The sequence below is a fragment of the Ruditapes philippinarum genome, unplaced genomic scaffold (assembly GCF_026571515.1).
Source record: "Ruditapes philippinarum isolate M1 unplaced genomic scaffold, ASM2657151v2 ctg8932_1_1_1_1, whole genome shotgun sequence".
Classification (NCBI taxonomy): domain Eukaryota; kingdom Metazoa; phylum Mollusca; class Bivalvia; order Venerida; family Veneridae; genus Ruditapes; species Ruditapes philippinarum.
Genome location: NW_026860645.1, coordinates 1 through 122345, shown reverse-complemented (window position 1 = coordinate 122345; position 122345 = coordinate 1). Strand labels below are relative to the sequence as shown.

Sequence of the window (122345 nt, the reverse complement as noted above, 5' to 3'; positions counted from 1 at the left end):
TTCACTTTATTATGCTAACTATAACAATTGTTTGCGTGCGTTTGATATTACTTCCCTTTATTATGCTATCAATCACAATTGTTTGCGTTATATTACTTCCCTTTATTATGCTAACTATCACAATTGTTTGCGTTATATTACTTCCCTTTATTATGCTATCAATCACAATCCTTTGAGTTATATTACTTCCCTTTATTATGCTAACTATAACAATTGTTTGCGTTATATTACTTCCCTTTATTATGCTATCAATCACAATCCTTTGAGTTATATTACTTCCCTTTATTATGCTAACTATAACAATTGTTTGCGTTATATTACTTCCCTTTATTATGCTAACTATCACAATTGTTTGCGTTATATTACTTCCCTTTATTATGCTATCAATCACAATCCTTTGAGTTATATTACTTCCCTTTATTATGCTAACTATAACAATTGTTTGCTTTATATTACTTCCCTTTATTATGCTAACTATAACAATTGTTTGCGTTATATTACTTCCCTTTATAATGCTAACTATAACAATTGTATGCGTTATATTACTTCCCTTTTGCCTTATATTACTTCCCTTTATTATGCTAACTATCACAATCCTTTGAGTTATATTACTTCCCTTTATTATGCTATCAATCACAATCCTTTGAGTAATATTACTTCCCTTTATTATGCTAACTATAACAATTGTTTGCTTTATATTACTTCCCTTTATTATGCTAACTATAACAATTGTTTGCGTTATATTACTTCCCTTTATAATGCTAACTATAACAATTGTATGCGTTATATTACTTCCCTTTTGCCTTATATTACTTCCCTTTATTATGCTAACTATCACAATTGTTTGCGTTATATTACTTCCCTTTATTATGCTATCAATCACAATCCTTTGAGTTATATTACTTCCCTTTATTATGCTAACTATAACAATTGTTTGCGTTATATTACTTCCCTTTATAATGCTAACTATAACAATTGCATGCGTTATATTACTTCCCTTTTGCCTTATATTACTTCCCTTTATTATGCTAACTATCACAATTGTTTGAGTTATATTACTTCCCTTTATTATGCTAACTATCACAATTTCTTATCTCAAATACTTAATTTTCTAGTTTCAAAATAATAGTAAATAATAACTTGATAAATATTGACATGAGAAATAAAATGGTATCACTTAAATGAAAGTTTTGAACAATTTTAAACCAATCATGAAAGTAATATTTAATTAGTATAATCACATATTACCCTCTACAAAATGCTTATAATATATTCACAATCTGCAGTGCTGCAGTTGGTTTAACTCAAGAAATATATTTTTTTAAAGCTGTAATGGCTTACATTTATAGTAGTATTCATGTCTATCCCATGTCATATTAATAGGATAATAACATAGGAATTGTGCAATGATAATTATAATGCAAAATCCATGCCATCAATAAAATGGCTGGAAAATCAAATTGACAGGTTTTCAATTACCACAAATATTTCCATAAATTTGTTTTATTTTTCAAAATCATTTGTGAGAAAAAAAACTTGCCACATAACCACATTAAAGGCCTTTTAATTAAGCCCAAATAATGCAATCATTTTCATTTTATAATTTAATATTAATATGTCACACTTTCCAAATTCTGAGACAACTTTTGTTTCTTTTGAGGAAATAGAACATATCTCTGGCCATTAATCTTGTTATATTATCAAAGATTGCTATTTTCTTCTTACTAAACATATGGTTAAAATCCAGGGGAAACCTGATAAGCATTCATCAGATAAACTCATTTCATAACTCATAGCAATTTATTACAACCCTTTTTTTTATACACAAGGTTATTTACCTGAACCTGTTATTCTGAACGTGTTGTGTAAACTAGAAGGGTTTTTGTCACAAAAACAAATGTCTCCAAAAACTATGGATGGTCACTCATGTGAAGTTTCAATGAAATCCCACCAGTAGCTTGACCTGTGAAAGCCGGACAAGACTTTTCTATTTATAGCTCTGACGGCCATTTTGTACAGCCAAGTCAACCTGTATTGAGCAAAACTAAATATAGTACTGATCACTCCTGAAAAGTTTGCATGACCTGTGAAGGCCGGAAAAGATTTTTCTATCTTTTAGCTCTGAGGGCCATTTTGTGCAGCAAAGCGTAATATGCCAATTAGGTGCACAACTAGGGATGCCATGGTACTGATCACTCCTGTTAAGTTTGGTTGAAATCCCACCAGATGTTTGACCTGTGAAGGGTGGACAAGCTTAATGTGGACGGACAACCAGACAGACAGATGGACAGACAGATGGCGAAAGCAAAAAAAATATTTCTCCCAAAAGTTTAAGAGACATAATCATGTATATGACTTTTAGTTTTAAAGGGAAATAACTGTAAATGACCCACTTAAAATCATTGGCAAATTTTCAGGATGTTCTGGCTGAAAATATAATACCTCTAGAGTTTTTAATAACAATTTTTTTTCATATTTGGGCTGTGTATTTGGGTGTAGTTTTTGACCCCTGATGACCCATATTTGAACTTGAGCTAGAAATAATCTTCACAACCTTTCTGAACAATTTCCAGGATATCTGGACCATTAAACACAAGCAACAAGGGTGTGAACAAGATTTTCCTATTTTTTGGCTACTGTGGCCTAGTTTTTCATTTTTAGAGCGTAATAAGTCTCTCACTTCGAGGCTGTAATTAAATTTAGGTACTTAATTCATACATATCTTCAAATAACATCAAAGAAGCTATGTAAATATACATGTGCATATGACAACTAGTTCTCCACGAGTCGGATGTGTCACCTTGTGAACAGTATAGCTGTCACTTAGGCATTTTCTTCTTAAATATAGGTTATTTATAAACACTGCTCTTACAATGTACATGTACCTTTAACTTTAGTGGCATTTGAACTGATTGTAACAATGTTACATCAGGATTAATAAAACTGTTATATTATCAAAAATAAAAATACCATGGAAAAGTTTTACACTGACAGATCAAATGGAGGACTCTGTGATGGATTCTTAAGCACTGCACTTCAGGTCAATGAAAAAAGCTTACATACCAAATTTGGAGTCAATCAAACTTATAGTGACCAAGTTATGCTCTGGACAAGCCTATTAAGTAAGAAAATTAACAAAGGGCAATAACTCAAAAATCATGAAGTGCAGAGTACAAGTTCTTGTGCACTGCACTTCTTTTCAATGAGATCTATCATCCTATGAGGTTTCAAGTCAATAGCTTTTAAATTGTAGGAGCATTGGCCCGGACAAAAATAAAGTATTATTATTTACAAAGGGCAATATCTCTAAAATCATGAAGTACAGAGTACCGGTTCTTGTGCACTGCACCTCTTCTCAATGAGATCTATCAACCTATGAAGATTTAAGTCCATAGCTTTTATTGTATAGGTGAAATGGCTGGGATAAAAATAATGTAACAAAATAAACAAAGGGAAAAAACTAAAAAATCATGTAGTACCTAATTTCCGTGCACTGCACTTCATCTCTATGAGATCTATCATCCTATGAAGTTTTCAAAGCTTTTATATTTAAGGAGAAATGGCCCAGACAAAAATGGAATATGAAAATTAACTAAAAGTGGAGAGTATCAGTTTTTGCGCATTGCACTTCTTTACAATCCTATGAAGTTTCAAGTCCATAGCTTTTATAGTTTATAAGAAATGGCCCGGACAAAAATAAAGAATGAAAATGAACAAAGGGCAATAACTCAAAAATCAAGAAGTGCAGAGTAAAGTTTCTTGAGCACTGCACTTTGGGTTATTGAAAGTAGCATGCATACCAAGTTTGGAGTCAATCTGACTTATAGTGAGTTATGCTCGAGTCAAGTCTTAGGTGACGCCGCCGACAACGCTGCCAACCCCACCGCCAAAAGTAACCCCTTTTTTAAGGCGACACAAAATCTATCATAGGGTAAACGCACGTTTTTTCGTGTTATAACATCTGCAGAGTCTCGAGGAACGGTTGGTGCCCGAGCCTGGTAGGGCAAGGGCTCCAACAGTTCCGAGGGACTCTGCAGACTTTATAACACGTAATAAACGTGTGTTGACTCTATTATAGCATAAAATTTTAAAACAGATCCATGATGTAGATTCAATACAAAAACAAATACATTAAATCCTTGTGCTTGGACGGTATTTATCCAATTCTACATGTTTTACATATGCCTTTTATTTTTCCGGGGCCAACAACTTGGGAAATACAATGCTCAGAACCGAACAAAATTTCAAATTTTAATTGATTTTACAAAGCTTAACATTGGAGATTTATTAACTCAAGAAAAGAAAAGAACATTAAATTACTGTACCCAAGACAAAACATGACCCTCAGAAATTCCTAGAATGATTTCAAATTCACAGTAAAAAAAAGATCAGTGAGTGACATCAAAATCATTTTTTGTTTCATAAAAAAAAAATCAGACACTAAACATTATTCTATCAAAGAAATATAAAGAGCATTTTTCAATAAAAACATCATTAATATTAAAACAACATTTTCTCATATTCATTTTGTGCTATCAAATGTTTTGTAAGTTAATCTGAGGGTTAAACTGAATGACAGATTTGTTTACATTGACAACTGTCTGTTTCTTAGAAAGGGGGACAACCAAGATTAGCGGCGATATCTATACACCGTATTTCCGGCATAGTTACTTGAAAGCTGCTCGCCGTTATGTGATTGAGGCCCCTGAATCAATAATTTCAATATAACAAGAGCGCATGACTCTTTGGCAAACAGGACAAATCGTCAATTTTTTTTGTCTGTTTACTGGGCCCTGTATGTATTGCGCATAGGTAAAACCGGGCTATAACAAGAGCGCGTGACTATGTTAACACATGGTTTTGGTCCCGTTATAACATGGGCAAAAGAGGGAAAAATAGCCGATTTAATGCTATAATCAGCTTTAACATAAAGCCAACTTGGCTTGGGACATTTAAATATAGTTTGTTATGTTATGTTATGTCTGAAGTTCACTAAAAGCAAAGTAGCATCCAGCAGCATCTTTCACTGACTTGTTTGGGTGGGCAAATTTGCTGTGAAAAAGCCATTCCTGTCACCCGTCACCAGTGTAATCAGTATTTTACAGCAGCGTTAATTGTATGCAGGGCATTTTATTGAACCATATACAGTGTATTAAGAACATGTATTTGATTTATTGCAGAAGAAAGTTTCAGTTTATATGCATAATTTGTACATATATTTAATTCGAACAATATTGTGTGACAACATTTTACCAAAATATTTATTCCCTGAAGACTAACCTGTGCAATCACTGGATTGAATAATTACTGAATAGCGGATTTAGGTAATGATCCAGCGCATCCCATTATTTCAATTATAACAATTTGTTTTAACCAAGGAAATTTACGTGTTGTTGGCCATTTGGATAAAAAAAATGATTTGCTAGAGATGAAATTCGTTTTAAACAAGTGCGTAATTAAGCAATGTTATTTAATATAGTTTTATATAGAAGGAATAGGCCAGGGATTTCTGATTTAATTCGCAATTAATGTTAATTCGTTATAAGCGAATTCCTTATCAGCGATTTCGTTATAATTGGAGTTGACTGTACCAATTCCTTTCACTTTCAGCACAATATCCAAATAAAACCCAAAACATCCTTGTTTTTTGTGTTGCCTTGAAAAAGGCGACATAATTATAGGGGTTACTTTTGTTGGCGGTGTTGGCGTCGTTGTCGGCGTCCCCTTAAGCTTGTACGGAGCATTAGTCAGTCATAATAAGTTGGATTGACTTCAAACTTGGTATGCATGCTTCTTATAATGACCCGAAGTGCAGTGCACGAGAACAGGTACTCTGCACATCTTATTTTTTGAGTTATTGCCCTTTGTTAATTTTCATACTTTAGTTTTTGTCCGGGCCATTTCTCCTAAAGTATAAAATCTATGGACTTGAAACTTCATAGGATGATAGATCTCATTAAGAAGAAGTGCAGTGCACAAGAACTGGTACTCTGCATCTCTTATTTTTTGAGTTATTGCCCTTTGTTAATTTTCATACTTTATTTTGTCCGGGGCCAGTTCTCCTAAAGTATAAAAGCTACGGACTTGAAACTTCATAGGATGATAGATCTCATTAAGAAGTGCAATGCACAAGAACTGGTACTCTGCATTTCTTATTTTTTTGAGTTATTGCCCTTTGTTAATTTTCATACTTTAGTTTTGTCCGGGCCATTTCTCCTAAAGTATAAAAGCTGTGGACATGAAACTTCATAGGATGATAGATCTCATTAAGAAGAAGTGCAGTGCCCAAGAACTGGTACTTTGCATTTCTTATTTTTTGAGTTATTGCCCTTTGTTAATTTTCATACTTTATTTTTGTCCAGGCCATTTCTCATAAATTATAAAAGCTTTAGACTTGAAACTTCATAGGATGATAGATCTTATTTGATAAGAAGTGCAGTGCACAGAAACTGCTGCTCTGCATTTCTTATTTTTTGAGTTATTGCCCCTTGTTGATTTTCAAATTTCATTTTTGTCCTGGCCATTTCTCCTAAACTATATTGTTCACAAGGCGACACATCTGACTCGCGGAGTTCTAGTTTTGTTTTATGTGTCAGTTACAAAATTTGGTCTAATCTCTCCATAGCTTTTAATGTCAAAGTCGGGCAAAGTCAAAGAATCATGAAAAAAATATGATTAATAATTAAAGAAACAATGATTAAGTTGAAGTGAAAAAATAAGAAAACCGTATTACAATGACCGTAAAATTTTATGCACAACTTTATTTATTTAAAAGGATGAACTGCCTTATCATGAATATGTATAAAAATTTATAAAGACAACAATATCTTTTTAAAGAAAAGTGCATGCAAATGTATAATAGTTTTGTTTGTTTGTTTTGGGTTTTATGTCACATCAACACAGTATAGGTCATATCACGATGTTCCAGCTTTACTGGTGGAGGAAGACATCAGGTGCCCTTCCCTGCATTATTTCAGGCACAAACAGGCACCTGAGTAGAACCACTGACATTCCATAAGCTAGCTGGATAGCTTCCTCACATGAAAGAATCCTTGTGAACAGTATAGCTGTTACTTATGCATTTTCTTCATAAATATAGGTTATTTATAAGCACTGCTCTTACATTATGTACATGTACCTTAAATTAACCTAAGTGGCATTTGAACTAATTGTTATATCAGGATTAACTAGAGATGTGTACATAGGACAATGGTGGCCCCACACTCCACTGTTTTGTCAATCTGACTCTAGGTCATTTTCTTTATTTGGGCTACATTGTGGCACAAGTTGATTTAACTAAAAATATTTTACTAAGTAAAGGGCAAGAACTTTACAAATAAATCCACAAGCGTAAGCCCAGGTGCACAACTTCACATGCTGAGCAATATTTCTGTAAAGTTTCATAACCCTTGGTCAAACACTTCTTGAGCTATGTGACAAAAGTTGAAAATTGCAAATCTTTACTAAGTCAAGGGTAATAACTTTGACAAAACAGAATAAATTCACCAGCAAAAACCCAAGGTGCACAACTTCACATGCTGAGCAACATTCCTGTAAAGTTTCATAACTCTAGGTCAAATACTTTTTGAGCTACGTGTGACACAAAAGGAGAACAGACTGAGGGATGGATGGACAAGGGTAAATCTAAATGCCCCCCCCTCTATAGTGGGGGGCTCAATAATCATAAATGCACCCCCTCCCATAGTTGGGGCACAATAATCATAAACCCAGGTGCTAGACTTATAAATCTAATCACACATGATGTAAGTGTTAATAATGAACATATATTTGAAATTTGAAGTAAATCCATGAAGAAATAATCTGAGTAATTGAATAAAAAAAAAAATGAAAATAAAAGTTAACAGGGAAGATTATTCTGGAAATGTAACCTTGTTATATATATAATGATCTGGGAATTTGAAGTTTGAAGTAAATCCTGTTAGAAATGAGGAAAAAATAATAATTAATAGAAAAAAATCTAAGTTCAAGGGGGGGGGGGGGGGGGGGGGGCATAATGCTGGAAATAGTCAAGCTAGATATTGAATCTTCCAACATATGATTTGAGTCATTATAAGGAACATATGTACATGTTACACTTGAAGTTTGAAGTAGACATCTTAAGAAAATTTAAATACAAAAGTTATAGAAAACTACATTTTTTTCATGAAATTTCCTGAGTTCAAGGATGATAATTCTGGTAAGTGATAGAAATATGAACCTTGCCACATATGATGTGGGTGATGATAAAAAAACATATATTTAAAAGTATGAAGTAGATACATTAAGAAATAAAGAAGTTATACAAAAACAACATTTCTTTTTAAAGAAATGGGAAGGAAAATCTTATTATTTTGGTGCTAGAGTTGTGAACCTTGTTGTGCATAATCTCCATATCTATCCATATTTCAAGTTTTTTAAAGATATTTTCAATCTTTTTTGATTTATCACAAATACATGTCTTGTTTTATTTTAAGTCACTTTGTTGCCATAGCAACCAAATTTTTCAACATAGATGTGCACAATCTTCAGACTACCATCTATGGAAGGGTATTAATGCGAGAATTACATCTTGCCTTCCTATTACATTACATTGTGCTTTCTGACTTGTACATCTTGGATTCTTACTATTACATTTTGCATTATGACATGCACCCAATGCATTCTGGCTTGCACATCTTGCATTATGACTGGCACATTTTGCTTTAAATTGCATGAATCGTTCGTTATCTTCAAATTTGTCTACATTAAAGTTATATGTTTGATGCTAAAATCAGTTCAGTTTAATTATAATGATAGTAAACTGTCTACATTTAAAGTGTACAAAAATAGGAAACCTATGTTAATCGATTATATATGTATAAATAATACATGGAAGCACGCACTGAGTGCAATACAACAAGGCAGGTTGCAAACTACACTCTTTTTCACAACAGAGGGCGCAAGTTCGGAAACATGTACGGAACCATACGGAAATTACCGAAAATATAGGAGTATCCGGAATATCAATCACCTTCCATACCCAAGCACTTTGAACAACTGTTCTATTTTATAATTATTTTGTTGAAAAAAAAAAAAATTCTAAAGTCATTGAATTGGAAATGTGCAACTTGTCATTGTCAGCTGGAAATATAATTGGACCCACACAGTTTCAGTAATAAATACAAAAATTGGTCAATTCATTAATATATGTTTACTTTATTTCCTCCATAGTGGAAATGGAAATTTTAAAACAAAGGGACGTAACTTGGTAAACTGAATCCGAACCGCAATACAGACTTTACCGAGAATATAACTGTAGCGCCACCTGTTAGCATAATTTGGGAGTCACATATTATTATACCAGATGTAGCGTCGCGTTATGCTTGCTGCATTAGGCTTTCGGCTATGCACATTCTACCTTACGACATTCTTCATTCAAGCTGAGTTAATAGACCCAAATACAAACAGTTGCTGGTTAATATACCAGATCAACAAATAAATAAATGATCGTTAAATAATGATATCAACATACAATTAAGCAAGACGCACACAGCAGAAAGCATAATGTGCATGTAAGAAAGCAAGATGTACAAGTCAGAATGCAAGATGTGCAAGTCAGAATGCAAGATGTGCAAGTCAGAATGCAAGATGTGCAAGTCAGAATGCAAGATGTACTAGATAGAAAGCACGATGTAACATAAGAAAGCAAGATGTAATTTTTGCGTTAATACCCTTCCATAACCATCAATCCATATTTCAAGTTTCATAAAAATGTTTTCAGTACTTTTTTCATTATCCCGGGATCCAGTTTTTGTGTTACATTTGCCAATTATTAAATCTTTATGTTACCATAACAACCAAATGTTTTCAACATAGGAAGAAAAGAAAAATTCATGCATAATCTTCAGACTTCCATCTACACATATTTCAAGTTTAACAAAAATATTTTTAGTACTTTTTGCATTATAAAGGGATCAAGTTTTGTGGATAGACGGACGGGCAGTTCGAAGAATGGACTTGCTCAAAGTCTGGTATATAAGTGGCTACTCTTTTGTTCTCTCTATTCTTATTTTAGCCAAGTAAGAGAAAAAGTAGCCAAATAAGAGCTTACTGAATGAAAAGCATCAAAGGAAATTTACTCTTCCAATAGCCCTCTCAGTATCTACATGTTTGTACAGACAGGCAGGCAGACAGACAGACAGAGGGTAAACCTAAAGTCCCTTCCAGTTAAACCAGTAGGGGTCTAATAACATATAGGACAAAATTTTATCAGAATATCTATTGCCATATAATTATTTTGTATACCTATATAGTTTTTTTTATTTTTTGTTTTGTTTTTGTTTGGTTTGGTTTCACAGGGCACCAACTTAAAGTAAGGTCATATGGTGCTGAAATAGGAAAGATGAATTTGGATAACCCTGTATGAGCAACACCAGGGGTCAAAGCCACTTCACCTGCTGGAGCTAAGAAAGACTCCAATAATTAAAACCCATTTAGTCGCCTTTTATGATCACCCAGGGATAAACGGTGGCTGCAATTCTGATGTCTAAACCCCTCAACCGCAAGGGTGGTATAAATGTTTTCTCATGAAAATACCGAGTTTTACCACAAAAAATAGTATCTTTTTTTAACTTCCATTTTTTTTAACTTCCATTTTTTTTAAAATTAATCAACCATAATACATTGTACGATATTCACATCAAAGTTAGCATGATGAAAACTCTGTCAGTATTAAAATAATATGCATTTCTTTCTAAATATTAAATTTTCAATATTAAAATCTTGATTGGGCATTTCTATTAAATATTTTTTATATAATTATAAGTTTTCTTTTGAAAATACAGTTATTTATCTCTGAAAGAATGGTTGTACATGCAATATTCTTTAACCTTTTACCCCATGAGCATATTGTGAAAAATGACCATTTTCATTGAAAAGCCTCCTGTTACAAGTTCAAACTGCTATGAAACTATGAAAAATGCTTCAATACTGATAAAACTTGGCACAAATGTTGACTGGACCATAGCCTCTGTAACAGCATACTCAATCGTAAATTTCCTGTGGGAACGTCTCAAAATTGCGAAAATTACACTATTTTGCTTTTTTTTCCCCATCAAAACTGATTTCAAAGTGCTGTAACTTCTCAATGAATTGAAAGAGAATAAAAGGCTTTTTTGCGCCGGTTACTAGTTACTCTAAGATCGACCTAAGGCCATTTTTAGCCTGTCATATGTCCAAAATTTTCTTAATAATGAGGGGGAATACCCCCCCTTCAAACCCCCCAAACAGAATGGGGCACATCCCCCTTCTGGCAACCCCCTTATGTACCATTTTGATGGGACGCGGCGCCGAAAAAGTGGTCACTTTTTTTAACAACATTTATGAAACGAAAGTGTTTTGGGGCTAAATAGGGCGTTTTTTTTTCACTGTTTGAGGCCTCAAAAAGGGGGGGGGGGGGGGCCGTCAAAAAGCCGTCAATAATTTTATTCATATAATAATAATAATTCTTATAATAATTTCTTTATTGCTTTAATAGAAAGCACTTTATATTAAAGTCCTTATAGTCCTTATATAGTTTCATGTATGTTGGGGATTTTTTTCCAACAGAGGAAACAATCAAATTTTCTTATAAAACAATCGGATGAAGAAATGAGTTATTTTCCTTTTCACACTATCAGAGGAAGTAAAAGTAGCAAAATTTCTTTCAATCTTGCGAAACAGAGTCAATACAATTCCTTTGATTTGTTTCAGCGACATAGTACCAAATCATCTTTTCAAAGTAAGTTTACGATTTATTTTTGTACACATAATATTTTAACAAAGTATTTCATTGAAAATTTAATTATGTGAGAGTTTAATGCCAGTTAATAATGTTTATAGTTAATTCAAGTATCCTTTTCTTAGCTTCCTGCTTAAAGTTACAATTTTTATCACTATGAAATTTATAACTATGTATTGATTAAAAAAAATTTATAAAAGTATAATTCTGGAAATCAAAAATGTTTCACTATTTTAAAGGACTAGTTCAATTAATTGACTATTGATAAAATATTAAAATGTTATTTATTTTTTTATAAATTTTTTGTTGTTGTTGTTGTTTTTTTTACAAACAAAAAAATGGAAGTAAGAAATTTTTTAATGAATTGATATTGGAAAAGTTGTAACACAGAATAGACTGATAGAAAATCCACCATGATAAAAAACATTCAGTTATAATCTGCCTTAACTATAACATTCAGTATTAAGAAAATAGTTAATCACACATCCCCTCATCTATTAATACACTAACATCAAAATGTTCATGAAATGAAAATAGAAAAATATCGAAACAAAAAGATAAAAGGAAAAAAAATCCATGAAATATTATTTATTAATTGATATCTACTTTAAATTATGTAAACTTTCCAAATTGGCTATCCTGTACTGGATATCCCGTACTGTTCTGTTCTATGACATCAAGGTCAGTGAAGTAACATGAAGAGGTATGTGACAAAATAAACTTGGTTGCTGACTGAAACAATTTTTCCTTTTGACTAATATATTACAGAATGTTTCAAGAACCTGAGTACAGAGAAAACCTATCATTGGCGTTATCAGAGGTTTTAGATGACATTGGTGTCAATGAAAGAATGGTGATGAGCTGGAGAAGAGGAAAAATGCTAGAAGAGACTACAAGGAATATCATCAACATGTTACCTGATATAAATATAACTCAATATTATCTAGGGAGTCAGAGTGAAGCTACAACTACTATAGGACTTCATTCAGACTCTGATCTACTAATCTGTTTCCATGATTGGAATATAATACAAGACTGGTCAGAGTGGGAACATGGCAAGAGAAACTACCTCATGATACATGATGAGAACACTACCCCTGGTTATTGTTTCTTACAACTGCTCCAACATGAAGTACCTCTTCCTGCCACTTACATTCCTGATGAAAAACATATAACTGATAGAAGTGGAAGAATATTGTTAAAAAACACAAATTTTAATAGGATCATTCCGGGTTCTGTAGGTCATGGACCATCAAATGCTGTACAAGGACAACCAGGAGTCTGTGATCAAGACTACGTGTTAGCTTATCCTTGTAAATCATGGCCTCAATCAGCATCTGGTTGGTTAGGAAGACAAGGAATTGGCAGATGGCCAACACAAGACATGAGACGATATGCAGCCAGTACTGAGTGTTTTGTTGTTGGAACAGGAAGTAAGGTCAGTGAATATCCTGAATTAGAATGGAGAATATCTACATCATTGGCAGAGAGGTTTCTTATGTTTAACCTAAATATAACACAAATAAGGTGCTATGTATTATTGAAAATGATTCTTAAATCCTTCCTTAATCCTCAGGGGACAATTAATATATCAAGTTTCATGTGTAAAACAGTTCTTTTACACTGTATAGAAAACACAGAGTCAAGTATATGGAAAGAGAACAATTTATTTATATGCTTAACATACTGCTTATTAGAATTACATAGCTGTGTACAGAATGACCGTTGTTCACATTTCATTATCCGAGAAAATAATTTGATGGCAGGGCAATTTACAGCTGAAAAAAAACATGAACTTTCAAAAAATATAAGTGATTTTTTACAGAATGACAGACAAATGTTACTTAGAAATGATATTGATGATCTTGGCCATAGATTGCAAGTTAAACTGAACATTGTACCACACGGAGCATATTATTATCAATCTTCTCTTGCGAGACATGAATCTTATATGACCTATTATTATGTAAACAGAGCATACTGTATAAGGGATATTCATCACTTTGTTTTAAAACATTTACACACAAAAAACATTAGAACAATGAAGCATTATATAGGTAAACTTATTACTTTCAATGTTAATGGTAACAGATTAGAACAGGCTGCATGTAAGTTTCTAGCACCTTTTATTTTTACCACATATGGATCTATCCTGGCATCATTCAGCATTGGTGAAAATAATCAAGTGTCACCTGAAGCATTGGTTTGGTTATCAGCTGGTTTAAACTCAGATATCTCATCTAGCAGACTTAAATTGGCTTCAGTGTTCTACAGTACAGGAGATATGGAGAAAGCTGAACAAATACTAAGACACACTGAACAACAATATGACTCTTATCCTGTTTTAACTATTGGCTTGTGTGATAGTCCTCCGCCAAGAGTAGCAGCAGAATTCAAGAGGGTCTGTGGTGAACAAAGTGAGGACTGTATTAAACATATTATGTCATTTTGTGTCACATTCATACAGAAAGAGATCAACTGTGTTCCTCATGAACTACAATATGAAATGTTCAGATCTACACAAGATGACATGATACACAGAAATCAGGATACAAACTATTGGATGGACTGGGCTGTTGTTGATTCTCTACCTTTCCTGTACTTCCTACAATACAAGATCTATCGTCATCTACAAAGACATCAAGATAAACGACAAGCACTTGGTAAACTTATAAGAACCATAGCAACAGATGTAAACCTTAAACATAGAGAAACAGCCCTCAACATCTTAGGACAATGTATGGAACAAGAAAACAAACCTCAACATGCATTAAATAGCTACCTGATTTCTCATCAGCTAAGGCCAAGAAACAATGTAGCAATCATCCATATATGTAAGCTCCTTTCTAGGATATTGGCTGGCCAATAAAAGATGTGGTCAGAAGCAGGCAGTATTAAGACTTGAACTTCTACTGATCTCTTGTGTGTAACAAATGGATGCATCAAATGTCAATATATGTGGCTTTCATAATTTTTTGGTTACATTTTAATATCACATCATATTACCAAATCAAAACAATAGCAATCCGAGTGATCACATGTGTTGCCTCATGATAGCCATAACTCGACCAAAAATTATTCAACCTAAAAACCTGTGTAATATGCACAAGAACTTGAGCTACTGATTAATCCCTTACATTTTCAGTGGTATAACAGGAGTAATCAGGAGAAAATTTAAAATCATTAAAGGGCCATCACAATGTTCATATTTGTATCTGAAATAGTCCATGTGCATTGCTATTGCTAAGGGAAAACAACAGTTCCAAATGATATGTACATATGAGATAAATCAATGACCCCTTTGGGTGGGGCCAATTTTGACTCCAGGGCTTTTATTTGAACAAACTTGGTAGACACCCCTAAGATTTTTTCATGCTTAATATATAACCTCTAGCTCTAAAATATCTTTTAGAAGAAAATTTTTTAAGTTTTTACTATATACATATAAGGAAAATCATTAACCCCCTTGGGCGGAGACGGTTACAGTTTTAGATCCCCAGGCTTCCATCTTAGAACAAACTTGGCATCATCAATCATACCACTAACGGGCACAGAGACTTGTCTCCCGAATCGCTCTTCTGCTTATACAAAGCTCTAACATTCCATCGATCAGCCTCTATCGGGCGGTTTTATAGTTAAAGGTTAGTTTTTTAACGTTTAACCTCGTCGTACTCTCATAGTCACAATATAATTGGTACACACAACCAATGAACCATACTCTCTGGCGGCGGACCGGCAGCCCAGATTATGACCTAGGGACATTTTCATTTGAACACTCCAAACATCTTCAGGTCCAGGCACTTCCTTACTATAAGAAATACACCCGTACTGTTCTTCATTCTCAAAATATCTAAGCTCTAGCTCTCTAGGGAGTTCTATCAAAAGCAAGAATTTTAAGTTTTTTCTTTCAGTTGCCATGAAGTTTGGATCAAATTGGCTTAGCAGTTTATGAGGAAATGTCATTTAAAGTAAAAGTTTACGGCCAGATGCTGGAGGAAAAGCAATCACAAAAGCTCACCGTATCACTTTGTGATGACTGGTGAGCTAAAAAAACAAGTAATATTCAATGATTTTATCTTCAGAGTTACCCGGTAGGTCATTCAAAATTAATTTGCTCTTTATAAAGGTCTTGTCTGTCCCAGACAATCCATTCATAATTATAACAACAAGAACTGTCGGAGAACAGTATTGGCATGACTACAGTGACCTACAATTATGACCCTAAATGCATATATGAAGTTTTAAATAAATATCTTTAATAGTTATTGAGATATGTAAAACTTGCATGTAAACATTTACCAAGAGACTAAGTAGAAAAGGGGATATGAATCAGCCTAAATGCAAGATAGAGTTATGGAACTTGGTCAGTGACATACAGTTATGACCCTCCAATTGTTACTATAAAAAAGTATTGTAAATTTCAATTGAATATCTCAAGCAATAATTGAGATATTTGACTTTACAAAAAACTTTAACCAAAATTTCTAAGTTAAAAAGGGGCATAATTCTGTCAATATTGTAGGCAGAGTTATCCAACTTGTCAATCTGATGTACCTTGTTACTATAAATAAGTATTGTAAGTTTCAATTGAATATCTCAAGCAATAATTGAGATATTTGACTTTACAAAAAACTTTAACCAAAATTCCTAAGTTAAAAAGGGGCATAATTCTGTCAATATTGTAGGCAGAGTTATCCAACTTATCAATCTGATGTACCTTGTTACTATAAATAAGTATTGTAAGAAAATTCAATTGAATATCTCAAGCAATAATTGAGATATTTGACTTTACAAAAAACTTTAACCAAAATTTCTAAGTTAAAAGGGGCATAATTCTGTCAATATTGTAGGCAGAGTTATCCAACTTGTCAATCTGATGTACCTTGTTACTATAAATAAGTATTGCAAGTTTCAATTGAATATCTTAAGCAATAATTGAGATATTTGACTTTACAAAAAACTTTAACCAACGCAGACGCCGACGCCGGGGCGACTAGATAGCTCTCATATTCTTCGAATAGTCGAGCTAAAAATCAAACGAAATTCTGAAGGTCATTTTCATTTATCAGTGAAGGTCAAAATCAGTCTAGTAAACCTAAAAGTCTTGTGAAATTGGTTGTTGTTTCCAAGTTTGAAGGCAATCCATTAAGAAGTAAGAAATGTATTACCTATTATAAACCTCTTCTTGATAATTTTAACCACCTATGTGTGAGAGGTTGGTAAGCATGAGAAGTCCATACCACTGAGAAGTTAGTATTATCTACTGGTCATTAATACACTTGTTACTATATATAGTAACAAAATTGCCTATGATTTCAACTGATAATGAGTGTCATGTGACCAATTATTAGTTTGCAGCCCAGGGCCAATATCTGATAATCATAATTGGCCCGCTGAACCACGAGTATGTGCAAAAACTGAAAACAATGACGTCACATTTAACGTCATCAAAACAGCTAGCTGTAAAGTAGGATAGATTAGCGTAATTTCTACAAACACAGCTCCATTGAAATTTAAAGCAAAAAATACTAGCTACAATTTCATTCTGTGAAAAAAATCCTGCTTCTAGATTCTCTTACATACATATAAGGGAAGCAACTCTGTAGAAGTTACTGTAAAATACAGTTGAAATCTACAGATATAGGAATTCCTACAAAAGAAATATCAAAGTAAGTGTTAGATCTATCACACTTATACATATCTTAGATGGGCCAGGAGGTGATAATCATCCCTGAAATGAATAATGCCCTCAGGCTCAAGCCATCGGGACCATTATTCATTTTGCAGGCAAATTATCATCTTCCGGTCCTACTCTACCATGTATTTATCTCTTAATAACATTTTAATTTGTTTATTGACGTATAAGTCATAAATGAGAAATGAAAAGTTTTTAATATCTCAGAAGTTTTAATTCTTTTTCAGATATGTTGTTTTGCAATAATGTTATAAAATCAAGAAAATGAGAATATTCACCACAAAAAATCCGTCCAACTAAAATTTCCTAGTGTTCATGTAAAATAAAACGTATTCACTAATTATTAATAGATCAACTGCTAATAGAAACATAATACATGTAAGACCTACAACAAAATATTTCAAAAGAAATTTTATTTTTAAAGCTATTAAAGTATGGCATAATTTACATTATATATTAAAGAATCTTCTCTTAATTGCTTTTAAAAGAAGAACGAAAAAGATGATAATTTGAATTATTCTGATGAATACATGTGGTTGTCTATTCAAATGTTTGTTGTTTATATTTTTTATATGTTTACATTTTTGTATGTTTACCTCGTTAGAAGGCCATATTGTAGACACTGTGGTTCTTATTACAAAATGTATGTGTAACTTTCATGAAATAAAGTGTTTATTATTAATATTATTAATATCATATGAAGTAATATCTATTGCTAAATATATATATTATGCAATGACTGTAAGAAAGGAAGAGATAAATACTGTATAATTATTTACAAATTCAATTCATTACATCTAGTAACAAATGTATTTGCAATTTATCACTCTACTGTTTGATGTATTGTTGTACTTTGTATTTTGGGCCTGAGGCCTATATTACTAGAAATAAACTGAAACTGAATTATTATTATTACTATTATTATTATTATTATTATAACTTGAAAAATTGTTAAACCTCATTCTTTCTTTAGTTTGCATTCTTATTAATGTTACAATCACTGTCTGTCAAAAATCTAATCATCGAAAAAGAAAATAAAAAGAACTGAATTTAAAAGAAAAAGTTAAACTGATAAATTATTTGGCTATCTAAAGAGAGATATAAAACCTAAATAAAAGTCTGGGTACATATACATTTAGTAACATTGCACTTCATAAGATATTAAATTGAATTCTTTACTATTTAGACTTGATCACTATTAAGACTACTCTGAGTCAGTTCCATCTGTGGTCTTATTAAAGAGAATTGTTCCTAGGCCAAACGTTCTTTAATTATTGATCGGAAACCGTTTTTACCTACACGGTCAATGTGACTTTGACCTTTGACCCCTTGACCTCAAAATCAATAGGGGTCATCTGCTCTGCTCAGGTCATGACCAATCACCATACCAAGTTTGAAGTTCCAAGGCCTAAGCGTTCTTAAGTTATTGATCGGAAGCTGTTTTTACCTACAAGGTCAATGTGACCTTGACCATTGACACCTTGACCCCAAAATCAATAGGGGTCATCTGCTGGTCATGACCAATCACCATACGAAGTTTGAAGTTCCTAGGCCTAAGCGTTCTTTAGTTATTGATCTAAAACCGTTTTTACTTACAAGGTCAATGTGACCTTTACCTTTGACCCCAAAAACAATAGGGGTCATCTGCTGGTCATGACCAATCACCATACCAAGCTTGAAGTTTTTAGGCCTAAGCATTCTTTAGTTATTGATCAGAAACCGTTTTTACCTACAAGGTCAATGTGACCTTGACCTTTGACACATTGACCTTAAAATCAATAGGGGTCATCTGCTGGTCATGACCAATCACCATACCAAGTTTGAAGTTCCTAGGCCTAAGCGTTCTTTAGTTATTGATCGGAAACCATTTTTACCTACAAGGTCAATGTGACCTTGACCTTTGATCCCTTGACCCCAAAATCAATAGGGGTCATCTGCTGGTCATGACCAATCACCATACCAAGTTTGAAGTTCCTAGGCCTAAGCGTTCTTTAGTTATTGATCAGAAACCGTTTTTACCTACAAGGTCAAGGTGACCTTGACCTTTGACACCTTGACCCCAAAATCAATAGGGGTCATCTGCTGGTCATAACCAATCACCAATACCAAGTTTGAAGTTCCTAGGCCTAAGCATTCTTAAGTTATTGATCGGAAACCGTTTTTACTTACAAGGTCAATGTGACCTTGACCTTTGACCCCAACATCAATAGGGGTCATCTACTGGTCATGACCAATCACCATACCAAGTTTAAAGTTCCTAGGCCTAAGTGTTCTTTAGTTATCACTCGGAAACCATTTGGTCTACGGACCGGCAAATGCAAAGCAATATACCCCTTCTTCTTTGAATTGGGGGCATAATTAGACGCCGCCCGTCCTCTCGCCCGCCCACCCCCCAGGGGGAACTATAATATAACCCGACCAGTTTGTTTTTCAAACGGGCGTATAAACAGAAACAGATGCAAGCAATTTCCGTTGATATCCGAAGACGTGTCTATTTAGCTGATCATTTTCGGTAAAAAAAACCAACACAAAAGAAATGCGACAAAAGCAGATTATAAACCAAAATAATGTGGATATAATCATAAAATCCAGAGAATAAACATTAAATTTATCATCCCCCCCACCAGCGGGTCTCTGACACAAGACGCTTCAAATGACGGTCTCACACTACACTATGTACAATACAGCTTAAAATATTTGTTCCACAAATAGAAAGTATAAGAAAGATATCAGAACTCCAAATGAAACAATTTGTTTATCCAAAACAATTTTATTCTTGACAAATGCAATGGAAAACTGTATTATTCCTTGCTTAACTAAAAAATAAACATAATCTTAACATAGGGATTATGTAAATAACAACACTAAAATTGAGTTCAAACTATTTATGAAACAAACAAAATCACTTGGACTACCAAAGAGGTGTCAATATGAGCTATAGCCTACCAAGCTGTTACCAAAACAAAATAAAATTACAGATTTAAGCCAGTTAACACTTAATTAGGAGTGGCATTAATGATTTGAACTGGTGCGTAGAGTAAAATCATCACATAGCGACCAGCCTTAACAATCAATCAAATTCCACGATAATATGAGAAAGCACCTGGTTCACTTATACAAGCAGAAATATCTTTTATTTAACTTACAGTTACTATCTTTCTTCCTTTAGATCTATATTGTGTTAAATAAGGTATTTCTCTGTGTGTCAGGCTAAAAATACTGTAACAAAATGTTTTATAAATATTATCCAATCAAGTTTTAGTCTTTAAACCCCAAGAAAACGAGTAAAACAGGATACTTGTTTCTGAGGCCAAATCAATATTTAATTAAGGTGAATTAGATTGTTTTCATAATTTTATGGAATTTCATGCTTCAGTAAAATTCAACTGCTCAAATTTTATAGAAATTTATCTTAAATTTTTATTTTCCTCATGTAGATCTACAGTAAATATTTTACTTTTTATTACTTCCCTTTATTATGCTTTACTATCACAGTTTCTTATTTAAAAGACTTAAATACATTGTTTCACAATCAGAGTTGATAATAACTTGATAAATATTGTCATACGAAATAAGATGGTAACATTTTAATGAAAGATTTCAACAATTTAAAACCAATGATGAAAAGTAAGTTTTAATTAGTATATATAACATGCTGTACTAATGAAATGAAGCCAAATTATATGTACTGTCAAATCTGCAGAGCTGCAGTGTGACGATGGTACCTAGTTTTAACATAAATTATAGTTTTGAGGCTGTATTGGCCAGAATTAATATGGTTGTCAGATTAGGAACACTTAAGTGCAAGGTGTTGCTAGCAACAGTGACAAGGTGTAGCTAACGAAGCACAACAAACTGTGTGCTGTCATGCTGTCATGCGGGCGTGTTCTCGCGATGTCACATTGTTGCTCGGCTGAAAGGATTGGCTATTTGTATATATATCAGCCAAGCTACATCGCGTCACATGACAACGCACCCTTTTGCGTGCTTCGCTAGCAACAAGAGGAAATTAGGCGATAACAATATAGGTGGTAGGTGGTGTTGTCGCTATCAAAAACTCAACACGCAAAGTGTACCAAATTAGCCACTTTACAGTATAACATTTTCCATTATCATGTATACCCCATTACAAAGGAATGAGACTGTCACATAAAACCAACATAATAGGTTGGCGACCAGCAGGGATCAAGACCAGCCTGCGTATCCGCGCAGTCTGATCAGGATCCATGCTGTTTTCTATCAGTTTCTCTACTTGTTATAGGGTCTGTTAGCGAACAGCATGGATCCTGATTGCACAGACTGGTCTGGATCCATGCTGGTCGCAAACCCATTATGTTGGTTTTGTTGTGACGCGGCTCATTTATACTCTTTTCTGAGGCACAATGTGACTTTAAAGGCCAAATAAACACTTATTGTATATAATTTATGGAATTTCATTTTTTTTTTAAACTTTAACTAAACTTTAACTTAATCTTAATATAAAAAATATTTTTCTTTTTATTACTTCCCTTTAATAGACTTTACTATCACAGTTTCTTATTTAAAAGACTAAACTACAATAGTTTCACAATCAGAGTAAATAACAACTTGATAAATATTGTCATGTGAAATAAGATGGTAACATTTTAATATAAGATTTCAACAATTTAAAACCAAGGATGAAAAGTAAGTTTTAATTAGTATATATAACAAGGTTTTAACATAAAATTAAGTTAGTCATGACATCTGCAGAGCTGCAGTTTGGGATAGGTTCCTTAAGATAGACCATTTTTTGAGGCTTTTTGGCCAGTATAAAGTTGTTTGATATTGAACACTATTGTGCATCATGCTTGCAATACACGAGGGAGGGTTTGTTACACTGTTGTGGTTTGTTACACTGTTGTCCTGTTGCTAACAAGTTCTTCGATGTCCCATGTCTGTCACATTGTCGCTTGGCTCCAATCGAAGGATTGACTAATTGTATATAATAAAAGCCAAGCGACAGGGCGGCATCACACCACTTCACAAGACGCGTTTATCCTGCTTCGCTAGCAACAAGAGGAAAAGACTAAACTGATATAGGTTGTGTTTTTGCTATCGACAACGCTTTGCTCAAAGTGTACCAAATTAGCCATCATACAGTATAACATTTCCCATCAACATGTATACCCCATTATAAAGGAATGGGACTGTTACATAGGTCATGTGCATTATAGCTGCATGTCGCGAGATGAGTCAAACTATTTTAAGAATATCAAACTTGAGGAAAATATTCTAAGAGTTTAAGAGAAGTAAACATATTCAATATTCAAGTAATACTTTTCATACGATGTGCAATTAATGCCTAATTTTGCAGTATTTATCACTAGGGGTGTAACAATACAGCAACAAGAGCTGTCGGTAGGACAGCAACGCTCGACTATTCTTAGTGCTTGATAGTAAAAAAAAATGCTTGATACAGTTACCTCCTCCTGTTTACAGGTTGGGGTCATGATGGTGAACAACTGTGCAAAGTTTCAAAGCCATATGTCAATGGACTTTGAAAATATTTGAACTATTACAAAAACTTTTACATAAGTGGTTACGCCGACGCAGACGCCTAGACCAACGCCGACGCTCGGGTGACTACAATAGCTCTACATATTCTTATCGAATAGTCGAGCTAAAAATGTATTGTCGTGCATATGTTTTGATGTAAAGATGGAGTAACATTATACACTTGAAACTTAAAAAAAATGTAAGGACTGAATAGAAAGTAAAGTGTTACACAATTTGATTAACAAAACTAGTCGCGCATGACCTTTCACATCTGGGCCGCTAATGTAAATTACAAGGCCGCTTATTGACTTTTAAGTGTCTACTAGTTGTCGGATATTTTCATCTTACTTTGGCGCCAATAAAATTCGGCAATAAAAGATTTTATGCAAAATTTGTATGAAATTAGATGGCAATTATCTGAAAATTATGATTTTTATAAAATACTGGTTTTCCAAAAAATTGTACCGCAGTACTAAATTTATTTTTTTGTAATATATCAGTATACCGTAACACCTTTATTTACCACCATATTTCTATTGCTTAACTAACGCAGAAAGGATTTATTTTCTGGTTATTTTTGTGGATTGGTTTAATTACAGTTTGAAAAGTGTAAATTATTTTCTTTGTTTAATATTTTACTTTTAAATACATTTTTCAAAATTATCATCAAAATAAGCATGAATCTGGAGTCGTACTATTTTAATTCAATAATGCCAAATCTGTGCAATATATGGCCTAAATGAGAAAGGCAGTAAGTAAGCTGACCAATATATTTAGAGTTAATCGAATTAAAAGCATACGGCTACTATGACATTTTATGTCAACAAGCATTACAAATTTTTCCATGGAAGATCCCTTAAAGCAGCCTTCTGCTTTTATATTTTGTTGAGAAAAACAATTCTGTTTCGTTTCAAACTAAGGATTTCAGTAATTCATCTTGCAAAAATCCATAAATGTTATAGTGACTTTCGTTTCTAAAAATAGAAGCTCGGGAAACGATTTTGGTTTGATACTTTAATCTTGTGTACCAAACATGAATCTAGCTGACCAAAAAATTTCTGTCATTGATTTGAGGACAGGACGGAAGTCAATGCCATGCGATTACACAAAGTCTTCAAGATGTTCGTTGTTTAATAAAGACAAGATAGCAGAAACTTACTTTACGAATTGATTCGACTCTTGCGTCAGTGATCGAACTGTCTCCATTCTCCCCATCAGATATAAATCCAGTAACCAGTCACATCAATATAAATCGATATTTACATAAATCTAGTTACCAGTCAAGTCAATATAAATCCTTGTTTCATAAATCTAGTGACCAGTCAAGTCAATATAAATCCTTGAAACTTACTTTACGAATTCATTCGACTCTTGCGTCAGTGATCGTACCGTCTCCGTTCTCCCCATCAGATATAAACGTGTCATTGACGACTCGTACGTGAGACAAGGTTTCCCAGCATTCTTGAAGTATGTGACCTGGAGCGCCATCTGTATGTATGCATCGGGGCTCACCTGTAACCATGAAACATCAAAGTCAGATTTAGTTAAAAAAAAAAAAAAGGCTTTTTTTTCACTGAAACATGTATCCAGTCAACTTTCTGTAAGTCAAGCAGTAAATAAATTCTAAATCTTTGATTTTTATATTGAAGTAACCAGTATATATATTATTATGAATCATTTTAATAAATAATTTAAGTCCTTGTAAGCATATAAAAGGTCTGAAGTTCACAGATGTCATATATCCCTAAAACTTATAACCAGTCAATTTATACAAAATTCTTGTAACATAAATCTAGTGACCAGTCAAGTCAATATAAATCCTTGTAACATAAATCTAGTAACCAGTCAAGTCAATATTAATCCTTATTACATAAATATAGTAACCAGTCAAGTCAATATCAATCCTTGTTACATCAATCTAGTAACAAGTCAAGTCAATGTAAATCCTTGTTACATAAATCTAGTTACCAGTCAAGTCAATATAAATCCTTGTTACATAAACCTAGTGACCAGTCAAGTCAATATAAATCCTTGTTACATAAATCTAGTAACCAGTCAAGTCGATATAAATCCTTGTTACATAAATCTAGTAACCAGTCAAGTCAATATAAATCCTTGTGACATAGACCTAGTAACCAGTCAAGTCAATATAAATCCTTGTTACATAAGTCAAGTAACCAGTCAAGTCAATATAAAATCCTTGTTACATAAATTCTAGTAACCAGTCAAGTCGATGTAAATCCTGGTTATAATAAATCTAGTAAACCAGTCAAGTCAATATAAATCCTTGTTACAAACAGACCTAGTAACACAAGTCAAGTCAATATAAATCCTTGTTACATAAGTCAAGTAACCAGTCAAGTCAATATAAATCCTTGTTACATAAATTCTAGTAACCAGTCAAGTCGATATAAATCCTGGTTATATAAATCTAGTAACCAGTCAAGTCAATATTTATCCTTATTACATAAACATAGTAACCAGTCAAGTCAATATAAATCCTTGTTACATAAATCTAGTAACTAGTCAAGTCAATATAAATCCTTGTTACATAAATCTAGTAACCAGTCAAGTCGATATAAATCCTTGTTACATAAATCTAGTAACCAGTCAAGTCAATATAAATCCTTGTTACATAGACCTAGTAACCAGTCAAGTCAATATAAATCCTTGTTACATAAGTCAAGTAACCAGTCAAGTCAATATAAATCCTTGTTACATAAATCTAGTAACCAGTCAAGTCGATGTAAATCCTGGTTATATAAATCTAGTAACCAGTCAAGTCAATATAAATCCTTGTTACACAGACCTAGTAACCAGTCAAGTCAATATAAATCCTTGTTACATAAGTCAAGTAACCAGTCAAGTCAATATAAATCCTTGTTACATAAATCTAGTAACCAGTCAAGTCGATATAAATCCTGGTTATATAAATCTAGTAACCAGTCAAGTCAATATTTATCCTTATTACATAAACATAGTAACCAGTCAAGTCAATATAAATCCTTGTTACATAAATCTAGTAACTAGTCAAGTCAATATAAATCCTTGTTACATAAATCTAGTAACCAGTCAAGTCGATATAAATCCTTGTTACATAAATCTAGTAACCAGTCAAGTCAATATAAATCCTTGTTACATAGACCTAGTAACCAGTCAAGTCAATATAAATCCTTGTTACATAAGTCAAGTAACCAGTCAAGTCAATATAAATATTTGTTACATAAATCAAGTAACCAGTCAAGGCAATATAAATCCTTAAAGAATCGTTATCAAACAAGTCATTTTATAAATCAACCGGATATAATCATAACCAGTCTAAACATCATATTACTTTTATACAAAAACTCCATCAGTTTACCTACCTTACATGTTTTAATAAAACCTTTCCCATAGTTAAAATAACCTTCAACTCTATGATCAACGTCATCTATTGCCTGAAATATATTTACCTCAATGTTAACATAGTAACTATGTGTTCTTTATATATTACATACATCAAATAATTCATTAAAGACGCACCTAAACCTCAGATTTAAACAATGCTGTTTTTACATATAATGCTGTCACAGTTTTTTTCTCTCTCTAAAGTTGTATTTAAATATGTGTGTAATATCATAAAAAAAAAATCCGTATTCTATGTAAAATTTATTGTAAATTGCTGTAATTTGTATGAATTTCAAAGATTCTGTATTTATTTGACAAAGTTTTTATTTTCGCATAAACTTCACATTCTGTTTAGCGTACAGTTAAACGGACGTTGCGTCATAATGCAATGTGTTATTTTATAAATATCAATCGTTTCTGAAGAAGAAAACATAAAACTACACCGAGGTCCAAAAATGTAAAACATAAAACTTTAATTTTTCACAATAGCTCAATGGCCACACCATAAACAGAAAGCTATGGTAAAGATTATTAAGAAATACACTCAGAAATAAAATGGAAATTGTAATTTTGTGCTTTTCTTAGTTCGATTTGGGTGAGGTGTTGCACATTGCTTTTAAATTGTGAGTCATTTTTCACAATAGGAAATAAATTATTCTGTAAAGAAAGAATTAAGAATATTTGAATTTCCCAGCTAATTACATCGGTACAAACAATTTTTTACAGTTACAGCTTAGAAAATAAGCAAAACAGGTTAACTAATCTTTTGTGATTGTTAGTGCACAGTGCACAGTGAAACTGTAATGGTAAAAGTTAGTATATGCCCACAGATTAGCTGGGAACACCCACTTTGCAGAGTTCCAGATATGATATGATAGATCCCTACTCTAACCTTTCATTTTAGTAACAATAGATTTAACCACAAACATTAATATGTGCTTTTTAAATGTTAACAAATATGTTGTGGCGTAAGTCTTATTGTATCCACTTATCTGAAAATTAGAATTAGACAGGTCAGGGATCTATGCAATCAATGAATTATTTATTTATTTCATAAATAAACATACAATTTAACCATTTTATATAAATTAAAAGCACAAAGGTGGAAATTGCATGCAGAAATATATCTAATAAACACATGCACAGACAGACAAACATGTATATATGTATATATATACTTAACAAAACTTATTAGTACTCTGCTTTCAAACTTACAGGGAAAAAAACTTCCTTTTTTGAAAATTATTGTTGATGGTTTTTACATCACACCAACACAGTATAGGTCATAATTATGTTGACTTTTCCTAGACAGTTCCCATAAACAGTCCCAAGAAATAGACCCCGGAAACAGTCCCTAGAAAAAGTTCCCAGAAACAGCCCCTAGAGACAGTCCCCAGAAACAGCTATGAAAAACAGTTCCCAGATACAGTTCCCAGATACAGACCCCAGAAACAGTCCTCAAAACAATCTCAAGAAACAGTCCCCAGACCATGGTCCCCAGAAACAGTCCCCAAGAAACAGTCCCTAGAACAGTCCCCAGGAACAGTCCCAAGAAAGAGTGCAACATCTGTAGAGTAACATCTTCTGGCAGACAAATATTTTGGTAAATTGCTGAGAGGTTTTGACCTTGAGAGGTTATATTCATTATGAAGTCCTTATTTGGGAAACACTGATACTGTGGTTGTAAAAAGGTAACTGCTCTACAGAGATCCACTTTGTCGAGGTTACACTGTACCAACAACCCCTTCAGTCAGAGTACTTGAAAGCTTGGTCTTGCATATATGTAATGAATACATTGTGCAAAAATTGTCTACAGAAGGAAATATGTAAGAAAGTGCAAATATAACAGCAGAGCAGGAACAAAAATAAGAAAATTCACTGTGTCTAACTTGTAACACTCAGATTCATATAACATTCACTGTGTCTAACTTGTAACACTCAGATTCACATAACATTCACTGTGTCTAACTTGTAACACTCAGATTCACATAACATTCACTGTGTCTAACTTGTAACACTCAGATTCACATTAATTATACACCAATGAGTCATCAAATTGATCCTGTTATAACTAACAACCATGAGTTATTTCCTTATCAAAATTAACACTAAGTTAAGACATTAGTAAGCATTTGAATTAAACCATTAACCTTTAATTATCAGAAACTCCTTTTTCCTGAAATTGAAAAAGCCCTAGCATAGTTTGTAACCACAGTGATTAAGTCAATGAAAAAGACATTTTATGATGTTGACAACAATGATAATTTAATAAAAGAAGAAAAAGATAAACAGTAACAAATCACATCTTTAGTAATTGTGCTTCAGGTCACATTAATGGCAACTTTCTGTTATAGGTTAATGACAACTTTTCCTTATAAGTTATTAAAAGTCACTGGCAACTTTCCCTTGTCAATGGCAACTTTCCCTTAAAGGTTAATGACAACTTTACCTTAAATGACATTGACATCTTTCCCTTAAAAGTCGATGACGAATTCCCTTAAAGGTCACTGGCAAGTTTCCCATGAAAGTCAATGACAATTTTCCCTTAAAGGTCAATGACAACGATCTCTTAAAGGTCATTGGCAACTTTCCCTATAAAGAGTAAAAGCAACTTTCCCTTATAAGGTCAATGACAACTTAACCTTAATGGTCAGTGACAACTTTCCCTTACAGGTCAATGACAACTTTACCTTAAAGGTCAATGACAAATTTCCCTTAAAGGTCAATGACAACTTTCCCTTATAAGGTCAATGGCAACTTTCCCTTAAAGGTCATTGGCAACTTTTCCTTAAAGGTCATTGGCAACTTTCCCTATAAAGGCCATTGGCAACTTTCCTTTATAAGGTCAATGGCAACATTACCTTAAAGGTCAATGGCAACTTTCCCTTAAAAGTCAATGACAAATTTCCCTTTTAAGGTCAATGGCAACTTTCCATTAAAGGTCAATGGCAACTTTCCCTTATAAGTCAATGACAACTTTCCCTTAAAGGTCATTGGCAACTTTCCCTTAAAGGTCATTGGCAACTTTCCCTTAAAAGGTCAATGACAACTTTCCCTTAAAGGTCAATGACAACTTTCCCTTAAAGGACAATGACAACTTTCCCTTAAAGGTCAATGGCAACTTTCCCTTAAAGGTCAATGGCAACTTTCCCTTAAAGGTCAATGGCGACTTTCCCTTAAAGGTCAATGGCAACATTACCTTAAAGGTCAATGGCGACTTTCCCTTAAAAGTCAATGACAAATTTCCCTTTTAAGGTCAATGGCAACTTTCCCTTAAAGGTCAATGGCAACTTTCCCTTATAAGTCAATGACAACTTTCCCTTAAAGGTCATTGGCAACTTTCCCTTAAAGGTCATTGGCAACTTTCCCTTAAAAGGTCAATGACAACTTTCCCTCAAAGGTCAATAACAACATTCACTTTCAAGGTCAATGACAACATTCACTTTAAAGGTCATTGACAACTTTCCCTTAAAGGTCATTGACAACTTTCCCTTAAAGGTCAATGACAACTTTCCCTTAAAGGTCAATGATAACTTTACCTTAAAAGTCAATGACAATTTTCCCTTAAAGGTCAATGACAATGATCCCTTAAAGTTCATTTGCAACTTTCCCTTAAAAAGCAATGGCAACTTTCCCTTATATGGTCAATGACAACTTTACCTTAAAGGTCAATGACAACTGTACCTTAAAGGACAATGACAGTTTTACCTTAATGGTCAATGACAACTTTTGCTTAAAGGTCAATGGCAACTTTACAAGTTCAATGTTGGAAGACCTAAGATGGCAGTAGGTATAAGCTTATCTTCTCCTAATCTAGCTGCAAAATTTTCTCCCATAAATAAATCCAAAACTTCCTTGACATAATATGACCCAAGCTAAGAGAACCCCTTCCAAATAAAATGGCATAACAAAACAAAAATATTGCTTCTTGGGAAAGATAGGAATGTGCATGTAGGGAAAGGGGTTAAGAATGAAACAGGAAATTTCTGCTGGAAGATACCAAATAGGATATATGGAGATATGGCTTTTTTGAATCTCAGTATATATTCATTTTGATCTAACTCCAATAGAAAAAAAAACATAAAAAAAACATTCAAACATGATTATAAGCTACTTTGTCAGCCATTAAAAAAACAAAAACAAAAATAAACAAACAAAAAAGCATAATGTAACTTAAAACATTAACAAAATTTTGTTTTAAGATTATCAAACTCAAAAGGGGATGGTGAACAACCTGTGACATAATTGAAACAGCCCGTTTCACACTTGAACCAAGCAGAGATGGAATGTTCCATTGTAACCTTGATGGAGGATAAAGGTTACATTCTAAATTGTCGTCTGCTGTGACCCGGCAGTTTCCATTTTCATCGTAAGCAACATTTTGTTGTAAAATCCTTGAAAAAAAGACATAATTTACTTCCATTTAGGCTGTTAGTTAAAACCATTTAGACAGTTATAAAATCTACCAACAAATATCAAAGGAAAATGTGAGAAAAAAATATATTAAAGTATAATATAAAACAGCTAAATATAAAGAAAGGAATGAACAATTTTCAGGAAAAATATTACAAACACAAAATGTGTCTGAAAAAAAGATGGAAAACATGAAAACATACACATAACAAGGGTATCTCACTATTTCAAAAAAATTGTGTTATGACTTGTACAATATGATATATATGAAACTGCTACATGTACAATGGAAATTTTGTGAGTACCAAAAAATAACCTGCCATAAAACTAAATACAAGAGGGCTATGATAGCCTGTCCTTAAAGGGACTCCACTGAGTTTTTTTTTGACATGACAGGATTGCAAATATTTTTCCCACCATTTGTGTACCATTTGATGTAAGATCTGGACCAAAAACTTGTGTGCAAATTTTCCTATCATTCTCACACAGTTTTTTCAAAACAATCATAATTGTTTTGCAAATTTATGAAGCAAAAAATCGATATTCAATTTAATACTGGGTAAATTTCTTTATTTTCCTTTTTCAGATTATATCATTAAAACTCTTCACTTTATCTATAAAAGAATTTCATTTTTTGTTTTGTTTTTAAGTCTTTTGACCTCAGGGAAGCTCCTTTAATATGGCTCACTTGCCAAACAAAATTTTTATTATGGCCCAATGAAATGATTTCAAATCTTACAAATGGTGTAATACCTAAAAGGAAATAATTTTTAAAATATCAAGATTTATGTAACTTACATTGTAAAACTTTTGTCATGGCCCAGTGAAATGATTTCATAATATCTAACAGATGGTGTAATAACTAAAGGGAAATAATTTTTTAAATATCAAGATTTATGTAACTTACATTGTAAAACTTTTGTCATGGTCCAGTAAAATGATTTCATATCTAACAGATGGTGTAATAACTAAAAGGGAATATTTTTTTAATATCAGGAGTTATGTCACTTGCTTAATTGAATTTTTATCATGGCCCAATTAAATGATTTCAAATCTTGCAAATGTTATAACTAAAGGGGAATAATTTTAAAATGTCAAGAGTTATGTTACTTGCCTTGTGTATCTTCTATCACAGACAAGCAACATGATATCATATTTTACAAATGTGGTTAAAAAATCAAGGGGAATAATTCTTAAAATATCAAGAGTTATGTAACTTGCCCTTCAAAAATATTTGCCTTAGGACAATAGTTATATTTACAGGATATTTACTACTCCCAAATAAAGCTGTAATGCAGGTCACACAAAACATTGAGCACCCTTTAAGAATCACCACTTATCAATTTAAAACAGAGAAAGTAAACAGACGTCAACACTATTAACTTTTTAAGCCAGTATATAAAAGAATCTAGTTAGTTGTTAGTTTCACTAACAAGATATATCAATTAACATCTCATCATGACAAACATAACTGATTAAATAAAACAAACTTTTCACATTGCTTTTAAAGGGGTTCCTATAAGTCTTAAAATTTGAAAGTCAGAGACTGAAAATCTCTGACATTGAAAGCCACATTATATAGGTAAAGAACAAAAAATATATTATATTTTGGAAGTTACAAGCCAAAATCAGGAGTAAATGATTCCCAATCTTCCTTTTAAGTAAGCCCTGTAACTATAGCAACAAAAATTGGCCATATCAGAAACTAAAGTTAATATAAAACAAGAAAATTTGAAATTTCCTGCCAAGCAAAAAATTTGCTTAAAGGAATAGGAATGGATGGATTGATGTCTGTCTAATATAAATATTCATCATTTAAAAAGAGGAACCATGACAGTTTTCCTATTGACATCAACCCTATAAGAGAGAAATTCGTGTTTTAAGACACTATTTTTTACTTGAGAAATAAGTTCATGGGCGCCGCCATTTTGGCGTTCTGTCATTCTCGCGAGACAGACGAGACCGAGATTGTGACGTGTAATACCCACTTCCGGTATAGGTGTACACGCTGGTACAACTGAAATATATCTTGATGAAGAACTTATTAATTTTATTGCGTACATTATATATTATTTATGAAAACATCATATGGAACTGAATTGCTTTAATTAATTAATTGAAGACGCCGCGACATTTATTATTATTTCTCCGATATTAAAGCTTACTGATGATCCCACCACATGATTTAAGCAATGACTGCTTAATTTTCAAAGATAAACCATAAATTTAATTTGGGCACTATGAGAAACTTCTTCAAATTGACGATATATCCTTTTATTTTGTACTTAATTTTCGCTAGACAAGCTGTCCAAATAGGGTACATCGCCGGTCATGTATCTTTTTTCCAGGTAAAATATCAACTAAATCCAATATATATCTACATACCAAATTCCTTTCCCCGACAGATACGCATTTCTACTACGGTAAATTTAATCCAAAAAATCATAAATCTACTTAATATTTAAAATGATTATTGGTAACTGAAAAAAATGTGTTGCTATTTTATGACGTGCTGTAATTTACTACAGTATAATTTGACAGGTGTGGAACCTAATTCCCCCTAAGGTCATTCAGTTCACTGATGAAGCGTAAAAAAAATAGATGTCTATTTCGTCATTAGAATATTTGACAAGGGTGATTAACCAATCAGGGCAACATTGTGCATGATCAAAAGGTCTGTCGACACAGAGGCATACAAGGAGCAATAAAAATCGTCAGTACACAGTGTGACAGGAGCATTTGGTGCAAATTAGGAACAATTAAAATGGACAATGCGCAGTAATAGACATAAGTAGTAAGAACCAGCAATTGTGTGAATAAATTAAGCAAATTAAACTTTTGAGCAGCCAATAAAAATGATTTGCCTGCAGTTAATATTAGGCTACGATTACGATGCGCAGCATCATACATTGACAGACATGTTAACAATTTACTTTTCAAAAGAGTTGCTTATATTTTTAAAATGTGTACATCAATTATAACATGTGTTCACACCTTTAAATTTGAAAGTCAGAATCAAACTGCAAAAATTTAATTATATGTACTATTAAGAACACGTTTTAGTAGGGTTTTTATAATGGAAGTGGCTAGGGTACGGGCCCGTACGGCTAGCCAAAAGTTTTAGCCGTACGTGAGTCACGTACGACTAGCAAGGACACGCTGTATTGGCTAGTCGTACGGCACTTTTCAAAATTTTATGGAAGTCGAAAATGCATATGTTATTTTATGATTTTAAGCGAGGATTTTAACCAAGAAACAGCATTAATTGTCTTTGGATGTTAACTTTTTAGAGATTAATCGCCTTGATCGCTATATATATCGATCTTTGTCATCGCAAGATGTCGAGAAAAAAAAAGCCTTTGCTTGCATTTACACCAACTGAAATACTTTACAAAATTATGATAATAATCCTTTTTTGTTTCATTAAGTTTAATTTTCGACACCTTTTATATGAAATAAAAAACAACAAACACTGAAAATGATTGTTGTTAGGCTCTTGATAATTGCGACAATTACCGACGGTACTGTATAGAAGTTTGTCCATCAAGGAAAGTTTGTATGTTCCGTGAAAGGCATTCTAAAATTCTATTGTCAGTCCCTGGATAGGTTTTAATCAAGGCTAATTAATTGATTGACTGTGCTTTTATGTTCGATATTTATCTACTGTTTTGAAAATTATATAATTATTTTTGCATTTCACCGTTTTTTTTTTTTTCATTCAATGTTCTTTTTATTTATTTATTCCACTCCGATCATTTTTTATTCGATCCATGTGCTTAAAATTAACAAAAATGATTTAATAATTCATACAAATAAAACAACAAATGATAAGCATGAAAATCAACAATTTTATAACGTTTGACTTCCATATAATTTTGAAAAGTGCCGTACGGCTAGACAATACGTACAGTGTGTCCTGGCTAGTCGTTCGTGACTCACGTACGGCTAGAACTTTTGTCTAGCCGTACGTTTCTTTATTTATTTATTTTTTTTTGATATTGTTACGTATTTTGAATCTTAAAAAATCTCCTCTACACCTCCTGTGAAAATTAAATTGTCTGGTCATTAATTAATATTTCCTTACGATTCAACTAGATTTATCATGAATCTAAAGATGTGGGGAAATGACATCACGCGCACCTGTTTTTATACGGTCAATACACAAACATGGCCGCGCTTACTGATTTGTAGAAATCGGTGATTTAGCGATTTAAATTTTGTTATCATTCGTTTAATATTATTATTTGGCGGCAGAAAATTTGCAGACTTATTATTTATAGTATTCTTTTTCTGAAATCAAGTTTTTATTCTAACCTTGTCTTTCCCTTTAAGTATTCTGCAAACATGGCAAAAGCATTAAAGAACTGGTACTTAAGCAACTATACAGTATATCAACCCCCCCCACCCCCCCCCCCCCCCCCCCCCCCCCCCCCAAAAAAAAATGTTATGTAATGTAAGAAGTTCAAAAATCATGTAAAAATATTGTCAATCCATGTGTTGTTTTCCCTGTTTTCTTTCATGATTTTAAAATTATTGCATGACTATAATTATGGTCAGTTGATCACAAAAGCTTAAAACATAAAACATATAATTGATCACTAAAGTTTTTAACATAAACAAATTTGATCACTAAAGCTTAAGCATATTAAAATGATGACTCTGGCTTAAAACATATCATAATTGATCACTGAAGGTTAAAAAAAAAATAATATGATCACTAAAGCTTGAAAAATAAAATAAATGGTCACAAAATCTCAAAACATAGGAAATTGATCACTAGCCCTTAAACATAAAAAAAAATTTACTCAAGCTTAAAAGATACAAAACTTGATCACTAAAGCTAAAATATATAAAAAAATGTCACTCAACCTTAAAACATACATCCATCAATGACAAAATACAGACAAAACACAACTACATGTACCTCCATGAATGACAAAATGTAGATAAGACACAACTATCTATTCCAAATCATAATTAAATTTTGGTGTACAAATGTGATCATTACATTAAAGCTGGAGACCAGAAACTTGCGCCCACACATCATCATCATGACTAATACATTTATTCCAAGTTATTTAAAAATCCATCCAGGAGAGATAGAATTATTAAAAGAAAAGATAGAATTATTGACAGAAAAGACAGAATTATTGATAGAAAAGAGAGAATTAATGATAGAAAAGACAAAATAATTGATAGAAAAGACAGAATAATTGATAGAAAAGACAGAATAATTGATAGAAAAGACAGAATTATTGATAGAAAAGACAGAATTATTGATAGAAAAGACATAGAAAAGACAGAATTATTGATAGAAAAGACAGAATTATTGATAGAAAAGACAATTATTGATAGAAAAGACAGAATTATTGATAGAAAAGACAGAATTATTGATAGAAAAGACAGAATTATTGATAGAAAAGACAATTATTGATAGAAAAGACAGAATTATTGATAGAAAAGACAGAATTATTGATAGAAAAGACAGAATTATTGATAGAAAAGACAATTATTGATAGAAAAGACAGAATTATTGATGGGACATGACTATGTGAGCAATTTTATGAGAAAAAAATCATATCATAACTTTTGACATACAAGTGTGACCTTGACCTCTGAGCTGAAGACCAAACTCTTGTGTGGACCCATTTCTGCAAAATTATTTCAAAAACCCATCACTGAATGACAAAGTTTTGGACTGAAAACAAAGTACTGATGGACAGACAGAAAGAAGGAGAGACTGATGCTAAAAAACATATATGCCCCTTAATTTAGGGGGACATAAAAAGTGCACTAAGTATACAAAAACAGTGTCAGAAAAAAAAAAGTGACATACTGTGTACAAATGTAGCAAATAACATTTGACTAGTTGAATATAAACAACAATACAATGTTAAAATATCATGCAAGTATCTCCAAAGGTATTAAATACAGGAGCTAGAAAAGACAATCACTAAAGCATGAAAAACTAGATTTGTTACCCATCAAAGCATGAAAAACTAGACTGGTTAACTATAAAAGCATGAAAAACTGGACTTGATAACCATTAAAGCATGAAAAACTAAAATGGTTAACCATCAGCATGCAAAACTAGACTGCTTAACATGATGAAAGCATGAAAAACTAGACTGTTTATCCATATAAGCATGAAAACTACACTGGTTAACTATTAAAGCACAGCAAACTAAAGTGGTTATCTAATAAAACACACTAAAGTGGAATGGTTAACCATTTAAGTCTGAGAAACTATACTGGTTAACCATAAAAGCAAGAAAAATTAGACTTGTTACCAATTTTGAAGCATGAAAAACTAGACTGGTAACCATAAAAGTAAGAAAAACTAAAACGGTTAACCATCAGCAAGCAAACCTATACTGGTTAACCATAAAAGCAAGAAAAACTACACTGGTTAACAATTTATGCATTTCAAACTATGTGATTAATTACTAAGGCATGCAAAACTAGAGTGGTTACTAAGGTTACACAGCAAGTTGCCCTTTGACCTCTTTATATATACCTGTATCACTTTTTTATGAGCCATGCTGATACTCCTGGTTAGATTTTCTGGTATTTCCCAAATTAGTCTTGCAGGTCTACTTAATGCACTATCTGAGCTATTTTTAGAATCATGCAGATTGTCAAGGTCACAGTCCTTCAGGTCAATAGGTTGAGATATTAACCCAGTGACTGCTCTAGTAAGGTAAATAAATATAGATATATAATTTTTCTACAATATTATTTTAGAAAACACAATTATTGTAACATGCTTCACACTATTTCCATTTTTTCACCAGACTGGGCACTAGACCAAATAAGGAAAGGAATGATTATACTTCAAATGATGTCCTGAAAACTATTCTGCTCTATAAAGATCGACATATATCAAAGAAATTCACTGAGTTCCATCTTTCTAGAACAGATGGCTGCCTTCTTTCTCTCTATAAACAAATGGCTCACACCACTCTATTAACATATGGCTAACATCTATCTAAAAACAAATGGCTGCCATCTTTCCAAACACAAATGGCTGACATCCCTCTATAAACAAATGGCTGACTTCTATCTATTAATAAATGACTGCCAACTTTCCATACATAAATGGCTGCCATCCCTCTATAAACATATGGCAAACATCTATCTATATAAACAAATGGCTGATTTCCCTCTATAAACATATGGCTAACATCTATCTATAAACAAATGGCTGCCATCTTTCCAAACACAAATGGCTGACATCCCTCTATAAACAAATGGCTGACTTCTATCTATTAATAAATGACTGCCAACTTTCCATACATAAATGGCTGACATCCCTCTATAAACATATGGCAAACATCTATCTATATAAACAAATGGCTGATTTCCCTCTATAAACATTTGGCTAACATCTATCTATAAACAAATGGTTGCCATCATTCCAAACACAAATGGCAGACATCCATCTTAAAACAGATGGCTTACATCTATCTATAAACAAATGGCTGACACCCCTCTATTAACATATGGCTAACATCTATCTATAAACAAATGGCTGCCATCATTCCAAACACAAATGGCTGACTTCCCTCCATTAACATTTGGCTAACATCTATCTATAAACAAATGGCTGCCATCATTCCAAACACAAATGGCTGACTTCCCTCCCTCTATATTAACATTTGGCTAACATCTATCTATAAACAAATGGTTGCCATCATTCCAAACACAAATGGCGGACATCCATCATAAAACAGATGGCTTACATCTATCTATAAACAAATGACTGCCATCTTTCCAAACACAAATGGCTGACTTCCCTCTAGTAATCTATAAACAAATTTAAGTAGCCCATATATTTTGACCTTTAAGGGTTACATTGACCTTGAACTTGCACAGTATTTGCAAGGGTACAGCACATCACCTTGTTTAGTTGAGCATTTAAATCAAGCTTAAAGAAAATCCTTCGAGGGGTATAGAATTCATAGTGCAGACATGAAATTTCTGATTTTTGACCTTTGACCCCTAAGAGTGACCTTGGGCTGGCACAGCAGTGAACTGGATTCAACACATTGCCTTGATCAGGTGAAAAACTGGGCAAACTTTGAAAAACATTCTTCAATGGATAAAGGATTAATAGTGCAGACATGAATTTTTTTACCTTTGACCTCCAAGGGTGACCTTGAACAAGGACAGCAGTACCATGGATTCTGCACATCACCTTGCTAAGGTGAACATCTGAGCCAAGTTTGAAAAAAAAATCCTTCAAGGGTTATAGGATTTATAGAGCACACACAATGGAAACAGACGGACAGACCCAATGTTTGCCTGCCTGACCAACTAAGGTGACAAAAGTAATACTAATATAGCCCCCTTCACCCAATGAGGTGGGAGTATCATTATGTAGCCCATGTTTGGAATAAAATCAAATTATGCAGTAGCAGCAGTACATGAACAGAATGAACTAAAAATATGTATGTAGCCCATGTACAAAATAAAACTACAATAAGTAGCAAATATACAGAATGAAAATAAAGTATGCATCCTAAGTACAGAACACAGAAAAGAATTTAAATATGAAGCCCATGTATGGAATTGGATTAAAATACATTGCATGTGGCCCATGTAAAGAATGGAATCAGATTATGAAGGCCTTGTACAGAATCATCCAACGGAATCACAATATGTAGCCTTTGTTCAGAATAAAATATACAGTGACACTATGACATATTTAGCATTATTTCAAAATATTCTTTTTATATAATAACAATTGTACCTGCCTTCTGTCTTCAGATGACAAAAAATTTATAACAGAACCTATTCTTTAATAAAAGTAATTTCAAATTTTCATTGTATCTTCACCACAATGAGTGGTGGAGTGGCCGAGTGGTTAACGGCTCTGACTAGTATTGCCGGCTGCATGGGTTTAAACCGGGTCAGGGTCAAGCCATTGTTTCTGTGAGCAAGAAACTTTACACTTATACTTAGTACTGGTTACTTCCAGGAACCGATTCTAGAGTGTTTCAATAAGCTCAAAGCTTCTAATACAAGCAAACTAAAATAAATTTGTATGAACTAATCTTAACCATTCATCTGCTGTACTTTTGTAATGGATTTGCTTGACTTAATATTTTGCCTATCCATTTGAAGCTTACAGGATATCTTTTTTAAAATACAACAAGAGCCGACGCCAGACAGGGACCATGCTCAACTTTTTCTTACTTTTATAGGCAAACACATTGAAGAAAGAATATTGCAGCAAAGAATACTCCTAGAATACATTTAACTGTCTTGAACAAAATATAACTCAAATTTCATATTTGACCTTGATGGTCAAGGTCATTCAAAGGTTAAGGTCACATTTGAATAAATCATCAAGCCATATGTGCTCTTTTTGTCAAAGTATAAAACGTATCTGTAAATAAATAATAAAATATGACAAATTAAGTAAATTTCAATAATTTGATCTTGACAGTCAAGGTTAATTAAAGGTCAAGGTCATATCAGAATAATTTGGCAGGTCCATTTAGTCATTTGTATTTCTTTTGTCCAAATATAAAGTCAGCAAATAAATAACAAAGTAATGATAATTTATGCAACTTTAGATAACTTGATTTTGCCAGACAAGGTCAATTTAAGGTTAAAGTAAAGTTAAATGAAATCTAAGTACAATTTCTTCTGTATGCTTATAACTAACAAAATTTTAGTCAATTTTAGCAAAAAAAGCTGTGAAATTGCAATAATAAGACCTTCAAGGTCAAAGTTATTTATAGGTCAATGTCAAGTTAAGTATGATCTTCTTTAATACATTGTCCTTAAGGTAGATGTGCTCAAGTATGAAGACATTCCATTTATAAATAAAATTCAATAGTTTGACCTTTAAGGTCAATTGTCATTATTTAGTCAAGGTCATCATCAATTTGGTCTACATTAAGAATTGTTGTGTCCAAATATAAAGACAATCCATTTGAAAATAAAGTTAGAGGCAAATATAGCAAAAATCCACCCAAAATTTAAACATTTGACCTTAAAGGTCAAAGTAATTTATGAATTAAGGTCAAGTTAAATTGACCTTTAAGGTCAAAGTTATTTATGAATTAAAGTCAAGTTAAACATTTGACCTTCAAAGTCAAAGACATTCATGAGTGAAGGTCAAGATAAGTCTTGTCAACTTAAATATTTGACTTGTCTAAAAGGTTGTTTTGATCAAATATGAAGTGCAATCTACTGAGAAATAAAAACATTATGACCAATGTTAAAGTTTTTGGACAGCAAATGCGAACCACAGTATGACTGTAGCAATTGCTCTTTTTTCTTTCAAAAAGTCAATGTTAAAAATGAAGCAGCCTGGTCCAGACTGTAAGGGGGTCTCGACTGGGCAGGCTGTATACTGTTGGCACAAACTTAAGGAACTTTAAGTTCCAGCAGATAAATGGTTATGAATGATGTGAAATGTGAAAATATAAATATAAGATGACTTACTCATATGTTAAATTGTGTTCCAGAATATGACCAATAACAGGAGCGTCGGCCCAGGAATGTTCACCATTTATGCCAAATCTACCATCACGGGACACAATTATTGTGAATGATTTATCAAACCATATAGATTTACCATCAGCAAAAAATAAATGCTTGGCTCGAGAGGAGAAATCTTCATTTACTTCGTCGCTTAGAAGTAACTGCAAATGAAATAAATCAACTGCTTAAATCATAAAGTACATGACAAAATTAATATGGAATTTACAAATTTAAAGTCTTCTAAGTTAATTTTATTAGTGAAGCTGTAAGTCTGCTGCATTTAGAATACAAAGTAAATATTTGAATTCAATAAGAAAATGTTCCATAATACCGATACAAAAGAAATATGTTTACATTATTCCTTCGAGAAAATGACACACAAAATTAAAAGACTACTAATTTTTTTATAAATGCTATGGTTAATTGATGAAGCATAACCATTTGACTCTAACTTTATTACTACATGTACAAACACTTTATGTGTTCCATTTGAAGATATATAAAATCTTACATATTTTTTTATATACAAATAAGCAAACAACTGAATGATTGTGTCCAGGCTAGAAGATGGACAAGTCCATTTAAGATACAGTAGAACTTTGGTAAGTCGAAATTGCAGGGACTTACGTAAAAACTTGAGTACGACTTATTCATCGTAAATTGTACTTGATTTATTCTATACGGACCATGAAAAAACTTCAACACATCAAAAATTTCAACAAATAAAATTTCTTTTCATGTTTATGCTTTTATAAAGAATATATAAAGGAAAAAAAAGAAAACTTTCATGTTATTTTGGTATATCGAGAATGTCAACTTATCGAAGTTCGACTCATGGAATTTCTACTGTATTTAGCATTGTAAGGTTTAACGAAATTACATGAAATAAAGATTTCTCCATCATTGCCAGAGATTCTGCGTTAATGCCGTCACTGAAATACTGTTTTCTCACAGCCGCCCATTCGTTCCTCTCCACGCCTGTCAATGCTGGTAGACTTCTCTCTGATTCGCTGTATGACTCTGTAAATAACAGATACAGAATAGTATTTTTCACAATAAAATGATAACCATTCTACTTCAAAAAAAAAATGAGAACCACTCTTTTTTCTTAATTAATATGGAAACTTTCAGTTATTTTTCACAATAAAATGATAACCATTCTAGTTTCTTTTTAAAGACAAGATGAGAACCATTCTACTTTCTGAAAAATAATATGTAAACTGTTCCAGTTATTTTTCACAATAAAATGAGAACCATTCTACTTGAAAAAACAAAATCAAAATGAGAACCATTCTATTTTCTGAAAATAATATGAAAACCTCTTTGAATAAATTTCACAATAAAATGAGAACCATTCTACTTTTTTTTATTCAAGAGAGGCATACCTATATGTTTTTCAGCATCTTGCATGATCCAGTGTAGTTGTTTTTGAAGGTTTGCTGGTGTGACTAGTTTTCTGTTACTATCATACATGTCTAACTTATAAAATATTCCTTTCCTGTTTACTATAACAAACTGAAAAATTCATCAATAAACAAGCATTCAGTATTCTTGGACAACATTTTTTAAATATAATAATAATATGACATTAGGCAAAGCCTATAAAAATGGGGAATTTGGTTCAAAATATCGATAATTTTTCCATTGTAAAGGAGTCTTTTGGTATTTCATGCACGCTTCTGTTTTCACATGGAATCCCTTGACGATTATTATTAAGTTGAAACCTTGCGATTGTTCCGTTATCGAAATACCCTGTCTGTTATCATTGAATTACATTGAAAATGGCAGCATCAAACTAGATATGCAGGGTTTTCATTTTTATCTGAAGCAATAGATGCTCCAAAGGAAACAACCGATTTTGCCAAGGGTCAAGGGTGATAATTAAATAAACAGGCTGAAAATACAACCTATTTTAACAGCATTTTAACCGATGGTTTGGATCGCCAATCGGTTAATAATGAAAATCCTGGATATCACTCTGAATATTTCATTGATACGTATAGAAATCTATTTATATTTTAATGCTGGCAGGTTAAGTTCTAAATCATCACAATTTGGGAAATTTCTTGTGAAATTTAAAATTTTCACCATTCTTGTCAATCGATAAAAACGCCTTTATTAACCCTTTCACTGCCATAGGGACGGCTTAAGCCGTCCCTGTTATTTTCGGCGTATTTGCCATATGGACGGCTTTAGCCGTTTCTATAATAATAATAGTAATAATAATAAATTAATAATAATAATAAAATAATAATAATTATAAAGGAAATTATACCATCGACAATAATTATTATTATACTCACAGATTTGGAAACATATATAATTATTATAATACTAAATCAAATAATAATGATTATATTAATTAATAATATAGTAATTTCTTAGAAAACCCTCTGGCAAATAGGTGATCAATAAAAAATAACCCTCTGGCAGCGAAAGGGTTAAGCCTTTATTCCTCATAACAAAAAAAACAACAACAACAATTTTTATGTTTACCTTTGATTCTGATGATTCGTAATGCACAAGAGTGTCCATTTCCTCGCCTGGTACCCTCGTTGTAGAAAATGCTCGTTCGTACTGCCCCTTTACGGGACAGGTATAGGGGGTTTTGTAAAAAGAAAAGGGGGGTTCCAAATTTTTTCCCTCTGTCTTTTTTTCTGTTTTTACCCACCCATAAAAGGGTTTAAAAATCACATTAGCTCCCCTAAAAATTTAAAAGTAAAATCATAGGGGAAAATATTAAATGAGCCCCAATATCATTAATTCAGCTCCAAAAATAACCTACGTTTTAAGGTTTCTGACATCCCCCATGGGAAAATCACCCTTTCTCTGGGTTTTTTTAAAGGGAACCCAAATTATTGGCAACCCTTTCCCTTTTATTTTTTAAAAAAGTTTTGGGTTTTTTTTTTTTTAAAACCTTTGGGAAAACCAATACGGGAGTTGGAAAATTTTTCATGTTTTAAAGAACAAAACTTTCCCATTGTCCATGGGGTTTCAGGTAAACTGGCAAAACAATCTTGCCCATTAAAAATTTACTCTGTCGAATAAAATAATGCAATGCAAGCATCTGACATGGCGAGCATGATATTGTTTTATTCAATGAGTTCAATAAATGTAGAATTTAATCTACACAATATATAATATTCTATTTATCACATATTTAAGACAAGAGCACCGCTAGGCGGAGCATCATATGCCCGAAAGTGTTTTTTTTTTAAGCATTTGTAAGACATGGGAATTAGCTGTTCATCCTATAAAATTTTACAGCTGTAGGTTGATTAATACTTAAGTTATTAATAATGACCTTAACCTTTGACCTTGTGACCCCAAAATCAATAGGGGTCTTCTACCTTATATGGACAATCATCCTAAGAAGTTTGAATATTGTGGGCCAATTGGAACTTTAATTATGCTCTAGAAACTGTTTTCAGTATTAAGGTAAAAGTGACTTTGACATTGTAACCCCAAAATCAATAGGGGTCTTCTACCCAATATGGACAATCATCCTATGAAGTTTGAATATAGTGGGCCAAATGGAATTTACGTTATGCTCCGGAAACTGTTTTTGGTTTTAAGGTAATTGTGACCTTGACCTTTGACCTAGTGACCCCAAAATCAATAGGAGTCTTTTGCCCAATATGGACAATCATCCTATGAAGCTTGAATATTGTGGGCCTCATGGAACTTAAGTCATGCTCTGGAAACTGTTTTCAGTTTTAAGGATATAGTGACCTTGACCCTTGACTTTTTGACCCCAAAATCAATAGGGGTCTTCTACCCAATATGGACAATCATCCTATGAAGTTTGAACATTGTGGGTCAAATGAAACTTAAGTTATGCTCCGGAAACTGTTTTCAGTATCAAAATAATAGTGACCTTGACCTTTGACCTTGTGACCCCAAAATCAATAGGGGTCTTCTACCTTATATGGACAATCATCCTATGAAGTTTGAACATTGTGAGTGGAATGGAACTCAAGTTATGCTCCGGAAACTGTTTTCAGTTTTAAGGTAATAGTGACCTTGACCTTTGACCTTTTGACCCCAAAATCAATAGGGGTCTTCTACTTAATATGAACAATCATCCTATGAAGTTAGAACATTGTGGGCCAATTGGACTTAAATTATGCTCCGGAAACTGTTTTCAGTATCAAGGTAATAGTGACCTTGACCTTTGACCTTGAGACCCAAAAATCAATAGGGGTCTTCTACACAATATGGACAATCATCCTATGAAGTTTGAACATTGTGGGTCGAATGGAACTTAAGTTATGCTCTGGAAACTGTTTTCAGTTTTAAGGTCATAGTGACCTTGACCTTTGACTTTTTGACCCCACAATCAATAGGGGTCTTCTACCCAATATGGACAATCATCCTATGAAGTTTGAACATTGTGGGCCAAATGGAACTTAAGTTGTGCTCCGGAAACCAAATTGCTAACGGACGGACGGACGTACAGACAGACGGACGCCAGGGGGTATAACATAATATGCCCTTTCGGGCATATAATAAGAAAGATTGACAGATTAAAAGAGTCCAGATTAAAAGAGTCATTTATTGTTAACAAGCTTAAAGTGTAATGCTAACATTTAACCTTTTTTGTATATAACACAAATGACATCATGTCAAAATGTAGTTATATATTTTGATATAAAAACCCTTTGAAATGGACTGTTCCAGAGCAGGGCAATCCATTACACAAATTTAGGGGTACAGTGGAACAGTGGCCTAGCAGTTAAGGTGTCTGCCTCTCAACCCAAGGATCATCATCATCATGGGTTCTAGCTCTACTTGGGTCTTCTTCATATGGGACACCAGTACTGGTTGGTTACAGGAAGCAGACTTGGAAGTGATTATTATAAGTTGCAAGAACTTTTTTTTTTGCAATTGAGCTTGAATAAATATGTTTAAACCAATGAATGTACATATTTAATGCTTACCTGGCTACCTGATTGGTTGTAGGTTGACCATAACTTTGGTCCATTATATAATAATTACTATTTATTGGTAAAGGACTTCTCCCCATCAAATATACATACTTTTCCCTGCAAGTAAAAAGAACAGAAACATTTTTGAAACTTCTATATTATTACCATATTGTTATTTTATCAATTTATCTGATTATATTTTCTTTACTGTTTATTGGTAAAGGACTTCTCCCTATCAATAATACATACTTCTCCCTGCAAGTAAAAAAGAACAGAAACATTTTTGAAACTTTTTTTTTATTATGACCATATTGTTATTTTATCAATTTATCTTATTATTTTTTTCTATTTATTTCACTTGTGAACACCAGCTATTATATTTTCACTTGTGGCTATGCCACTTGTAAAAATATTGCATCTGGTATCCACTCAGTGAAATATATTTCAACAAACAAATATCCTCTATATGAATAGGTTATAAGTTATATATACAGAGTTTTAAGAAATTAATTTTCAAGCAAACAAAGTGAACTATTATCGACTTACAGTTAGCCCCGCACATTCAAATCAAGTACATTATGTAAATAGGCGGAATCCATTAAATTGACTCGTTTAACATATAAATTTAAAACATACAGTTGAGTTACAGCACTGTATGGTAAATATTTCGGCAAAAAAATTTAAACAAAATAGAGCGATGTCATTGGAAGACAAACTTTGGCGGACTTTAACTATGTGTATGGTGTATAGTCATATCATTAATATATTCCAAGAACAAACCTAATACACCGACTGATCTCTACTTCCTCATGCTATCCAGGAAATATTTTAATAATATACAAATACTTTACATATATTTTTTCATTCTTAAAGAACATCCTCTTAAATCTCCTTATTAACATCTTAGCTTTAAGTGTATAAAACTTTTATCTCATGAAATATCTTTATATACTGTATACTTTAATCTTATGGTTTATTATGGAAAGAGTCCTTACATAAAATGCCTTGTTATTCAACACACATGAATATTGTATGTTAACAGAATTAAAATGTTTTGGAACAAATTATTTTGCTACTATTTTTAGCAGTCAATGAATTTAAGATTATGAATTTACTGGCCCGAATTCCAGTTTTGAATTTATTCTACTATACATGTATATTTAACTAAATTTTCTTAAAATTAACACTGGCTCGAACTAATTAACACTGGGCCAGTGCTAAATTCGATGACTGTTTCAGTAGGGATTTCAACCATTGCAATGATTTTGTGCATTATTGACTCACCCTCACAGTGTTCGAAATTAGCAGTAGTCCGATAATCCCCGACTACTAAATTTCCCCTCGGGCTACCAACTTTTCACAGTAACAAGCCCTACAAGGCTACTCTATTTTCAGAGGCAATATAAACAAACGTTTTAAACAAATGAATCGTGCTAGTGAAATGTCTTCTGGGCTAGTGAATATTCCAATCTGGTAGTCCGACCAGACTAGTGGATTCAAATCCAAATTTCTTGCAATTTATGCCCTCAAAGGTGATATTTTAGCACATTTCTTTTATACAGGTACATTGTATTTTGAAATTATTATTTTTTTCAAAATTCAAATATTAATTTTGTTACATACAGTCAGTAGATATATAGATTTATATACTTTATAACTATTCTGTTCATGTTTATAATACTACACTTTAGTAATATCACTGTTCATAGGATAATCCCGAGGTAATATAAACTATATACATTCATGAATCAATTCATGCAGTTATATTAATTTTTTGTTAAAAAATCAAGGAATTGTGCCATTTATATACTTAAACATAAATGTCACGATTAACCAATGAAAATTGATGTTACAAATGACATGATTAACCAATGAAAATTGATGTTACAAACATGCAGTTCCAAGAAGGTCGGCCTAACTGTTCTACTGAACTAAACTTCGAAAGGATATAACTTCCTGAATCAAGAAAAGTTAGATTCTTCCTTACCAAAAATCGGTCACATAGTTTTGTGCCCACCATGACTTTAGGTATAAAATTCTCTGTAACTTTGGTCCGAGGGTTTTCTGGAATTCTTTGGATTCTTTCTTGAGATCTTGAATGATTTCTGAGTGTTCCCCATACAGAGGTTTCAGTGATTGTATGAGACTTTTTAAGGTTTGTTTCAAGTTGGGGACCGGCTGCCTGAAAAAAAAAAAAAAAAAACACCCAAAAGTAAGTAATGCTGAAATAACATATAACTACCATTATGATATCATATTAAAATGTTATTCACATCAGTTGTGTGTGATAGGAATAGTATTAAAAATATCACTTATGATGATGATGATGATGATGATGGCATTGATTATGATGATCACACTGATGATGGTGATGATGATGATGATTACGATGGAATTGTTTATGATGATAACACTGATGATGATGGTGATGATGATGATTACGATGGAATTGTTAATGATGATAACACTGATGATGATGGTGATGATGATGTCATTGTTTATGATGATAAAACTGATGATGATGGTGATGTCATTGTTTATGATGATCACACAGATGATGATGGTGATAATGATGTCCTTGTTTATGATGATAACACTAATAATGATGATAATGATGATGATGAATATAATGTTTGTAATAATGATGAAAAAATCAACAGAAGTAAACAACAGTCCAGGTAATTGGCAAGTGAGTAACTACTCAAGAAATATTAACAAGACACCAAAAATAAAACTTTTAAATCATGAAAATAAAGCATTTCTTGAACAAAATGGACCTTTAAAATTGTAGTCTAACATTTTTAAATATGTGTATAGACCAAAGTTGACACTAAAGTTATAAATATATAGAATGCAGTTTTACTGTCAATAAAACCTCAAAGTAAAATAACTGCTCTGGGGCTTATAATGTCAAATTATAATGATAGTCCTTCCTATTTTCAGAATTTATAAATTTTATTTTCATATGATATTGTTAATGTAATAGGGTTTAAATGTATGCAAAAAGAGATAAAACTCAAGATATCTTTAAAATCTTCGTATGATGCATTAAGAGTTTAAAGCATTATTGTAGAAACAAGTCCTTGACACTTGAACTTGAGTCCTTCAGGCTGTCATTTAAGTAGTAAGCAACTTTTTGTGTGATTTTGTTGAATTAATTATTTAAATCTATATTTTGGATAAGATTTTAACTTCAGCTAATGTGAAACAAAAATAAAACTTAGAAAAAATGTGCTTGTTGAATAATTACTCAATTATAATACAGTAAGACATTTCTTGGTTAAACTATATAAGGTAAAATGAACTTGATTATTGGAAAAGAAAAAAAGTAAATAAACATAACCCAATATGGTATATTTTATACATACAGGAAATTGATTAATGGTAGCTTCAATAATAAATTATTGAACGAGTTGAATAACATAATATGTGAGTCACTGGGAAGTGTTATATTGTTTTATTCAACCTTTTCCATAAAAAACGCAATGGACTACCAGAATATAATTTTTTATAAAAACGAACCTTATTTTTTTACAAAAAAACATCTTTTTTCAGCAAAAACAATTTTTTTTTTTCACTAAACCAATCATTTTTTCAGCAAAAACAATTATATTTTCAGCAAAAACAATTATATTTTAAGCAAAAACAATTATTTTTTCACAAAAACCTGTCATTTTTACTGAACCAATATTGTCACCTTATAGTGCAATAATGGTTTAACTCTTCTAAATTTAATAGGAGTTAATCTGTTTCTGCACTAAGGTGAGAACATGATTATGAAATATAACATAAATATAATATAAATAATGTTATGATTTATTATAATTGTAACACAATCTGATATACATATCATATCCCATATAAACATATTTTAAAGGGACTCCACTGAGGTTTAAAAGTCTAAAAACATAACATTTGAATTTCTTACATAAATGAGCTGAGGCACTTTAAACAGAAATATATGCAAAGATAGTTAAAAAATATACCCAGAAATAAATTGAAAATCATATTTTTATGCTTTTCTTAGCACGATTTGAGTGAAAAGTGTTTAATTGCTTTTCATTTTGGGTCATCATTTTTACAATTTGAATAATTATTCTGGAAAAATGAAGTGTGCAAATGATCTGAAATTTTGCTCAAAGATTAGTGGTCTAAACCTACATCAAATGGTACATTTATCTGAAAAAAAATTTTCGGTCCCATCATGTCAAAAACCTCAGTGGAGTCCCTTTAAATAGACCCCTAAATAAGAATTCCATCATAAAACAAAGCTTGTTTAATTGATTCCCAAAATTATTTACACGTCAATATTTATTTGAGAAATAAGCCAAAAAAAAACACAAAAAAAAACACACACACACACACAAAACAAAATGTTATTACGAAAAAAATCTAGCATAAATAATAATAAATAAGATTTATCTTATTAAGTTAGGAGAAAAAAAAATAAAATAAATAAATTATGTTATTATTACAAACAAAAATGTGTAACAATGATTACTTTCCAAGAATAAGAAGTTTAAAACACCATTATTAAATGAATGAAAAATTATCATGATTTCCACATACTTTGGTAAACTCTGTTGACATCCATACAGTGATGGGTGACTGCCACTCACTAACTTTACCATCAGCCCCCAAACCAACGTAGAAAATGCCTGAGTCTTAGGCTGCTCATCTGTAATATATATTGTTACAAAGTTATTTCACCTCCTAAATTTCTTACAATAGATGTGGTTTCTAATTTTAACCCTGGGGAAAACCAATAATGAGTAGGCAATTTTTCACTATTTCAAGAACAAACATGGCTTTGTCCATATAGCCCACAGGTAAACTGGCAGAACAATCTTGCCCATTAAAATTGACACTATTATTACAAGTTAATTTGTTAAAAATTACATCAAATATCTTTTTTTCTAACAAAAAATCAACAATTTGTTTAACTTCCACTTAGTGGTAATTCGATACTTCTTCTAATGCCTATGTAAAAACTGGTTTGAAAAGTTATAAAGAAGGCAAAACATATACGGTCGTCATCAGATCTACATAAAAAGAAATAAGAAGATCTGAACTTTAATCAGATTGGATGATCCATACCATCAGATGAAATGCGGTTAAAATCAGTTGAATTTTCAGCGTGTAGATTAAAATATCCCTTTTAACCATGGCCAAATTGGTTTGTTTTCAGCGGTACATAATCATTATGTTGCCTCATATAAAAATGAAAACCCTGCATAAACGAGCAATTATCTTAGTTTAAGCTAGTTGGACAGCGTACTCAAATGAAAGACGTAAAAAACTTACACATCCAGCCTCTGTACGACAGAAGAATTCTAAGAGTATATCTTCGTATATATAACAGTATAATGAAGAACACAAACCCAGCTATACATGATGTAAGTAAACTTCTCACTATCAATGGCCAGTCTGTAAAATAGAATAAATCAAAGATCAAAGGTCATCCATAAATACATGTTGCTATACCAACCAATTTGGTTATGTTCTTGATTTGACATAAAATAAAATGTATAAGTATGTACTTTGTTAACCAAGTGAAAATATGGCAATATACCTACCAAATTCAGTATTATTTTGTATAGAACATACAAAATTGCACTTTAATTTTGAATATTAATTTTAAACCTCCTTTAAATTCTATGTTCTTTTAAATATTAGAACATACAAAATTGCAATTTAAGTTTGAATTTACAGTAAGAAAAGAATTCTGATGGGAAATTAACATTACAAAAATAGTGAGGCATAATAATACCTATTGATTTTGCAAGGCCTGTATACATATATAATTAATATATGAATACCAATATGTATGCTGCCAGGTACTTTGAACTGTCTAAAAATCAATTACCATAGAAGCTTGATCCAACATATGATACCAATAAGAGTGCTCCCTATGGAAGTACTTAAAAGTAAGAGACTTAAAACACTTTACAGACAAAATTAATACATGTATAATGTATAAGGAAAATTCAAAATTACCTTGCGGTATATGTAAGCACTCCTCTATCCAGTGAAGCTTGGCTGTGATTGGCTGAGCCATAGACCAATCAGTGACCAGCAATATGGATAGCAGGCCAATCAGAACCTCCAAATTCCATAGTTTTGTGGGCCACATGCCATTTTTGATAGAGTTCCTGAAATGGATATTAATTAGAAAATTGGATTTCATTTTCAAGGGGTTTTTTTTCTATTCTGAATTTTTTTTCCTATTAGCAATAATGTATTGGAGCAGTTCAAGCTTAAGGTCTTCAGTGCATATGTACCCATTTTTATGCTGTGACTGTGTCTTATTCTGGTAAGGTCTGATTCAAGACTTTAATGCCAAAGCAGACAAAAGAAAAATATGTTAAAAAAAGCAGCTTATAAAGTTTTGGAAGCCCGGGAACTAGAGCTGTTTTGGTGCATAAGATTACAATTTAATCAAGCTCAAGTAAATATTCATTATTTTGGTGACTCCATTATATTACTTTAACCAATTGTTTTTTGTTTTTTTATAGACAAACAAAAAAAAGAAGAAAAAAACGGAAAAGTTAATTTCAACATAATTATTAAATGCAATCATAATCAATTTAACATAATTATAGAAGCTGTTGGCAAATGAATATAACCATGCCATGGTCTGTACTTTTTGCTACTCAATCAATTAAAGTTATGTTGAAAATTTCCCTCAAAATGATGAATGGTTTTGCCCAAATTTGAAGATCGAAAAGTTCAAAGACCTTTGGCGTGATAAGGTCAGGGTTTTCATTTTATCTGAGCTTACAGATTTGCCAATGAAAACAAACTGATTTAACCAAGGGTGAAGGGGGATTATTTTAATCAACAGGCTAAAATACAATCGATTTTAAGAGCATTTCAGCCAATGATATGGATCCCCAATCTGTTAACAATGAAAACCCTATAAGGTCAAGGAATCTGAATACTTTTAATATCTAGGGAAATTACAGGTACATATGATATGTACTTAAGTGCACACTGTTAAATCTAGTGATGTTCCGATTGTCGCAAGTCGCTGATAATCAGTTACTGTTATGTAAAACGACAATAATCGATTCACAAAAAATTGTTCCGCGACGTCGTCGAAAATGTTTAAAGTATCAAAACGAATTAATTCTGGCGGTAATTTTCTTTTAGGAACACCTTGCCGATCGCAAAAAAAATATCTCAGAGACAATTTTGAGTTGAATAAGATCAATACGTGATGTAAACAATAGTAAATAAATATATTATGTGATGTGAATGTTATTATTTGACATCCATTGGAAAATTAAATCTATTTCGTAAAATAATAACTAAGTAGGGTTAAAACTGTGTTGAAAAGTGCTAAATAAAGTTCATGTTACAAAATAAAATCAAGTTCCTTGGGAAATAATGTTTCTTCCCTATTTTTTTTTAACGCGACTTTAATCGGAAAGTTATCGATTATGTCCCATCCGATTGAACCGATGATCGATTGGGACAAATTTCATCCGATTTCCATCACTAGTTAAATCGCACTTCAAAAATTTGATAAGATAATTATAGTATGATAATTATGTCTATAAACAATGATAATCAGTGATTTATGACATCAAATCTGTCACTGATATCAAAGTTTATAAATACATACATAATATCACAATAACAATAAGTATATATACCTTTATAACAATATACAGTCGAACTTCGTTCGCTCGAACTCGGAGGGCCTGTGCAAATTTGTTCGAGAGATCGGTAGTTCGAGCCAACCGTGGTTGAACTATTATTACGTTGATCATATGCCTAAAGGTTTTCCTAGCTTACATCGGTCGAATGATAAATGCGTCAATATAATTGTTTGTTAGTATATCTATTCGTCGAATATTTCATATGTAGAATTATTATCCCAGTGTTTAAATTAAGTATTAACGGTACGCTGTGTTCATCTATATTCATGCATATTGTTATTGGTTGAGTTCGATTGGGCAATTACACCAATCTTGTTGAACAATGTATAAAATATATTTATATGTTTATAATGGGATGAATTTAATTTTAAAAATAAAATTAATGAAATATTTATTAAAACATTTACAGCAGCATCTATTTGTAGTCATTTACTAAAATAAACACACATACAAGTATCATTCTATAAATAGATATCACTTTAGATAACCCACGGTTGTAATTAAAGCCGTCCGGGTAAACGTCATTCTTTATTGGCATGCATATTTCACTTATTTCACAAGTTTTTTTCTTTTTATCGTTACCATAAAACGGCAAAATCAACAAATATTATCATACAAATAAATCGGTTACAACACCTCTTTTTTGTATCAATTAACCTTTATTACCTTTGTCACGATCACGAGGTGTTAAAAACATGTGGCGCCGACAGTCATTTATTTAGGACATACCGACTTGTCTTTTTTTGTGTTCGACCAAAAAGGTGTGATTTTCACTATATTTCTGCCGAAGGGACTAGAGATCAGGTTCGAGAGTTCGAGCGATCGGTGTTCGAGCGATCCGAGGTAGAACAACATATATTATATAGGAATTTTGCCGGGACTGGGCGATGAGTTCGAGCGAAGGGAGGTATTCGAGCGATCCGAGTTCGAGCGAACGAAGTTTAACTGTAAATAAATACATGTATGAAGTAAATAAGTATTAAGTGAGAAATGAGTCGCAAATTTTTTTCTACAGGACATTTAATTTTCTTTCTAGTTCTTCATTAAAAGTTTGCAGCTAGAACTGTAAATGAATTTTAATAAGGCCTGGGACCATTCTAAGAATTCCATAAATGTAATACAAGAGTTACATTCTTCCCTCAGATCCCACTTTTTTCTATGTAGAACATGTAGACCTTCTCTAATGGAAGAAAATGACTAAAGTTAGGGTTTTCCTCTTTATTAGAAAGAGGCCATACCCTCTTGATTTTTGGAACTATTGTTGCTAAATTGCTGATTTGGTAAAGTATAAAGCTAATAAAGTTTCCTTTTAAAAGGAAAGGCTTGCACAGTTGTGCCTTCATCCCAACCCTTTAAAATTGGGGGTTTTTTTGGGTCTCAATTTATTATCACATTTTTTTTTGAATTACGGTATTTGTATATCATAAAGGGTTTATTTAGTTTTTTTTTTGTTTTTTTTGGAAAACCGAAATTTTTTTTGTCAAAACGATTTAGATCTATTCTCTATTGTATAAAACTAATAAAGAAAATGATCAATCGTAAAAATATTAACGTGATACTGAAGGAAAACAAGTGTGCACATCTCATTTCCCCTTTTTCGCCAGCGAAAATCATTCCTTTGCTTTATAGACAAGTAAATGCACTAAAAAATACTTCGTTACGTGGTACAATTAATAAGCATGTATCAACTATGATACATAGATCAGCACGTGGCAAGGTTAATGATATGCATGGGCTATTTTTAGATTACCTCACCAAGAAGTTGAATTGCGTTCAGTAGATCTAAATATAACTCGATCGTGCGTGATTTGGTAAGCAGGACCACCCTTTGAAGACGGAATAATACTACAGTCACCATCCTCTATTGTATAAAACTAATACAGACAAAAAACAATTATAAAAGAAACTAACTTTTGCGTCTTGAAAAACAAATGAAACGGAACAATTTCGTTTATAATTTATTACGGTTTAAAAACCGATAAATCAAGTAAAAATAGAAAAATCCTATTTATATACACAAACTGGGATTACCGAAGTAACTAAAATAGCTTAGATTTCCGTAATATTACTTCGCAGTATGACGGAATCGCCCGAATTGTCACGATTGCAATCGGAACTACATCGGCTATTATCATTAATCCGAAGACTGACGGAAAAGGCCGAAAAGTTGCGATTGGCACGATTGCAGCTGGTTTCCCGTTCAATCATGCACCAACAGATGTAAGCAGGAAACCACCTAACCGGAACAAGTTTTCCAGATGAAATGGCTTGCAGCCGTGGCTGCAAGCCAAAAAGCTGACCAGTGCAAGTATGGATTTTTTTTGTATATTTGCATGATTTTAAACAAATTTTCATAAGAGACTTTTCATAGGACTCTGTTGTATAAAGTAAAAAAAGAGGAAGTTATGATAAAAAAATATCATTTTCCAACCTTTGACTATAGTTATATGAAATATGCATAAAAAATAAATGATTAATTAGGAGGAAAAGCAGTTATAATCTATTTATAGTCTCAGTGACCTGAAACCCTTTTAAAGAACAGAGGTCAATACAATAAATTTCTTGACCTTGACCTGAAACCCTTTTAAAGAACAGAGGTCAAAACAATAAATTTCTTGACCTTGACCTGAAACCCTTTTAAAGAACAGAGGTCAATACAATAAATTTCTTGACCTTGACCTGAAACCCTTTTAAAGAACAGAGGTCAATACAATAAATTTCTTGACCTTGACCTGAAACCCTTATAAAGAACAGAGGTCCTGACCTTGACCTGAAACCCTTATAAAGAACAGAGGTCAATGTGAAATACAAATTTAACTAGACCTATCACTGAAGGTGATTAATACCCCCACCAGCAACTTTTTGAAAAATAAGTAGTCTGAAGAAAAATTTCAACACAAACTATCAACTGTGTACAAAGAAATATTTTAATTAATTGTAATCCAAACTGGGGTCTCCAAATAAGCTTGCTTTTCACAAAGTTTGATTACAATATCTCATTCCTATCTCTAGTTATTGTCCGGAAACCATTTTTCTATTTTTAGGAATGGTGACCTTGATCTTGACCCCAGGGGGTCCAAATGCAATACCAACCCAGGTCTTCATATAAGCTTGCTAAACACCAAGTTTAATAACAATATCTCATTCGTAACTCTAGTTATTGTCCGGAAACCATTTTTCTATTTTTAGTAACGGTGACCTTGACCCCAGGGGGTCCAAATGCTATACCAACCAGAGTTTCCACATAAGGTTGCTATATACCAAGTTTGATAACAATATATCATTCTTAACTCTAGTTATTGTCCGGAAACCATTTTTCTATTTTTAGTAACGGTGACCTTGATCTTGACCCCAGGGGGTCCAAATACAATACTAACCCAGGTCTTCATATAAGCTTGCTATACACCAAGTTTGATTACAATCTCTCATTCCAAACTAAAGTTATTGTCCAGAAACCATTTTTCTATTTTTAGTAACGGTGACCTTGACCTTGACCCCAGGGGGCCTAAATGCAATACCAACCCAGGTCTTCATATAAGCTTGCTATACGCAAAGTTTGATAACAATATCTCATTCCTAACTCTAGTTATTGTCCGGAAACCATTTTTCTATTTTTAATAACGGTGACCTTGACCTTGACCCCAGGGGGTCCAAATGCAATACCAACCGGAGTTTCCACATAAGGTTGCTATATACCAAGTTTGATTACAATACCTCATTCCAAACTCTAGTTATTGTCCGGAAACCATGATGTGGACCGACCGACGGACGGACCGACCGACCAACCGACCGACCGACCGACAAGCTGACTCCTATATACCCCCCCTAAACTTCGTTTGTGGGGGTATAATAAATTTCTAAGATATTCTATGAGATAATGTAAGTAAGTGAAACACAGAGACAGAAAGAGTGGAGGAAGGATGGACAAACATACAACTATATGCCCCATGGTAAAATGTCCTGATGATTCTATTAAGAATGATTTATTTTGCACAACAAGACATATTTCTATGAAGATTACTTAAAATCATTCTTGAGTGACACTTAAAAACACTTGAAAACATTAATTTTTTGTAAAATTGGATGTAGTTCTGGGCCAATAATTTGTGTACAAAATTCATGATCATTCGATCACTTGGCCATTCCCCAGGACTAATCAATTTTATTGTAAATATTGACACCAAAATGAAAAACGTTTGCAATGCTTAAATTTCACTCAAAACTGCATAAATATTGATTATCAATTTAATACCAAGCATATTTATATATTATCTATGCATACTTGTCAATTTTAAGTATACCAGTTGATTTATGAAAGGTCTTCAAGCTTTATGATTTTAGGCTATTCACTGGATTTTTAAGTATAAGTTTCTTAAAATAGACTTCTAGACACTATAAATAAGTTATCAAGGTCTTTCTCCATCACAAAAGCTTGAAAAGTTGCCCTATCAACTTCAAAGTGTCAGGTCCACCAAGTATTGGAAAAAATAAGATATGTCCTTTTTGCATCAAGTATTTGTGATTAGATAGATACAAGTCACAGTGACTTTTGAGATTCTGATATGACCTTTTTGCACTTAGCCGTCAATTGTTACACATAATTAAATCACAGGGACTTTCTATCTTATATCTACACATGTGACTACTCAAGTGACCAAAAATCAAATATCAAACAGTGTACTCTGATACTTTGTTAGTGATGCAATGACTTTATTTTAAACCGACAATTTAAATCAAGATTGGCTGAATTTAAAGTTGCACCCCTCCAGATTCATGCTTATTTATATGAAATTTTCAAAATGAATTAAAAAGTAAAATCATCTTCTTTGTGCAATAATGTTAAAAGTCCTTATAAAATTAATAGAAATTAATCAGTTATTGCATTAAGTAGTCTCAATATTTCGACTGAAAGACCGATCGATTTTATAACCTGGTATTTCATAGATGGCTGTCTTTAAAAAGGGTGACCATCGTCTTTATAATAAAAAGCCCTAAAACACACACTTTGTTGGGCTATGCACTAAGGTGACGAAATATTATCAGGTGAACACACATATTGCAAACAGCACTTAAAATGTATAAATACTACCAAAAGTAATCCACAATTTTTGGAAAAATATTCCTTACTGCGCTAGTAACACAGTAGAAATATATGGTGCTAAATACTGCAAAATCAGTAATTAATGGTATACAATAGGTTAATTATTTCTTGAATTGTAAATATTTTTACTTTTCTTAAAATCTTTGTACATTTTTCTAATTGTTGGTTTTCATGAAATATTTTTGCTCATCTGAAGGAATGCAAAAGTATCAGAAAAGGCCTTAAATGGGTGCATAATTTTTTACTTGTTTTGATTTCCTATGAGATTTGTAAATGTAAATGTTTATTGATTGATACTTTTTTGTATTCTTCTGTGTTTATTAAGGTTACAGTCAGTTTTACTATTGTAGCCAGACAATTATGTAACAATTTTTTATAGTATTTCTATAATCCAAATCAAAATATGTCATTATGTCACAGTCATATTAGTTTGGATTATAAAGATAATAAAAAAATATTGCCTGATGTCTTTATTTTAAACAAAGTATTTGCCCCCTTTTTGAAATGATTTAATCAAATTGTATTTTTGTTGTTGTTGCTTTTTTGTTTATTATAACTGTTATATTATTATTATTTAATTGTGCTTTTTGACCAAATTCTATTTCTCACATTAAAGGATTTCACACCTATGTGACGTTTTATTTGAGAAGCTGAGGGACGCAGACCAAAACTTTCATGAATATTGAAAAAAAAAATTATATGTTCAAAAAGGGCCATATTTCATTCAAAAGTTTCAAGTGAATACCTTCAGTAAAGTACAGTTACTAAAAGACCCACCCAATTTTCACAACCGATGAGCTAATACAACCAATTCTTCAAAAAACTGAATTTTCTCCACATATATATTTAAATGGTTTTTCTATATAAAATTGAGACCATCCCGCTATATGACCACTTTCTCCCAATCAATTAACAATTTGCATGTATCTATACCATTCTTTGTTAGTTCTAAAGTCATGTGTGTAAACACTTATTGACAATCAAGTGAGTTCTGAACTAATTATTGACCCATGGTTTTATGACAACAGGAAAGGGGTCATGTTGTCACTAAATGCGGCTAATTCAAAATAATGAGTCATTTTGTGCCCCATAGTGATACCAGGCCTCATTTCCATTTAGTATAGAGGATACATTCAGATTTGTAAGATTGAGTGAAACATTGGTGTGTCTATGTCTCTGCTACTTGTTTTAAAAATGTATTTGTGTAGCCCGGGTCTCCACGATACCGGTGTACATATTTTATACAAGGTGTTTTTCATATAAAAATTTACTTACTTGAAAAAAAGAAGGAATAAACAACTTTATTAACATTTAATCCTCTTAAAATTACATCACAGAGTTCTGTTACTCTGAAATTCTTGCTCATTGCGAATGTAAACAATGGTCGACCATTTTGTATGACGTAGTTAAACAGACTTCATGCTACCGGTGCACTGGTATATGGAAAGCCATTGCAGTTTTAATAGCAAATATATCATTTTAGAATTCTTGTTTTCATATCTGAAAAAAAAATGCTTAAAAACAACATAAAAACGTGTGTTTCAATAATTTACTGTTCATCTTTTATGACTCCCAAGGGATCTCTGTTTAAGAACCTTTTCCTCCCAATTACAGGTGTATATTATACCATGTGGCTGGATTCAAAAATTCCCCTTCACTTTATTTTAGTGTTGTTGTGATTGTCTGGTCCTTTTGTATCATTGAATCAATTTTATTTCTATATGATGAAGATAAAATATCAATATGGCACTTTACACAGACTCACTTAAAAGACTGAATGAAACTGACTTTTTAATTTTCATAAACTATTTTATATGCACTAATGGCTTTCCATAGATTAATTTTTTCCCGCCAAAAATGATGTCAAAAAAGGTCAAGTGACATGTAACGGAGGTTGAATGACGTCACCACCTGTCATTTTTTATTTTCTTGGAAAAAAAAGTGTTTTGTAGAGAGACTAATTTATGCAATGGAAACATAGGATAGTAAAATAAAAATTAGGTAGGATATGTGAAATATTTCCTTCAGAAACTCATGAAAATGTTTAAAACTTTGAAAAGCCAATATTACTGGGAGCATGTCAATATAAACACTTGGTAGGGGGTTGGTGTTGACAAAAATATCGCGAGATTTGTGAATATACCGGTACCGTTGAGTCACCGGTATCAACTATCATGGGGTTCGAGTATACTGTTTAATATCGTCTGCAAAATGGCCCAACTTCTACCAAACTTGGAGTATTTGTACAATGTAGTCCTATTGGTCGAGCACTGGGCTGGTCGAGCACTGGTACATTGACTCTAAATCTACCATGATCTTTAGAGAGAACATGTGATTCACAACAGGTTATCATAATTTGGAGTCGTAAAACAGCAGAAAAAAGTACAAAGTAAAGAGATCATTTCAAATCTACATGTATACCTAATCCTGAAAAATCGACGAATAACGTATGCTCGTAATCCGAGTAAGAAGTCTTCTTTCGGATTGCGTCCTTCTTCAATTCTGCCAACCCTGGGCTCGGACACAGCACTCCTTGCTTCGGCCATTGATAATCGACAGATTGCATGCACTTATCCTGTTATAATTAAAGTAATTATCCAGACGCTGTCAACATGTGCTATCTTGTGCCTATTCAAGTGTAGTAGCGAGTGACAACAAACAATGACAGCCAGCTAATACGAATTATTTTCGAACGAAATTGTAAGTGCTTAAAAAGCGGAAAGGTCTTTTATTCGAAAAGGACAATTCGAACTCAAAAGTATTGCGTTTTTCTTTGTTGATTTTTTCCTTACTTATTTTTGTATACATATTTCAATTTCATTTATGAATACCTTACACCATAGGTGTTCGGCGCGTTGATTGGTCACTACCCCCGCACCCCCCCCCCCCCCACTCACTCTACAGCCCAAAAACTCAATTTTTTATTTTTTGTGGGAAATGAAGGTAATTGAATTAAAAGCATAAACCAAATATTAAAACATGTTTCAAATGAAAAATGCTGTATTTTACATGGTTTTGAGAGGTTGGATGGCTGTAGAGTGGGTGTGGGGTGGGGGGGGGGGGGTGCGGGGGTAGTGACCAATCAACGCGCCGAACACCTATGCCTTACACAGTACAGTAGTCAAGTACATTTTAATATCTTAAAAAGATACTTATAATGTTTTTCTAGGAGTAAAATTAGTAAGAAATTAGCATCGCAAATAAAATTAAAATTAATTAATTAAAAAAAATAAAAAAATGTCAAAAAACAACAATTTTTCACCAAAATTAGGTGTTAGGGCACTTGTTAACATGGGAAAACTAGTTTTTGGGTAATTTCAAGTTTTTTCATAATTTTTGTTAACCTTCCCCCCCCCCATTTTTTGTGGGCTCGAACAGTGAAAAAATGCCCTTTTTAGGCCCCAAACACTGTTTTTCGTTTGAGAAATGTTGTTAAAAAAGTGATCACTTTTTCGGCGATGTCCCCCATCCAAATGTTACATCAGGGGGTTGCCAGAAGAGGGATGTGCCACCTTCTGTTTGGGGGGTTTGAAGGGGGCGGAGTGCCCCTCATCGCCAAGAAAATTTTGGACGTGTGACAGGGCAAAATTGGCCTCAGGTCGATCTTAGGGTAACTAGTAACTGACGCTGAAAAGCCTTTTACTCTATCTCAATCCATTGAGAAGTTGCAGCACTTTGAAATCAGTTTTGATGGAAAAAAAAAAAACAATGCAAAATAGTGATTTTTGGCAATTTTGAGACGTCCCCCGTTGCCATGGTAACAGGAAATTTACGATTGAGCATGCTGTTACAGAGGCTATGGTCCAGTCAACATTTGTGCCAAGTTTCATCAGTATTGAAGCATTTTTCATAGTTTCATAGCAGTTTGAACTTGTTACAGGAGGCTTTTCAATGAAAACGGCCATTTTTCGCAATATGCTCATGGGGTAAAAGGTCAAACAATCATACAACTCTTATTAAGAAAATTTCTTGTATTTCTCAACTGATTGTGAAACTGTAAATATAAAATAATTAGAAATATATATTCATTGTATTGTAATTCTATCAATTAACACATTATATTGTAACTTATTTATCAATTAATTAATTAACCAGTTAAGTTAAAATTGAATGAATTAATCGAATGATTGGTTAATTTGAGAATCCTAATTTAGTTCAAAACAATTGGGAACATTACTGATTTTTATTTGCAATTTGTTTCTTTGAGACGATTTGAATATTTAAAATTGCAAATCATATTATAATACGACCAAACAAACACGGCTTTAATTATACCCGGATTGCACATTAATTTCATACATTAACATCTGCTGAAGCATGAGGACTAATTTAAATTTTATATATCTTTATATTATGTAACTGTGATCTATGTTGTTGCTAAAAATAAAATAAATAACGATAAATAAAAGCCTAAACCCGCAGGACGCGAGATTAATAAGTCCAGGGGCTTCTGCATAAAAAGTTGTTAATGCACGAATAAAGGTGCATTAGCACTATTCGTGCATAAAAGATTTAAGTATACCTCTTAATTGGTAATTTCGTTATCTTTAATCTATATAAAGAAATCATTGCTTTCACATGCTATTGCGATGTCATTTGATAGTAATGTTTTGATATTAAAACTATCATTGTATAGAATTAGTAACGATTCGCCACACTAACGATTCGCAACATAACGATTCGCCACAGAGTAATAACGATTCGCCACAGTTAAATAACGATTCGCCACAGTATGATTATAGATCTAACAACGATTTTTTTAGTTATCAACCAACTTTTTCCTTTTGTTTTAATATTTTGACCATGACAATAATTTAATAATGTTTCTTAATACAAGTAATTTGAACTTAAAGCCCCCATCGCGGATTTTCAATTTATCAAAGTAACGTACATTATTACAGGAGTACATTTACAAGAAAGTGATAATATATGTTGATTAATTATAAACATAAATGTCAATTAATATAAGAAGAAATAGTTTATTTCGGTAACTTATACATTTACAGTATCTCGTTACATACAATAATTACAAATAAAATAATTATGTGGTCACATGACAAAAGCAAAGAAAAAAATAAGAAGAAGAACATAAAAAGTTTTAACTGATGACATTCTTACGGAGAACAGACAGCTGCAAATAAAGGAACAAAGAACATCACAATTTCATTATCATTCATAGAAATAAATATATATTTCATATATTATATGTATGTCAAATATTTAAAAAAATTGCAAAAACATGTGATCATTGCGATAATTGAATAAAGAACGCATATCTAAAACATTTGTCACACCTTTTATCTTAACAAGCCAATCACCTTAAATTGTATAAATATTTAATTGACGCCGAAATAATCCTTTAATTATCTGACAATGTGAGCAGATTTCAAAACAATGCGGCAATTAAGCTTATGTATGTAAAAATTTCATGTCTGTACTTCTTGCATTGTAAATGGCTATGTATGTATGTAAACACATATTATGCTAATAAACTACATGTTATGTTATGTTATGTAAATTTTGTAATAAAATATGTTAGTTATATAAATATCTTATCTAAAATGTGTACAGTAATGTAATTTTGGTAGTAAAATATATTATTTTCATTTATTCAATTTAAGCTGTTTTCTTTTAATTTTCCAGTTTATATAAATAACAAAGTTTAACTTATAGATCTACAATGTGTAATGTAATTTTGGTAATAAAATATTCATTTGTCTTTATTCAATAAAAGCTGTTTTCGTATAATTTTCCAGTTTATATAAATAACGGAAGTTTTTCTCATCTACAATGTGTAATGTAATTTTGGTAATAAAAAAAATTAATTTCATGTGTTTTTATTCTATAAATGTTTGTTACTATATTTTTCCAGTTTATATAAATAACGAAGTTATAAAATGTGTTATGTAATTTTGTTAATAAAATATTTGGTTTTCGTGTGTTTTTTATTCAATAAAAGCTTTATTCAGTGTAATTAATTTATGTTATTAACAAATGAAATATAAAATGGAAAAAAGTTTTCCATCAACAATTTGAAAACAGGTGTGAAAAAGTTTGTATTTCAACACGTGGCGAATCGTTATTTAACTGTGGCGAATCGTTATTACTCTGTGTCGAATCGTTATGTGGCGAATCGTTAGTGTGGCGAATCGTTACATTACCATTGTATACAATGTACCCAGAGTCTCGCATAAAAATGTGCAACAACATCGCATGGTGACAACAATCTGTCCATTATTGCATGATTCTTTTTCCATTAATGTATACCTGCATTCAAAAATATACAGTATGCTTTGAAACTCACACTTAAAATTGAGCATGTTAACAAACATAACTTGAAATTTTCTGGCATTCCTGGTATATTTAGGTATAATATCGTAGTACAGTGACAAATTGATAATGATTAATTAAACACAAAAAATCCCAACGGATTAATCGTAAAACATATTTCTTTCATTTATATAAAATACGCCAATACGGGACTCGATCACGTTCACGATTCGAGTATAAAATGACCGTGCCGCGAAATAATCTTTACACGCACATGTTTGTATAGTTACTTCCCTTTGTTTAGTGACCCCATTTGTTTTGGATTATTACTGCGGAAGCGCCCAGGTGAAAAACGTGATAAATATTTAAATGAAAATCAACTGATTATCTGTCGTTTCCACAGCATTCGTTTGTAATATGAAGGTATATATTTTTGTTTACATGGGAGTTAGTAAGTTAAACCAGGATAATGCCACATTTAAGCCGTTTCATAGGCATGAAACTGAAAGATAACGGAGACTGGGGCACAATGGGACAAAATCATAATTTTCATTCTCCTACTAAACATATCTTAAAGATTGATGCTCGCTTTCGTGGATGAAAAGGAAAATATGTTCTGGATGTAACAGATAACTAACTGAACCTAAAATAATTAAGTTGACTTGGAGATATGCAATAGAACACGGTCATTAAACTGTTAAAATGTCCCAGAGTGCCCCGAGCTAGGGGCACTCTGGGACACCATATATGGTACAGTGGGACATGCTTGGGTACATAGGACAACATGTATAATTTCATTGAAACGAAAAAAATACTGGAAATGAGAATCTGCGGATGTTTCAAAAATCTAAATTTTTCCAGTGTTAAATGTTAAATGTAGAATTCTGCTTAAGCTGGTCAGGGCGGGGGAGGGGGCAGTAAATTGCACTTTCCATTACTGTTTATGAACAGGCTAAATCAAACTGGTCCTGCAACATTTTCAATTTTGCTGTGTTGGGCTTTCTTTAGGAACTCTGTTGAAAATTCTGTATTTTTGTGCTCCCACTTTAGTGGGGAGGGGGCATTTAGATTTACCCTTGTCTGTCCGTCCGTTCTCTTTTGTGTCGCATGTAACTCAAAAAGCATTTGACCTAGAGTCATGAAACCTATTATCTGAATGTATTTTATACAATTTAACAGTGTCAAATGGTGGGGTGTGCAGCATTACCAAAACATTAAGCCTGCTATTATGGTTAGAATTTACAGAAGTGAGACCAGTTCTGATTTTATACTTATACAGTTGAGTTCACACTAAACTTCCCACCCTTGTGCACTTCTAGTGCACTAGAGCTGAACTAGAAGTGCACACCGTGTGCACTTCTAGTGCACTAGACCATATGACCAGGCTGACCAGGGAAGGTGACACCTAAATTGTTTATTGGATAATTGCATATCAAGTGACAAGGGGCATCCATTGTTAAGCTGTTGTAAGAAAACAAAAACTTTGGGAATATAATTGTGGCCTATTCATGAATATTAATAAGTAAATTTTAAAATCAGCAGTTTTAACTTTTTAAGTGATATCATGTTAAAGCTTAAATTAAAAACAAATATATTTATTGTAATCATATTTTTCTTAACCAGTATTTAACTGTAAGTGTAAAATAATACCCCTTAAAATCAAATTTATAGAATTAATAAGGTTATTTGTAAATAATAAATATGCTCCATAATGGATATTTAAATAAGTGTTTTTAAAGCTTAATGGCCATGCATTTCAACTTTTCTAGTGTACAAATTGGAAAATCTGACAATTCTGGCCTAATTAATCTAGTTTGTAACAACATAAACTTTTTTTCATAAGCTCAAACAAATCAAGGAAAGGTTTATATTTAAGCTAATAATAACTTAGAGATAATTCATCATGTTGAATATTGAAAGAGAATATTTAAAAAAAATCAATATACTGTGATAATTTAGTATTCAACTGTGTAATGCTTGCATATGTTTTAAAGATATAAATAATTAAAATATTATCCATAAAATAAATAAATTTGATAACTTTATACATGATTTCAATATCAAAAATTTAATGTATAAGGGGAATTACTTTTATTGAAGAGGAAAATCTCAAGTCATGCTGTGTATTGAGGGACTGTTTTATTATACAACTCTCCTGCTGATAGGAGAGCCTCAGGGTAAATAACAAAGAACAGTCAATTTTGCAGATTATAAGTATGCATTGAAATTAGATATATATTATTGTCTCTAAAGCGGAATTTCTATATTTATTCATTTATCCACATTTCTTGCCTTACTGCATAATAATAAATAACTTAAGAGGCAATTCCTCATGTTCAAGATTGAAAGAGAATATTAATTCATTAATTTTAAAACAATCCATACACTGTGATATTATGTTTTTCAACCATGAAATGCTTGCATTCTTTTTAAAGATATAAATAATTAAAAAATTTCCATGAAATAAATAAAATTGATAACTTTATTCAAGATTTCTATATTAAAGATTTAATGTATAATGGGAATGCTTTAATACAAGAGGAAAGTCTCAAGTCATGCTGTGTATTGGTATTTTTCTGAGAGAGCGACTATTTTCATTACACTGGTCTCCTGCTGATAAGAGGGCCTCAGGGTAAATAACAAAAATGCAGATGTATGCAATATTTATTTAAAATTTCCTGTTTTTTTCCCAAAATAAATGTAAGACATAGATAAATGACTATAATGTTTGTATAATCAAATGTAAAAAATAATCACAATGGCATAAACGCATGTTATATATTATTGTCATTATTGTCTTTGAAGTGGAATTTTCTAATCTTATCATAAAAAACTGATTTAATATCAATATCAGTGTTAACTATTCTAGAAAGACCTCATATCAATATTTATCCACATTTTTTTGCAATTCTGCATTAAAATTTTCAGCATCTTTTAGTTTCTGAACTCGGAAATGTTAATTTTTTCTATTATAGATTTGACAAATTTGCCTTGTCAGTTTTAACACATTTAGAAGATAATATATTTTAAAGAAAATATTTAAATACATGATTATAAAACCTTTGCAACTTCCTTTTTATCTTTAATGCAGATCTGTCTTTTTTTTAAAAATAAAATATCATACATGAGCAGAAGACAGTTACAGAAGATTTAAGTGTCAAAAGTCGTGCTGTGTATTGGTATTTTATTATAGTACCCTGCTGATAAGAGAGCCCCTTAGGGTAAATAACAAAAGGCAGATGATAAATATAAGTAGGCAATGTAAATTCTGTATGTGCAAATAAATTTCATTACAAGTAGTACAAAAAGAAAAAAGAAAACTGAAATATTTTAGCATTTTATAATGAACTCATAAAAATAATCATATTGCATAATTATGTTACAATGCATGAAAAAAAAAAAGAGATAAAAGATTGGTGTTGTCTCAAAAAATGGAAATGAAAGATTTTCTAATCTTTTTGTTAATATCCATGTCAGTTAAAATATATACCAGTGTCCAACAGGTACATATCCACTTAATCCACAATTCATACATACCACCATTATATGTAAATATTTTTATTTTCAGAATAATATATATCATTTATATTAATCCTAGGTAAATCTTGGTTTGAGAAGGTAAGAGAGATTTTAAATGAGATAAAATTGACAAAATTTAGGCCAATTATAAACATATTAATTCTTTAATGTATTAAAGGCTATTAATGCTTAAAATCATAACCTTTAACTAAAACAATTATAAGATAAGATAAAAAAATAACTAATTTGTATAATTTGCCCCCCCCCCCCAAAAAAAAAAGACAAAAAAAAAACTGAATATTTTCTTAATTAGCATTTCAACGTTTCATAATTATTTCATTACCAGATTATCATTAAATAGAATCAAATTAACTATCAATTACTTTTGTTTATTTATGCACTAACTTATTAACATTAAAGTTATAATTATTTATATTTACTTATTCTAACAATTAAGTCATAGAGTACAAAATCAGTAAAATTAATGACTTTGAACAATTATTGTTCAAATATTTTATGCCATATTTTACAAAATCCAATATTCACAACTTCAAATTTATTATGAAAAACTATTATACAGATATCTATATTTTTGTAAAAGTCAAATTGTTATTCATTGAAATAGTAGGTAACTGCTTAATACATATAATAGGTCTGGTGCACTACAAAGTGCACTTATGAAGTGCACTAGTAGTGCACTACTAGTGCACTTTGTAGTGCACATCTAGTGCACTCCAAGTGCACTTTGTGTAACCTTTAGTGTGAACTCAACTGTAGATTTGAATGTTATAATCTTAACATATGTTCTAAACCAAACAAAACTTGAATAGCCTATTGATTGGAAAAGAAAATTGATGGGATGTCATGATTTCTTACTGAATTTCCAAGTTGTAACTGCTGTACTGTATTGAAAAAAATCAAGATGAAAGTACTTTATAAAAGAAAAAAAGTTTTATTGATATTCTAATTATTACAATGATTACATGGTATCATAATCAAAGAAAAAGTTAAGGCTCAAAAAGCCACAGTCTCCATTCTTATACAGATTTTTGGTGGGTTTTTTTTTCCAGAGGTTGCATATTTTAGTCGGCTTTAAAAAATGTTTTTAAAACTTTTTTTTTTATTTTCTTATAAAGAAACTTTATTAGTCTAAATATTTGGTATGTCTGCAAAATTGGTTAAGAAAAATAAAGAAATGAATACTGGATGCAGTGTTTTTATTCTGAATTGATACTTTATAAATTAAAAAAAACAAACCTTTGTCTTTATAGGAAGTCTTCCAAAAAAATATGAAATATAAAACTTAGACATTGAAAGAAGAGGAAAGTCGGATAAAGTTCAGACCCAGAAATGGAAGAGGATTTTAGCACAATAATTATCAAGGTGGAACCAGAAGATGACTATGAAAACAACACAGAGCATCCTATTCCTACAAGTGAAGATGCAGAAAAAGTGGTTGAAAGTTTACTACATGACGCAGAATGTGAAGAGATGAATCTTGACAGGGCTGGCCTCAGAAATATCATGGCCGGTATTGAAGGAGTTGACGATCTGAATATAAGTGAACTGGAAGATGATCTGGATATTAGTGAAATGGAAGCTGCAGATCTTAAAATGGAAATACAGGATGATATAGATCTAATTGAGAGAGATGAATATAGAAATAGTACTGGAGGTGATATTGAGAATGAACTTAAAATGGAGATCCAAGATGATATAGAAATGATTGAAAGAAACGAATTTGATGATAGCGATTTAGATGAAATTGCTAATGGATTAGGTGCAGAGGTTACTGATATAGATGAAAGTGGTATTGTTGAACTAGTTGAAAAGGATGTTTTACAGCTTACTAGAAATAAACCTGAAACAAAAAATGATAATAATAAGAAAGTTGAGAATACAGTTGAAGTAAGTAAAGGGATGCATGTGCAACAGACAGATAAAGGTGGAGACAACAATAATGGTGTTGCGAGTACTTCTAATGGTGTTGTAAGTAACACTTTTGGTGCTGTAAATAACACTGATGGTGTTGTAAATAACACTGATGGTGTTGTAAATAACACTAATGATGTTGTAAATAACACTGATGGTGTTGGAAATAACACTAATGGTGTTGTAAATAACACTGATGGTATTGTAAATAACACTAATGGTGTTGTAAATAACACTGATGGTGTTGTAAATAACACAAATGATGTTGTAAATAACACTAATGGTGTTGTAAATAACACTGATTGTGTTGTAAATAACACTGATGGTGTTGTAAATAACACTGATGGTGTTGTAAATAACACTAATGGTGTCGTAAATAACACTGATGGTGTTGTAAATAACACAAATGATGTTGTAAATAACACTAATGGTGTTGTAAATAACACTGATGGTGTTGTAAATAACACTGATGGTGTTGTAAATAACACTAATGATGTTGTAAATAACACTGATGGTGTTGTAATAACACTAATGGTGTTGTAAATAACACTGATGGTATTGTAAATAACACTAATGGTGTTGTAAATAACACTGATGGTGTTGTAAATAACACAAATTATGTTGTAAATAACACTAATGGTGTTGTAAATAACACTGATGGTGTTGTAAATAACACTGATGGTGTTGTCAGTTATGCCAAGAACACTGCAAGTCCATCCGAAATATCATCATACTTTTGTGTGCTGTGTGAGGAGTCTTTGATGGGACTTAGTGCTGCAAGGAGTCATCTGCTGAAACCATCTCAATACAAAAACACTACAACTGCTTGGACTGTGACTTGGTCTACACGTCAAATTGTTATCGTGCGAAGCATTCGTTGATTCGGCTTCAGAAAAGTCGGTGAAACATCTCAAGGTAAAATGTACAAATATTACAGCGCGCCTCAACTATTGAGGAATGAAAACTTAAACAGGGTTCAGACTGGTTACGGTAATAATAACAATAATGTGATACCAAATAGAAACAGCAAACCAGACGAAGTGGTAGAAGCTCCGTTATACGCAGGAGTGGTGACTGAAAATGGAACAGTTTCATTGGTTCCTACCCAATTTGTGGTGAGAACAAAGAATCCAACTTACCCAATAGTGTGTCTTGAATGTCATCAAACATTTCCAGATAAAAAGAATCTTCAATCACATACTCGTTTGGTACATGACAAAAGAAGTGCACATATATGCCCACATTGTAACATGATATTCCAAAGAGAGAGAAGATTAAAGGCACACATGAAGACGTACAAAGCGCAAGGATGTGAATTACATATATGTACATTTTGTAATAAGATCTTTAAAAAAGCGTCCAGGCTGAAATTCCATATGTCTTCTCACACTGGGCGTGGCTTATTTGAGTGCCAGCAATGTGGAAAGTTATGGAAAACCCAGTCCATACTCACACGCCACCTTGAAACACATATAAAGGAGAAAAGGTTCCTTTGCTCAGTTTGCAATAAGCATTTCGCTTCAGCGTATAGTTTAAAGATTCATATGAACATTCACACAGGTGAACGAACATTCCCTTGTCCTGTATGCAGCAAAGTTTATTCGGAAAAACGTTTTTTGAGGGTACATATGTGTATTCATACAGGAGAAGGCAGTTTTATATGCCAAATTTGCTCCAAAAAATTTTACTCGTCAAGTCAGCTGAAGTTACATATGTGTAAACACACTGGCGAGCGACCGCATGTTTGTAATGTGTGTAATGAATCGTTCTTGGTTCGCACTTCATTGACCCGTCATATGTACAAACATACTGGTGAAAAACCACATTCATGTTTGACATGTGGGAAAAAGTTTGTCCTGAAGCAAGATTTAAAAGAACATATAAAAACCCATACAGAGCGATCGCATTTTTGTAAGATATGCCTGCGAGGCTTCACCACCGGAGCATACCTGAACAGGCATTTGAAACAACACAAGGGTAAAGGAAAATTTCAGTGCGAAGAATGCGGCTTAGCTTTTGTAACGAAGATTTCGCTGAAGAATCACAATCGAGAATATCATTTACAAAATGCACAACATGACAAGGACGTTTCTAGTGTCGTGAACAAACTTGTTAAGAATGTGGACAAGATTGTGAGGAAAAGGAAATAAAAAGATTTGAACGAGAAAAGCATGGAAATTCTATCTTTAAACTGGTAATAATTTTAGTTTTCCAGGACCATAATAAGAACTTAAAGTATTGGGGATAACACATAAAATGAGCCCCGGCCGTCATGGACCAAATCCAACAAGTGGCGTTTTGCGCCAGCATGGTCCAGAACCAGCCTGCGCACGACAACAGTCCTGATCAGTAATCCCCAAACTGTTCGCTATAGTTTCAAACTACTTGTAATAGAGTTGGTAAGTGAACAGCATGGATCCTGATCAGACTGCGCGGCGGATCCAAGCTGGCCACCAACTCACTTTGTTGGTTTGGTCGTGACATGGCTCAAATGTTATTTATAGGTTAAGTTATTTTTCCCCGATTTCAAAATTTTTTTGGAAAATTTAGGGTTAAAGGGTTTTAAAAAAAGTCTAAATTGAATTAGTTTAAAAACCAAAAAGGTTTTTGGTTATTTTTTCGTTTTAAAGAAAATTTCCCCGAAATTATTTAAAAAACTCAAATCTTTGATGAAATTTTCCCTCGTTGTCAAAAAATAATGCCCGACAAATAAAAATATCCCCATTGATTCACAAATAAATATATTTATCATTAGAAGAACAAATTTTGTTAAAATCTAAGATCTTTAACTTAACTTAACTAAATCTATTGAAATAGTCCTAAGATAGTCCTAATTTTGGTCTTATTTCCTATGACTAAGGATACACTTAGGAATTTCTGGTGCTTGTCTCTCTTTGATCAAACATGAAGATATTGTGTTATTTTTACATCTTTGTCTTTTTTTTCTTTTTATTTGACTGGACCACAGTTTTTTGTTTTGGTAACGGCTTCTTTTTAGATTGTTGTATAATGTGTGAATAAGAAATTTTTAGAAAATGTGCTTTGTTTTATACAAAAGTTTTAGATACGTTTAGTCTATGTTTGAAAATTATTTTTAGGCAGAAGTATTTCATTGTAGTTTTGGTTTTTTTTATGCTACCACAGCACCTGCATTGTGTTAATGCGGTGACTCACAAATGCAGTCTTGTTTTAATTTATCTGTGCATGTTAGGTATAAGGGATACTTATTTTTATTCCTTATAATTTTTATTTTAATTTTATTTTAAAATACTAGTTTGTCAAATTATTTTTATTGTCATTTTTTTTTTCATTTTAAACTTAAAATGCATGTCTATATTTTCTATAATGTAATATTTTTATTTAATCATTTTATAATTCATTAACCTTTTACCCCATGAGCATATTGTGAAAAAATGGCCGTTTTCATTGCAAAGGATTTCTATGAAATATATTCTTTTCAGTAAGTATGTTTATCACATAAACCGTGGCGTAAGAGTGTAATAAAGCCATTTAATAAAAACGATATTACACTAGACAATATTACACTAGAGTAATAACACTTTGACGTGACGTCATTTTTGCGCTATAAACATAGCGTTAAAGCACGCTAATGTTAGCGTTACACTATAGGCGCGTCAAATAAAAATGACTCTTGTTAACAGTTTACCGTCCTTATCTCATATATGTGATAAATAGAATATTATATTCGTGTAGATTCAATACTAAATTTATTGAACTCGTTGAATAAAACAATATTATGCTCGCCAGAGGCTCGCATAATATGATTTTTTTCAACTAGTTCAATAAATTTAGTATTATACCTACACTCATTCAATATCCTCTATTTATTTGATTTTTGTTTTGTGAATTATTTGAAATTTTAAAAAATTCTCCTACTTTTCTTGTAATCAGACTTACTATTTAGATTTTAAGAATTGCTAAAAATAAATATGTCATTTTGTATCTTTTTGTTTGTACAGTGTATATTATTTAGTTTAATTTATACAAATTTATTTTAGTTTTGATTGTGTTAGAAACTAATAGCTTATTGAAACACTCTCGAATCTGTATATTATATGTAACGGTACATTATTTGAGTCTGTGCCTTAGATTTATGTCTATTTCATGTATAAAAGTCTTCTGTATAATTCTTCATTTTGTGTTGTTTATCCACTATTTTACCATTTTACTTTTTACGTTCAAATTGGCCATAACTGTATCAACGATGCCAGATACACTGTTTGGTTTAAAGGCAGTAATTGAGTTATGCAATTAGAGATATGACTTTTAAGTACTTTACAGTCATAGTAAGTCAAACTTCTGTTATAGACCACCTCTGAATAAAGGTGACCCTGCAAATAAAGGCCACTTTTCAATAATTCTTCATTGATAAAATGGAATAAAAATAGCCTCCAAATAAAGACCACTTGTATAGAGATCATGTTTTGTCTCTTCATTGAGTGTCCTTTGTTCACAGATTTGACTGTTTAAGTTGTGATATAAGATTTTTCATTTAGTCATGCACAGTGAGTGATATAATTTTTCACATCGAGTGATACTCTGTGAGAAATATAAATTTTAACATTGAGCGATGCACAGCTAGTGATACAAATATTAACATTGAGTGATGCACAGCGATTGATATAAATATTCAACATTCAACATTGAAAGATGGACAGTGAGTGATATAAATTTCACATTGAGTGATGCAAAATGAGTGATTAAAATTTTCACATTGAGTCCTGCACAGTGTGTGATAAAAATTTTCACATTGAGTGATGCACAGTGAGTGATATAAGTTTTCATAGTGAGTGCTATAAGTTTTCATAGTGAGTGATATAAATTTTCATATTGAGTGATAAAATTTCAACATCGGGTGATATTGAGTGATTTAAATATTAACATTGAGTGATACAAAAGGAGTGATTTTGTAGCAACTAGCAGGCTTAGGATTTAACAAAGTGTACAAAACATTTTGAAATACAAATTGAATAAATAGACATACATAACATTGATTGAAGTAATTATTAAGTATAAACAGAGTTGGACCGTGCCTTTTCATTTTGCTCAAAGTCTATAGTAATTGTTCTTATTTTAAAAGTAAAATTATCATAATTTATATGATTCTGTTTGGAATTTATGTAAATATTGTGTCCTAAATATGTTTATAAAAGATCTGATTGTCACCACTTCACCTCACTAACTATGCATTCCAGATATTTGAAAGTACAATGATAATGTGTTTGTAATTAGTAAATAAACATATTTTGTCTGTAATAGGTAAAAAATCATTTGTCTGTACCTCCATCTCAAAGTTTGATACAGCTAATGTATTACAGTTAATACCTAATTTTTTGTCAAGTAAAAATGCTTTCATTTTTTAATCAATTATTGCAATAAGGCCTTTGTATATTGACATTAGACACATCTGCACATTGTCATTCCACATGCAGATATATGACTTTGACCCCCAAATTAGACACTACTGCATTGTGGCAAAGTTCAATTTCATAGAAATAAAAATCTACTTCTGTCATATTGATGCAGTGGCATAGCATTTTTTCACAATGCAATCTTGTCTTTCAATTACAGACATGCATATGTTTTATCAAATACAGCTGGACAAGCATAAATATTATGTTGTACCAATTACAAACAGAAAGTAAAGTAGATAAAGCTATATCTGATGAAATATTTTATAAAAGCAACAGTGCCTTATGGTCTATCCTTGACCCAGATTTATAACAAAAGATGGCTTTGTTATGTCATATAAATGTACATGAAATTTGTATGTTAACAGAATGAAATGTTTCAGACTTAAAAATATTCTGTTGCTATTTTCAGTAGGTTTGGAGATAATTTCATGCATGCCCCATTTGTTTCGATAAAATCTTATGAATATATTTGAGCCATGTCATGACAAAACCAACGTAATGCTTTTGCGACCAGCATGGATCCAGACCAGCCTGCGCATCCGTGCAGTCTGATCAGGATCCATGCTGTTCGCTTACAAACTATTACAAAAAGAGAAACTGAAAGCGAACAGCATGGATCCTGATAAGACTGCGCGGATGCGCAGGCTGGTCTGGATCCATGCTGGTCGCAAAGCCATTATGTTGGTTTTGTCATGATGCGGCTCATATTTGTAAATGTTTCGAGTTGTATACAGTGTATAAATAAACAGGTATTAAAGGGTTTCTTATTTCCAATTTTTATAAATTTTGTTTCATGTTCTTTTTAAAGTAATATTATTTGAAATGTTTTAATCTGCATGAACTGTGTGTTTTGTTGTTTTTCTTTTTAAATTTTCCATAGAAAATGGAATATATTTAAAATTTTCCAAAGAAAATGGAATGTATTTTACATTTTTTCATTGAAATTTTTTCACAGTTTCCATAAAAAATTTATTTGCCATAAAAATAACCAATCTTTTGCTTATTTTGCCCTTTTGGCAAATGGTATTTTTTAGTGAATTAGCATTTTGTATGGAAGTCAAAATATAATTTGTTTACATTTTGCTACCTTTAGGACACGTAACTGTATTCGGTGCTACTTTTTTCAGTTTGAATAGCTGACATGCTCTTAATCCATTATCTTTACATTATCAAACACATGTTTGCCATTTCGAAAGAATTAAAAGAAATAGGGTGATGGTTACTGTGCCTTTTAATATGTATTCTATGTAATGAGCACAGTTTATATTGAGATATAAATCAAAGAAAAAACGATATCATATTTGTTTATATGTAAATAAAAAAATATGAAACACATTTGATGGTGTTGTTCAGTTTAGGTTTGTATGGTATTTTATCAAGATCCATAAACATTAAATCTGATTGGCTGGTTACCTTACGAGCCATATTTCAAATAGAGATAACCCCAAATAATTTATAATGTTTATTCAAACACAAAATCATGAAATAAGTTTACATGAAGATTCAGAAAGAATAAGGTTTCATTATCATCTTTCTGTATTACTTTATAATAATTCTATTCAGCTCGACTGTGTAAGAACCTGTAAGATTGTTAACACTTATCCGTTCATGGAAACAACCAGTACTAAACAATATGTGAAATGTTTCTTGCTCAATAAAACAAAAGCCTGTCCCTCGAATTTTCCAGTACTATATAAGATAATATTAACTTTGAATGCCAAACACCTCGACTTCACACAAATGAAAAGGGTCTGTCCCATTCATTGTTAGTTGGACAAATCTTGCTGCTGTATTGTTTGGAAGAATAAATTCTTCTATATCTGCCATCTGGCCCGTCACAATTCCGGCTGTTAGCATATTAGCCAATGATGTCCCTGTTGAGAGGGTTATATCTTTAGCACGACTGCCTGTAAACATGGGAAAAAAAACACAATATATAGTAACATTATTCACAAGGGCACAACTCGTGAGTATAGTTTCAGCGCCTGATTTTTTGTAGTCTTATGGAGCGGTAGAGGTTGGTGTTTAAAAATCTCCTGTCCATTGACACCGCTGTGAGTTCGAATCCTGGCTCGGATATTGGTTTCTTTTCTATGAGGAAGCTAGCTAGCTAGCTAGCTAGCTAACGGAAGATTGGTGGTTCTGTTTAACTCCGGTGCCCCCGCTTTTGCCTGATGGCAAGGGGCATCTTGGGTTTTCTCAACCAGTAAAGCTGGAAATAATGGGTCTAGAAATAACTTTAGTCGCTATCAGATTTGATTGAAAAAATAGCAAAAAATGATAACATTTCTGCAGTAAAATTACTTTCAATAAATGTATCAACAAAGCTTAATCTATGATAACAGTAAACTATGTTTTGTTGTGATATAAAGTGGTGATATTAAACATCATTTTCCTGTCAGTTTTAAAATTAAACTCTGCGGTATAATAACACTTGATATGAAACATTTTTGCAATGATAATTCTGAATTTGGTAAAATAAAACGAACAACTTCGCATTATGACTATTTATCAATGTGCTAAATCTGTAAAAGTTCACCCTTTGAGATCTTGGCTTCAATAAAAGTCAGTTCAAAATTTTAAGCATAACACTATTTCTGCATTATAGGCCTATCAAAATACTGATATCACTCACTGCAGCAATCAAGTCGGTTGTATATCTTCACAGTTTGTATCAAGAATACCTCGCCAAGATCTACTCTCCACCAGGGGTCGCCCTCGTCAGTTTCCGCGTTTCTGAAGCACGAGAAATCCGGGTACATTTGTTGGTTCCTGTTTCCATCAACGCCTTTATGTGGGCCATATAACACGGAGTTACCTTCATAAATACTGGACATGGCAGTGACTTTGCCTAGAGCAACGTTGTATACAGCTTTAAGTAAAAAATAATAACCATAATGATAAATTCAATTCCTCCAACATTTTGAACAGCATAACATAAATAGATAAAATAAAATACAATTTGAATCTATTACAAGAATAGAAAAAAAGCCCAACAAAACTATACCGGAACTATGTAATTGTTTTTATAATTATAATTATTGAAACAAATAAGATAAAAAACGCCCTTTTTCAACACTAAACTTTACGAAATCAGAATTAATACTATACATATATATTGGTAGACGAAGTTGTAAGTGTATAAACACATTCGCTGCTTGCATAGCAAAATTATTGTTTGAATTTGAACACGAGAAACTGTATCAACTGAGGAAGCTGAATAAAGCGAAACATGTTTTGATACTTAATTTGAGTGGTTTTTGATCCAATTTTCCTAACACGAGAAACTATAATTCCAAAATATCTGTATGATAATTAAATTATCAGATACTAGCCGTAACAATACATGACAAAAAGCGTTATACGTTATTTGACGTAGATATAAGGAGGATGATGTAAAAACATCAGCTTTTGTTTGATCTTAACCATTCTTATGTCTAAAACGTTTATCTGGACATTTTCGTCGCTTCCTGGAACCAACCAGTACTGGTGTCATTTGAAGAAACATGGTCGTGACCCGAGTAGGATTCGAACCCATTATCCGTGACTGAGTTTACCTTGCGAACAGTTGATTCCCAACCACCCGGTATAACAGTGACACTGATAGGCATTATGTAAGTTAATGCAGTTACCATGGTAACAGGGCGCTTTCTTACATTCATCTATATCTAAATAAAAGAAAATAGGGATTAATACATTGTCAAAAAAGCTATCATTAACAAATCACGAGGAATACTTAATTACTTAATAAAGAGACTACACTATCATCATTTTTATTATTCAATAAAGACAGTTTTCAAGCCACGTAAGAGATTTTTAAGTCATGGACAACATTTTGAATATCATAAATATCAATTGTCATATTTTGTTTTCTTATTAAAAATCTTTGCATTTTTGTTTGACCAGACTAGATTTTAAACCAGATGAGCGAAAATATTTCAATAAAATAAAACTTGAGAAAAATGTACTAAGATTTTAGGCAAAGTAAAAATATACAAGATTCAAGTAATAATTTATATGTTATGTGCGATTAGTGACTGATTTTTCAGTATTTATAACCTATATTTCTACTGCGTTACTAACGCAGTAAGGGCTATTTTTGCATATTTTGTCCGCCTTTTATTATAGTAACTTATGTGAATTGTAAGTGTCATTGATAATGTGTAAATTGCTTCCTTTTAGTTATTTCACCAAATAATAGTTTTAAACACATTTTCAAAATTTTCATGAAAATTAGTATAAAAGAATGACATTGCCACTTTTTTGATGAACGATTTGTATCAGAAACCTTCAGAGCAGTTGGATCCGGTCCAGCCTGGGTCACACTGACATGTGTATGTATTTATCATATCCGTACAGTTACCATGGAAACACGGTTCAGACTGACACTCATCTATCTCTGCAAATAAATAAGTAAATAAATAAATAAATAAATAAATAAATAAATAAATTAATTAATTAATTAATTAATTAATTAATAAAATAAATAAATAAATAAATAAATAAATAAATAAATAAATGAATAAAGGATATTCAAGTTTTAAAATAAATAAATAAATAAATAAATAAATAAATAAATAAATAAATAAATAAATAAATAGATAAATAAATAAATAAAGGATATTCAAGTTTTTTTCTATCAGACAGGATTTATTTTCATCTAAAATAAATATTTCATGAAAGCACAAGTATTTATAAAAAATTCTGAAATTAATTGTTTCCTGTAAATATTTTTCTCTTTTTAGACATCACAGTTTGAAAGATTTTCATATTGGCTGAATTTAGCAGAAAGTCCGGCAAGACCCCATTGAAAATACGGAAATTATGTTTCACTGCAGTGAAAATACGGAAAATTTGCTTCACTGCGCAGTGTAAATACGGGAAAAGAAAGTACGCATTTTATTTTATCAATATTCCTCAATATTTCATTTATAAGTATATAATAAGATATAATAAAATCTGGGACAGAAAGAAACACTTATCTTCCCTCCCAGATAAAATGAATGAATGAATGAATGAAGGAAGGAAGGTTTGAAGGAAGAAAGAAAGGAACGAACGTTGTTTACATACCTTCAGAGCAGTTTTGACCTGTCCAGCCAGGACGACAGTGACATATATAGGCATCATTCACGTCACTACAATTTCCATTGATACATAGATTTGTCTCGCACCTGTCAATATCTGAATTATTTGTAGATATTAATTATACTAACATCAGTATTGGCATGTAATATCACCACTAACTGTGTTATCTTATTTGTTATGTTTTTTTTTACAATACATATATTTACGACTTTGTTGCTGCCTTTCCATTTTGATTTTAAAAAATAAGATTATCTCAGAATCTGCCCAAGATGTCAAATTATTTTGACTTGAAATGTATCTACAAATGTGTATATTATGCGACGGTGTTAAATGATAACTTAATTGTATAGTCTCATTTATTTAAAAGTCCACTAAGATTCAAAGCATAATAAACATAAAATTCTATATAATTTTCATACAGATCAGCTGGAATATCTGCAAATAATTAAGAAATATCGAACCCGATTTGCCCGATTCCCAGTACAATGCTCTACCTAAACAAAGGTAGAGGCTATCAAACACCTGTTACCCTACAAAGGTGTTGAGTGTCAGACAACCATGCTGATACTGGGTCAATTTATTCCATCATTGTGTAAAAATATTTCCGCTCTTTTTTCTTTAACGCTTATTAAAAACAAATTGGTTGCTCTGTTAAAATGTAAGCAATGTCTAAAAATCTAATTTAATCTTAGAACCTGGAACTATTCGTTCTGTAGATACCCGTCAACTAATTTAGAGAAAATACATTTTTCGGACTGTCGGAAATGTTCCACTTGTATATGTTAAAGAGCAAATTAGGCGGCTATGACTCCCGTACAGTAAATCAATCTTGAAAATTCATTGCTATAAACAAATTAACAAGTCAACCAACCTGAACGCGAATTATTTTTTATGATTTGGAAACTACTATTTTTATATGAACAGTTCCTTCCGGTCCAACCTAGCTCACATGTACATGAATATCCAGAAGATTGGACACTGCAATTACCATGTACACAAGGATCGAACCCGCAGCTGTCAAGTTCTGAAATATATGAACAAAGTCCAATTTTAATTAAGATGCTGATTTATATATGATGTTTTTAGTAAAGCAAACTTGATAAACAAAAGATCCTATTCGTTGAAATTTTTTATTTCTTGGAAAACATTGATTGCTTATTCCACTTGACCAATTCTTTCACAGCTTCAGTTATGGTTTTTCTCTGAAAGCATTGGCAAAAGATTCTGACAAAGCATGCATGGACAAAATACAGTATATTTTCCCTCGGAAGCATTAAAAAACAGCAAATTCTATATGAAAATTTCATACTCGGTTTGATTAAGTCTGTCCATGAAGGATAATGAAAAAAAGTGCAATAACATCCCTCATGCCCCGACATAAGGGGTACTTAATTCTCAACACTTAAAAACTGCTGGACTTAAAATAATCCCGAAGGACCAGAAAAATATAACAACACTGAAATGAAGTACGGGACATTTTTTACGGCTGCCCCACAGCACTTGACACCTGCTGTGTTGATGTATAAATATCCGGAAAAGGTGATCCCTCGAAAGCATTACATGAAAACTCTTCTTTTAAACGCATGGACAAAAGATTTAAGCACTTTATCATTTAAAATCTTGTAAAAAGATTTTAAGCAACTCTTTTGCGAAACAGTCCTCGACATTGGCAAATGGCAGGGCAAATATATGTTCATTATTACCTTCTGTACAGTTAGTTCCCGACCATCCGTCCTCACAGTAACAGATATAACCACCGAGTATATTTCTGCTACAATTTCCATTACCACAAGGATCATTCTCGCATCCTATATAGAACAGAAACGTAATTTTCAATCTATATGGCCATATGATTGTATAAATCATCAATGCTATCATCATCATCATCATTATCATCATCATCTTCACTGTAATCATCATCGTCATCATCATCATCACTACTGTAATCATCGTCATCATCAACGTTATCATCATCATCATCATCATCAGCAGCAGCATCAGCATCATCATCATCGTTAATATTATCATTATTATCACCATCATCGTTATTATCATCATCATAATCATCGTCGTTATCATCGTTATCATCATCATTGTTATAATCTTTATCATTATCCTCGTTATTTTGATATATTATCATCATTATTATCATAAAAATTATCATCGTACAATCATCATCAACATCATAATCATCGTCATCGTTATCATAGTTATTGTTGTCATCTTTGTCGTTATTTTTATCATCATCATCATCATTATTATTCTTATCATCAATATCATCATAATCATCACCACCACCACCACCGTTATCATCATAACCATTATCATCATCATAATTAATCATTATTAATTATATATTTATATCACGCGGGAATGCTACACATTTAACACTGAAACTCTCGCAAGTACTGCATTTAAATGACAATTGGTAGAAAATATAAAGGGCTTAACATTCACGTAAAATGTATTTGAGCACAGGTTGAAATGCTTGCTAATTTTTATTAGAGTGAAGTAGAATATAATGCAGTGAAAAATAGGAAAAATTAACTCACCGTTTACAGATATCCGTTTGTAATATACAGTGTAGGCAGTATTTGTTAGAAGCACGGCCAGTAAAGATATAATTGATATCTTCACCGCTAGAAACATTAAAACAATCATTTTAAGAAATAATCACAAAAATAAAATTGTATTTTTCTTAGTAATAATTAAATTGTGATATGCCACATGTTTCAATACAACTATTCTCTGAATGTTCTGTGGCTTGAATTACCGTCTTATTGGAAAAAGTAAGTATGATCCAAAAATGTATTTTTTAAAAAAATAAATATTTCATCAAATGGCAATGAACACAATATAAACAATTCATTGGCAAATATTGTAGGCAAACAATAACAAAGCTTTACGCGCATAGACAAGTTCAAGGGTTCAAAATACAGGTTACAAATTAATGCATTGATCAATTATTAATCAGCAATAAATAATGTCATGATTTTGTTTGTATATATTACAGATTCCAGATGACAACGGTGACAGTATCCCAATACGAAGCTGACTGGACGAAGCAGTACACAAAAAAAAGACAAAATAATGCCAAACATGTGTGACAGATTTCTCTTTTGCTTTGAGACCTTAAAACTTCTCTGAGATATTTTGAGGTTAAAATGTATTTTTGTGTGAAGAATTACTTCGATATGAATTTTCTTGGACGAGTACACAGCTGTAAAATCTAAATTGGACGCGGTACTATTTTTGCAGCTTTCTCCGAGACTAGGAAAAGAACAATATGCATAACAAAAAGTAAACAGATATGTAGATGCATACCGTTTACAAAACACTAAAAGCATTATGTCGTTGAATATAAGAAAGCGATAGGAGAAAAATGATGCGATAGGAGAAAAATGATATAGGTTCATTTAATCACATGCAACCACATAAAACTTCCTTTTACAGTCAAGGGATGATTACATAAACGCCTGGTCAAAATGAAATAGCCGATCAGTTACATTTAATTAGATGTTGATCCAATTACGTCCCCATCATTTTGGGTATAGGTCTTTTGACAAGTTTGAAGTGACAAGCACCAAACATTGCATTCCAAGGACCAAGAAATTAACCTCAGACAATTAAGGGTCTGGACAGTTGGAATAAGATTTTATTGTTCAACAAATATATTTGAACTTCAACACATAGCGAACTATCATAACTTCTGATTGGAACTGGGGTCTAGGTCTGTTTTTAGGAAATTTTCACAAAGTTTTGTGATACCTTTTCACTGTTTCAAGTCGGTCACACTACATTAAAACAAATACATTATACTATCGTCATTGTTCTAAATCATATCATCGCGAAATATGATTGCAAAAAATGATAGATCCTTTTCCCGTCGTCCTGTCATTCAGTCATTCAGAGGTCAACAACAGTCCAACTAATTAGACTTGTCAAAGAGACATCGAGATGATTTTGGACGCGCGATGTTGTAACGGTTTGACAGTATGAAAAAAAAAGCCATGTAAAATGGGTCTACACGCATTCTCAATACCATTTACAAATATTGAATCACGGAAAGTGAAAAAAATGATGTTCAGAGATCATAAAAATAATGTTTGAATATGGAAAAAGAATATCTCCCGGACATAAATTTGAATTCTTGCAAACAAGATACGAACCATGTTCTCTCAGTTCCATATCAAATTGAGCAGGTCATTCTTATAAAAACAGGCACAGAAATGTACGTTACTTTGAGTGTCCCTTAAATTAGCAGCTCATAATCATGTAACTGTTGAACTAGTCAGTAATTTTGTTTTCACAATTCTATTCTCAAAAGATGTAGGATGGAAATAAACACATTTTTTTGTTAAATTATATCAATATATTCAGGTTTTTGGAATGTTAAAACAATAACAAATTTTACAGATGAATGATACAGTTTTTACTATTTCAATGCATACTTCGAAGTTCTTTACAGATTTATCAATGAAAGGCAGTTCGACATTAGAATGCTATTGATTATTCATGATACATATAAACTCCTAGTTGTAAAGTTATTTATGCATGTATCAGTTGTTTTTTCACCCTAAATGCCTTAAAAGTAATGTAATAATTGTGTAACGTACATTTCAGTTTAATACAAAAAAATATCAACAGTGAATTCATTCAGAAAATCTGACAGGAATAGGAAAACTTAAATATTTCTGTTTGGTATTTATTCCTTTCCTTAACATTTGAACAATTAACTACAAAAATCATCAACGCTTGGTCAGAGTAAGATATTGTATATGCATACAGAAATAAGATGTATTTTAATTGATGATTCTGTTCATATAAGGTAAAAAGTACATGTAAACAACATTATATGTGCATATTTTACCATTTATGACAACATACGTGTGTAATAAAATGCTTTAAAATATCAATCTTTAGCATTTTTTAAGACTCTCTTAAAGACTTTATTAAATACAGTTGTAAACTCTTATTGGTAACGTACATTTCAGTTTTCTGGCATGGGTGTTGTACATAAAAAGACACCAATTATTTTATTAATATTTAACATTATAAACAAAATGTTTCTTTTTTTAAATTTTTAAAACAACAAACATTTTTACTTTATAAAATAATTAAAATCACATGTGATCATCCTTGTATGTTACGTTATTCATTGTTATGAGAATAATTTTACAGCCTTGTTTATTATTATGTCCAGAAATGTTTTGAGCCCCAATATGGTGTAATTGATAAAATTTGTTGCATTTTTATGTATTAAAAAAGCAACAACAAAAAAACATGTTTTACTATCGCAAACTTCAATTTTATGTGCAACTTTGCAAGTAACATACATTTGAGGATGATTCGTCGAAAGTCCTGTTAATATCTTTCATTAGAAATTTGCATGTTTTAAGAGATTATGATTATCAAAATTACATTTGTGAATGCATGTAAAAATAAATGCTTTAGAAGTGTGACACATTAACTTGATTATTTTGTTGCTTTACAACATATTCCAGTGTTTTGTACACAATAAGGTAAATTCTTGAAAAAAATCATTTACTTTATACGAAACATTGCTTATATGAAACATTGTTTGCTTTTATTTTATTAAACATTGTTTCTTTCATTTCTCTCTCTGTTAGTCAAATATTTCGGATTCTGTAATACATAATTCTACAATAACGCTCTTTCCAAAGTTAACTTTCGGTATCTTTCAGCTCTTGTTCTCTACCTGTAGCCTTTTTGAATCTCAGTCCTTAATTTCGGTCTCTGAAATGTACGTTTCTACAATTGAATGTAATTAAATATGGCGGACAGTGTTGACGGATATTTTGAGCTGTTAAAAAAAAAGCTGATTATTTGAAATTTTAGAAGGAATTCAGAGTATTTTAGTTGCTTATTTACCGGAATATATGTTGTTTCTAAAGTGGAGTATATATTAGATGTTTTCGTTGTGAAATATGACAACAAATGAGTTATATAGTGTATCTGTTCAGAATCGATTTGAATTTTTGCAAGAGCGGGAAAGTGAAAATTTGAAAATGGATCGCTCATCAGATATCACAAGACAAAATTTTGTGGAAAGTTCATATGACGATAAGTTAATACATATATTTGACGAGTTACGTTTTGTGAGAAATGAACAGGCTGAAAGTTGCAGAGGTATTATGGCATTACACAGGTCAGTAGAAAATATTGGCATAAAAGTTAACCAAGTTATTGATAACACAAACAATCAAACAGAATTCATGAAAACCCTAGCCTACAAGTCAATAGATACAGAAGCAAGATCTAGGAGGAATAATTTGATTTTTCGAGGTATTGTTGAAAATGTAGGTGAGAACTGTCCGAACATTATACGAAACTTCCTGGAAAATAATCTCGATATTGACTCAAGAGATGTGTATATTTCAAGAGCGCACAGGATCGGTGCAAAAGATCGCATGAAAAGATATCAAAGCAGACCAATAGTGGTACATTTTAGAGACTATTGTGATACTGAGTACATCTTGAGTAAAGCGAAATTGTTGAAAGATACCCCCTTTTCAATCAGTGTTGACCTACCAAGAGAGATCCAGCAGGCCCGATCTCGCCTGTGGCCTAGATATAAACAGTGCAAACAGGAAAATCCTAGGTCAAAAGTAACAATCGTTTACCCAGCTAAATTAATACAGGATGGTAGGCTTGTGCATGATGAAATGCCTGAATGGCAACGATATATAAATGCGAGTAGGTTGTCAAGTATCGAACACATTGGTAGACTGAACGACCAAATAACAAGTCAGTTAGCCGAGCCATCGTATCAGAGTCAGCATGATCCCCAAAATGGAAAAGGACCGGAACACATGGATACAATCGCATTTAGCCAACAACAAACTTGTGACGTCATGCAAAGACAATACAATACATGCGACTTACCTGCATTAAATGACTCATTTAATGGCCCTCAGTATAGCATCCCAGTATCCTCACAAAAATAACAAAATCCTATTTCTCAAAAGAATAGCACATGCGGTAACACTGTAAACAATTCTACATGTCCGAACACAATACACAGCCAACCAATGTATAGTCACGGTAATCCAAATGTTCACCAATCTGAATCACACACAAATCAAAACAATAACAAATCACAATCACATCAAACTACGAACAATAAAAACAGTGAAAATTCTGCTCAAAATCAGTCAGATATGCCTGCAGTGTACTTTAACCTAGATACACAATCCGTAGAAACATACGCCAGTGTCACATCACCCAAATATGGAGCTGTTACATCTATGTCATCAATAACAAACAATAACACGCCAGTAAATAGCGGCGATAAACGAGTTTTACCTGAGAGGGGGCGTGCACGAAATATTCGTGCGGCGTCTAGGTCAGAAAAGCGTGTCGAGTCGGCCAGTCCATACAAAAGACAAAACAGGATTTCCCCAGTTTCTATTAATAGAAATGACAGCACGAGCAAGAACGATAAACAATTAGGTCAATAGTATGTGCAGGAGAAGGTACCACTACGGTTTGTGCTACTTAATATACAGGGTATCGCTACAAAAAGGACAAATAAATTAAATTCGCCGGAAGTTAGAAATATCTTTGAAAATAATGACATTGTTTTATTCAGTGAAACATGGACAGATGAGTCATCTGACTTAAATGTTGACAATTTCGAATTTTTCGTCTTAAATAGAAATGAGATTAAACAAAACAGTAAAAGGGCGTCTGGTGGAATTATTATTTATGTACGAAATAAATATGTTTCAAGTGATACATTTGTTTTTAAAAGTAGTGATGACATTTTATGTATAAAAATCGAGGGTTCAAAATTGTCTCTTGAAAATGATCTTTTTATATGTATGTGCTACGTTGTTCCGGACGATAGTAGTCGGCAGTCGATGATTGACTCTAATATTTTTGACAGACTGATTGATTTTATTACTCTGATTGAGTCAAAACATGAAAGTAACTATAATTTACTGTTGTGTGGTGACATGAATGCACGTACTTCTGACAAACCAGATTTTGTGGTAGATGATAATTTTAAATACGTACAATTTTTGCCGGATGATTATATTATTGATAAAGAGTTAAAGAGATATTCTCAGGACAAAGGCCGAATGAACAATAACGGTGTTTTATTATTAGATTTGTGTAAACAGACTGGGTTACGCATCTTAAATGGTCGGGTAGGAAATGATAATTTAAAGGGTCAATATACATTTGTCGGTCATAGAGGTTGTAGTTTAGTAGATTACGTAATAGGATCACAAAATTTGTTCAGTTATGTTAAAAGCTTTTAAGTATCGGACCCAAACATATTATCTGATCATTGTGTTGTATCTTTTTCATTAGAATTTGACAAACCATATGATTGTAGAAATGATTGTATGCATGTATGTATCTGTAAATTATAAATATGTATGGTAAAATGACCTTAAAAAGGTGTGTCGTCTGCTGATATCGTACGCAAAATAAACAGTTTTAATGAAAATGTAAATTTGGCTCGAACTATTCAGGATATTGATAAAAGTGTTAGTTATTTGTCAGAATTATTGGAAGATGTTGCTTCTCCATTGTTCAAGAAAGATATCAAACAAAATGAAAATATAAATGTATCAAAGTCCGAAAATAGTTGGTTTAGTGAGGAATGTCATGAGAAGAAAATAATTTTTAACAAAATGTTAAATAGGTACAGAGTAAATAAAAGTGATGAAAATCGAATAAACTTGATAAATGCAAGGTCACAATATAAATCCTGTATAAGAAAAAGCAAATACGAATATGACAAAATGGAAACAATGAAATTAACAAAGGCCAGGTATAAAAATGCAAAATTGTATTGGAATATGTTGAAAAAGAATGCAGGTATTAAACACTCAAATGTGCAATTGGATGCTTTTGAAAAATACTTTAAATCTGTAAACAACCCACAAAGCCAATTTTATACGCCTGATGATGATATTTTGTATTTTATTGATAGATATGAGAAAAATGAATTTAGCGTTATGTTTGATGAGTTAAATGTAAAATTTACCGAAGATGATATTATTAAGGCTATACACCAGCTTAAATCGGGTAAAAGTGGTGGTCCGGATTTTCTTTTAAATGAATTTTTTATTCATGGTAAAAATATACTTGTTTCACCCTTAACATGTTTATTTAATAAAATTTTTGAACACGGGTACTTCCCAGATAGTTGGTCGGAAGGTTTTGTAATTCCTCTACATAAAAAAGGTAGTATAAACGATGTTAATAATTATAGGGGTATCACATTACTTAGCACGTTAGGGAAACTATTTACTCGTTTATTGAATAACAGATTATCTAAATGGGCAGATTTATATAGTGTTTATGTAGAGGCACAGGCTGGATTTAGGTCAAATATGGAACCGTTGACAACGTTTTTGTATTGCATGGCTTAATTACACATTTGATTAATCAGGGGAGGCAACTTTTTTGTGCATTTATTGATTTCACCAAAGCTTTTGATTATGTTGTAAGGGATAACTTATGGTTTAAACTGATTAAACTTGGAATTCGTGGTAATATTTTAAATATAATGAAATCAATGTACGACTCAGTCAAATCAAGAATTAAATATTGTAATAAGTTAAGTAATAGCTATGAATGTTCACTAGGCGTACGCCAAGGAGAGTGTTTGTCTCCCTTTCTTTTTTCTATGTTTTTAAACGATTTAGAAGATTGTTTCTTTCATAATGACTTGGAAGGAATAGATGTTAATATGTTTAAAATGTTTTTTAATTTTATATGCGGACGACATTGTTATTTTTGCTAATAGTAGTGATGAATTACAAAAAGGTTTAAATTGCCTGGCTGATTATTGTGATAGGTGGAAACTTACAGTAAATACAGTTAAAACGAAAATTATGATATTTAAAAGAGGCGGTAGATTGCCAGATAACTTAGTTTTTTATTATAAAGATAATACTATTGATATTGTTAATAATTTCACTTATTTAGGTTTAGTATTCACAACGGGTGGTTCGTTCACAGAAGCACAGAACACCATTGCTGGACAAGCAATGAAAGCAACTTTTAAAATGGATAAGTATTTGTGTAAATTTGTTAACATTTCACTTACCCATAGATTAGAACTATTTGATAAACTTATAATGCCTATTTTGAATTATGGTAGCGAGGTTTGGGGGTTTATTCAAGGTAATAGTGTAGAACGAGTACATATGCAATTTTGTAAACGGATTCTTGGTGTCAAAAAAGTTACTCAAAACGATTTTGTATATGGTGAACTAGGTAGAATATCATTAAAATCAGTACGTTATTACAATATTGTAAAATTTTGGTTAAAGATATTGCATACAAATGAAAATAAATATGTGAAGAAAGTTTATACATTACTGAAAAACGATTTTGAAAATTTTCCCAACAAAACAAACTGGTGTTCACTTGTAAAACATCTTCTGTGTGATTTAGGTTTTTATGATGCTTGGTTAATGCAAAGTGTGGGAAACTCTGATTACTTTTTATGTATTGTAAAACAAAGATTAACAGATCAATTCGTACAGAATTGGTCGTGTAGATTAGATAACTCGAGTAGAGCTCTGTTTTATAAACAAATATCCGACTTTAAATTTCAACCATACCTTAATTTTATTCATGTGAAAAGATTCTGTAGTAGTGTAACTAAATTAAGAGTATCATCTCATAGGCTTCATATTGAGACTGGTAGATGGACTAAACCCCATAGTACACCATTTAATGAAAGAACTTGTTTTTGTTGTAACGTCCTAGAGGACGAATTTCATTTTGTACTGGAATGTAAATTATATAGTGATATAAGAAAACGTTTAATACCTACTTACTATTGGAAAAGACCAAATATGTTAAAACTCATAGACTTATTAAATACGGAAAACATTTGTGTAGCACGTAAGTTTGGTAAATATGTGCATAGCGCTTTTGAAATTAGAAAAGAGAAGTTGTATACAAATCGTAATCAATCTTCGTGATGTCAATAAATGTAACGTTTATAGTATATTTATTTTGTATGTATATATGTGTATGTATGTATATGTATGTGTATATGTATATGATTCCATATATACATGATAGCAAATTTTAAAGTTTTCAAAAAATTACTCCACGACTCTTCTTTAGAATAATAATTTAGTGTCACGATGTAATTCATACGACTATACTTTACAGAGTTATATTGTTGTATTCTTTTTAACTCAGCATTAGTTTTCGAGCATTTAAAGAATATCTCTCTTCAAGCTGTATGTTGATCTTGTGTTTCGTTTTCGATAAGATCAGGATACTTACAGTATGCAAATTCCTATCTAAAATATTTAAGACTCATAATTTATGTTGGTCTTGTGTTTCGTTTTGACAAGATCAGGATATGACTAGTATGTAAGGACTCATATATCTAACATACATAGTTATTTTGTGACAAGAAAGAGCAGGGGTAGTTTATAGAATACAACACATACATAATTTTGTAAACATTTAGATATTATTAGAAATAGATTATTAATATACTAAGATATTTCAACATGCAAATGAATGTAAACCTTCTCCGTTGTTGTTTAAAACTTGTTTGAAATTTATTTTTGTACACTGTCTTGCCATATATATATATTGTATTGTGTATCCACACGGGCCATGTGGCCTTATGGAATTTGAAAAATAAACTTATCAAACTTATCAATTGAAATGTACGTTACTTGTTGTTGATGTTAATGTACGTGAGAAATCATTGTTTTGTAGACCTTTATAGTTCATACACAATGCACATTTGAGTGTGCAGATGCTTGAGAAAAGATTAAAAATGTTCAATATCATCACAACTGTTCAACTTAAACAACCACATATTGTACTAGTCCCAACTTTTGTAGATAGAAAAAAATGCCTGAATAAAATTCATATGCAACTGATGAAAATACAGTTATATTTAATTTGTTTTCGTTTCTTATCATCCTATTCTTACTTGGTATTACAAGAAAAACATATTCATGAAGTATTTTTTAAGAATTTAGGAGATACTCGTCATTGAAATTACTAATACTAGTTTTGAAATGTACGTTACCAACAGTAACGTACATTTCATGGTCCTTTTTAGCAGAAATATACTTTCCACTACTACCTTTAGTTTACATTGCGAAAAAAAAACATGCTATCACATTTCAAAATCCAGCAGAATGTTTTCAGTAGATATATGTTTATATACATAAAATGTTTTCTAATATATATTGTGATATCGTATATCAAACATGAATTTACCTTAAATTATATCCATAGTGACACAATGCAATATTTATATATAGGCTTTGATGTTACAAAACTCTTCTCTTTATATAAATTTTCTTACCTAAGGTATCATATTTTAAGTGAAGTGAATATTTTTTAAATTGCGGTAACGTTCGTTTCGGTAACGTACATTTCTGACCACTTTTCAATGCAGATCTGGACATCGTCTTGGGCAATTATAACAATTTCTCAACACATAACTTCTTATTGAGGGAAGCTTTAACTGCTTGACACAAGTCTACCTCTTTACATTTTCATCAGTTCCTGTAGCATCAGTAACGTACGTTTCACGGCAAAAATTACGTTTTAATTTTCTCAGAAAATCATCTATCAATTACGGCATCTTTATATACCACTTTTATAATACATTATTTTGGCCAATATGGCCAATTATCTGCCAGTAAACTTCAAACTTTGAAAGATCTTATTTTTGAAAGATCTTATTTTTGAAAAAAATATTTTCTTGGCTGTTTAAAAACGCACAATCCAAAAGGCATGTATCAGTGGAAAGGAAAAAACAACAAATTTGTTTACATTTTTATCATAGTTTTCAGTATGTTCCACTGTTGAATTCACGCTAAGGCATTGTGAGATACAAAAAACACTAAACAATTGTTTTATAAAAGACCAATTGAAACATGAAAATATTTAAAGCTCATTTTTCTTATAGAGACAGTCACGTACGTTTCATTTTTTACTATTGTGCGATAAATATTTTTTCAAATCATGATAGTTGACTACTTTTTTTGTTTTGATTTAATTAAAACAGAACATGTTTGATGGAACAGATGCTTTAAATAAAATATATAGCACATAATATGACGAATATGCTGCGTGGAAAGCGTTTTTATCTATTCTGTAAATGATATTGAGAATGCGTGCTAACCTTTCACGCCGAATTAATGAGGCTATGTCAACAGTTGCCGCGTACACAAAACATATGATGGGAAGACGTCAAACAATATGACAAAACAGCCAAACATCTGGATGATTTCAGATAAAATACGTACGTTATTTCAACCGGGTATCTTATTTACGTCCAACATTACGGTAACCACAACGTTAATTGTAATATTTCGGAAATATACATACATGCATCCCAAGTGCAAAAAGGGCGTATGGGTGTATATACTGAATCATTTTCAGAAACAATTCCATGTTCCTCGAAACGAGGCTCTTATTTCATGAAATAGCACAGTATAATTATAAGTTCTTGATTTCTATATAAGGAACGGGGAGTCTTTTTTACGTTTGAAATTATGATAGAAAACAATTAGAATCTATGTCTGTAAGCGCTCAAATACACTCACACAACTGGTGTTCGAAAGGCTTGCACAAGAAAATGGTGTTTTATTTTATGAACAATAGATCTACTAGTGCATTTTATATAGAAAAAGAACGAATCACCCGCCCAAACAAACGACCATGCCACTCGGAAATCTCAAGACCAAAATATGTACGCTTTTGCAATTATTGCATATTTTCTGAAAGTAGTGTATCTCAGATGAATTTTAAAAATCGGTAATTTTTCTGTGACAGTGACCATTGTTGCATAAGCATTTGCAGACGTTCCTTGCCAAAACTGTCCACATGAAAAGTCAGTATGACCCCGAGATCCAGATCTTAATATAAATCCGTGGAGGAGGTGACAAATCAAACATTGAAATGTATTGTTTTCCGATTCAGTAAGAAACACTCATAAATTCTTATCAGGAACAGAAGATAACTTTCTGTCCCAGGTTCTGATCGTAAATCTTTCAGTATAATTGACGAATAGTTGCTTGGATTGTAAGTGCCAATTGCAATATGTGAAATACTTTATTCACAATATTTTACTTTTAAATATATTTCCAAAATTTTTATGAAAATTAACATGAATCTGGAGGTGTGCTGCTTTAAAATTTCTTGCATAAGATTTCACTCGCTTGGAGTGTAATATTACTCGTGTATTCCGACTTTTTTCGCCAGGTAATAATACCTGTCAAGGACTTGATCTATATCTATATGCATCGCAATGTTTTCATATGACAGCACACAGGAGACATGGCTGTCAGAAACTAAGATTTATGCGCATAAGTTGATGATATCATAAACTGCTCATGTACGAAATGTTTGAGAACTGGTTGGGTGTGAGAATATAATGGATGTTTCAACATATTTTTTTCAATTAATTTTTAGAATGAGTAGAATTATGAGAGCGAATCAAAGGATTAAGATACAGTTACTTCCCTTTATTTACCAGAAAGAAGACACCATTTGTATAATTCAACCTAAGCGCAATTACGCATGTGAACGGCAACAGCCTTCTTCGAGGTAAGAAAATTTACGCAAAATATACTCTTTTATGCATTTAATTACTTTTATGCATTAAATCTCTTTTTTGTTGGTTACAGGACGTTGGTCAATCATTTGTTGTCTAATTATGGGCATACCACAGGAACTTGAAATTCTATCAAATAACCAATATTAATGATAATATCCAAATATACCCCCTATATACTATAAATGTATATTAATACTGTATAGGGGGTATATTTTGGATAGTATCATTAATATTGATAGAATTTCAAGTTCCTGTGGGCATACACACTGATAGGGCTAGCTCAGTAATCACAGGAACCTGAAATTCTATCCAAAACCAAAAAAAAATAACGATTTAATAAAAAATCCCATACATATACTATAAAAAAACTTTTTTTATAGTATATGTATGGGATTTTTTTTTAATCGTTATTTTTTTTTGTTTTGGATAGAATTTCAGGTTCCTGTGCAATAATAAATAAATGCAATGATGAAGACAGTAACTTGCACTTCTTAATTTATTACATTTCACAAAACAAACTAAGCTATACATTTTACTGTTTATTACGCGTGATGTTTGGCCATTTATATAGATTTCTAATTCATGACAAGATATCACCTTTAAAGACGTTTTCGGGAGTTTTCATATAGACAAATAGGCAAAATTAAATCAATAGAATTTCTTTAAACTTGGCATGTTGTTAGAATATGATAACAGAAACATTTTAAGCGAAAAAAAAAATTGGGGTCACTGTTCTTGCTTTTGAGTTATCTGCCCTTGAATTTGACTTTTTTGTTAAATTCAAGGGCAGATAATTTACAGTGAAGGGAATAAATACATTTTTTACTAATTTTCAAGAAGCTTGCCTTCATTTTAGTTTATATGCAAAATTTCAAGAACAAATTTAGAGTGGGTAGTTTTTATTCCCACTTAGTTTTTATTCCCACTTCTTCTTTTAACCTGTGCATTTTTTCATAAAAAAATGGCCAATTAATTAAGAATTTAAAGTACCTTTATTTTCATTGAAAAAAACCCAAACGAAAACGATGTAAGGAATTGCATATTATTACTTATTGTTCTCAACAATTAAAAGAAAAACATAATCCGGAAGTAAAAACAATAATTCATTTAAGTATGTATAAGTTATCTGCCCTTGAAATGACCTCAAATACGTAGAAAAGTCTGATTCAGGGGCAGATAACTCAAGAACAAGAACGGTGACACCAATTTTTTTTTATTGTAACCCTATAATCCATCATAAACTCTCTAACCCTTATTACCCTAACCTATATCATATTTGCAGTACATATTTAACATATTCTTGGATGTTTGGATATTGTTTTAGAAGAATAAAAATATACATAAAATAAAAGTTCACTTAAGTGTTACAAGTTACATCCTGAATTACAGCATACAGGATCTTTAAAGTTTCAAAATGCCAAAGAGTAAATGGCTCAAGCTAATTAAAGTTGGTGGCTTTATTGATGTTGTTTGAGTAACACTTGCACAGATATAGAATTATTTCCAGTCAATTCATCTGTTCGGGTTTCCGTTGCTTATTTACTTTGATACAACATTCATATCAATCCTACAAAACAAACAAACAACAACACAAGCATACACAAAAAAAATGAATTTGAAGAAACAAATTATGAATCACACTTACTGATTTGAAAACATATTTCATATTTTGTAATTTCTTCCTAATTGTTTTGGTCTAAATTAAGCCCTGGGGTTCCGAGTTGCTCAAAATATTGGTTGCTAAACAGAAAATAAAATGGGTGACACTTTGGTAATATTAAAGGTCAGGTAAACTATGTCACTTTTGTTTTATTAATGGTGACCTTTAAGTTATTGAAAATGGAAACTATATCCCTTTTTTTTTTATAAAAACTTGCACCAAATTTGATAGTACATGACTTGTATTAGACAATTTTTTTCACAGAAAATTAATCTGAAACTTGTAATAATATTTATCTAAAATCTTTTCAAGTTTTCCTGTTGTTATTGTTTAATATTTAATGGTTATTTCCCAATCAACCTTAGGTACATAATGGTGATTTCCCAATCAACACTGACTGTGCAGGCAAATTTAAGAAAGGAATATTAATCAAAATGATTTAATTACAATAGTAATGTTGATAAGATAGCAGGCCCTGACATTTCCTGCTATCTTTGTGTAAGTGTAACAATCATTTTATCTCTTTTTGTAATCATAATTAAGTACTAATTAAAAAGTTTCATATCCTCTCACTGGCCTCAGGATAAAAAAATGGCAGGACCAACCTGTATATAAGAAAATACAAAACATTTCAGAGCAGTCATATTTCAGCTTTGACTGCAGGAATGAACTATTCTTTAAATTTATAAATTGGAATACATGTAGTTTTCAATTTTTCATTTTCCTTATTAAACAGGTATTTGTCTTTTTACATTTACAATTTATTTTTGTTTAACCTTTTATTTCTCAGCATATTTTTGTTTAACCTTTTATTTCTCAGCATATTTTTTTATCCTTTTATTTCTTTCGATTTCTATTTTTTAAATAAAAACACATGTAAGTATTTTTAATCCTCTGATAAGTCTAGCATGTGATGATGCAAGTGATTACTAGTATTTCTAATCCTGCTGAATGTATGCTAATTCTTTAAAAAGCAAATAAGGATTATTTTTATGATTTTAAGAATTATTACCATTTCATTTTATTTGTAATTATGCATTTCAATTTTGGAATGCATATCTTTGTTTTGCATTAAAGGCCCATTATGCCTCAGAAATGCTATCATTTTTATTTATTTCTCAAAAACATTTTACTTTTGGTACCTTGTTACTAGGGGTGTAACAATACAGCAAAAACCGTATTGCAATATATTGCCATTTTGCCGAAGCATATTGCAATATTTTGCAATACGTATTGTCGTGTAAATCAGGAGTAAATGACTCCCAAACTTCCATTAATGGAAGCCCTGCCCCCAGCCTATCCCCAAAACTCTCTAGTATAATATAATAATATGTTGTATTTTGTCTATTTTAAGATAAAGAGCACAGAAACACCCAGTCAGATGATATAATGACACCAGGAACAAAAAGATGAACATCTACACCTGACACACAAGAATGAACAAATGAAGTGACGATTCATTAACTTTATTCTACTTTCCCTAAGGCATCTTGTGATAATTACAAGTCTCACACGAACAAATTTTTAGGTAAAACTTACTCTCAATTGTTGCAAAAAAAAAAAAAAAAACAACAGAAAAGTATTTTTACATAGTAAAAAAGAAACAATTTCATTAAAGGGACTCCATTGAGTTTTATCTTACTTAGTTAGAAAAGAAACACTCTCATTAAAGGGACTCAACTGAGGTTCATTTTACCTAGGAAAAAGAAACACTATCATTATAGGGACCCCACTGAGTTTAATTTACTTAGTAAAAAGAAACTCTTTCATTAAAGAGACTCCAATGAGGTTTACCTTACTTAATAAATAGAAACACTTTCATTAAAGGGACTCCACTGAGGTATTTTTTACTAAGTAAAAAGAAACACTTTCATTAAAGGGACTCCACTGAGGATTATCGTACTTAGTAAAAAGAAATTTTATATAAAAGGGACAAAGGGACTCCACTGAGTTTTTTGACATGAAGGGACTCAGGGCTTTTTTTCCTTCTATAACAGAGGCCGATATCAGGCCCCTTCACAATTCAAAATTGCACTTTTTTTCACAAAGTGGCAGAAAAAAATTCACAATTTCAAAAGAAATTTCACAAAATATTTGGACTTTGTCTTTGAAATACATTGATTACCTTCAGGTAAAACATGATTTACGCCAATCTCAAGAACACAGTTATAGTTTTAATCAAGTTAAATGGTTTTAGCACAATGTTAAGTGGGTTAAAGTACTAACTTGAAGCAGATTTTCTGGTTTCATAATGTCGCTAAATGCCAAATACTATGTAATTTTTTTCACAATTTTATGACAAATCGCGCTTTTTTTCACAAAATGAAAGGTCCAGGCCCCTTCACAATTTTGACAAAAAATGCCCTGGGACAGAAAATATTTTTTCAACACTTTTGTATTACTGTATGAGGGTCTGAGCCAATAACTTGTGTGCAAAATTTTAGATCATTGTTTACTCAGCTTGCATGGTATAATCAATTTTATTGCACAAATTGACCCAAAAATGAAAAGCATTGCAATGCTTCTTACTCAAATTGGACGAAAAAATGCATAAAAATCGATTATAAATTTAGTGCTGAGTATATTCACTTATTTATTCACTTATTACATGTATCTATTGCATAGTTTTCTGTTTTAAGTGCACCAATTGATTTTAAAAAAAATTACAAATTTTATTATTTTGGCTATATGACCTCAGTGGAGATCTTAGTTAACATGTAGATTTACCAAACCAGTTTTAAACTGAAAAAGTGGTGGGGCTCAAGATCTTTTTGTAATGAAGAAAGCACTGTCTATTATAGAGGTAGAAATAAGTCTACAGATGTTTCTTAAATCAAAATTTCACCATTTCCATGTTTAAATGTTAAATTATGCTTAAGTGGGTGCTTAGTTGGCCTGGGTGGCAATTGACAGTACCGTCCTTGAACAGGCTCAATCAAACAAAGCCTGTTGCATTTTTAATTTTGTTGTTTTGGATTTCGTAACGGATTCTTTTTTTTCTTTATTTTCAGTTTTGAAGTGTTAGAGATACCTGTTTAACCATAGTGCCCATTGGTGGCATAGTAGAGGGCTCAAAAATGGATGGCCTAGAAGAAAGTTCTAAAATGGATGGCCCAGAAGAAGGTGTGAAAATGGATTGTCTAGAAAAGAATGTAAAACTTCTTGGCACAGAAAAGAGAGAGAAGAGGATTTTTTTTTGTGAAACATGTGGAAAAGGTTTTGAATATAAAAGTCAACTTACGTGTCACGTTCCAACTCACTTAGATAAAAGTTCTCGCCCATATAAATGTGAATTCTGCCCCTGTTCTTATGTTACACCAGGGAGATTAAAAGCTCATAGGATCACGCATACAGGAGTTATCCCACTTGATTGTGTCTACTGTAAAAAAACATACACCGATAAAGCAGAATTCATACAGCATATGAAACTGCATAATCATGAAAAGAAATATTTTTGTACTCTTTGTGACAAAAGGTTTAATAACAGTTATCATCTAACAAGACATTATAAGAGTCATTATGGTTCCAGAGATCATACTTGTGATATTTGTGGAACAAGTTTTATATTCAAGGACTATTTACAAAAACATATAAACATGGTTCACCATAAAGCTGATAGAAAAGTTTGTAAGTTATGTAATAAAACATTTTCCTGCAATCATTCCTTGAACCTCCACATGCTGCGTCATAGTTCAGGGAAAGAATACTTGTGTGATCTGTGCGGGAAAATTTTTATGACTTACCAGGAGATGCACGTGCATGTATTGAGGCACGTGTCTGTGGAAGTTTTCCCTTGCAAAGTATGTGATAAGTCATTTTTAGGACGTCATTATTTAAAGAGACATCTTAAAATTCATTCAGCAAGAGTGCAAGAATTTCAGTGCGATGTTTGTGGTAAAGCATTTATGTCACATGATCAACTTAAAAGGCATATAGAACTGCATTCTGGTAAAGAGGACGCAAAATGTAAAGTCTGTGGTAAATGTTTCAAGAAACAATATTTAAGCAGGCATATGAAAATCCATTTTGAGGGGCGACACAAGTGTGATGTTTGTGGAAAAGTGTTTCGTAACTATGCAGATTTAACGAGGCACATGACTATACATACTGGAGAGAAACCCCACGTTTGTGAATATTGTAACAGGGGATTCAGTTGCTATACGAACTTGTTGAGGCACAAGAAATATAAACATAGTCAGGTAAAAGATTATATATGCAATGTTTGTGATAGAAAATTTAAAACAAAGGTAGACCTTCATAAGCATGAACAGACGAAGCTGCATAAACGAACAATAATCTTGCTTGGTAAAAATACATAGACTAAGCTTAATGGAAGAACTGTCATTGATTAAGTGTAAAGCATATCAATGATATACTGTAAAATTCCTAATAAACGCCACCTCCCCTAATAAGTGCTGAAATCCAAAATTTCATTCAAATCATTCAGAATCAATTTTATTCTATAGTATGAACTTTAAAATCTTAACACTTTTTAATGTTTTCACCATCACTTGCTAACACTAAATGTATTTACAATGATTTTGGATTTAGGAAAAACTGTGTTGTTATAAAAGCCCCCCTTTTGGAAAATGTTTAGCCCCCGGGGGCGTTTAATAGGAATTTTACGGTATTGATGATAATTTTATACCAGGCTGGATTTGAAAGAACAATCTTTTCATGCCAGGGCTTTTTTCCTTCTATAACAGGTGCCGATATAAGTCCCCTTCACAATTCAAAATTGCACTTTTTTTCACAAAGCGGCAGAAAAAAATTCACAATTTCAAAAGAGATTCACAAAATATTGGGACTTTTTCTTCGAAATACATTGTTTACCTTCCGGTAAAACTTGATATACGCCAATTGCAATAACACAGAAATAGTTTTAAATGGTATTTGCACATGTTGACCGGGTTAATGTACCTACTTAAAGCAGATCTTACACAGGTCAGAAATTATAATCAACCGTTTCCGGTTTCAAAATGTCGCAAAATGCCAAGTAATATGTCTTTTTTCACAATTTTATGACCTATCGTGCTTTTTTCACAAAATGAACAATCATAATTTTGACAAAAATGCCCTGCATGCTGTAGACTTAGGATTTTAGCTCAGCTGGCACAAAGTGACAGTGAGCTTTTCAGAATCACTCACTGTCTGTTGTACAGCATACAAGTCCATTGTACATATAAAATTATGTGTATTTTCAATTATTTTCCTTACTCAGACTTTTCACTTGGCAAATGCAGATGAAACTTGTCAAGAACTTTTCTTGCATGAAGCTCTGTTCAGTTTGATTAAAATAATTAAAATTTCATATAAGGCTCTGATTTAAAGTTTCCTCTGTTGGAAATCCGCAAGGCCTACAACTTTATTAGATCATTTTTAGGTGAACCTTTGTATAGGAAAACATTTAAATATCCTTTATCTTACGGTCAGATCTGGGGTGTTTGTGGCTGAGTGGTTAAGGTTGTTGACTTCAAACCACTTGCCCCTCACCGCTGTGGGTTCGAATCCCGTTCATTCGTGTGAGGAAGCTTAGTAAAATCCAGCTAGCTTATGGGACGTCGGTGGTTCTACTAATTTGATTATCCTGGTCTTAAGGCGACCAGAACTGGTTACATTTAGCACGACAATTATGATTTCCGCACTTTGTTTGGTGAAATTTGCTACACACTCTCGAGTAAGTTAGAGACAGTAATGAAAGTGATTTGTTTTTTGTTTTTAGGGATTCTTTATTTCTCTTTTTCAACAATTTTATTGTTGGTTGAGTATTATTTCTTAAATCCGTTATTTATCATAAAATGTCTTTTAAAGTAATATGACTATCCGTAATGTTATATTGGCAAGCGTGAACAGCAAGTTCACAGTGGTTTTGCTCAATTGGACAGCTTGCTTATCTTATTTAATAAGGCTAGTTGATGGGGACAATCGATCGTGCATTCATATGTTGATTATTAATTGGTTCTTCCTGACGTGCTACCAAATACTTTAAACTGGTTCGTCCACTTCCTGATTTGATATATTATGTGTAACAATAAATTAACTTCTGTGTCTGAATCTGAACTCAAGCTCTTGTCTTTAATTTACCTAACTCTAGACATGATAAGGATTACCAGACAAGTTTAACAAAATAAAAATACTACTTCTACAACTTTCATTTTTACTAATTTCTCCACTAAATACTTTAGTAGCCTCACTTTAATTCCTGCAAATACAAGAAGTGTATATTTACGTTTTTTTCCTCATTTGTGTTAAATTTCGGCAATTAATGCGAATCTGGCCTTGCTTCCAGCAAGTCCCACATTCCTATTTTGATCTACGAACTCCCTGCTCTCTATCGTGCTTCATCCTCATTTAGTCCCTATTAACAGGACAATATTTTGGCGAATGTCCGATTGAATTACAAAGATTGCAAATCTGCCCCAGTCTTTAAAGTTTGTCAAATATTCAGTGCCCCTCTTAAAAATTCAAGTATACTGTCCAGCTGTCGGTTCACAAAATCATTGCCATACTGAAAGGTCTAAGTCAGACTTCAACCCAGGACAGTGAGAGGCAATTAGTATGAGGTCACTGACCTTAACCATTCTGCCATAAAGACAACACTTCAATGTGCTGTTGATACAAAACGCTCATGAACCATGTTTTACATTATAACTGTGTAAAATAATAATAATAATAAAAACAATAATAATAATAATAATGATAATAATAATAATAATAATAATAATAATAATCATAATAATAATAATCATAATAATAATAATCATAATATTAATAAAAAAACAATTGCTAACATTTCTATATATTTAATACATTAATAATTATATGATACAATAATAATAATAATAATAATAATAATGATAATAATAATAATAATAATGATAATAATAATAATAATAATAATAATAATTATCAATAATAATGATAATAACATATGTTTCCTAGACTGTATTTTGATTGAAATATAATTGATTAATTAGTTTGATAAAAACGTTTGTTCAATCTTTCTTTACATACGTACTATGAACAAAGACATTCAGACTCGTACATGTTGTCTCGAATAGTCACACATGTGGCTAGTCACACATGTGGCGTGCAAATCGTTGTTCTCTTTTAGCTCATTTTCATTAAATAGTTTTCTTAATTTGTTTTCACTCGTTCTTTCCATTGGGTAAATAGCGGACCTTACTATGCCTTTTATCGAACTTTTCCGCAATGTTGATAATTTCATCATCTCCTATCGTCGTTACAGCTGATTACCACATCTCGTTTACACGGTCTTCTAAAGGGGCTAGACACCCACCATATCCAATGTGATATTTCTGCGAGCAATTATCCCATGAACATCCTTCACATACATCCGTAGTTGCTCCACATTTCATTTATTTTATTGCGGAGAAGACCAACTTATACTGTCTGTAATAAATCATTCATTCCTTTCATGTTCGTTTTTGTAACATTGAGCAATCGTTTCAATTCTTTAGACAATTATTTCGCTTCTGTTAACGATAATTGAATGCCATCTTTGGTGTACGAATATCTGTTTTCTTTCTTCTTCATGCATTTCCTTATTTGTCAATTTCTTCGGCTTTGTGCCCATTCTCTTTAAGAAACAGTATGAGCTGGTAGTCTGGCTCATTCTTGATGGCTACTGGTAAAATATTCACGGGTATATCTACCATTTTACTGTTTTTCTTCCCTTTGTATCTTTTAACTAAAGATAACACAAACGGCCTTTTGATTACCATTCACTGCATAACGATGTCTCCTTTAACTAAAGATAACACAAACGGCCTTTTGGTTACCATTCCATGCATAACGATGTCTCCTAGTCCTATCGACTTTTCCCTGTTTTTGGTTTCCTTCGTTACGATAGCCAAAAAGTCGGTGACATTATCAAATCTCAACGACACATTTATTCTCTCTATTAACCAACAGGTTTCGAATTCAACGTCTTCTTTGATTATTATTATCGCCATCATCAAACAGTTTCAGCCTTTTACCCTCTACCATATCATCATATGATTCTCTCGTGTCTGCTATGTGTTTTGTTGGCATTATGTTTAGGTGTTCTGTAATTTTAAATATTAAGTCATGAAATTTCCTTTTTTTGTCTAAATAATATAGTATAATTATTTGTTCAACTAACACACAAAATACATGTTCTGAACTTACTATTTGTTTATTTTTATCACATGCACACACAATTATTACAAAAACACAGACTTTTATCTGTAGTTATAAGATCGTCTATCAACTCGACCCAACAACCTCTTCGATCTTAATTGTCTTAGATCAGACATTGATAGTGAAGACAAGTTTTGTTCAATTTCACATTGTGATAGATATCCACATTTCCTTATAATGTTTTCGTAGCATTATAATTTCAGGGAGATAGGACAACTTGACAATGTTCGTTGTCGCAGGATTTTATTTATTATCGAAACAAAGTCTAATACTGTAAACACATTCTTCAATTGAATATTCGAAAACATTTTCACGCAATTTATTCATCCGCCTCCGTGGTCGAGGGGTTTGAGTCGATGACTTCTAATCCAGTTACCTCTCTGGCGTGGGTTCGATCCCCGGGAGATGCTTTGGTAGTTGAGCGCGGAGGAAGGTAGTCTAGTACTGGTGTAACTCTCCAGGAACGATAGTTAGGAAACTTCCCACCTATATGACTGAAATACTGTTGGAAAAAGGCGTAAAATGAAACAAACAAACAAACAAAATCCTTATGCATGAAAGTACCTCAGAATCCTGTATTTCCTATAAATTTCATAAGTTATGCCGCTATACGTTTTGAAGATGCATTATCCCCTTCCCTGAGTACTTTAGTCACTAGCTCACCAAATTCTTTGAAGCAATACATTTTATCAAATGGTATTTCTGTTGAAATAATCAAAATAGCTCACCAGAACCGAAGGTTTGGGGTGAGCTATTAGTATCAAAGGGAGATGCTCCGGCGTCCGTCGTCCATCATCATGCGTAAACAATCGTCTTCTTCTCTAAAACTGCTGGGCAGATTTACCTCAAATTTGGTCTGTAGCATCCTTGTGACAGTCACACTTAAATTTGCTCATGTCATTTCAATTGGCCCCTTTAAGGAGTCAACAGAGCTAAAAATAAAAAAAATCTTTAAATATCTTCTATTACAGAACTAATTGATGGATGATCCCAAAACTTTGTCTGTAGCATTCTTGGGTATTCTTTTATCAAGTTTGCTCATATTAGATTTATTGGCCCCTTTTAGGGGTCTCTAGGGCTAAAAATAGAAAACCTTTAGACATCTTCTTCTACAGAACTAATGGGTGGATGGTCACCAAACCTTGTCTCTAGCATTCTTGGGTAGTCTTTTATTAAGTTTGCTTATATTAATTTGAATGGCTACTTTTAGGGGCCGCTAGAGCTTAAAATAGAAAAAAACCTTTATATGTCTGCTTCTACAGAACTAATTGATCACCAAACTGTGTCTGTAGCATTCTTAGGAAGTCTTTTTATCAAGTTTGCTCATATTAATTTGGATTGGCCCCTCTTAGGGGCTAATAAAGCTAAAAATAGAAATACATTTAAACATCTTCTTGTACAGAACTAATTGATGGATGATCACCAAATTTTGTCTAAAACATCCTTGGGTAGTCTTTTATCAATTTGCTCATATTAATTTGATTAGCCTCTTTTAGGCGCCGCTAAGGCTAAAATAGAAAAAAATCGTTGAACATCATTTTCTACTGATATAATTTATGGATGATCACCAAACTTTGTCTGTAGCATTCTTAGGTAGTGTTTTATCAAGTTTGTTCATATTAGTTTGTTTGCCATCTTTAAGGGACGCTTAAAAAGCTAAAAATATAAATAAAAAACTTGAACATCACTTCATACTGAAATAATTGATAGATGATCACTTAACTTTGTCTGTAGCATTTTTAGATAGTTTTTTTTATCAAGTTTGCTCATATTAATTTGATTGGCCCCTTTTAGGGGCCGCTAAAGCTTAAAATAGTAATACCTTTAAACATTTCCTTCTACAAAACTAATGGGTGGATGATCACCAAATTTTGTTAGTAGCATTCTTAAGTAGTCTTTTACCAAGTTTGTTCATACTAATTTGATTGCCTACTTTTGGGGGTCGCAAAAGCTAAAAATAGAAAAGCCTTTGAACATTATCTCCTACTGAAATAATTGATGGATGATCATCGAACTTTGTCTGTAGCATTCTTAGGTAGTTTTTGTTATCAATTTGGCTCATATAAATTTAATTGGCCCTATTTAAGCTAAAGCTTAATTGCCCCTGGTCATGGCATTTCTTCAAATTATAGTTTAAAGATATTCTATGCTCAAATTTGATATGAGAAATATTGACAATGGATAATTTCCTACACTTGAAAGCAGTTGTTTCTGGTGAGCGACGCGGGGGCCATCATGACCCTCTTGTTCTTTTTTATAACTATACAATTAATTGCACAAATTAACCCGAAGACTGAATCTATTGAATATTGAATTTATTTGTAAATGTATTGAATAAGAATACGGGATATAAAGCATACAGTGACATGATATACATTGCATTTTTATGTTACACCATTAGAAATAGGCAATATCTTTCTTCATCTCCATCATGGGAACGTCTAGAACGTTCAACGTAGATAGAAGACACATTCCTAAAAGAGTAAAACATATTTATATCCGTTTATAGTTTTATTCCAAAAGTGTTACAGTGGTCGAAAACAGAAGAAAATTTCCGTTACACTAAAATATTAAACTTCTGATTGAAGATATAATTAGTATTTTATAAGGGAATAAGGGTTACAGAGTAACTTAGACTTCAAGATTTGTTTAAAATCAATTATAATGTGTAATGATACTATCTTATCTCTTATTTCAGTTTTAAACATGTCCTGAATCAGTTTGAAGGAACTTTTTCCTTCCTCCATCATTTCTATCAAGACTTCCTCAAACTTAGAATACTGTGACGCTGGGATAGTAACACCAGCCTTCGTTGGTACTCAGTTAACTTGTTTTGTTGCATATTTCCTAATGTCTTCGTGCATAGACACTTCCTAGGGCATGTTGTGACATTTACTTTTCACACTAACATCATTAGTCCAATTAGAGTAGGGTTTTTCAATGAGTCTTATTACAGCCGAATCAACCATATCTGAAATATTAAACTGCTATTTAATTACAAAATAAAGGATAACAATTACAAATCTGTATATGATAAATTAATTAAAAAAAATATGCACAAAAAATAATATTGAAGTAGATAATTTGAATAACGACAAAATATTATCTTTGATTATAAACACTGTATTAATAATATTGTAAAAAAACAACAGTCATCTTACTGTGGCTTATCAATGCTATAAGATTAACAATGAAATTTAACTTACTTGTGAATTATTTCTCCTACGACCACACTTATGTCAGCAACTTCTGGATTGTCTGTTTTCTCCAGCCAATTTTATGAGTCTTAGTTGCTCGCTGCCTCGTTATTACTATGAAATCCATCCCCAAAAAAGTTTATTCCTTTCATGTGGATCCATATGTCATCAATTTTCACGCTGCCCTTAATAATTCCAAAATAATTCCAAGATCTTCACATAATTATACATTATCTTATAAATTACTGAATAATTGCTGGAACATTCTTTTCCACAACAATGAAGTTAACTATGTCATTAACAAGTTGATCTCTAAGTTCTAATGAAAATTCCCTGAGTGTAGGCAGACAGCAACTTACGCTGAACAGGGCGTAGATGCTATCTACACAATCTTTTCTATTGAGATATCTTTTCTATTGAGATGTGGACCTTCGTAGCTGAATTTTCAATAAGGAAGATTTTACTACAAGTGAAGTAGATCTGACAATAAATTTCATTCAAAATATACAGCCAATTAATTTAAACGTACATGTTAGTCTGGCAAATTCATTAACAACGTTGTCTTCCTTATGTGATTTCATAAGAGAAAAAAACCACTATCATTTATCAAATGTTTACAGATCAAGACACATTCAATGGAGTATTGTTACAATTATAATAAAGTTTACACTAATATTTACCATACAGTTTATATAAGGTAAATGCTTAATAAATTTGTATCAATTATTTATATATGTTGCAACAAACATTATTTATTAAATATCATAATCAGGTTTATCATCTTTTCCTGGCGTTGCCTGTTCTCTGCCAATTAACAGCAAAAGTCTTATATGTATATTGTGTTCATATATTCCTGGTCGTTAGCCTTTTATGGTGCCAACAAGCAAAATAAGTAACTTTACATGACTACTAGATGGTAAGTAGACTTAGGCCAACAACATTGTCCTCATGTCCACATTACGCTGTTACCTAGACTTGTATACAACCTCTTGCGGTCGTTAATCGCTGAATTAAAATGAATACTGCTCTGAATACCATTAATCTGATTGAAATCTTGTCTGAATATCCATGCCTCCTCCAATTTGTGCTTTAAAATCAGAGTGGAATCCCATGTGCAAGTCAAGATTTAAACTCCTTTGATTGGATTTAAACTTTAAAATGCAGATTTAGTTATTTTCTATTAAGAATATGTTTAAGTTTGAATATAGGTTAATACCCGGGTCAAAAACAAGGTCACACATCCCAAATATGGATAAAAATTGTTAACACTCTAAAGGTTACTGTTTTGATCCAAATGTCCTGGAAATTTGTCAAAAAGGTTGTCTTTGGTGATTTCTAAGACGGGTTGGAATATGGGTCATCTGTGGTCATTTTGGGTCACACAGCCCAAATATTGAAGCACTAAGTAATCACTCAAGGAAATACTGTTCCAATCCAAATATCATTGAAAATGGGATTAAGACTTCATAATCAGGTGGGCGATATAAGGGCAGTCATGGCCCTTTTGTTTTTGTTTCTCCTATTATCAAACAGAACTTGATAACTTAATAGATAACAACTAAAATGGTCGCCGCACAAGCGATTGCTTATATGTTTATGAGTAATTATAGATAACAATGTTAATTAGTAATTATAGATAACTAAAATCGCCGCCGCACATGCGATTGCTTATTTGTTAATGAGTAATTATAGATAACAATGTAAATTAGTAATTATAGATAACAACTAAAATGGCCGCCGCACGTGCGCAGTGCGTGATGCCAAACCGCCCACTGTACTACTCATACAGTTTGTTTTATTTAATCCATAAATGTATTGATACACAGTATTATTTTATAAGCTTCATAATCAGTGGATTTGTATTGCATGAATTTATTATTGCTAAGTCTAGCATTTTGTTTTACTTTTTTGTATGATGTATTTGTGATGTTATTTTGTTATCTAACCTTGTTGCCAACATACTGTGAGTTAAAATATTTTATCTCGACATTATTTTTCTCGAATGTTTTTATCTCGAACAAATTATGAATATCCTGACTTGTTTCTTACCTATTTATAGATAATATATTTGTTTATTTATTTATGTATTTCTATTTTGTATTAAAGTATCTACGGCGACTTCTAGCTAACGAGAGGCGACTCGAGGGGATATATCGAAACTTCACATACTTGTTTTACATATTATGTAACATGATTTTGGTGCAGGTTCCAATTACCTTAAGTTACTTTTTTACAGAGTTAAGACCCTTTCCTTACTGATAAAGCATCGAGAATAGTCGAAAAACGCTGTCTTATAGACGGCTCTTGTTCATTTAAAAAAGCTCTAAAAACTGAAAACTGTTTCTGTTTTTCATCAATTTATATTTAATGAATACATTGGCGTGAGAATTATTTGCATTTTGCAGCAGTTCTAGTTAAGTTACTCAATTGATCTAGTCTTATTTATGTTAAAATCGTTCGTTACTAAGTCACTGATTATTATTTAACTGTTTATATATGTAATATATGTAATAAATAATTTATTCATCAAGTGCTTTATTTTTTATATGTGACAAATAGCCTACGATAGAGCTTATAAACACAATTTAACCAGATATTCATCCGCTCAAGAAGAAGTTCATTGTATTTTGTAATGCAAAATTTGCTAGTGGATCGGCCCGTCAACAATTTCTTTAAACAACTTCTCCTCCTTAACCACGTGGCCAATTTGTTGAAATTTTGTAGGGATGTTCCTTGCATGAAGCTCTACAAATTTGTTGTCCAAATTATTCGGACAAAGGTGAACATCATGTCTGATTGAACATTATTTCCGTAAAAATAAATTTCAAACAAGATACATGTTTACGTGTATAATGATATAATGGATAAGACCTTGTATATACAGTTGTTTATGAAATTAAATAAACGCACTTAAAGCACTAGAATGAAGCCCGTACATTTAACAAGTTTATTCCAAAAGAAAAGTTGGTCCTTGTAAAGTAAAAGAAGTGATAACATCAAAATAATGTCATGAATTGAATGCCAGCCTTATTCTTAATTTAAATATTATTATTTGTAACACATGTTTATCAAAAAGGTATTGAACTTGAACTGGCATTGTGCCCTAAATAACCATTTGTTTGCTGCTTTTCTTCTATTTTTGTCCGGTTTGAAGTCGCCCCGATACTGTGTAATGCTCATGTGGCAACGTTTCAGCTTTACTGGTGAATGAAGACCTCGGGTGCCCCCATCCATAATGGCGAAATAACAGAATTTTTCTTTGAGTTATGTCCCCATTTTAAAGAAAGAAACATGCACTATGTTTACTCATTGAAACATTCCAATATACATTTTAAATAAAAATCTTTAAAACTTTGAACAATTACTGAAATTTAACGTTGAGCATAGTAACTTGTTGAATGACATAGAAATTGTACTCTTACACAGCTGCAACACATATATCAGACTTTCCGTGGGCCTCGTGTTATACGGGTTCCGATGCGCCCCCCGATTTAGAGATATGATAGAGGACTGATAAATAAAATCCGAGATATAAATTTTGAAAAACATAAGTTCTTTATTCTGTGACAGTCAAGATGGAATCTATATATATTACAATACATAATAAATAATTATAATAATCATTCAGTAATTGTAATATTTAAATTAACAAATACATGATATGGGGAATTGAACAATAACTCGCTTTGCAAGGGAGAGTGACGTGAGGGGAATGAGGAGTGACATGAGGAAAGAAAGGAGTAACATGAGGGATATGAGGAGTGGCATGAGTTATGTGAGGAGTAACATGAGGAAAGGGAGGAGTGACATGAGGGATGTGAGGAGTGACATGAGGGATGTGAGGAGTGGCATGAGTGATGTGAGGAGTGGCATGAGGGATGTGAGGAGTGACATGAGGAAAGGGAGGAGTGACATGAGGGATGTGAGGAGTGACATCAGTGCAAACAGGAGGGAAAAGAGAAGCCGAAAGTAGTGAAAGAATGTGTTTGAAATGGACCCTAACCAATCAGAGCATTGCTGACTGACACATGTTAAAAGTATAGCTAATTAAAAGGGAATCTGTAATAGCTTGTCAAGTTCAGTATATGCTTGGTACTCAAAGTGTTAAGACGCGAATTCAAAAATATGGACATATTTCATAAATCTGCGAGGAGTAACGAAAGAAAAGATAAGAGACTTTTAGAAAAGGCGGATATATTTGATAACGTGGTGCGGACAAGTAAAATGACTGGACGTCCAAGGAGTAAAACACCGCGATCTGAAATGTACATACGCATGGTACTTCCAGCGGAACAGATGACAGCTATAGCTAAAAGCATGCTCGAGCGTCAAGCTAAACCAGAAGATGTGTCAATTATAGGTCAGAAAGAAATACGATTCACTAGCGCAAAACGTAAACGGCAGAATTCAAAAGTTGATGATAAAACAACGAAGAATAAGAAATCTAGACAGCAAGTGCCATCGACTGGAAGAAACAAGACAGAGAACACGGGTGAACAGGACAACATCGTAATTATAGGACAAGTATAAACTTAAATGCTACCTCACTCCTCCTCATTTTAGTTTTAAGACGTTGAGGACGATGTTTCATTGCGATATTTGTTTGAAAACGTTTGGGAGAAAGTATAATATGTTACGTCATAAAAAGTCTGCGCACTCAGACATCGACTCAATTGAAGACGCTATGTCGGACATACCAGTAAAAGAGGATATTTTTGGACCCGTAGATGACACTGATTCAAATCATAGTAACGACGATGATGATTCATCTATAGCCTCAGAGGAGTCTTTGACGATCGATCCTTGGGATGACGTTGTAGATGAAGTGTTTCAAAAGTGCCAGTCGCAGTATGACTCTAAGGTTAAAGAGCTAATGGAGGAAGAAACGGACATCAGTGATAGTGAAGCCAAGGAAAGGGTTTTTAGGAATATGAGAACAACGTACAGAGAAGCAATGATGAACACTTTTGGCAGTAAATTGATTTGGTTCGATGCTATGAAAAAGGATCCCATTTACAAATCTATTAAAAAGACAGTCAATCGGCTGATTGATGCGGATGGTTACGACGAAGAGGAAGCTTTGAAATACGGCATACTTAAGAGGAGGTTTCTGTTTGACAAGGTCTTAACTTCCTATGACAATCCAGAGTTGGAAGGAGAGGATGACATGGAGCAAGAGGAAGACATAGAATGATAGTTTAAAATCCCATTACATATACTTACACTTGATCAGACGAGCAGTTCTGGAAATAACCTTTTTTAATGTAAAAAGAAAAATGATTACAAGTGTTCATTTCTGTTTATAAATTAATCTGGAAAAAAATGGATAAATAGACGCTGTCGTTTTAAATCGTGAGACAACAAAGTGAATGATATACATTTGTATGTAGATATAAATATATGCAATAGAACTAGTGCACTGTTATAAAATGCTGGATGGACGTTACATGACTTAAAAAAATACTCTTATTATATAACTATACAATAAATCTTACTTTAGAAGATTTTATGCTTAGCCAATAAATTGTAAAAAAAATGTATGTAACTTTTCATACTGTTGCATGTTAATGGTAAACATATTGTATCAATAAAAACAATTAAGCTATATTCCTTGTTGAATTTATTTTTACGTTCTCATTTGACCGTTATTTTGAACCTTTATATTGGTGGTCGCAATATTGATATAAGTGTGTGTGTGTGTTTGGATGGGGTGGGGTGGGGAGTACTGGTATTAGGTAAAATTTCGTGTTGAATGTGGTAAACTAGGGTTTATTTGACACCCCTTATTAAAATAGTGTACTCCAGGTAATTAGAATATTTTAAGATTTAATAAGCTTGGTGAAAAACAAACTTGTAATGTCAAAAAAAATATGAATATAATTATAGGGATTTGTCAATAGAATATTTTAAAATTTGATATGCTTGGTAAAACAATTAAAGTTATAGAATAGTTTGGTTGCATTCTCGCAGACATTCAGGATTCTTGATGTCAATGAGGTTAAGACTGGTTCCATGATTATGACATTTTGAGCTCTAGGAACCTTCCCGAGTCTATTTTAACTGGTCTGCGACTGATTCTGAGGTACTCGCAGACTTTCAGGAAATTTTGGTGCCAATGCAGATAATGACATTTTTGACTTCTAGGGACCTTCTAGAGTCCAGTTTACTAGTCTGCGACTGATTCTGAGGCACTCGCAGACTTTCAGGAATTTTTGGTGCCAATGGAGTTAAGACCTGTTTTTGGTTCTAGTGGCCCCCCAGGAGGCCATTGAACACATTTTCACGCTTATCTCCCCTTTCGCGCATGCGCAGTAACCCAAAGGGCAAGAACCACCTAGGTGGTGATTTCCCCCACCCCTTTTATACTACTAGTAGTGTCCTGTGTGTCTGGTCAGTGCGTCAGTAGTGTCCTGTGTGTCTGGTCATTTCGTCAGTAGTGTCCTGTGTGTCTGGTCTTTTCGTCAGTAATGTCCTGTGTGTCTGGTCCTTTCGTCAGTAAGTGTCCCTTGTGTAGTTGTAGTGCGTCTATTTCTTAAAGTAGCTCAGGTTATAGTTTGTATCTCGTATTAAAGGATAGAATGGTGAAAGTGGTGTCTCGCGGTTCAATTTGTGATCAGTGAGTGGTGCATTGTGTTGCTGTGTGCTTTGGAATGAGTCTAAAATTCGTCTTAAGTGCAGTGTGTCCGTGTGGTGTACATGGTCAATGTGTGGACAAACCGTCACTGAGCTCGTTCCTGTGCTTGTGTCTGGTAACACACTGCTGGAGTCAGTTAAGTCCCTCGTGAGTAAGAGTGTGAGCGGCTGGTCAGTCGTTTAGATTTAGTTGCTCCCTGTGTGTCTGGTGGTAGTGTGAGTGGTGGCTGTGTGTGAGCTTGTGAGTACTGTTGTTGTCAGTTCAGTGTTTGCGTGTTTATAAAATTAGTAGTTTTTTTAGGTTTTTTTTCATACGAAAGATTGTTAGTAATTTTTAGTGGAGTAGCGGGAGATCGAACTCACAACCCCTAGATCTTGTAGTCAGACAGTGTTACCACTGCACCACAGCGCCGCTCTGATTTATGAACTATTTTTGTAAGTTCCTATATACATTATCACATAAGTGGGTCAAGAAATTGAGCAATTATGCTATTGAATTTTCACACCTCAATAGTTAATGTAGCGGTAAGAGATCTAAAGTGTTCACAAATGGATGGCTGACATTCGTGTCCTTGCTCGAGGGGTTTTAATAAAAGACTTTACACACACACAAAAAAAAAAAAAAAAAAAAAAAAAAAAATACCCATCAAGCAAAATAGTTTTAGTTTCTTAAAATCTTGGTAAATTTTATCTATTTGTTTCACAATAAAGTAACAGATATATGACAAGATAGATAAATTCTACCAAATTGTATCACCCCGCACTCTACGTTCACCCGGACTCAGTTGGTTATTCGCGTTAATCCCCAACAACCTATCGGAAGATAGTTCGTAATTCGGATATTGCATGTTGACGTGTATTATATAACAAGACATGTGTTTTTCTATAATATGTAAACACTCCCTTCACCATAGATCGGCTAAGGAACTCGCGTGATTTCCCAACCTACCAAGCAGAAGGTATAGTTGGTAATTCGAACTTTGTATGTTTACCCCTAAAAAGTACTTTTCCGAAATAAATGTAACGAAAATATGAGAAGTAGGATTGATTCTCCAACATATCAACCTACTGTCCCGTTATGTTCACCAAGGGACTCAGTGGGTTATAGACGCGAATTCCCAACTATCAAGCAGAAGGTGTTTGCATGTTTTCCACTCGAAACAGAAAGATTTTTCCGGAATAAAAACATGTATAACGGATAAATAACAAGAAAGGTTTTTCAATATGTAAACACCTGTCTCCTTATGCCCCCGCCCTAGGGGACTCAGTTGGTTATATGCATGAATCCCAAGCTAACCGCGAAAGGTATTTGGTTATCTCTAAAAACAGAACAGTTTTCACAAAAAGTAACAGATATATGATGATATAGATGAATTCTACCCAATAGGATCACCGGTTTCCCTAAGTCGACCAGGGAACCCATTCGGATATTCGTGCGAATTCACAACTACCTACCACATGGTAGTTGGTAATTCGAACTTCTGGTAGGGCATGAATAGATAATTGGTCATCTCCTTTATTCTGTGTTTATAAACGTAAGATGTTGCTAATATTTCATGCTGGTGTTAATGGATTGAATTATCAACTACCACCTGTTAAATAGTTTGGAACTATCAGCTAGTAGGTAGTTGGTTATTCAATATTTAACTACCAACTACCTACTAAATTGACGCTCACGGATAGATAATTTTAAATTGTGTCATTCTTAGTCATAAGTGGTCGTTATTACCTCCGACTGTTCAGTCAATATAGCTCGTGAAAAATTTATACATGTATTATGTTTGATAAAAAGCAATTCCATCCTTGATTTAATATTTAATTAGGTCTTTTCTAAATAACGAATAGACACAATCCAGCAGCATTGCTTGATAAATAGAAATCTACTTTAATATGGACGCATGACATCCTAGAGTCTATTTATTCATCGCTGTCCAATGGAGAGTAACAGGTTTACTTATTGTACAATGACTTAAAACGGAGAATACATTTCATAGATCTGTGACTTTTGTCTGTTAAATGATACATATAAAATGGAAACATATTATATTTTAAAGAATGGAAGAAAATGTGTGTGGATTTTTGTCGCTATTTGCACGTTCTTAATATTAGGACAATATCGTTCACAGATATATTTTACAGAATTGGATCCAGATATAAATAAAGCTCTTTCACGTGTCAGACAATCACTTAAAGATAACAAAGCGTCTACACAACATGATCCACAGCCAATAAGAAGGCCATTAACGTGGTTTATAAAAAGTAATTATTTTAATAGCACGTTATCCTCCGTAGAAAATGCAAGGGCTGAACTTTGCCTCCTTACCGCCAGAGCGGATAGACACTATGATTTGATGTCGTTTTTAAAGAATTTAAATGTGTGCGTGCATCACCATTCGTATCTAAGACAAAAGGGGTCCGTTATCATTGAAATTGGAGGTAAGAACATCTTTATTTACACTTTTCAACAATATTAGGCAATGGGATGGGGTGGGGAGGGGTGGGGGTTGTCAACATGCGCCGGATGGCAAATTTAAAATGATGAATGATAATATTTTCCATTAAATTTTAAAGTGGCATTATGCCTTTCCAATGGTAGTGAGTGAACGGGTGAATATCAAAATAAGTTTTCATTTTGCCATAATTCCTTTTAATTTCATAATTTACTTCGCATAAACAACATATAACACAACGGTCCAAACAAAATTTCTGTAAATATCCATTAGAATTTACATGTAACGTTCAGTTTATAAAGAGTAGGGCAGTCCATTTATTTTGTTGGACGATTCATTACTTTATCCTAAACGTTTTCAACTGATATCAACTGTTGGTCAAATACCATTTTTACACCGAATCTTTTGAAATATAAAGGAAATTCAGCGAAAAATATGAGCATAATGACACTTTAAAGAAGAAATATTCAGTCTATTTTTTATAAAGTGGCATTTTGTCATCAATTTTGTCAAGTTGAGCTGAATTGACTATAATTTTTTATCAGATGAACTGTTATGATGGTGATTGGCCAACAGTTGATATTGAAAAAAAATGTTTAGGAGAAAATATAAATCTGATTAAAATATAAAAATTCTGACCCACTCCTCTTACCCTTTTTATGAATTAAATGTAACAAGTGAATGTTGATGGATATTTACAGAAATTTTCTAATATGAGTTTTCTTTTATCATACATTGGAAGTAAATTTCAAAATTGAAAAGAATTATAGCAATTTTAACTTTCAAATGTTCACTCACTATATGCCTTTGCATGGGCATAATAACACTTTAAGTAATGGCATATTAACAATAGAAGATACACTGTAATTAAACTTGTTAATTCGCATGGGCATAGTTTGCCGAAAATAAACCAATTGCTTAATTCATTAAGTACTTGTTTTAGTATAACATACATGCATTTCAAATATATACACATTCTTTGAAATTCCTAAAAGTTATTAAAGGACACTATTAATTTTTCATTGAAAAATGACTTTAAAATGGGCATTACTCTTTCAATAAATGTTGTTTGTCTTTATATATCATATTTACATGCTACATATAAATACAATCATTTAAATACTTCAAATATTTTCCTGCTATTTTGTTCTTGTTATGGCCTAACACTACTTCGATTATTTGTATCAAAGACTATTACTATTGATTTACTTTATGTTATACTTCACTTTAGGCTTCTTTATGATTCTTATTATTTATAGATGGCTAGCTCAATTAATATTAATGAAATATTTTCCTGCCTTTTTAAATCGTTATCACTTATTGCATGCTTAAAATAACAAACTTAATGTGTACTTTCATTAACTATGTAAATGTAATTAAATCTTCTCACCCAGAACAAAGCAAGTCAACAAGAAAAACTTGAAAAGTTCAATGACCGTGTCAAATGTTACAATTATCTTTTGTAAGGTTTGCTACGGTCATTAGATACGTTAATGACGAATACAGGAATCAGATACGGTGATGCCGAATACCGGAATAAGGTCAAATTATAATAATAATAATGATAATAATGATAATAAAATTATAATATGAAAAAAATAATGTAGATATCAAAGTGAAACCAAACAACTAACAGCCAAAGCCTTAAGGTGGAGCATGGGAGACTATTCATGAAGCTATCGTCTACGCCCCCCTACGCCCCCACCCCCCAATAACCGGCCGAAGAACTTAACATTAAAATAAAACAAGTGTTTTTGGTGTATTTATTATACTGTAGCTATTTTGCACATATCCCAGTATCTTTTTTTGTATATCACAGGAAACCTCGGTCACGACGCACAGTCATTTGCTAGGAATTACAATGCCAGACAGATTATCCTAGAACCCGTTCAACAATATGCAAACATCTTAAAGAATATATTTGCTAACAATTCTAGGTAAGATTCTTTTAAATTTTTTTTTATATGTCATGTCACTTTTGTGATTATAAAAAATACATGTTTGGCATGACTGATATGTGATTTATCTCATCGAAAAAGGAAGATATATCATTGTAATGAACAAGTGGATAATATGATTTAATATATATTTAATTTAATGTAATACTTTGAGGTTTAATACTTTACTATTAGAAAACTAAACTATATTGGACTAGTACGTAGCTGTCAAACCTATATTGGACGAGGCGCAAGTCGAGTTTGATCTAGTTTATGCAGCTGTTTACGAGTCCAATAGGCTTAGAAACACTATTGTTCCAACATTCCCAACAATGTTTAATGACTTATTTTACTTCACACATAGTATGTTGTCATTTTGGCAGAATTTTTTTTTTCTTCAAGTACAATAAGGATTTGATACGAATTTTTGAAGAAAAAAACGCGCCTACATATGGTATACAATATGCATTTGATATAGATATTTTGGATCCTTGGCTCATGAAAATGAAAACGAAGCTATATTGGATAAGTGCAACTAGGTTGAATGTTACTGATCGTCGGTGAAAATTGGAATTCCAAGTACGGAAATCGTTCACTACGTATTATTATTGTAATAGATGATTGTAAATCATTCAATTATTTATATCACAGACCGTTTATCTCTACGGTAGTTAATGTATTCGAAGAAAAACAATCTGAGGACCCGCGTGAAAGTCCTCTGATTCGAAAACGTCCTTAGGCGGTTTTTCCTTTCTTCGCGCAGGTCCTCCGAATGGTACTCGAACAAACACTAACACACGCACACGCGCGCACACACACGCACGCACGCATGCATACGCACACACATACTTCATATTGGAAAACCTAGCAAAGCACGGTTTTCCTGTACTTTCTGTACAGTTCTGATGAACTCACTTAAATAATTTGTCAAAGAGATTAGTGTGTTTTTGACCTTTTTTGGATTAAAATGAAAAAAAAAAAAAAAAAAAAAAAAACAAACAAACAAAAAAAAAAAAAAAAAAAAAAAAAAAAAAAACAAAAAAAAAACAAAAAAATAAAACAACAACAATATTAAAGATAAAAAATGATTGAATAATACTATGCATATACGATATATATTTAAATACAAATATTTACATAAAAAATCTCTTTATTAACTATTACAGGTGCCACAGCGACTGTTTTAAATTTTATAGATTTTCATTATAATCAATTTAATTTTATACAAGAAGTATCTTTAAAGAGATACTCGACCGAAGTCAAACTTGTTAACTGTATAGGATAAGCTACTTCTAACCATGTGAACCGCAAACAGAACATTTTATTCGTCCCCAATAGTTTTATTTCAGTTCATTTTACCCACAATGTTTTCCCCCATTAATTATCATCTTAGATTTAAACAATATTACTTACATTATTTGATTTTAATCAAAATGGAATTTGATTTGAATAGAAATTTATAATAAAACAAAGATTTAGGTGTAATTCCCCACGAGCTAAATCCGTAACATACGTTTAGCTAGGATTTCGAAAAGGTCAATTGATAACCATTTTTTTATATTGATTCTAAGGCACTATCCCCTTTCCTCTTTACTATTATTGTCATTTTTGATCGTCTTGTCAATCATCAACATTATCCTCCTCCTCCTCCTCCTCATCGTCATCATTTTCTTTTTTGTCGCGTTTAGATATATTCTGCTGTATGACACAAGGAAACAACATATTCAATCGAAATCAGATGTAATGGACCAGACGTTGAATATAGGTCAAAAATCTTGAAAACACTATGTCAAAATTAAGATCGCGGTAACTTGTGTTTCACTCTAGTTTTTTTCATGTTTCATTTAAAATTACTAACTGTTATATTGCTCAATTTTAAATATTAAAACAATCTTTACTTTATTACTCAAAATTATTCTTTTGACAAACAGGAACATTTAGAAAATAAAGATTATTATAGACAGACGTCACTTTTGTGAATTTACAGACATTTGTAACGTGTTAATGACGCGGAATTACTGATGTTGACTACATATTATTGTAGAGCACAATTGATAGGTTACAATGAAGCTATTTTTTGTGTGTGTCTTTTTCAGCATCACTGTATTGAACATTGGACTCGGAGAAAAGACTGCTACGGTAAATGTTGACGTCAATGGAGAAGCAACAAATGTTTTAGAAAAAGGTGGAAACACTACCGTGAAGCTAATACGCTCAATTGATTTCTTTACAAATATTGGCGTCGGGTCTTTTGACATTGACCTTCTTACGATGGATTGCGAAGGTTGTGAACTGCAAGTCTTAGAGAGTCTTCTAGAAAATAATATGATTAACTATTTCAAAAATATTCAATTTGAATCCCGTAGTCACGTGATGGGGTTCAAACGTGACGATTGGCAAAGACGCTACTGTGTAATACAGGAGTACATGTCACGCTCACACAGGTTAACATTTCAATACAAGCACGTGTGGGAAAACTGGAGA

The 122345-nt window shown here is 32.2% G+C and overlaps 6 protein-coding genes across 6 annotated transcripts; 4 read left to right on the top strand and 2 right to left on the bottom strand.

Annotated features, from left to right (window-relative positions):
- The first annotated feature begins 11637 nt into the window (after positions 1-11637).
- LOC132712876 (uncharacterized) lies at positions 11638-15226 on the top strand. Its single transcript, XM_060695315.1, has 2 exons — positions 11638-11758; positions 12527-15226. The coding sequence occupies exon 2, from the start codon at positions 12528-12530 to the stop codon at positions 14625-14627; it is 2100 nt and encodes a 699-aa protein (XP_060551298.1). The 5' UTR covers positions 11638-11758; position 12527; the 3' UTR covers positions 14628-15226.
- Positions 15227-24280: 9054 nt separating this feature from the next.
- LOC132712872 (carnitine O-palmitoyltransferase 1, muscle isoform-like) lies at positions 24281-61651 on the bottom strand. The gene is made up of 15 exons (XM_060695311.1): positions 61382-61651; positions 52193-52347; positions 51500-51622; positions 50765-50873; positions 48183-48377; positions 46207-46312; positions 43764-43850; positions 42653-42782; positions 42148-42287; positions 41229-41428; positions 37288-37462; positions 36369-36421; positions 30592-30751; positions 26336-26407; positions 24281-24482 (listed from the first exon to the last, which is right to left on the bottom strand). The coding sequence occupies exons 1-15, from the start codon at positions 61504-61506 to the stop codon at positions 24318-24320; spliced, it is 1995 nt and encodes a 664-aa protein (XP_060551294.1). The 5' UTR covers positions 61507-61651; the 3' UTR covers positions 24281-24317.
- A 3881-nt stretch (positions 61652-65532) lies between these two features.
- On the top strand, positions 65533-71467 carry LOC132712875 (uncharacterized protein DDB_G0290685-like). Its single transcript, XM_060695314.1, has 2 exons — positions 65533-65653; positions 70021-71467. The coding sequence occupies exon 2, from the start codon at positions 70100-70102 to the stop codon at positions 71222-71224; it is 1125 nt and encodes a 374-aa protein (XP_060551297.1). The 5' UTR covers positions 65533-65653; positions 70021-70099; the 3' UTR covers positions 71225-71467.
- Positions 71468-71482: 15 nt separating this feature from the next.
- On the top strand, positions 71483-72835 carry LOC132712874 (gastrula zinc finger protein XlCGF57.1-like). The gene has a single exon (XM_060695313.1). It carries the CDS (start codon positions 71602-71604, stop codon positions 72829-72831), a length of 1230 nt encoding a protein of 409 aa, XP_060551296.1. The 5' UTR covers positions 71483-71601; the 3' UTR covers positions 72832-72835.
- A 4804-nt stretch (positions 72836-77639) lies between these two features.
- LOC132712871 (protein jagged-1a-like) lies at positions 77640-83862 on the bottom strand. Its single transcript, XM_060695309.1, has 8 exons — positions 83754-83862; positions 82905-83009; positions 82190-82225; positions 81187-81297; positions 80405-80515; positions 79674-79784; positions 78752-78988; positions 77640-78023 (listed from the first exon to the last, which is right to left on the bottom strand). Exons 1-8 carry the CDS (start codon positions 83860-83862, stop codon positions 77821-77823), a joined length of 1023 nt encoding a protein of 340 aa, XP_060551292.1. The 3' UTR covers positions 77640-77820.
- An 11672-nt stretch (positions 83863-95534) lies between these two features.
- On the top strand, positions 95535-102261 carry LOC132712873 (zinc finger protein 729-like). The gene is made up of 3 exons (XM_060695312.1): positions 95535-95790; positions 98815-98909; positions 100472-102261. Exon 3 carries the CDS (start codon positions 100538-100540, stop codon positions 101777-101779), a length of 1242 nt encoding a protein of 413 aa, XP_060551295.1. The 5' UTR covers positions 95535-95790; positions 98815-98909; positions 100472-100537; the 3' UTR covers positions 101780-102261.
- The last annotated feature ends 20084 nt before the right edge of the window (positions 102262-122345 follow it).

What these genes read in the sequence shown, in the direction of transcription:
- LOC132712876 (XM_060695315.1), top strand. Translation starts at nt 12,528, where the DNA reads ATGTTTCAAGAACCTGAGTACAGAGAAAACCTATCATTGGCGTTATCA.
- LOC132712872 (XM_060695311.1), bottom strand. Translation starts at nt 61,506, where the DNA reads ATGGCCGAAGCAAGGAGTGCTGTGTCCGAGCCCAGGGTTGGCAGAATT. An exon ending in TGTCAACAGAGTTTACCAAA is followed by an intron (nt 48,378 to 50,764) that starts GTATGTGGAAAT and finishes TTTTTTTTTCAG; the next exon opens with GCAGCCGGTCCCCAACTTGA. An exon ending in TGGAGAAATCTTTATTTCAT is followed by an intron (nt 41,429 to 42,147) that starts GTAATTTCGTTA and finishes TTTCATTTGCAG; the next exon opens with TTACTTCTAAGCGACGAAGT.
- LOC132712871 (XM_060695309.1), bottom strand. Translation starts at nt 83,862, where the DNA reads ATGATTGTTTTAATGTTTCTAGCGGTGAAGATATCAATTATATCTTTA. An exon ending in CGGATCCAACTGCTCTGAAG is followed by an intron (nt 79,785 to 80,404) that starts GTTTCTGATACA and finishes TCTTTTATTTAG; the next exon opens with ATATAGATGAATGTAAGAAA. An exon ending in CAACCGACTTGATTGCTGCA is followed by an intron (nt 78,024 to 78,751) that starts GTGAGTGATATC and finishes CCATGTTTACAG; the next exon opens with GCAGTCGTGCTAAAGATATA.
- LOC132712874 (XM_060695313.1), top strand. Translation starts at nt 71,602, where the DNA reads ATGTACAAATATTACAGCGCGCCTCAACTATTGAGGAATGAAAACTTA.
- LOC132712873 (XM_060695312.1), top strand. Translation starts at nt 100,538, where the DNA reads ATGGATGGCCTAGAAGAAAGTTCTAAAATGGATGGCCCAGAAGAAGGT.
- LOC132712875 (XM_060695314.1), top strand. Translation starts at nt 70,100, where the DNA reads ATGGAAGAGGATTTTAGCACAATAATTATCAAGGTGGAACCAGAAGAT.